This window comes from Cannabis sativa, chromosome 7 (genome assembly GCF_029168945.1).
Source record: "Cannabis sativa cultivar Pink pepper isolate KNU-18-1 chromosome 7, ASM2916894v1, whole genome shotgun sequence".
Classification (NCBI taxonomy): domain Eukaryota; kingdom Viridiplantae; phylum Streptophyta; class Magnoliopsida; order Rosales; family Cannabaceae; genus Cannabis; species Cannabis sativa.
Window position 1 is genome coordinate 3426245 of NC_083607.1, and position 113809 is coordinate 3540053.

General features: G+C 33.0%; 15 protein-coding genes across 25 annotated transcripts; 11 read left to right on the forward strand and 4 right to left on the reverse strand.

Annotated features, from left to right (window-relative positions):
• Positions 1-1778: 1778 nt before the first annotated feature.
• LOC133029268 (protein SCAR2-like) lies at positions 1779-10078 on the forward strand. 3 transcript variants are annotated; one of them, XM_061101744.1, is made up of 10 exons: positions 1779-2180; positions 2953-3116; positions 4000-4123; positions 4232-4361; positions 5249-5316; positions 5419-6581; positions 6678-8962; positions 9056-9142; positions 9279-9392; positions 9513-10078. In XM_061101744.1, the coding sequence occupies exons 1-10, from the start codon at positions 2026-2028 to the stop codon at positions 9561-9563; spliced, it is 4341 nt and encodes a 1446-aa protein (XP_060957727.1). In that variant the 5' UTR covers positions 1779-2025; the 3' UTR covers positions 9564-10078. The 3 variants fall into 3 exon arrangements, with proteins under 3 accessions (XP_060957727.1, XP_060957725.1, XP_060957726.1); XM_061101742.1 differs by having other exon boundaries at positions 5419-8962; XM_061101743.1 differs by having other exon boundaries at positions 1786-2180; positions 5252-5316; positions 5419-8962.
• A 1111-nt stretch (positions 10079-11189) lies between these two features.
• LOC133029203 (uncharacterized) lies at positions 11190-12045 on the forward strand. Its single transcript, XM_061101692.1, has 2 exons — positions 11190-11478; positions 11630-12045. The coding sequence occupies exons 1-2, from the start codon at positions 11190-11192 to the stop codon at positions 12043-12045; spliced, it is 705 nt and encodes a 234-aa protein (XP_060957675.1).
• A 13177-nt stretch (positions 12046-25222) lies between these two features.
• LOC115696911 (putative pentatricopeptide repeat-containing protein At3g08820) lies at positions 25223-27401 on the forward strand. Its single transcript, XM_030623811.2, has one exon. It carries the CDS (start codon positions 25291-25293, stop codon positions 27370-27372), a length of 2082 nt encoding a protein of 693 aa, XP_030479671.1. The 5' UTR covers positions 25223-25290; the 3' UTR covers positions 27373-27401.
• Positions 27402-35608: 8207 nt separating this feature from the next.
• LOC115698189 (uncharacterized) lies at positions 35609-37880 on the forward strand. 4 transcript variants are annotated; one of them, XR_009683423.1, is made up of 5 exons: positions 35609-36080; positions 36238-36304; positions 36407-36490; positions 37030-37379; positions 37579-37880. XR_009683423.1 is itself a non-coding variant. In XM_030625377.2 (4 exons), exons 1-3 carry the CDS (start codon positions 35787-35789, stop codon positions 36454-36456), a joined length of 411 nt encoding a protein of 136 aa, XP_030481237.1. In that variant the 5' UTR covers positions 35617-35786; the 3' UTR covers positions 36457-36490; positions 37579-37880. The 4 variants fall into 4 exon arrangements, 2 of the variants coding, with proteins under 2 accessions (XP_030481237.1, XP_060957728.1); XR_004008060.2 differs by having other exon boundaries at positions 35648-36080; positions 37251-37379; XM_030625377.2 differs by lacking the exon at positions 37030-37379 and having other exon boundaries at positions 35617-36080.
• Positions 37881-39290: 1410 nt separating this feature from the next.
• LOC115697119 (solute carrier family 40 member 1) lies at positions 39291-46250 on the forward strand. The gene is made up of 8 exons (XM_030624024.2): positions 39291-39872; positions 40416-40566; positions 40687-40886; positions 41967-42362; positions 42809-42980; positions 43535-43693; positions 45550-45660; positions 46063-46250. Exons 1-8 carry the CDS (start codon positions 39748-39750, stop codon positions 46231-46233), a joined length of 1485 nt encoding a protein of 494 aa, XP_030479884.1. The 5' UTR covers positions 39291-39747; the 3' UTR covers positions 46234-46250.
• A 7821-nt stretch (positions 46251-54071) lies between these two features.
• Positions 54072-57858, forward strand: LOC115697881 (F-box/LRR-repeat protein 3). 2 transcript variants are annotated; one of them, XM_030625047.2, is made up of 8 exons: positions 54072-54952; positions 55062-55187; positions 55608-55715; positions 55811-56204; positions 56283-56412; positions 56577-56871; positions 57016-57267; positions 57416-57858. In XM_030625047.2, the coding sequence occupies exons 1-8, from the start codon at positions 54251-54253 to the stop codon at positions 57467-57469; spliced, it is 2061 nt and encodes a 686-aa protein (XP_030480907.1). In that variant the 5' UTR covers positions 54072-54250; the 3' UTR covers positions 57470-57858. The 2 variants fall into 2 exon arrangements, with proteins under 2 accessions (XP_030480907.1, XP_030480908.1); XM_030625048.2 differs by lacking the exon at positions 57416-57858 and having other exon boundaries at positions 54091-54952; positions 56957-57159.
• Positions 57859-58815: 957 nt separating this feature from the next.
• LOC115698302 (uncharacterized) lies at positions 58816-64185 on the forward strand. Its single transcript, XM_030625522.2, has 5 exons — positions 58816-58971; positions 59311-59718; positions 60383-60462; positions 60544-60602; positions 63522-64185. The coding sequence occupies exons 2-5, from the start codon at positions 59413-59415 to the stop codon at positions 63824-63826; spliced, it is 750 nt and encodes a 249-aa protein (XP_030481382.1). The 5' UTR covers positions 58816-58971; positions 59311-59412; the 3' UTR covers positions 63827-64185.
• A 7684-nt stretch (positions 64186-71869) lies between these two features.
• Positions 71870-72621, forward strand: LOC115697805 (uncharacterized). The gene has a single exon (XM_030624938.2). It carries the CDS (start codon positions 72170-72172, stop codon positions 72512-72514), a length of 345 nt encoding a protein of 114 aa, XP_030480798.1. The 5' UTR covers positions 71870-72169; the 3' UTR covers positions 72515-72621.
• Positions 72622-73694: 1073 nt separating this feature from the next.
• LOC115697955 (cytochrome c) lies at positions 73695-75464 on the reverse strand. 2 transcript variants are annotated; one of them, XM_030625136.2, is made up of 4 exons: positions 75380-75464; positions 74727-75008; positions 74147-74280; positions 73695-74041 (listed from the first exon to the last, which is right to left on the reverse strand). In XM_030625136.2, exons 2-4 carry the CDS (start codon positions 74836-74838, stop codon positions 73949-73951), a joined length of 339 nt encoding a protein of 112 aa, XP_030480996.1. In that variant the 5' UTR covers positions 74839-75008; positions 75380-75464; the 3' UTR covers positions 73695-73948. The 2 variants fall into 2 exon arrangements, with proteins under 2 accessions (XP_030480996.1, XP_060957729.1); XM_061101746.1 differs by having other exon boundaries at positions 75292-75460.
• A 7915-nt stretch (positions 75465-83379) lies between these two features.
• Positions 83380-85062, forward strand: LOC115698034 (cytochrome c). Of its 2 annotated transcripts, none has more exons than XM_030625219.2 (4): positions 83380-83519; positions 83884-83996; positions 84475-84608; positions 84714-85062. In XM_030625219.2, the coding sequence occupies exons 2-4, from the start codon at positions 83885-83887 to the stop codon at positions 84804-84806; spliced, it is 339 nt and encodes a 112-aa protein (XP_030481079.1). In that variant the 5' UTR covers positions 83380-83519; position 83884; the 3' UTR covers positions 84807-85062. The 2 variants fall into 2 exon arrangements, with proteins under 2 accessions (XP_030481079.1, XP_060957730.1); XM_061101747.1 differs by having other exon boundaries at positions 83407-83516; positions 83882-83996.
• A 1429-nt stretch (positions 85063-86491) lies between these two features.
• Positions 86492-88348, reverse strand: LOC115698321 (uncharacterized). Its single transcript, XM_030625539.2, has one exon. The coding sequence runs from the start codon at positions 87819-87821 to the stop codon at positions 86709-86711; it is 1113 nt and encodes a 370-aa protein (XP_030481399.1). The 5' UTR covers positions 87822-88348; the 3' UTR covers positions 86492-86708.
• A 1682-nt stretch (positions 88349-90030) lies between these two features.
• On the forward strand, positions 90031-92534 carry LOC115696839 (uncharacterized). Its single transcript, XM_030623723.2, has 5 exons — positions 90031-91421; positions 91517-91705; positions 91880-91978; positions 92106-92159; positions 92251-92534. Exons 1-5 carry the CDS (start codon positions 90189-90191, stop codon positions 92263-92265), a joined length of 1590 nt encoding a protein of 529 aa, XP_030479583.1. The 5' UTR covers positions 90031-90188; the 3' UTR covers positions 92266-92534.
• A 1391-nt stretch (positions 92535-93925) lies between these two features.
• On the forward strand, positions 93926-99279 carry LOC115696235 (F-box/FBD/LRR-repeat protein At5g53840). 3 transcript variants are annotated; one of them, XM_030623140.2, is made up of 5 exons: positions 93926-95270; positions 95345-95533; positions 95675-95791; positions 95895-95963; positions 96885-99279. In XM_030623140.2, the coding sequence occupies exons 1-5, from the start codon at positions 94089-94091 to the stop codon at positions 96888-96890; spliced, it is 1563 nt and encodes a 520-aa protein (XP_030479000.1). In that variant the 5' UTR covers positions 93926-94088; the 3' UTR covers positions 96891-99279. The 3 variants fall into 3 exon arrangements, with proteins under 3 accessions (XP_030479000.1, XP_030478999.1, XP_030478998.1); XM_030623139.2 differs by lacking the exon at positions 96885-99279 and adding an exon at positions 96053-96245; XM_030623138.2 differs by lacking the exon at positions 96885-99279 and having other exon boundaries at positions 95895-96245.
• Positions 99280-103720: 4441 nt separating this feature from the next.
• On the reverse strand, positions 103721-105789 carry LOC115697009 (flotillin-like protein 4). Its single transcript, XM_030623910.2, has 2 exons — positions 104550-105789; positions 103721-104366 (listed from the first exon to the last, which is right to left on the reverse strand). Exons 1-2 carry the CDS (start codon positions 105477-105479, stop codon positions 103836-103838), a joined length of 1461 nt encoding a protein of 486 aa, XP_030479770.1. The 5' UTR covers positions 105480-105789; the 3' UTR covers positions 103721-103835.
• A 3129-nt stretch (positions 105790-108918) lies between these two features.
• LOC115697010 (flotillin-like protein 4) lies at positions 108919-111677 on the reverse strand. The gene is made up of 2 exons (XM_030623911.2): positions 110692-111677; positions 108919-109576 (listed from the first exon to the last, which is right to left on the reverse strand). Exons 1-2 carry the CDS (start codon positions 111619-111621, stop codon positions 109067-109069), a joined length of 1440 nt encoding a protein of 479 aa, XP_030479771.1. The 5' UTR covers positions 111622-111677; the 3' UTR covers positions 108919-109066.
• Between the last annotated feature and the right edge of the window lie 2132 nt (positions 111678-113809).

Below are 113809 nucleotides of genomic sequence, written 5' to 3' on the forward strand. Positions count from 1 at the left end.
ATCTATAGCAAATGAGTTATAGGGGATTCAAACTTACGGTCTTTCTCACTTTTGTTAGAAATTTAGATAAATGATATGAAACATATATAATATAATTATGTATGAAATGCGAATAATTAATCGAAAAATATATACATTATGATTCATGAATAAAAGATCAAAATATTTCAAGTTATTAATTCTTTGAGTTTTAATTTTACACAAAGTTTTGATCTGTAAATAAATAAGAAAAAAACTGATTAGTGTGAGTAATAGCTCTTTCTAATCTCTTTATATATAATTTGACAACTATAAAATACTATTATTTTGGTTGAATATATAATGTACTCCCAAAGAAAATAAATTGAATTTTTACGTGTAATATTAATTTATTTGTCTTTGGCTCACGTGAACTCCTCTCTCCTCCTAGTCATAGTTATATAGGTTAACTTCTTTTAAACTAACCATTCTAAATTAATTATTATTATTATTTTGCCTAATTCTTAAAATATCGACTCACAGGAGCGTAATTTCAAAGCCAAACCCTCCACTAAAAAAGTCGTGTATTGCAAAACACGTCTTTTTCAAGTGGAGACCACTAAATCACACGGTGGTCGCGTAAGCAGCGGATCCTAACCCATAAAACGAGAAAAATGTTAAATCTTCAAGTATATATAGAACACATGATCCAATACGACGAGTCGCACCATAAGCGGCACCAACTGCGGTGAGCAAACAAAATTATTCCAAAATTCTTATTTACTAATTAAAAATTATATTTCTTTCAAAAATAATTAAAAATTGAATCAAACTAAATAAATTAATAAAAAAATTTACACTGCACTCCTTTTAATGCACTTTTATTTATTTTGACATATTAAAAAAAATAGTTTAATTTTGGTGTATGTTATAAATTTTTGTTGCTTAAATAATTATTTAAAATATTCTATAAAATTTGAATAACTTAAAAAAATTTAACGCACTTCTCAAAAATAAGATTCAAACAATACATCATGCCTGATTTTTTTTATTTTTATTTTATACATGTGTAGAATAGGCAGTTTGAATACTGCATTCTATAATGTAAGTTATTCTGAATTTCTCATTTTTTTTCTTCAAAATATGTTAAATAAATATAAAGGAGTGTTACTGTCAACCTTCTATTAGAATCTCTTAGTCAACTTCTGTGCTCGAAAATACATGTTAGAATGTTTTTTTTTTTTAAAAAAAATTATAGCAGTATTTATTATGCTTACAATATCATTCCTACAAATTTTTGAAAAATTTCAAATAGTTTAGAGTGCTAAAAATACGTTTAAAGTTTTCTAAACACAGTAGTAAACTGGAAACTATTCAGAATTTTTCAAAAATTTACAAAGATGATACTGTAACTATAACGAATATCACTATAAAAAAAAATTAAAAAATGAACTCCTCATAACTATAATATACACGAACATAAAAAAGAATGGACTAACGATTTCTTGATGCCAAAATAGGTAAGAGTATGCATTGTGGAAGCACCTCAAAGTAAGTTTAATTAAGATTTTTGTCACCCGAACTTTAACATGTATTAACTCATGCCTCCTAAACTTTTAAGACTGTTAAAAATTCTCTAAATCGGACAGAAAAATTTTAACAACCAAAAAAATTTAGAGACATAATTTAGTACATGTTAAATAAAAATCTTAATAAGCATAAATTAACAATTAATTATTAAATTAATAATTTTTTTTTTGTTACAGTCACACAAACACACACTCTCTCTTCACGTCTATTATATCTGTGACCACCACCGTAATATTCATTTATTTCCTCCCTTTTTGTTTTGCCCAATTTCCAAAGGCACTTTCTCTCTCTCCTCTTTCTTCTCTTCTTCTTCTTCTTCTTCACAATTTTCATTTTCATGGCGGAAATGTGAAATCGAACAGCTTGAGCTTCGCTAAGCTGACTGTACTCTACTGTGTTTTCCTCTTTTCTTCTTCTTTTTCTCTCACTACAGCTGAGGGAGCTAGGGTTTGGTATTGTGTTGGTTTCACTTTCAATATGCCTTTGACGAGGTACCGTGTGAGGAGCGAGTATGGATTGGCGGATCCTGAACTGTATAAAGCTGCCGATAAAGATGATCCAGAAGCTCTGCTTGAAGGTGTTGCCATGGCTGGCCTCGTCGGCGTCTTGCGCCAGCTCGGAGACCTAGCGGAGTGAGCTTCCTGTTCTTGTTTTTTGTTATTTAGATTGTTGATTTTTTTTTTTTTAATCGGAATGCTGAGCTTCTAGGATTTTTGTTTTGAACTGGTGGACTGAGAATTCAATTGTGGTGGTTGAAACTAGCGGTGAATTAGGAAATCGTGGTTTAGATTTAGAGTTTATTGTCAATCGCGTGAGCTTTTTACTTCGTTTCTGTTTTAGGTTTGGTATCACTCGTAGCGGTGACTGAAATGCTGCATTAAATTTGTGGTTTTGTTTCGGATTGGTATATGATTTGTTGAACTTTGTCGATTTATAAGGCTGAATTGGTTTTCGTGTTAGTATGTTTTGGCGCATTATTCTGTTTCCCTCCCAATATTATCATTTGAGTACCAACTTCAAATGGAATATGATTCTGATGTCTCGAAACGTAGAGATAAAATTTATGGTTCGTATCACGTCCCTGAAGTAAATTGACTTTCAGCTTCAGATGATTCATTTTGAGCTTCCGCATTAGCAGTAAGGAGCCACATGGATTGGTGGCTTAGAGGGGCAACAGCCTCTTCATTTTTTCCCCTTTCATAAGTGTTTAAAAAAAATTAAAAAAATGCTGAATGAGATCAGTTATGCCTAATTATTTATCATATTCATATGCTCTGTATGACATCGGTTTGAATCTTATGCTCGCTTGTAATGCATTTTTCTCCTCTTTATATAAAGATAAAATCTATTGAGATTTCAATATCAGAAGTATAATTTCATATTTATCGCACATGGATTGTATAGGTTTGCTGCTGAAATATTCCATGATTTGCATGAAGAAGTAATGGCGACCTCTGCAAGAGGTCATGGTCTAATGGTTCGTGTTCAACAATTGGAAGCAGAATTTCCTCCAGTTGAGAAGGCACTTTTGTCCCAAACTAGTCATTCGTCGTTTTTCTGCAATTCAGGTGAGATTAAGTGGTTCACTTCATGTTTTATGGTTAGATTAGTGATGTACTTACACTATGCTATATTTATTTTTTTATTTTCTTTTCCGACCATCTCACATCAATTGTTCTGGAAGTTAATGTTGCTCATACCTCATATTGCTATTCCTCATCTGAACCTCTTATATTTTAGAACTGCCATCTACATAGTAGAACCTCTATCCAAGAATACACTTGGGACCAAGTAAATTATATTCTAATTGGGAGGTTATAACTAAATAGAGTTACACTAGAAAAAAACAAAATTAAAAAACTAAAGAATATCAATGTAACAATAATAACAATAAATAATCATTAATACTATATCATAATAAAAATATTTTAGAATAAATATAATATTCATACATGTATTATAATTCAAAATAAAATTATTAATTTTATATAAATAAATTTACAAAATACATGTATATATTTTATTAAGATGTAATTATTCTTATATAGAGGTATACTTTCTTAATACGGGACTTAGAAAATGTATAACTAATTACAATTTAGAGGTTATTCTTATTTATAACTGGCCCAAATCGGGACTTGATTTTTTTATAACAAATTAGAGGTTATTCTTGAATAGAGTATTCTTAAATAGAGGTTCTACTGTATATGCCATGTACACATTTAGGAAAAAATGCTACAATGTATCTTGGATAAATGTATTCTTTTTATAAGCTCTCAGAAGCTACAGAATTCGACGTTGTGTTTTTTATATGGTTAGTGAGTCAGAGTATTGTTTTTTGCTTTATATTTATATATTGAATTTAAATTCCTTACTTACAGTAGGTTTATGGAGGGACATACCATTAGTTGGTTTCTGATTGGTAGTAATTACATGATTATTTAACTGTAGGTGTTGATTGGCATCCTAATTTGCGGTCTGAACAAAATCTTGTTGCCCGTGGAGATTTACCTCGCTTTGTAATGGACTCTTATGAAGAGTCTCGGGGTCCACCACGGTTATTTCTTCTGGACAAGTACGTTTCTTCAGTGTGTTCACTTTATTCTTTTTATGCAAATGGAGGAACTGCATAGATTTGATTTTACTTCTTGGAAGATTTACAATATCTTTTTATTTCTATTAGGTTTGATGTTGCTGGAGCAGGAGCATGTTTGAAGCGTTATACTGATCCATCATGCTTCAAAGTGGATGCAGCAGCATCTGAGATGACAACAGGAGAGGCTTATCGAGAAAAGAAAAGCCGTAAAGTGAAGGTACTATAATATAATGAAAGATACTGGAACTAATAAGTACAAAGTCCTGTGTTCATTGTTTATTGCAATGTATAAGAACAAAGTCCTATGTCAATGGTTGCAAAAACAAAGACTTGTTTTAAATAAACATAATACATGTCACATTCCATATAACCATATCCCTGAATATCAATTGCTGTAGCCTGTAGGTAATATGAATTTTTTAGTTTCTCTAGCATGTGGAAATGAACTGTTATGGCTTGGTATCAACTTGAGAACAGAAAATTCTGCTTTTATATGGACAACTTGCAACCATACAATGGCACATATAATATATGTTGTCTTCGAGTGTTTGACAGTGGAACCTTCTATGAGGAATTGTATTCAATATTAAATCGTCCATCAAATTGAATGAGCTTCATGGATCTATTCTTGAATTAAGTTATTTGTATTTTAATTTAAATTAACATTTTATTTGCATCTCTATCCTGAAACCTGATTCGGTTTTTGTTATTTTTAATTCCTGACTTCTACTACAATCCTACAAGCCTTGCCTTTTACTTTGTCAAAGACTCAAAGGTTCTGTGAGAAGCCTCAGAAGCTTGAAAGCTTAAGTCGGAATGTAAATAACAGGAAATTATGATAGAAGTAAATAAACACATGCTTACTTACACAGCATAAATGCTAGAGATCACGTCTATTTAAATAAGTGTGCAGTGTTCTATTTATCGCACACTCATATGGTCAAGCATAGATTCTTAGTTATACACAATGTACTCTTACATAGTTTTTCATGCATACCAATACTGTGGTTGCTTCCTCATGGCCAGAGTATTTGGAAATCAGCTTCCCTTGTACTGTACATATTTCTTTAGTAAGATGTTGATTTTTTTTGCTTTTGCTTTTAGCAGAGGAAAGGAATGCGCTGGAGGAATGGGGAAACAACCCCGGAAGTTGCACCTTCATCACATGCAAAGTGAGGGATCTTATTTCGTATTGGTTCATTAAATCAATTGCATTGTATTGTAGTGTTTATGCACTTGTAAAGATTTGTAACTCATTATTTTGAATAGTGCAGACTGCATCAGTTGTTCCTGGAGGAGCGTATTGAGAACGGTCATAGTGACCCTGCACGTCTGGTTAAATTGAAGAGGAAACAGATAAATGGATCTGCAGTTGATTCTAAAACAGGGAAAAGTTACATGGAGAAGTTTGTAGAGATTCCACCTGAGCGTGAACTGGCTTGTGAAACTTCTTTTACTCCAGCACTCTTAACATCAGACTATACTAGTGAACCAGGGATTAGAATACTTGAAATTAGTACAGTAAGTCCTGCAGAAAGGTCACCTAGGAATAGAAATGACTGTTCATTGCCTAATGTCCATGAGGTTGCATTAAGACAACCAATAAACGGTTATGACAAGGAGGTGATTGGTAGAGAAATTATCAAGGTGCCTGATACAACTTTTAATGATGAGACTGCTAAAAGATCTTCCTCTCTTCGTGTAATGCAATATGAGAAGGCAAGTGTCCGAGACAGCAAAAGTAAGGGGGGTGTCAATGGATATGACTCTGATGATATGACTAGTGAGATAGACAATTACGTGGATGCCCTTGCTAGCATGGAGTCAGAATTGGAAACCGACAATGATTATAGGCATAATACTAATACTCGCTTTTTGAGTGCTGCAACACATACGGCTAATTCTGATGCAAATGAAGAACAACTTGAGTGTGTAGCTCAGCTCTCAGATACTCAGTCAGTTGGAAACTTTTCTACATCAGATGATGGGAATAATTCTTTCAAGAAAAACAGATCGAGTTTCTCTTACTCTGACACTCCAAGCAGTGTTGTTGAGAATACACCCTCAGATTTTGATGGAGATGCTAAAGTGTCTCCTTCTGAAATTTGTGGTACTGAAATTGTAGATAAATCAACCAATGAGAGCTCTGTAATTGCAGAGCCTACAGGATCCAAGGATGATGAGTTTGTGTCCCATGATATATGCATCAAGAAAGAAAGCATTCCGGATCACGAAAATGCATCTTATCCTAGTCCACTGCAGTCAGACCCTGGAGCTAGTTCATTGAGTACAGACTTGTCGGATGGAGCTCAAATAGTTGAAACGTCCCCTGAATGTATCAACCGCAATTCTAAAGTACCAGACACTGTTGAAAATGGGACAATTATGGTTGAGTCATCATCAGTTGATACCCAAGTTTCCTCCCAAGAAAATAATGGTATGACAAAGACTTCTGAAAGATATACCGTCAATGAATTGGAAGATGATTCAAATGTCATTTCTGATGATGCGTTGCATTTGTCAAACATTTCAGAGCTAGATTCTGGAAAGGAAAGCGGAGAGACTTCAGTAAATGATGTATTTGAAGCACCGAATGAAGTTGAAGATTCAAATAAGTGTTTGGTTAGTGGTGAAGTTGAGTCTCCAAGTAATTCAATTACAGAAAAGCAGCTCTACTTAGAAACTGATTCTGCTACATCTGTATTGCCTAACAATTTTACTTTGTCTAGTGATCATTCTGATGTGTTAGAAGCTGAAAATGTGGTTTTGAAAAAAGGTGATGTTGTTACAGCAAATGGAACCAACTTGGAGGATTCACCTCCCAATATGGATACTGGAAAGAGCCATATCGAAGAGATACCTTCCACTGTGAATTCTCCTCAGACCCTTGGCTCAAAGGAGTTGCAGTTCTCAACTTCAAGTGACAATTTATCTTCTTGTGAGCACGTTTCTGCTGAGTCAGAAGTTCCATATTCCAAGGAAATGCCAGATGCTGACGAGATTTCTGGAACAGAGGCCTCTGGAGATGCAGTTGGAACCGATGTTGTTTCTCGGGATCATCCATCTGGATATCTAAGTGATGATTTTGTAAACTCGAGTACTGTGGCACATGAAACAGTTGAAGTAGAAAAGGAAGCAGTTGATTCTGCTGACTCTGCCAACATTGTTGATAACAATTGCGATGGTATTTGTTTACCTCCTTGTACAGAATGTTCTTCAGCAACAAGTCCAACTGATCTGCAACAAGAAGATAGGGTATTTGAAGTGGGAGTTTCTCCAGAGTATGCCACAGAATCAGAAGAAGCACGGGAAGAATTACATCCTATGGATGCTGCTTCTGATATCCCTGTAGCGTCACAATCTTATAATCTAAATGATCCGGAATCAGATTTGAGTCCTTGTGATAGTCATCATCAAGATAATGGAGAGGATATTGTATCTTTACCTACCTGCCCCCTTCCAGAGGCAAAAATTTCTTCAGAAAAGTCAGCAAAGTTGCAAGCTGACCAGGCTGGTATGGACGATTTGCTACGGTATGAAGCAGGTATTCATCCAGAGACTCTTTATGAAAAGTTCCTGAAGTTGCAAGCTGATCAAGATAGTGAAGAATGTGTGGAAACAGAGGAAGCCGATCCTCATCCAGAAATTCCTTCAGAAAATTCGCAAATATGCAGCGATGGGGAATGGTTGCAAGTAGACAGAGAAAGTATAAAGACTTCAAGTCTTTCTTCAGAACAGATCAAATCTCCAAAACACGTAAATAAAGAAACTTCGGTTGATGCTTCTGTAGAGTCAAGTCTAGAAGACCCTCCAAGGCAATCTTCAACCGCAGAATTCTCGTCAAAATCAACAAGCCCTGAAGTTGATGTCATAAAGCAAGCATCAAGTTCATCTGAGTTTGCTCCAAGTGTCGTCTTGCTCCCAGAAGCAACTCAAGTTGATCTGGAGGAGATGCCACCATTGCCTCCCCTACCTCCTATGCAGTGGAGGATGGGGAAACTTGGCCAGGGCTTATTTCCATCAATGCATCCGTTTGGAGGCAATGACAACGCTCAAGTTAGTTTTCCAGCATTTCAGAGTGGGATGCTGCCGCCTCAACATCCGTTTGGTGGTAATGATAATGCTCAAGTTAATTTTCCAGCATTTCAGAGTGGGATGCTGCCGCCTCAACATACGTTTGGTGGTAATGATAATGCTCAAGTTAATTTTCCAGTATTTCAGAGTGGGATGCAGCCACCTCAACATCCATTTTTGCCTCTCAACATTGAAGAGAATGAGAAATCTCTGCATGTTGCTAAACCTTTGTCGGTACAGCCTCCTACATATTCAATGCAGTTACCGACTATCGTAAATGATGCCAATGGTCAATACAATCCTTTTGCTTTAGGGGGAACACAATCCCTCAACCCATTCATAAGGCTACCAGAAGTTTCTAGCGAGAGAGATGAGCACAGTGATCTGTCACCGACACAACCCGCTGAAAGTACAAGCAGACAAAATCATGTTGACTCAACAGATGCGAGCCAGCCTATGGACCAAGTAGGTCCTCCTGAAACAGGTGTTGATACCATGGAAAATAAGCAATCATTGAAGAATTCAGAAGAGGAACAAGGAAATTCATTGCCACCTCCAACCATGGTAGATGAACAGTCTCGGCTTAGTTTACTGATGTCAGAGGAAGAAAAAGCCTGGTTGTCGACTAGTTCTGCTATGATGCCAGACTCTGAGGTGGAAAGGCCAAATGGAAATCTAGTGAACAAGCTCCCTCGTCCTAGGAATCCCCTTATTGATGAAGTTAACGCACATGGCAAAAGCAAGGTAATAATAGTCAAAACAGTTCTGTCATGCACCTTCGTTTAAGGTTTGATTCCTGAGATATACTTGATTTCTAACATGTTGAATAATATTCAGTTGAGAAAGGTAGCCGAAAGAGTTCGGCCTCAAAATGGACCAAAGACAGATGAAAGAGATTCATTACTTGAACAGATACGAGCTAAGGTTAGTGCTCTCTGTCAAAATCAAAAGTTGGTCGATTTGGATTTCTTACAACATTTGATCACACTCTTTTTTTAACCTCAAAACTAATTTTAGTTGGGGAAAATGTTACATAATTTTGTACTTTTTGTTGCTTCAGTCCTTCAATTTGAAGCCGGCTACATCGACAACAAGGCCAAGCATGCCTGGTCCCACTCCTAAGACAAACTTGAGGGTTGCTGCAATATTAGAGAAAGCAAATGCGATTCGCCAGGTTCCCCTCTCTCTCTCTGGCTCGATAATCTACATATACATACATACTTTATTTTATGTGCTTGTGTGATATAAATCTGAGTCAGATTCTGATGTATAACTATCGTGGATTTCGGTTCAGGCATTGGCAGGAAGTGATGATGAAGATGATGATAATTGGAGTGATTCTTGAAAAGAAAAGAACTAATCTTACAACTAAGAAAGGTAACTGGGTTAGGGGACACCATTATTCTCTGTTCTTTAGTGCAATTAGGAATTCTATATATACTCTCTCTCTCTCTCTGGTCAACTCTTCTTTTCTTATTTTATGTTGATGTAATATACACCACAACCCACCTTGTCTCTCACTTCTCCTTTCTATAATATCTTGTCTCCCCAACAATTACCCTGTTATTTACCTACTCTGTTCTGTCCCCACCGAAATTTGTGTGGGTAAAAAAGAAAAGAAAAAAAATCAGAATCTTTTATACTACGAGAAGGCTCAGCGTGTAAGCGTCGGAGCAATTGAAATTATGGCGTTGATCTTCAACATTTGAAGATTATAGTCCAGTGTAAATTGTGTTGGAGTGTGTAAATTTTGACATGTAAAATGCACTTTTGAATGAAATTTTTGTAATGTTGTATGTAACATGTTTTCTCTGCATTTTATGTATGTATATGTAATGTATGCACTCATTTATTGGGTCCTTTTTCTTTTTTAATTCCTCAATTCTTTTGATACCATTCCCATGTATGAAAGAGGTAGTTATGTCATATGTGTTCTGTTTATGGCTGGTTTAATTCAAGTATTTGAGTCTCTCTTTTGGTTTTGTATACTCTGTTTTCTCTCTCACTCCACTAGCACTTTTTCAATTTTGCAGAAATGCCCTTCATTTTCTTAAGTTTTAGTTGGACTTCACTTTTGTTTGTATCAAGGAGGAGTTAACCAAACCTAATTATTGTTGGAACTTTGTATGAAATATGTAAAAATAGAAAAGTGAAGTGTGTGAGTAGGAGTCCCACATGGGATAGAAACACTACATTTTAAGTGTATATCTAGTGCAAGTTTGAGATATGGGTTTGGGCCCCAAGGGGTACCCAGTTTTGCGCGCATGGGTGAGGACTCACACACTGGACCACCACACGCGCGCGCCGCCGCCGTCCGTCCGACTGATCCGAGCCGGGCCGGGTTGGCGGGTGAGGTGTCACTTTATTTTTTGAAGAAAAAATTATTTAATTAAATAAAGATTTATTTTTATTTATTTATTTATTAATTAATTTTTAACACGTGATCAGAAGAGGTAAAACGCGATCAGTCAATGATCCGCCTTTTCCTCCCACGATCCAACTCCTCCCACGATAATATTACCGTTTTCTTACCGTTTTTTTTCCTTCGATCGACTTCTATTTAAGTCGTATCAGAACAACGTAAGAATACATCTTTTCTACATTAAAAAAAAAATTCTTTTCTTTCTTTACGATTTTTCTGAGAGCAAACAGTAGGGTGTTACAGAGCGATACAGTTCGGTGCAGAACGTATCGTACTTATACAGAGGCTGTTTTATCCTGGGGACGCCGTGGTTGCTAGACTGCCGTGCACACTTCGGGCAGAGCCGCGAAACGTCTTAAAGAGAGCGACATTGTCCGCGACTCAGCCAGATTATTCTATCGGTAATTCGTTCCAATTTCACTGTATTTAATTTCGGTATAACAATTTTAAGACGTTCAGTTCTGCTATGGCTGCTACCGATGAATTTTCTGGTTCTGCTTCTAACGATATTAACAAGCCTTTCCGTTTTGAGGGATTACATTTTAAGCGATGGAAACAGAAGATGTTGTTCTACCTAACGATGAAGAAAGTTGCTTTCGTTCTCATCGCTACGAAGCCGCCGTCTCTGAAGCTTCTACCGACAAGGACAAAGAGGCTGAACGCGAGAAGCAACAAAAGGATTTGGACTCCTGGGTCGAAAATGACTTCCTCTGTAAGAATTTTATTCTTAACGGTTTATCTGACGATCTGTATGACTATTATAATTCAGATAAATCAGCAAACGAAATATGGGATGCTCTGCAAAAGAAATACGATGCGAAGAAGCCGGAACTAAAAAGTATGCCGTCGGTCGCTACCTCAAGTATCAAATGGTGGACGACAAACTGTGGAAGCCCAATCTCACGAGCTTCGTAAAATTGCACATGAGATCATCTCGGAAGGTATGACTTTAGATGAACGGTTTCAAGTTCTTTGTATTAATTGATAAGTTACCCCTTCCCGGAAGGATTTCAAAAGTACTCTCGGGCATAAGACTAAGGAATTTTCCTTAGAAAGTTTGATCACCCACCTTCGTATAGAGGAGGAAGCAAGAAAACAAGACCGTAAAGATGAAGTGCTTGTTGTTTCAAACAACAACACTAAGAAATCCACACCAGCGGTTCTGAAGCCTAATGGCAAAAATTTTAAGAATCAGAACCGCAACTCGAATTCTAATTCTAACCGCAACAACCCTCCTCGTAACAATAATCAGAGTTGGAACCATAATAGGAACCAACATGGAAGGCAGCCACCTCCACATAAACAGAATGACCCTGTACAGTTTTTGTGTTACAACCGTAACAAGCGGGTCATATGGCACGAAAGTGTCGGAACAAGCCTAGCTTCGCTCCGTGTGCCAACTTGATCGAAGAAGCTTTTATAGCTATGATCTGCGAGATCAATATGATTGGTGGATCGGAAGGATGGTGGGTAGACAACCGGCGCCTCTCGCCATGTTTGCTATGATCGTGCTATGTTTAAGACATACTCGTTGCGATGACAAGAAAGTGTTGTTGGGAGATTCCCACACCACTATTTTTGCCGGAACTGAAACGTGGAGCTAAAGTTTACCTCGGGAAGAACCTTATTGCTGAAAGATGTAATGCACACTCCCGAGATGAGAAAGAATGCTGGTTTACGGTTTTTGCTTAATAAGGCCGGGTTTACTCAAACAATTGGGGCCGATTTGTACACCATCACTAAGAATGGTACTTTTGTGGGGAAGGGTTATGCTACGATGGAATGTTTAAATTAAATGTTGAATTTAATAAAGTATCTTCTTCGCTTACATGCCGGTGTGATTTTAATGTTTGGCATTCTAGACTTTGTCATGTTAATAAACGTATCATTAAGAATATGAGTAATATTGGCTTAATCCCGAAAATGTCAGAAAAGGATTTTGAAAAATGTATCTTTTGTAGTCAAGCAAAAATAACTAAGACACCACATAAATCAATTACTAAAGAAACTGAACCTTTAGATTTGATACACTCGATATATGTGAACTTGATGGAACGCTAACCGTAAATGGTAAACGTTATTTTATTACTTTCATAGATGACTCGTTCGACTTTACTTATGTGTACTTGATGAAAAATAAAAATGATGCACTTGACATGTTTAAATTATTCGTAGCCGAAATTGAGAATCAATATAATAAGAAAATAAAAATGCTTCGTAGTGAGAGAGGAACTGAATATGAATCAAACTCGTTTATTGAATTCTATAATTCACATGGTATGATACACGAAAGGGTCGCACCATATTCACACGAAATGAACGGTAAAGCCGAAAGAAAAAATAGAACATTCTACCGAATTAGTTGTGGCTATTTTGTTGAATTCTCGGTGCCGCATCTCACCTGGTGGGGTGAAATTTTATTAACTGTTTGTTATGTTCTGAATAGAGTTCCTAAAACTAAGAGTAAATTTTCACCTTATGAGATCTTGAAAAATAGGCAACCAAATGTGTCGTATTTTAGAACCTGGGGTTGTTTAGCTTATGTTAGGATTCCTGATCCTAAGAGAATAAAACTAGCTAGTAGAGCCTATGAATGTGTATTTATTGGATATGCGGTGAATAGCAAAGCATATAGATTCTATGATCTGAATGCACATGTTATAGTGGAATCTAATGATGCTGAATTTTATGAACATAGATTTCCTTTTAAATTAAGAAATAGTGGGGGTACATCTACTAGCAATGTTCCTACCATTAGGGATAATGAGCACACTGAGAGTAATGAAATAGAACCTAGAAGAAGCAAGAGAGCTAGAGTAGAAAAAACTTTTGGTTCAGATTTTTGTGCTTACACCTTAGAGGAGGATCCTGCCAACCTCCAAGAAGCTTTGTCTTCCATAGATGCTGACCTGTGGCAAGAGGCCGTTGATGATGAAATGGACTCACTTATTAAGAATAAAACCTGGCATTATACAAACTTACCACCTGGGTGCAAAACTATAGGTTGTAAGTGGATTCTGAAAAAGAAATTGAAACCTGATGGAACTGTTGACAAATACAAAGCTCGCTTAGTAGCAAAGGGTTTTAGACAAAGAGAGAATGTAGATTTCTTTGACACCTTTTCACCTGTCACTAGAATAACATCCATTAGAGTTTTAATTTCTTCCGTCGCTATACACAATTTAGTTGTGCACCAAATGGATGTTAGAACAGCGTTCCTTAATGGTGAATTAGAAGAAGAAATTTACATGGATCAACCTGAAGGGTTCGTGATCCCAGACCAGGAACATAAGGTTTGAAAGTTAGATAAATCCCTGTATGGTCTTAAGCAGGCACCTAAGCAATGGCATGAGAAGTTTGACAATTTAGTTATCTCAGATGGTTTCAAAGTGAATGAAAGTGACAAATGTATTTACTATAAATCTCATAATGACATTTGCACAATTATTTGCCTTTATGTGGATGATTTGCTTATTTTTGGTTCAAATATCCATCTTTGTTAATCTTTGTGAAATCATTATTGTGTGCTAACTTTGATATGAAGGACCTCGGAGAAGCTGATGTAATCCTTGGTATTAAGATTACTAGGTCTGAAAAGGGAATTTCTTTGGATCAATCTCATTACATTGAGAAGATTCTTAAGAAATATAATTACTTTGATCGTAAACCTCGCTTGCACACCATATGATCCAAGTGTAAAGCTATTCAATAACACTGGTGACGGTGTGAGACAATCTGATTATGCGAGCATCATTGGCAGTCTTCGATATGCCACTGATTGTACGAGACCCGACATTGCCTATGTCGTGGGATTATTATGCAGGTTCACCAGTAGGCCTAGTATAGAGCATTGGCATGCTATTGAGAGGGTAATGAGATACCTTAAGAGAACCATGAACCTTGGATTACACTATCAAAGATTTCCAGCTGTCCTTGAAGGATACAGTGATGCGGTTGGAACACTTTGTCGATGACTCCAAAGCTACAAGTGGCTATATTTTTAGCATAGGCGGTGGCGCTGTTTCTTGGAAGTCAAAGAAACAGACTATTTTAGCACAGTCCACCATGGAGTCTGAAATGATAGCACTAGCCTCTGCTAGTGAAGAAGCAGGTTGGCTTAGAAGCCTGCTAGCTGAGATCCCTTTATGGGAAAAACCGACACCAGCTGTGTTGATCCATTGCGATAGTACCGCGGCTATTGCAAAAGTCCAGAACCGTTATTATAACGGTAAGAAACGACAAATCCGTCGTAAGCACGGATCGTTAGAGAGTTCCTCTCAACAGGAGCTGTTAGAGTGGATCATGTACGCACTGATGACAATTTAGCAGATCCTTTGACGAAAGGACTAGCTAGAGAGAAAGTCTATAAAACTTCGAAAGGAATGGGACTATTGCCCTTAGAAGAATGAGTCACTCATAATGGTAACCCAACCTAATGACTGGAGATCCCAAGAATTAGGTTCAACGGGTAATAACAAATTATGAGTTGATATGTGTTGATCATGCTATAGTTATACGAGAAGCATGAAGTCCTGAAGCGATAAGAGGATGAGTTAATAGAAACTCTTAATGAGATCTATACTCTATGTGGAGTGGAGTACCGAGCTACAGGAGTACTCTTGATAGACTCACCTATGTGAATGTGGGAGTGGGGCCGCTTCCTATGAAATTTGGGGCAAAATTTCTAGAGCGTTCACTATACTGGGATAGACGTGCATGGCCATTAACGCACGGGCTTATTTGAATACACCCTTGAAAGATTGGTGCGTGGTACGACGTTAGAGATAGAGTTCAAGACTTCGAGTCACTCTAGTAAAATCTAAATCGTATTCACTATGCAAGATTCAAATCGAAAGATATCTTTCTTTGAAGCTTAACCTTTGTCTTATAGTTGTTGAGGTTGCTCGAGAAAATATTTTTAAAAATTTCAAGTGGGGGATTGTTGGAACTTTGTATGAAATATGTAAAAATAGAAAAGTGAAGTGTGTGAGTAGGAGTCCCACATGGGATAGAAACACTACATTTTAAGTGTATATCTAGTGCAAGTTTGAGATATGGGTTTGGGCCCCAAGGGGTACCCAGTTTTGCGCGCATGGGTGAGGACTCACACACTGGACCACCACACACGCGCGCGCGCGCCGCCGCCGCCGTCCGTCCGACCGATCCGAGCCGGGCCGGGTTGGCGGGTGAGGTGTCACTTTATTTTTTGAAGAAAAAATTATTTAATTAAATAAAGATTTTTATTTATTTATTTATTTATTAATTAATTTTTAACACGTGATCAGAAGAGGTAAAACGCGATCAGTCAATGATCCGCCTTTTCCTCCCACGATCCAACTCCTCCCACGATAATATTACCGTTTTCTTACCGTTTTTTTTCCTTCGATCGACTTCTATTTAAGTCGTATCAGAACAACGTAAGAATACATCTTTTCTACATTAAAAAAAAAATTCTTTTCTTTCTTTACGATTTTTCTGAGAGCAAACAGTAGGGTGTTACAGAGCGATACAGTTCGGTGCAGAACGTATCGTACTTATACAGAGGCTGTTTTATCCTGGGGACGCCGTGGTTGCTAGACTGCCGTGCACACTTCGGGCAGAGCCGCGAAACGTCTTAAAGAGAGCGACATTGTCCGCGACTCAGCCAGATTATTCTATCGGTAATTCGTTCCAATTTCACTGTATTTAATTTCGGTATAACAATTATAACTTAAAATAATTAGGTTTATAGTCACTTAAGTTTTAGTGAAGTCGAACACTTTTGTTTTAGTGTTCGAATTTTTCCCGTGGGCCGCTTTATAGTCACGGAGATATGCACCAGCAAAATGAACCACAGCAGCAGAAATTTTTGCAAGGTTGCCATGGAATTCAGCATTACGTTAGTGCCAAATACACCAGCATAGGATGATAAAATATTCAAACGCAGCAGCTGAAAGTGTGGCAGAGAGGAAAAGCAAGAAATCCTCACAGGTTTTATGATCAGCCAATGTGAAATCCATTGGCAATTGCACCATACTCCAAACTTCTCGTGCTTTGTTACAGCCAAATAACGCATGAGCTACCATTTCATCTTGTGATATGCAGAGAGAGCATCGGAGGCTGGAAGTAATATATATGCCTTCTGTGAAGTTCAGCTGCTACTGGTAATACGCCATGGAAGGTTTTCCATACAAAAATACGAACCTTAGATGGTAATTTCCATATAAACAATTATAATTCCATTATACCACACTTGGTCCCTAGATTATAAGTGAATCATATAAAAGCAAAGAGAAAAAAACAAAGATCAGTTTACGTGTTCATATGTATATATATATATTTGTTATCTACAAATCTCTCGATTTGATTATTTTTTATTCACCAATCTTACTTGACTCAATTACAAGTGATTTTTTTAGTTCACGACTTTATTTAATTTATTATTGTAGGATTTTTACTGAATTGCCCTACACCAACAAGATACTTTAATATCAGTATCAAGGTCAAAATCGACCTTTCCTAGTCTATTATTAAGTATAGACCAAAACGGCACCGTTTATTCAACACGACACCAAAACCTGTGTCGTTTGAATCTCAGAGTTTAAGTACTCTGAAGAAGGGTCTAGAAACCCTAACACTCAAACACTCAGCCTCACAAACCCACAAATCGAAACCCTAGCAGAGCAAGTTCTCTCTGAGAACTTGCTCGATTCCAAACCCTAGAAACCCAGAAAACCCAGATCTAAACACACACACACACACAGATTTTAGGTTTAGATGAATGAAAAAACCAATTAATAGGAAAGAAATCACCAGATTTGTTTCAGAGTTCACCCCAAAATTAGGGCTACGTCTCTGTCAAGCTCGTCTCAGAGATTAGCTTGATATCCACTATGATCAAAGGCAAAATACAGACTTTTGGAGCTTCCTGTCACAAGATCTTTGATCAGGTAAACTCAGTTTTAGTTTGTACAAGTTTGCATTTGTTTTTCTTGTGATTTTCTTCTCGATCTAACTCTGTTTGTTGTTGTTGTGCATGTACTCATCCCTTCTGCCTCCTCACCATGAGATCTGCATTCTCGAGGTTGGATCTTGGAGCTGAAGTCTTCAAAACTAGGGTTTTCTCTTACTTTCTCTCTCTGTAATTTCTGATCTGATTTTCTGTGTTAGATCTTTTGTTATTTGCTTTGATTCTGTTCTTTTATAGAGTAGTAGAGTCGCTTGATCAAGATCTTAGGAGTTAGTTACACTTTCAGTTGTAACTAACTGCTAAGATTTGATCCACTAGAGGCGAAGCCACCCTAGGACTATTTTGTTTACTTGTTTCTATTTTTGCTTTTGCTGATGTGGATATTTATTGTAAAGGGACTGGTTATAAGTGGAATTTACTCAACAATTTCCACCTGAATTCCTCTTATAACCAGTTCTGATGCTTGATTGTTTATCTCTGAGAGTCTTAGCTTGATAGGTCCTACTTTTAGTCTCCTGAGTTGATTCTTAACAAGTTCATACAATGTGTGAACTTGTTAAGAGTCACAATCTTTGTTCCCATGTCTGCTGGGTTATCCTCAGTAGGCACCTTCTCAATGTCTATTTCACCTTGTGTCACTTTATCCCTGATGAAGTGATACTTGATTTCTATGTGCTTTGTTCTGTCATGGAACATAGGATTTTTACATAGAAATATGCAGCTCTGGCTGTCTGAGTACACAGTAGCTACTCCTTTAAGTAGATTTAGCTCTTTCATTAGCCCTTTTAGCCATATAGCTTCCTTTATTGCTTCAGTTGTGGCCACATACTCAGCTTCTGTAGTTGATAGTGCCACAACAGGTTGAAGTTGAACTTTCCAACTTACACAGTTACCTCCAATTAGAAAGAAATAGGCAGATGTAGATCTCCTATTATCCCTGTCCCCTGCATAGTCTGAGTCACTGTAGCCTTCAATTATGGTGTTAGCTTTCTGACTATTGTAGGTCAATCCAACCTTAGTTGTCCCAAGTAGATACCTGAACACCCATTTCATGGCTAGCCAGTGAACTTTTCCTGGATTAGCCATGTATTTGCTAAGTACACTCATAGCAAATCCCAAGTCAGGCCTAGTACTTACCATTAAGTACATTACAGACCCTACAGCATTAGAATAGGGTACATCCTTCATAGATTCAATTTCCTTCTCTGTCTTAGGGCATTGTTCCTTAGAAAGTGTGTACTGACTAGTAATAGGTTGCTTAACAACCTTGGCATCCCTCATTGAGAATTTATCTATGATTTTCTCAATGTAATCTTCCTGTCTAAGTACTAGTTTTCCTTTGTCTCTGTCCCTTAGTATAGAAATCCCAAGGATTTTGGTAGCATTTCCAAGATCCTTCATTTCAAATTCTGTCTTAAGTAGAGCTTTAACCATATCAACCCTAGACCTTTCTTGACTTATAATAAGCATGTCATCTACATAAAGTAATAAGTAGATGACATCTTTTATAGAGTCTCCCTTGTAGTAAAGACATGTGTCATGATAGCTTCTGTTGAACCCATGCTTTATCATAAAAGCATCAAACTTTCTGTTCCATTGTCTGGGAGCTTGTTTGAGTCCATACAAGGACTTAACCAACCTGCAGACCATATTTTCCTTTCCCTTGATCTCAAAACCTTTAGGCTGTTCCATATAGATCTCTTCTTCTAGGTCTCCATGTAGAAAAGCTGTAATGACATCCATTTGATCAATTTCCATGTCAAATTGATTAGCTATAGATAGCATTATCCTTATGGTCTTGTACTTGGCTACTGGTGAGAATATCTCATTGTAGTCAACTCCTTCTTTCTGTGTAAAACCTTTGGCTACTAACCTAGCCTTAAATCTTATAGGTTCACCTTCAATTACCCCTTCTTTATGCTTGTAAACCCACTTGCAGGCTATTATTCTTTTCCCTTTAGGTCTTAGAACCATTATCCAGGTCTTGTTTTTCTTTAGAGAAACCATTTCTGAATCCATAGCTTTAAACCATTTCTTAGCATTAGGCCCTGTCATAGCTTCTTCATAGGTTTGAGGTTCTGTACTGAGAGATTTCATAGCAGTCATGAAGGCATAGGCTATGTCTTCATTCCAGATTTTGAAACTGTACTTAGGATTAGGTTTAGGTGTCCTCTTTTCTCTGTCTCTGGTCAATTGGTAGTCATCTAGAGCTTCAGTGGGTTGAACAACTTCAGTTTCATCTCCCTGTTGCTCTTCTCCTTCAGTTCCTTCTCTGTTGAAGCTTTCTGTTTGTTCCACCCGATCCTGATCAGGTTCACTTCCAGCTGGTTCCACCTGATTTATATCAGGTTCTTCTTGGTCATCTAGCCTCCATAAAGTAGGGTCAAACTGTATTGTACCTGCATGGTTAGTGTCTACTGTACCTGCAGGGTTAGTTTTAAGCAAACAAGGAAATTCATTTTCTTTAAAAATAACATCTCTGCTAATTATAGTTTTGAATCCACCTTTGTCTCTTAGCCAAATTCTGTAACCCTTAACTCCTTCAGGATAGCCTAGAAAAACCCCTTTAATAGCTCTAGGTTCAAGCTTACCAATACTTTGGTGCACAAACGCACTACAACCAAAAACTCTTAGGTTTGACAGATCTGGTGGTTTACCAGACCACCTTTCCTCAGGTGTTTTGAATTCAATAACACTTGAGGGACATCTGTTTATTAAATAAGCAGATGTCATGACTGCTTCTCCCCAGAAACCATGGGACAAACCAGATTGTATTAACATACATCTGGCTTTGTTCAGAATGGTTCTGTTCATTCTTTCTGCAACACCATTTTGTTGTGGTGTTAGCCTAACTGTTCTGTGCCTTTGAATACCTGTTTCTCTGCAAAACATGTCAAATTCATTGTTGCAAAATTCCAGACCATTGTCTGTCCTTAGGTTTTTAACCTTTCTGTTAGTAAGATTTTCAACAAGTGTTTTCCAATGTTTAAACCTTTGAAAAGCATCATTTTTATTTTTCAGTAAGAAAATCCACACTTTTCTAGAAAAATCATCAACTATAGATAGAAAATAGGTATTACCTCCATGTGTTGCTGTCTTTTCAGGGCCCCATAGATCTGAATGTATATAATCCAATATACCTTTAGATTTATGTGTCCCTGTTTTGAACTTCAACCTGTGATGTTTTCCAAGTATGCAATGCTCACAAAATTCCACTTTGCTGATTTTATCTTTGCCCAGTAATTGTTGTTCATTGACAATTTGCAAACCTTTTTCTGCTAAGTGTCCAAGTCTGTTGTGCCAAAGAATAGCTTTGGCATCTTCAGGACTTTGCAAAATATTGCTCTGTCCAACAGTGTTGTTGCTTCTAGCTATAGGTTCCCCTATCATGTAGTATAGGCCCTCTTTTTTAACTCCTTTGATGATTGTCATAGAGCCTTTGCAAATTTTCATTTGCCCATCTTTGATTTTACTTTCTATCTTTAAATCATCAAGCACACTTAGTGAAATAAGATTTCTAGATAATTCAGGCACAAATCTTACCCCAGTTAGTGATCTAGTGACCCCATCATGCATTTTAAATGCAACTGTTCCTGCCCCTTTAATTTCACAGCTTTGGTCATTCCCTAGAATCACTTTTCCCTTAGTTGAATCCCTGAAATCAGTCAAAATAGACCTATTATTAGTCATATGAAAAGTACAACCTGGATCAAGTATCCAATCATCTTTAAAAGATGATCCAGTAACATAGACTTCCCCATTTTCATAACAATCACTGAAATTAGCATTTTGGTGATCTGTTTTGCCCTTAGGGTTTCTGGATTCTGAATTGTAATCAGTTCTTTGTCCATTAAACTTGTTCTTTCTGTTCTTGTTCAAGAAATAGCAATCTTTCTTGAAATGTCCAGGTTTCCCACAGTTGTAACATCCTTTTGTGTCTTGTGATCCTTTAGAATTAGATCTGCCTTTGTTTTGTCCTCTGTTTGGACCCCTGCTATGGCTTTGACTCCTCCCTTTTCCATGCCAAGGCTTCTTCTGAGTAGATCTGCCTCTACTCAGATTTAGTTCACCATTAGAGCCACCATTCCTTTCTGACTTCATCTCTAGGTCCTTAAATTTTAAGGCAGAGATAACCTCATCAAGAGTGATTGAGGTCCTTCCATACTTAATTGCTGTTTTAACTTCTCTGTAAGTTTCTGGCAAAGAATTAAGTATGATGATGGCTTGGTTTTCATCACTAAGAGCCTCATTCTCCCCTGAGTTTGCAAGCTCAATGTGCATCCTCAAGAACTCATCAAGATTTTGATCTAAGGACTTGGATTGGTTCATTTTGAACCCAAAAATCCTTTCCTTAAGATAGATCTTGTTTGTCAAAGATTTCTGTTGAAATTGCTCTTCTAGCTTTTTCCAGATCTTTGATGGAGTCTCTTCTTTATCTACCAATCTTATTATTGCATCTGATAGATTGAAGATTAGAATTCCAGTAGCAGTTTCTAGGTATTCTTCTTGTTGTATTTTAGAAGTTCCTTCTGGCCATTCAATAGGTTCATCTAGCACCCTTAGTAGTTTCTGTTGAGCTAGAAGTGACCTAATTTTCCTTCTCCAGATCCTGTAATCCCCTGTACCATCAAATTTATCAATGTCAACTTTTATGTTACTCATTTTAATAAAATTGATAAGGAACAGATAGAGTTTTAGAATTTCTCAGTTTTGTATTTCTGGAATTTGAGTTTGAATCTGAATCTTGATCTTCTTGCTGTTTGAGTGTTGTTCTTTTGTCAATCTTTCTTTCAAGATTTTCTTGCCAATTCCTTCCTGATATTTTTCCCTTGAATCTTGTTGATCTCCCTTAGCCAAACCAAGCTCTGATACCACTGTAGGATTTTTACTGAATTGCCCTACACCAACAAGATACTTTAATATCAGTATCAAGGTCAAAATCGACCTTTCCTAGTCTATTATTAAGTATAGACCAAAACGGCACCGTTTATTCAACACGACACCAAAACCTGTGTCGTTTGAATCTCAGAGTTTAAGTACTCTGAAGAAGGGTCTAGAAACCCTAACACTCAATTACTCAGCCTCACAAATCCACAGATCGAAACCCTAGCAGAGCAAGTTAGAAACCCAGAAAACCCAGATCTAAACACACACACACAGAGATTTTAGGTTTAAATGAATGAAAAACCAATTAATAGGAAAGAAATCACCAGATTTGTTTCAGAGTTCACCCCAAAATTAGGGCTACGTCTCTGTCAAGCTCGTCTCAGAGATTAGCTTGATATCCACTATGATCAAAGGCAAAATACAGACTTTTGGAGCTTCCTGTCACAAGATCTTTGATCAGGTAAACTCAGTTTTAGTTTGTACAAGTTTGCATTTGTTTTTCTTGTGATTTTCTTCTCGATCTAACTCTGTTCGTTGTTGTTGTGCATGTACTCATCCCTTCTGCCTCCTCACCATGAGATCTGCATTCTCGAGGTTGGATCTTGGAGCTGAAGTCTTCAAAACTAGGGTTTTCTCTTACTTTCTCTCTCTGTAATTTCTGATCTGATTTTCTGTGTTAGATCTTTTGTTATTTGCTTTGATTCTGTTCTTTTATAGAGTAGTAGAGTCGCTTGATCAAGATCTTAGGAGTTAGTTACACTTTCAGTTGTAACTAACTGCTAAGATTTGATCCACTAGAGGCGAAGCCACCCTAGGACTATTTTGTTTACTTGTTTCTATTTTTGCTTTTGCTGATGTGGATATTTATTGTAAAGGGACTGGTTATAAGTGGAATTTACTCAACAATTATCTTTGAATTATTAGCGATTCTTTTGGTTTGTTACAATGTGAAAGTGTATGGTGGAGGAATTAAAAAGGGAAATTTGAAAAACTATACTTTAAAAACTCTAATATTTTATACCTAAACCAATACATTTCAAAATAAAAAAAAAATATGACACTTTTATGAAAAACCCAAAAATAACCTCACATAACTAACACCCCAACTCTCTCTCTTCCTCTATCTCTCTAGCTTTTCTCTCAACCTAACACCCCACACCATTCAAACCCCAACACACCACCGCGCTGTCACCCCCTCACCACCGCCTACGACCCGACCCAACCCCCCTCTCCACCTCGTAGCTAGGACCCTCTCCCGTCACCCCTCACCATCGTGTATCGGACCAAAACCCAAAAAAAAATCCCAGCCGAATGAGCATTGGACCCATCGGTGGTCCCATCGGGTCCATCGAACCCAGAGCCAAAAATTAAAAAAAAAAAAAAAAAGCATCCAGCCAAGACCATCGGACCCATCGGGGGTCCCATCGGACCCAGAGCCAAAAATTAAAAAAAAAAATCCAGCCAAGACCATCGGACCCATCGGGGGTCCCATCGGGCCCATCGGACCCCGAGCCAAAAATTAAAAAAAAATAAAAAAAATAAAAAAAATCCAGCCAAGACCATCGGACTGGACCCATCGGACCATCGGACCAGATCCATCGGGACCATCGGACCGGACCCATCGAGACCATCGGACTGTCTTCTTCCCCAAAAAATTTGCAGATTCGAATCCACCCATTCCACCCAAAATTTCTTAGATCTAACAAATAATAGGTTTCACAAACAATCCAAAACAAAATCACAAACACAATAAATCTAACCTTTTTAACAAAACAAAAAAAAATGAAGAACATGGTTTCGGTTCGGCGTGGGTGGGCTCATCATCGATTGGCTGGGTCACCATGGGTGTGCTCGTCGTCGATGGGCTGGGTCGAAGTTGCCTGCGCCGTGCGCCGTCACCATGAGCACAACTTCGGGTTTTTGTGGGTTGAGGAGGCTCACCGAGAGAGAGGAAGAGAGAGGCTGAGATTAGGATTTGAAATGTGAGGGGGGTATTTTTGGGGTTTTGAAAAAAAAGGCATAGTTTTTTTAGGGTTTAGGTTTTTGGTTTAATAATAATTTTTTTTAATTTTTTAAGTATATAAAATCAAAATTCCCATTAAAAATAAGTGAATAAAGAATCAATTAACAATAAAAAAAAATAACTCATACAATTTATATATAGTATCCAATTTTCACATAAGATTTTCTAATTCATAAATTAGGTAAGATTAGTTCATGCAATGACGGATAAATATAAGCCATTGCCAGCTGTATTTTTCATCAGCCTAAGGACAATTCATTTATATTATAATATAATAATATAGGAAAATTCTATAATAATAATGCACTCCCTTAAAAGGAATACATCGATATATCTCTATCTATTTTAGTATCCGAAATAATTTTTTAGTCAAATTTTTTCTCATGGTCATGTAAATTATACTTATTTAAGACATCCTGCAAAATTTTAAGAAATTCGAAAAAGTTTAATACCGTCAAAAACTGCATTCAAGTAGTGTGTTGCACACGTGACTATTTTATTTTATACGCGTGTAAAATAGACTGTTTGAACATTGTTTTCTATATTGTAAATTATTCCGAATTTTTTAAAATTTTGTAAGATATCTTAAATAGTTATAACGTATATGAATATAAAAAAAATTAGACTAAATTTTTTTTCGGGATGCCGAAACAAATAGAGGGTGCATCAATACATAAAAATCATCCAATAATATCTGAAGTACTTTTCAAAATAAAAACTATATGACCGTTGGATAATTGAACTAACTAACTAAACTAAACATTTGGAACATTTTTGGCGGGAATAAGGGTATGAGCAGTCTCTCAATCGGAGGCTCTTCTTCATTATCCATTTCTGTAAAGATCAAGACTCGTCTCCTTCAACGATTCACCTCCTTCAATCAACTCAAACATGTCCACGCCTTTCTCCTCCGTCTCGGCCTTGACCAACACACTTATCTCCTCAACCACTTACTCCACCGTAGCTTTGGTTTCGAAAAAAACACTACTCGTTACCCTCGACTCCTCTTCCACCAAATCAAACAACCCAATGTTTATCTTTGGAATACCATGATCCAAGGCTTGGTATCCGTCGATTGCTTCCAAGACGCCCTCGAATTCTACCGTTCCATGCGGCGAGAGGGGTTTTTGCCGGATAGTTTTACCTACCCTTTAGTTTTGAAGGCCTATTGTGGCCTCTGTGATGTTCAATTGGGATTGAGAGTTGTTCATAGCCTTGTTTTGAAATCTGGGTTTGAGAAGGATGTGTTTGTTAGTAATAGTTTGCTTGGGTTTTATTCGAAATTTGGGTATTTGGAGAGTGCCCTTAAGGTGTTTGATGAAATGTCTGAGAGAAATGTTGTTTCTTGGACTATTATGATTAGTGGGTATGTTAGTGTTGGTAGATTTAGTGAGGCTGTGACTATGTTTATGAGATCGGTTGAGATGGGTTTGAGACCTGATGGGTTTAATCTTGTTCGGGTTTTGTCTGCTTGTACTCGGTTGGGTGATTTGAGGAGCGTGGAGTGGATTGATCGGTACATTATGGAGAATGGTTTGGGAAGGAATCTCTTTGTGGCTACTTCTTTGGTTGATATGTATGCGAAGTGTGGAAATATGGATAAAGCGCTTCGAATATTTGATGGGATGTTGGAGAAGGATGTTGTTTCTTGGAGTACGATGATTCAGGGATATGTTTTGAATGGAATGCCTAGGGAAGGAGTAGAGTTCTTCTTACAAATGCTGAAAGAAAATATAAAACCGGATTGTTATGCGTTGGTTGGTATGTTTTCGGGTTGTGCTAGGTTAGGTGCACTAGAATTAGGGGAGTGGGCGAGCAACTTGATTGATAGGAATGAGATTTTGTCGGTCCCTGTTCTTGGAACAGCTCTAATCGATATGCACGCCAAATGTGGGAACATGGTTAAAGCTTGGGAAATCTTCAAAGGGATGAAACATAAAGACCTTGTGGTCTGGAATGCAGCAATTTCTGGGCTAGCTATGAATGGACATGTTGAAGCCGCCTTTGGATTGTTCGGTCAAATGGAGAAATCAGCTATTCAACCTGATGAAACCACTTTCATGGGCTTGCTTTCTGGGTGTGCTCATGCTGGCCTTGTTGATGATGGTCATAGATATTTCAAAAACATGAGTAGTCTATTTTCCTTAACACCTTCGATCGAGCATTATGGATGTATGGTGGATCTTCTTTCCCGAGCAGGACATCTAGGCGAAGCTCATAAGTTGATAAAAAACATGCCAATGAAAGCTAATGCCATAGTTTGGGGAGCCTTGTTGGGGGGTTGTAGACTACATCGCGATACTGAATTAGCAGAACGTGTACTCGAGCAACTCATCGAGTTAGAACCACAAAGCTCGGGGAACTACGTTCTCTTATCAAATATTTACTCTGCTAACAGGAAGTGGAATGAGGCAGCTAATATCAGAACAAGAATGAATGAGCAAGGAATCCAGAAAACTCGAGGCTGCAGCTGGGTAGAGTTAGATGGCGTCGTCCATGAATTTCTTGTAGGAGACAAGTCTCACCCATTGTCCGAGAAAATGTATGCGAAACTTGATGAGCTAGGACAGAAACTGAAAGCAGCATTTGGTTATGTTCCAACAACAGAGTTTATGTTGTTTGACATAGAAGAAGAGGAGAAGGAACATTTCCTTAGAAGTCATAGTGAGAAACTGGCTATTGCATTTGTTCTTATCAGTAACTCTTCGAAAGATTCGATTATTCGAGTTGTGAAGAACCTTCGTGTTTGTGGTGATTGTCATGAGTTCATCAAGCTAGTTTCCAAGATTACAGGGAGAGAGATCATTGTTAGAGACAATAACAGATTTCATCGTTTCATTGATGGTTTTTGTTCATGTAAAGATTATTGGTAAAACAAAAATAAAATACATGCTTTGTTTTTTTTTTCTTGGCTAATCATTTTTTACTCTAAACAAAAATAAATAGATTGGTACATAGTAAACTAGATTAAATTCATGTAGTCAAATGTATGGACTAATTAATATTACTAGGCTACTTTTGTGTATATAGTATTGTACCTAAAAATATGTATATATATATATATATAAATTTGATAAAATTAAATTCACTCCCTCTGGTCCAAACTTTAATCACATAATATATATAAAGCCAGTTTCATATTTATAAAAACTCTGTGAAATGTGAAAAGCGCTATCCTTAACCTCTTATCCTAATTGTTGTATTAAACATAAATAATTAATGATTTGCGATTCCGTATACTAAACCAACAAACACGCAACACAATTAAGAAACAATATATCGAGAGATCACAAGAATTAAGTAATGAATTAAGGAAAACAGAAAGATAACCCCAGGTTTAACAAGTTCGAGCCTTGTGCAATGTTCTACGTTTTGGTTGGAACAACAACTGTCATATCTTTATTGATATCAGTGTTATAAAGGTTACAAGAATCCTCACAATCTCTCAGAGATTACGAGAAATGTTTCTCTCTCTAGTTTAGACTCTCTCTCAATTTTATACTATTACGATTTTCACTCAAGCAATTATGGTCTAATTCACTGACACGATTACAAAGATTTGATAGCTATTTATAAATTTGTATTGTTGCTTAAATTAGTTCTGAAACTATTATGATACATTTGCAGTGCCTTAAATGTTCTAGCACATCACCAACAACAATAATCTACGTTAGCTTTGATGATACGCTTCCAGTACAAACAATCTAGAAGCTTTAATATGGACAAGCTATCTAGATACGTACATGTGCTCCTTTTGTTGAAATATTCTACAAATCAATTAGTGATTTCTACAAATCAATTAGTGATTTCTACAAATCAATTAGTGATTTCTAAATCAATTAGTGATTTCTAAATCAATTGTAGTCAATTAGTATATTCTATTTTTAGTACAAAAGTCCTATAAATTGTATCCCTTTTTCATTGAATAAAATAAGAAAAAAAATCATTTCATCACATGGTACCAGAGCAGGAAGAAAATCCTGTTAGAAAAAAAAAGAGAAAAGAAATACAGTTACAAACCCAGTTTTTTTTCAGCCAATCCATTGTCCAAACCCACCAAAATTATATATACATAGATATATAATATATATATAATCTCTAGTTCTCTACCAACGTTGCATCCCACAGTGTTCTGCCAGAGCATCAAACTAAAGGAAATAAAAGGAGAGTTTGTTCAGTATCTATATATAAATATATTGATCTTTATTTAAACATTTGGCTTTGTTTGATTATATGAGTTTGGACTTAGTTTTTTTTTTTTTTCATACTTGGTGCTTTGTTTGAAGTGTGCGTGCTCCTCTTATAATACCTTACTCTAATATATATATATCTTTATATATTAAAAGTGTCTATCTAACGGCAATTCTTGGTTTAACAGAATATACTTAAAAATAAAAGAATATTCTGTTAAATTTAACGATTAGGTTTGATCTCCCGTTAACAAATAAACCCAATAATTAAACCCAAAAAATTAAAGAATCTTTTAAATATTAATAATCTCTTTTTAAATTAAAAAAATCATCTTAGCCACATATCTCTCTAACAAACCTATCTTGAGAGAATATTAATATTTTTTTTTTATTTATTTTTTAAAAAAGAAAAATCTTTATATATTAAAGTTAACCTCACGTTATCTAATGTTTTCTCTGGATAATCATAGGAAGCAGAAATACCACTTCTATCTTTGTGTGATTGCAGATATACCACTTTTGTCATTGACCCACTTTTTAGCTTTATAAATGGAGATGCTCATATAATATTAACACTTTACAGAATATTTATAGATATAAACTTACATTACAATGCTATGTTAAAAAAAGAAGTAAATAGAATAATCTACTACTCCAATAATAAATTTATTTACAATTTTATAATTACACTAATATTATTTTTAATACATTATTAAATAATATTTCAAATATAAATATTTAATTTTTTCAAACAAAAAATTTGTAATCTTTAAAAATAAAATACATTTAAAATCTTAAAAAGACCAAAATCTTAAATAAAACTAGCAATACGTGGCTCGACACGTACATTCACCTAGTATATATATACTCACGTATATCTTTATATACATATATATATTTTTAAATAAAAAAAAAAGACAATCCAACAAAGTGATACTAAATCAGCCCCATGTCTATTCTTATTCCCGAAAGTCCATTTAATATTGGCATTCTTCTTACCGAGACAAATTATGATGTATGGTCTCAACTTATGGAGATGCACATTGCCGAAAGAGAGAAACTCACATACATTATGGGCAAAGTGGAACCTCCCGCTACATCAGACAAAGGCTATGAAAAATGGCAAGCTGAAAATCAGAAAGTGAAACGTTGGCTTTTAATGTCTATGTCTCCTGATATCATGAAGCGATATCTTCGTTTACCAACTGCTCGTGAAATTTGGAGTAGTCTTTCTAAAACTTTCTATGATAGCAATGATGAGATGCAGGTCTATAGTTTGAATTTGAAAGCTTTCTCAGCCAAGCAAGGTACCAAAACATTATCTGTTTATTATGGGGAGCTAACAGAAATATTTCAAGAACTAGATCATCGAGATACAGTGGCCATGAAGGATCCTGATGATGTTACGGCATACCAGAAGTCCATTGAGCGAATTCGAGTTCACATATTTCTCGCAGGGCTTGATAAAAGTTTTGACCATCTTCGACGTGAGATTCTGCGACAAACACCTCGACCAAGTTTAGAAGAGTGTTATGCCATGGTCCGCCGCGAAGACTTACGGTTAATAACTTTCAATGAAGAGAATACCAAAACTGACGCTTCCGCTATGCTCTCTTATCGGCAGCCCACCAACTCAAAGAAGACCACTGTTGATAAAGCCTCATTGAAATGTACTCACTGCAATCAAACAGGCCATACAAAAAATCGTTGCTTTGAGTTAATTGGATATCCGGATTGGTGGGATCCCACTCGACATCGAAATGCTAAGAGACCATCTACAACAGCAATTGCCAAAACAAAAGAAGATGTTGGTCCATCTACGTCATCATCACTAACCACCACCACCACAGAAGAAGGTAAAAAAGTTTTTACACCTGTTTTGAATAATGCATGGATAATTGATTCTGGTGCTACTGATCATATGACATTTGATGTGAACCAAGTCTCTAAATTAAAATCCTCCTCTAGAAATTGTGTCTCTACTGCAAATGGTAATACCACCCTTGTTTGTGGGGAAGGGTCATGTCATCTTACTAACACTTTACATCTTGATTCTGTGTTGGTAGTTCCTTCTTTGAACTATAATCTTATATCTGTTTCACAAATTACTAATACCTTGTCTTGTGTGGTTATTTTTGGTCCTAACTCTTGTGTGTTTAAGGATATTCAGACTCAACAAACGATTGGTTATGGTATTAAGAAAGGGATGTTGTATTACTTGGATTTGAAATCAACAAGTTGTGTCAAGCTGCAACAGGCTTTCACCGTCAATAGTACCAAGAAATCAACTGAAATTTGGCTTTGGCATCGACGTTTAGGACATGCCTCCTTTGGATACTTAAAACGTTTGTTTCCTACCTTGTTTACTGATTTGGATATTTCTACTTTCAAATGTGATGTTTGTGAACTTGCTAAAAGCCATCGTGCTTCATTTCCTTTGATTTTGAATAAAAGTCCAAATCCATTTATGATTGTACATTCTGATGTTTGGGGCCCTTCCAAAGTTCCTACACTTGGAGGCTCTTATTGGTTTGTTACATTTATTGATGATTGTACTCGAATGACCTGGTTATGCCTCATGAAATCCAAATCAGAAGCAACTGTATTGTTTAAAAAATTCTACAATACTGTCAAAACACAATATAATTCCCAGATACAAGTACTTCGCAGTGATAACGGGGGAGAGTATAACAGTAATGAGCTTCAACAATTCTTAGACTCTCACGGGTCTATTCATCAAACCAGTTGTCGAGATACACCACAACAAAATGGTATTGCTGAAAGAAAAAATAGACACTTATTGGAGGTTGTCCGGGCTTCTCTCATTGAAGCACACATGCCCACTCATTACTGGGGTGAAGCTCTCATGTCAGCTGCCTACCTCATCAATCGAGTTCCTTCAAGATCACTCAACTTTAAGACACCATTTCAAGCTCTCACTGACGCAGTTGTAGCACCTAGTGTTCCCAATCTACCACCCCATGTCTTTGGTTGTGTTGCATATGTTCACCTTCCCAAAGATCAACGAAGTAAGTTAATGCCTCGAGCCTTGAAATGTGTGTTTGTTGGATATGCATTGCATCAAAAAGGGTATAGATGTTATCATCCCCCTACTCGACGCATGTTTATCACTATGGATGTTGTTTTCCATGAAGATGTAATGTATTACTCTGAGGTTGAATTTCAGGGGGAGTATCTTGAAGAAATTCAAACTTTTGAATACAACCTTGTGACAGATGCAGAAGAGGTAAAGCTTGATATGGAAAAAAAATCTGATGAAAGTGTGGAATTAGATACAAGTGGTGACACCTTGCATGAAAACATAGAACTAAATGAATTAGATTCTAGTGATGAATGCTTGGATATGAGGGGTAATTCAGATCAACAAACAACTTCAGATGTAGAGTTGCAGGATCTCTCGGTTAATATACCAAACCAATCGTTAGTTGAGGATATTCCTGAGTCATCTAAAAGACAATTACCACACCGTCTCACAAGAGGTATTCCAAAACCAACATATGAACCTGAATTGTCTAGTAAAGTAAGATATCCCATGAACCATTATGTGTCTACACATCAATTGTCAAAATCAAATCAGTCATTTGTATATCAATTATCTACTGTATCTATTCCTAACAGTGTGCAGAAGCTTTAGCTGATCCAAGATGGAACGCTGCAATTAATGAAGAGATGGCATCCTTACAGAAGAATCAAACATGGGAGATTGTGGATCGTCCTACAGGAAAGAAAATTGTTGGATGTCGATGGATATTTTCGGTGAAATACAAAGCTGATGGTACAATTGAACGTTTTAAAGCAAGATTGGTGGCAAAAGGGTATACTCAAACTTATGGAATTGACTACACAGAGACATTTGCACCTGTTGCAAAAATGAACACCGTTCGGGTCTTATTATCCTTAGCTGCTAATTTGGGGTGGCCTCTACAACAGTTTGATGTAAAAAATGCATTTTTACATGGAGAACTCACTGAAGAAGTCTACATGGATCTTCCCCCAGGATGCATGGTGTCAGATAAGCAAAGCCTAAAAGTGTGCAGATTGAAGAAATCGTTGTATGGTTTGAAGCAATCTCCCAGGGCTTGGTTTGGAAGATTCACAAAGTCTATGGTTGCATTTGGTTATCACCAATGCAATTCAGACCATACTTTGTTCTTGAAGAAGCAAGACGGCAAATTAACTGCACTTATTATCTATGTCGATGACATGGTAGTAACAGGAAATGATCCAGTTGAAAGAAAGGCTCTTCAAAATTACTTGTCCAGAGAATTTGAAATGAAAGATTTAGGCCCATTGAAATACTTCTTGGGAATAGAAGTATCTCGATCTAAAAGAGGTATTTTCTTGTCCCAAAGAAAATATGCTTTAGATCTCTTGAAGGAGACAGGGATGTCTGCATGTCAACCAATAAATACGCCAATTGAAGAAGGATTAAAATTACGAATGGAAGATGATCAAGTTCCTGTTGATAAAGAGAGATACCAAAGACTTGTTGGCAGACTAATGTACTTAGCCCATACAAGACCAGATCTTGCTTATGCTTTGAGCATTGTCAGCCAATTTATGCACAACCCAGGTAAGCAGCATATGGATGCAGTCACACGAATTTTGAGATACTTGAAGTTAACCCCTGGGAAAGGAATTTTGTTCTCTAGAAAGACAGAAGAACAAACCGTCGATGTGTACACAGATGCTGACTGGGCTGGCGATAAAAATGACATGCGTTCTACTTCGGGGTATTTTACCTTTGTGGGTGGGAATCTTGTGTCTTGGAGGAGCAAGAAACAAAGTGTGGTTGCTCGATCGAGTGGTGAAGCTGAACTACGAGGACTAGCCCTTGGTGTTTGTGAAGGATTGTGGTTGAAATTACTCCTTCAGAATTTAGGCTATGCTACAATTACACCTATTCGGTTATACTGTGATAACAAGTCCGCTCGTGATATGGCCTATAATCCGGTTCATCATGATCGAACAAAACATGTTGAGATTGATCGATTTTTTATCAAAGAAAAATTAGAGGAGAAAAGTCTAGAGCTACCAGAAATTCGATCAGAAGATCAACTAGCAGATATTCTCACCAAAGCAGTCTCAGTTCGCATATTTTCGAAATTTGTGAACAAGTTGGGCATGATAGACATATATGCACCAACTTGAGGGGGAGTGTTGAAATATTCTACAAATCAATTAGTGATTTCTACAAATCAATTAGTGATTTCTACAAATCAATTAGTGATTTCTAAATCAATTAGTGATTTCTAAATCAATTGTAGTCAATTAGTATATTCTATTTTTAGTACAAAAGTCCTATAAATTGTATCCCTTTTTCATTGAATAAAATAAGAAAAAAAATCATTTCATCACACCTTTCAGATAAACATCTGTGACTGACAATGCTATTCGGGAGTACATTTTCGGATTGACAACAAGCTATCTGGAAAACGTTACAATTACGAAAGACAACCTTCACGGAAGACCCATCCGAATTGGCCACAGTTTTACTGGCAAAGTTTTCGGTTGACTACCAAGCTTTCTGTAACTTCTTTCTGGAGTAAAACAACTTCCAGATGACAAAACTTGTAACCATAATTAACAAAACTATGTTCTATGCATTATTTTGTCCCTAATTCTTCTAATTCGTTAAAAATAATCCTGAACTATTTACAGTTTTGTGAAGTAGTCCTCCTATCAAATTTTATCAAACATGACAAACAAAAAAAAGGATGTAGTTGTTTAGACAATTATCATAATTGTGTATAATTTAAAATTTATAATTTTTTTTTAAAAAATTATTAAACTAAAATTCAATTAATAATTAAAAAAATTACCTAAAACTAAATTAACAAAGAATAGTTTTTTTCAAATTAATTACATATGTGGAGTTGTACGATACTTAAGTGACAATTGTCTAAAGAGCCACATTATCATTTTATTTGTTACGTGTGACAAAACTTGTCAGAATAACTAATTTTAGGGGTGTGCATAAATCGATCCAATCCAATGAGAATCGACCGATCCAATTACAACCGACCGCCAAACATTGGATATCTAATTGTGATCGGATCGGATTGGATGTTATTTTTAAATATCCAATTGGACCGGATCGGATGGTGGATGGGGTGTCTAAAAATCCAATACATCCAACATCCAATCGAACTAATTAGTATTTTCATTTAGTTTGGATGAGTAATTAGAGTTTATATTGTTATCCATCAAATATATATGTATATATGAAAATTAACATTAAAGTTTTACTTTTTTTTTTCTTGGATTGGATGGATCAAGTCCAATCCAATACATACTGGATCTAAAATATTTGATGGATCCGATCCGATCCAAAAAATACTAGGTCTAAAATATTAGATTAACCCAAATTAAACAAATAAATATATATAAAATAGAACCGATCCAATCCAACATCCAATTGGATCGATTGGATGACGAAATTAATTGGATCGGATCGGATGGTAAAATCTAATATCCAATATATGATTGGATCGGATTTGGATAGGCCTAAAAACATTGGATGTGATCCAATGAACACCCCTAACTAATTTATAAAGCTGTGAATAGTTTGGGACTATTTTTAACATGCACTGATACATCCTTATTTATTTTAATCTCTAAGAAAATATTTAGTCAAAATTTCTTTTAGGATCTTATACATTGTAGTTATTTAAGATATGCGGTAAAATTTAGAAAAATTTAGAAAAATTTAACATATCAAAAGTATCATTACACCAATTTTAAAGAAGTGCATTGTAAACATACCCTAAAACAATTTGACTTGCTTTGGGTTCTATTTTAAAAGATGTTTTCCCAAGTTCCGTTGAAATAGTAAAAATTAGAAGAAGAAAAAAAAAAAACCATAAAAATTCAAAAGTCTTTCTTTTCTTTTTCTTTTTCCAATTATTTTCTCAGTATCCAAACAAACACACATACAAACAACAGTACTTTGCTTCCATTCCACAACCAAAAAGGTAACTCATTTAACCTTTCCTCGAACTTTCTTTCTCTCTTTCTCAACTTGATTATATTTACTTTCTCTCTCAAATTCTCTACTTTGTTTTTTTCCCCTTTGTATGGGAAAATCGATTCCTTGGACGACCACCTCCAGAATATACCAATTCTCTAAAACGACGTCGCAGATCCCTGGAATCGCCGACCAAAGTTTGAAGAAGAAGATGGAGAAGGAGAAGGAGACGGTAAGTAGCTCCAACGACAGTCGTTTGCCGCTTTCTGAGGTCGTTTCAGATTGTGTGAAACGGTGGTTTAAGGACACACTCAAGGAGGCCAAAACTGGAGATATTAACATGCAAGTTTTGGTGGGTCAGATGTATTTTAGTGGCTATGGCGTTCCCAGAGATGCTCAGAGGGTCTCTTCTTCTTCTTTTTCTTCTTCCATTTTTCTTTTATGGCTTTTATTTTCTCTTTTACTCTGATCATTGTTTTTGATTTGGGATTTTAGGGTTTAACAAAAAAGCTATCATTTTTATCATTGAACTAACTAATTTCACATCATTTTTTTTTCAGGGAAGGATTTGGATTACAAGGGCATCAAGAACTAGATCCTTTTGGAAAGTTAGTGATAAGCATCCAGGTTGGTTTGTCTTGTCATTATCACACTTTTCTTAATCTTTTATTTGCTTTTCATTATTATGTAATGTGGTTTTGTTGTTTTGGTGAACTTTTTTTCTTATAGGTTATAATGCAAGTGATTCAGATTCAGATGAACTCAAGGGTGATTCTTAGTCTTAGATAGACTAGAATCAAATCCTGTCAATTGGTAAGATGGGTTCTTTATAGTAATAGTAATAATAATTGCTCTTTATTTATTTGTTGCCACAGTATTCTTATAAAATGGATGCTTATTTTACTTGGTGTGAGAAATTTGATTAGCTTATTAAGTCATGAAGTTCATCTTCCTTTGTTTCATTTGTGTTTTTATCTTCTTTTCAGATTGATCTAGATTAATTACATCTACTTGGATGTTATATTATTTGTTAGTTTAGATTTCGATTTTCACTAGCCATGTTTTTCATGAGATACTGAAGGAGAGTTTTTGAGTACCAAAGTGAAGTGTAATACTCACTCCACTCTTAGTCTTCTCTCCTTTAAACAAAATATCATAAAATCATTTGTATTATAATTTTCTTATTTCGAATGCTTGAGGAATCCAGCGAGAGCGCAACTAGGAAGATGTTAGATTTGTAAAATTACATTGTAGAGTTGTTTTTTTTCTTTCTTTCTTTCATATTTTGTAGTTGGTTTCTCATTTTACAACACATGTTTAGGGAAGCTAATTTAAGTTACCCCGATAAACAGGGCTTTTTCATGGTATAGCGGTTGCATGTTTTCGTGGAACTTTTACAAGAAGAAATGCAGTGTCATGTTTTCATGGACCTTTTTTGCTTGTAAAGCAATTTCCATGCTTATATATGTATGCATTATATTGCTTGTATTGTTGTAACATAAATGTTGTTCGAAAAGTAATCAAAACATCAAGTAAAAATACTGAATGGAAAAACATATTCCTGAGCCTCTAGATGGTGCTGATGAATCATTACCATTCTTATAAGCGTGTTTAACGAAAGCACTCAAGAGACTAAGGTCGAGTTGTGAGGCTATTATGATTTGCTCGGTCTCATGAGCTTATGGTGTTCCACCCCTCATAGGTACCGACAATTTCCAAGTGTTCCTTACATCTCAGAGATTGTAGGTTTCAGCAAGAGAACTAGTTTAAAGAAAGAAAAAAAAAGTTCTACCGAAGCATTTATCTTTTTCGATTTACAGTGTAAAAAAATATGTTTAACTAAATCCTTCTTTTCGATTTAGTTGAGTTATCTAATGAGTTTTGTTTTCTTAATAATGCAGGAGATTTGCTTGCTTGGCTAGGTTGGTTCACATGGTCGATTATGTTTGTGTTTGTTACAAAGTTTTTGATTTTTTTTTGGCCCCATTTAGATTAGATGGCTTGTTTGGTGATTTTAGACTAAAACAAAATTTCACCTCAAAATTTATTCTCATTGATGTGATATCTTTTCTAACCACTCCACTTGAGTATAGTCATGTTAGAAAATGTGTTATATTATTATGTGTAAATTTTGAAAGTAAATTTTGTGTCCTAATCATTTATAATGACAATTGACAATATATATAACTGTTCATTGGCTTTACTTGGGCTTTGATATTTTTAACTTTGTGTTATATCAAATCTCATTGTTTAATCATACATAAAAATCACTCGAGTACTCTTCTTCTTCATCTTCTTTTTCTTTTTGGTAAAATATAATTGCCACTTTTTTTTAGTTTTTATTTACAAACTCTAAGGTTGCGTTTTTTTTTTTAATTATAAAAGTGATAAAAAAAAAGGTTGTATAAAATTGCCTTCATTTTTTTTAGTCTTAAAATGAGAATAAATTTTTTTAAGTCACATTTAAAATTTATTTATAGTTTTTCTTCTCTTAATTATAGTTAATTTGCATTTCTTTTATTCGACCTCAATTCCACAATTGGACTCGACCACAACCTTGGACCTCGCCTCGAGCTAGACCCTAGCCCCTCCACCCAAAACCGAACCCTCGACTCCAAAATCGCATCTTGAATTTAGATTGGTCTGAACTTTGCTCTTGGATCCCAGACCCCAACTCTTGCTCCCAAACCCGAGCCTCGGGCTCCAACTCAAACCTCAGACCTCAACCCTGTTGCCAACCCCAAACCTTAGCTCAAACTGTGATGTCGAATCTTGACCTATTTTATCTCGTCTTAGTTTCTCATTCTTCACTTAAATAAATAAAATAAAATAAATTTATGTAGAAAAAAAAATATAAATAGTTGAAGAAACACGTTTTTGCTTCCAAAAGTAAAAGTTCTACTTATATTTTTAAAAAATAAGAGTATTACTAAACACATCTTAAATTTTAGCGCTGACTAAAAATTGGTATGTTATATAATATTACATGTTTCACATTATTTTCTTATTTGTTTTTTGTTTCTATATTTTCACAATAAATTTTTTGCTAACAAAAGAAATTATTCTATTTTTATAAAATATTATTAGTGAGATATTTAGTGAAGTGAGTTAGTGATGTCAATGGTGCAAATACTGCATGATTTTTGATAAATGGTACATCAGCTTGAAAACTTAAATGACATTTATTAATTGTTATTATTTTATGAAGAGAATTACATCATGGATTGGATTAGTTGTGAATTATTTAAAAATTATTATTGCTAATTTTTCTTGCACAACACTTCATTGTATGTCTATTTTCACTTTAGGTGGAAGCTAATCAAAGGTTTATTATTACCAATTAAATACTCTCTTTTTTCCCCTAATTTTTTATTTATTTTTTTTATATATATAAAAAAAGGTCAAAACCCTATCTATGTTTTCTCAACAAAAAATTGCAAGTATAAATTTGAAAAATATCTGAATTTTATCTAATGATTTTTAAGCAAATTGTATTCTAAGCTTCCCCCTTTTTTTAACTAAGTAATAACCAGTTGGTGTATTATAAACTTTTGTATACAATATTAAATTAATCTGAACATTTGTTAGCTTAAGTCAATTCAATCTTTTTTGGTGAAGGCTGCATCAATAAAAAAAATAAAAATTAGACTAATAATCTCTGTTTTAAAAATTAAACCGATAGTATTTGAATTATTTTTTAGGCAATAAAAGCATCGAAATATTACATTTGTAACTTGAGTACTCAAATTATTTTTAGTGACAAATAATCTAAATAAAAAAATGAGTTAATTGAAGAAAAATAAGAAAGTTATCTAAAGTTGTAAGAATCCAAAAGAAAGCCAACAAGATATATTCTTGACAAATATATACATGATAATTTGTGCAGAGGTTTTTAGACAAAGTAAGGACACTTTTCTTATCTAATCACCACTATACTAAAATCTAACAACATACTTCTCATTTTTATCAACTACTACCTTTTTTTTTATCATTATTTCTCTCATTAGAATTAGATAAGAAAGATCCTCCTCAAGCTTATTAGTTCATAACACTAGAGCTAAAAATAAGCTATGATGAATGAACCTCTTATTCAACATGATCAACAAGCTTCAACTTCTTCTATTAATGGTTCTTTCCCTTCTTATCTTATCACATACCTATATGTTGCCCACTTTTTGGCCAGATGGGGCGCTAGGTTTGTTATCTGTTTCTTCATAGTATTCAGTTTTGCACTGTAAATTTAATTTGATGTACTTTGACTTCTAAAGATTACTAACCGTTGTAGGGGTAAACAGAATACATTAATCTTACCCTATGTTCACATTTGATTGAATTAATCTTAATGATTTTGATATGTTTGTTTCATTAGGATGTGGTTTGTCATCTGTTTTTTCATAGTATCCAATTTCATACTGTAAACTTAACTTGATGTACTTTAACTTCTAATGATTAATAACCGTTGTAGGAGTAAACAGAACACATTAATCTCATCTTATGTTCACATTTGGTTGAATTAATCGTAATAATTTTGATATGTTTGTTTCATTAAGATGTGGCTTGTCGTTTGTTTCTTCATAGTATCTAATTTCGTACTGTAAACTTAGTTTGATGTAATTTGACTTCTAATGATTAATAACCTTTTAAGAGAGTAAACATAATGCATTAATTTCATCCTATTTATTAATGTTAACATTTGGTTGAATTAATCCTAATGATTTTGATATGTTTGTTTCATTAGGATGTGGGAATTCTCAGTTGGGTTGTACATGATTAAGATTTGGCCAAATTCTTTACTATTTGCTGCTATTTATGGTGTATTGGAATCTGCCTCAACTGCACTATTTGGCCCCATTGTTGGAAATTGGGTTAATAGTTTGACCTATGTAAAGGTATTTATATATCCATTGACTTTTTTTGAAAGTAGTAGTTGTTGCCTATTCTCCAAATCTAAAACAGTACAATTAACTATACAAAGAAAAAATCAAAAATTGTTGATTTGTAATTGGTAGGTTCTTCAACTTTGGTTGGTGTCACAAAATCTGTGTTTCATAGTTGCTGGAGGCACTATGGTAGTGTTATTGGTTAACTCATCAGCCTTGAAGCTCACACACTTTAGTGTTTTCATTCTACTTGTAATTTTGACAAATATCTCTGGAGCTGTTGCTGTTCTTTCCACTCTTGCTGGTACAATCCTAATCGAAAGAGAATGGTAATCCAAACAAGATCAAATTCTGTTTTTTTTATCATTAATGTTTTTAGGAACCAACTATTACCACGTAATAGTCAACCTCCTATTATAATCTCTTAGTCAACCTTCGTGTCTGAAAATTCATACTGGAATATTTTTTTCAATTTTTTATGGCAGTGTTTGTTATGGTTACAATATCATCCCTATAAATTTTTGAAAATTTTGAATAGTTTACCGTGCCGAAAATACGTTTGAAGTTTTTTGAACATGCGTGTGGTAAATTGGAATATTAAGAGTTCTTTTTTCGGTACTGTAAACTATTCAGAATTTTTTAAAAATTTAGAGGGATGATACTGTAATTATGACGAATACTGCTGTGAAAAAAAAAATTCCAACATATGATTTTGGACATGGAGATTGATTAAGGGCTCGTTTGGAACGCGGTATTAGGTCGTATTGTATTGTATTGTATTATATTGAATTGTATTTTATGCAATATTTTTATGTAAAACTATATGTGGTATTAAATTTTATTGACACCTAAATATATAATATTTTAGTATAAATTAAAGTTTAACATAGTATTATATAAAAATATTGCATAAAATACAATTCAATATAATACAATACAATACAATACGACTTAATACGACGTTCCAAACATGCCCTTAGGTTATAATAAGAAATTGTAATTAGCACTTCTCATTTATTATTATGCAGAACCGCCCTTGAATTTGGCCTGCGCCTAAAGTCCATCCGATCTAAGGGCTCCAAAAATATAAAATCTCTTTCAAAAATACACATATTTTTAGTAATTTTTTAAAATATTTCATACTTTCTAATAATAGTATGACATTGTATTGTCCGTTTATGAATTTATTTTTGAACACCTTTTCATAAAGTATTGTCCATCCTTATTATTTATAATTTTTTCTATTTTTAGTCACTTTGGTTGCACATTCAACATTTATGCTTATGATTATTATTATCCAACAAATGTGATGTTGTAGCTGAAATGATCAAAGATTCATAAGCAATTCTCTATGTATGTTCTTGTATTAATTTTTTTTTTTTTTTTGGGTGTTTTAATCAACAAATCAGGGTGGTAGTAATATCAGAAGACAAATCATCATCACCACAACAAGATGATCTGACAAAGATGAACTCGGTGATTCGGCGAATCGATCTGAGTTGCAAGCTATTTGCACCTGTAATTACTGGCTTCATAATAAGTTTTGTGTCACTAAAAGCTTCAGCAATGAGTTTGGCTATTTGGAATACAATATCAGTTTGGTTAGAATATTGGCTTTTCATATCTGTCTACAAAGGCATTCCAGCTTTACAAGAAAGTAACCATAAAAGAGCCTTAAATCAAAACAGAATTAATACCAAATTGGTTTCAAGTGGTTCTTATTTGAAAGCATGGAGAGTTTATTTGAAACAGGACACTGTTCTACCTGGAATAGCTCTGGCTTTGTTGTTCTTCACTGTCTTAAGGTGAAATTAAATCATTATAATTCTATTTTCTTTCTTTTCGTTTATTAATATATATGTAGAGCACTGATATTGGGCACTGGTGCCCAACACCTTCTATAGGTGACGTCCTATGATTAGTTAGCGGTATTTTCTAAAACTATATTCTTAAGTTATATAAGACCCCGATATTTAATTACACGAGAAATGCTAAAAGGCACTAATGGTGCCTATCACCCTCCTATGTGTCAATATCACTATTAGTCTAACTAAGTATCGGGTCTCATATAATTTAATGTAATAACTTTTAGGGAGCATCGTTAGCCAATCGTTAAGCGACATGTCTAGAGGTGCTAGGCACTACTGGTGTCTAAAGTAATGCTCTTAATTACACCAATAATATTATGGCACCGATGAGGATACTAGAAAAGTGTTGCCTTTTATCAATTCTCATGTGTGTGTTTGTGTAGTTTTGGAACATTAATGACAGCAGCCTTAGAGTGGGAAGGAATTGCAGCATTTGAGATTGGAATAGGGCGTGGAGTAAGTGCTGTGATTGGAATTGGTGCAACAATTGTGTACCCATTCTTGCAATCTCATATTTCAACACTTAGAACAGCTCTTTGGTCTATTTGGTCTCAGGTACTAAATTATCATAAAGTTACTTACTATAGGTTAAAACGTTTTATTTTTACATCTAATCCATATGAAAAAGTATTGTTTAATATCTCCCATCAAGATAGTTATTATATTTTGCTCACTAATTGCTAGTTTATTTTTGGTCCGATCTCAAAGTGTCTTTTTGCACTATTATACTATAATAAGAATGTTTGGTTCTATTTTAAAATCAATTAGTAATGAACAGGCCCAGCCTTAAGCTAAGGCGGGCTAAGCTCGTATCTAGGGCTCACTCAAACTCAAGACCCAAAATTTTTATATAATATATTTTTTTTATTGAAAAAAATGGTCTTTTTGAAATATTTTGTAGAAAGAGATTTAATAATACTCACATTTTACTTTAGATATAACAAAACACTCAAAAAATTTCTTGAACCATTTTACTCAGGATAAGTCCTAGTAATGAATAAAGTAGCTCATGTTCTTGTATGTTTAATCCATGTGAACAATGTTGTTTAATATTCTACTAAATAGTAAATACTAACCCATGATATGTGTTATTGTGGTTTTGGATGTAGTGGATATGCCTACTAGTTTGTGTTGGTTCAATATTATGGACTAAATATGGAAACAACGATAGTAATAACATATCATCATGGTATATGCTAATGGGAGGAGTAGCTCTTTCACGACTTGGATTATGGTCTTTTGACTTATCAGTCATCCAATTAATGCAGGTTATAATCTCTTTATTATCTCAATACTTATTGCTATCTAATTCTCTGCAGAAATTTAACTATAGTTAAACAATTTTACAAACTGTTAACTAATTAAAAAATTGAAGTAATTTGACTCAAAAAAAAAAGAAAAAAATTGAAGTAATTATATATAATATTAATTTTTTTAAAAAAATTTACGTTTAAAGTTTTTATATATATATATATATATATTTACAATGTTTTATAAAAAATACAAAAGAACTACATTAATAAGAAAATAATATAAAAAATAATATACAGATAATAAAATAACAAGAATATAACATAAAAATATACAAAAAGACTGTTTTTTATATAAATCAAATTTAAAAAATCGTAAAAATATTAAAATTCTGTATATACTGTATTTTTGTAATTTTCTTTATGCTTTTTGTATTTTTTTGAAATTATTCCAAAAAAAAGGCAGTATGCAATATAATTTTTTTTTTTTACAATTTACTGATGTACTTTGTTGATATAGTATTGATATTATTACAGCTTAGACAATTTGTTGACAATGAATATTTTATTGTATGCAAAACAAATAACTATTTTATGTTCAAGCATTGAGGAGACTAGTTTATAAATTTCAACACTTTCTCCCAAAGAACAGAACAAATGTTTAGCTTTCCCAAAACAATTTAGTTGTGGTTTTATTTGTTTATATTTTATAATTGCACTTTAAGTCACACCTATTTGCCATGAAATGTCAACTTCAACACCAAAGTAAGACTTATTATATTTCAGCCATAGCATATAATCATTAAATCTTGAATAACACCACTTATATATAAACTTAACAAATTGCATGTGTTGGGCCTCTTTATTCTAATTTGTAGAGCCGTCACCTCAATTTAACTTTATATCGTCCGTTTTAAAATTAAATCCTCGTGGTTTTGTTTTAGACATTTTTCCAAAATGCCTCATATCAACGGAGTAGATGGAACCGTTATATTAAAAGAAACTCTTTTTTTTTTTTGATGAAATATTAAAAGAAACTCTTATGTGCTCTTTCGAGGTGGGACTTGAGTTAATACTCCAATAACATGCATACACATTATTTGAAAAAAAATCTATACTGTTTGCTCCTAATATACTATTTCGTTACACTCTTATCTGTTTCAGCATTTAGAAAAACTTTTTAGTTTTATTTTTTTTTTTATTTCATAATTACATATGTTATAGTAATTTAAGATCACTTGTGAATTTTAAAAAAAATCATACGAATAGTTTACAATACTGAAATTAAAATTCAAATAGTTGCTTAAAAAAATAGTTATAGGTGCAACAATTTTTGAACATTATTTTTACCATTATAAACTATTCAATTTTTCTCAAAAAAATTACATGTCCTAAATAGTAACTAATATATAAGAACATGCTTGCTTTGGTATAATCAAAATTAGAATGGAATATAAATTACAATTACAATGTTTAGTTGAGCCTTTTAACATTTATAATCCATTTACATTGTAATGAGTATTACACTACTTCATAAATTCTCATGAGTATGACTCATAAATGAGGATTACCATTACCAATATATTACAAAAAGACTTTAATACCCTTCTCTCTCTTACCTCTTTACCAAATGTAATTGACAAAAAATAAAATAAGGACGGTCAATATGTTAATTATTCAATTACATTTCATTACTATTTCTATTATTATTATTATTACAATTATATTCCAATAAATCGCTACTTAAATATTGAATAGATAGAAAGTATACCGAAATATTTCTTTACCAGGGTATAACTCTAAACTTACCCTAAATTATTTTTACTTTTATAAATAAAATAAGAATAATGAATGAATTTGTTTAAGAGGTACAGGATGGTGTAGCTGAAAGGGATCGTTGTGTGGTGGGAGGAGTTCAGAATTCTCTTCAATCAATTATGGATTTAATGGGTTATGTAATGGGAATACTCATCTCCAATCCACAGGTAATTCTACACCCAATTACAATATCTTATTATAATTTTTTAATTAATTTTTACTTCTGAAATTATACACCATATATTATTTTTTAAATTTTTTAACGACATTTGTTATATTAGTATTGTAAACAATTTAAAATTTTTCAAAAATTTACAAAAATGTTGTAACTATAACGAACACCTCTATGAAAACAAAATACTCCAACATGTGTTTTTAAAAACAAAAAATAACTAAAAAATTGTAATAAAAGATTGAAAGTAACACTCCCGGTATAAATTAACCCCCCTTATTTATATAACAAATTAATCAACATAATTATTATTACTAGCTATAATTGAACCATTATGATCACTTAATTTAATATATTTATTTTATATAATTTGATTTTATAATTATTTTTTTGACAGGATTTCTGGAAATTGACATTGATATCCTTTGTTGTGGCAACATTAGCTGCATTACTTTACACTTTTCACCTTTACAAAATCAGAAATCACCTCTTTCACTTCAACAAGCTTTTTTTCTTTGTGAAATGGTTCACATATTCATCTCAAATAAATAATGCACAACTTCAATGATATTTGTAACACTTAATTAATTTTTTTGGTTCCACACCCCCAATTAGTTTAGCTTGACTTTAATTCGGGACCGGTCTTAAAATATATGAGAATGAAATTAAATTTTGAGTTAATTATTATCAAAATAATAATTTAAATACTTTAGTATAGTAGTAAAATATGTTATTGTTTGGTATGTTAAATTAGACTGATTATTAATTAGAATTAAATTGGATTGAATTATATTAGTACTATATTATGTTTGGTGTAGGACAGGACTAAATAAATTATAATTTTTTTAATAAATCATTTATTTTTCAATTTTTTTCATAATTAAAGAATAATGCTAAATAAATATTTAATAAAATTAAAACTTTAAAAGTAAATAAAATATAATAACTCTAAAAGTTAAATAATATTTTACAAAATTATAATATATAATTTAATATTTTAAAATTTAAAATTCATATTATAAAAAAAATAACAAATAAAAAATTATTTCAATAAATTTTTTAAATTAATATAATTTATTATTTTTAAAATTTTAATTATTAGAAAGATTTGACATTTTATGATTTGATCACTTAACAAAAATATTGTTATGATTTGATCTTTAGAAAACTTTTATTTAAGGCTAATTAGGATTTTTACCCCCTAAACTTTAATATGTATCAAATAATGATCTCTGAATTTTTTTGGCCGTTAAAAATTTTCCCTGAACTATTGAGATTGTTAAATTTAAAGGCTTTTGTTTAATTTCATTCAATTTTACTATTTGAGTGATTATTTATGTACTAAATCATGCTTCACAGACTTTGATATCTACCAAATCACGTCCCTCAAACTTTGACATATACTAAATTATGCCCTTGAACTTTTATCCATGTTAGACTTTTTTTTACTAAAATTGGATAAAAGTCTTTAAATTCAACAATCTCAATAGTTCAAAGGGTATTTTTAACGACCTTAAAAGTTCAGAAGACATGATTTAGTATATGTCAAAATTCGGAGATAACAATCCTAATTAACCTTTTTCAAATAGCACTTATAAAAGAAAGGTTCGTTGCATTGGATTCTTATATAAAGAAAAGGAAATAGAAATGAGTCTTAGCTTTCTTATTTTTGTCAAACAACAAGAGAAAATAACATTGGAAGCTTCTCCTTCATCCTAGCTCTTTGTACCTATTTTGTCCCCACAAAGAAAAAAAAAGGTCACAAATGTCACACAACCACTCATTTGAAAAGAAAATAAAACAACAAAAAGTAAGAGGATGTGCTACATAAAAATGAGTAAGAAATTAAAATTAAAAATAAGATATTAGAACATAATCTTATGAATTATGATGATATGCATTCTTAAACTACACTTAATAATAATATGTCAAACAATGAAAAGAAAAGAAAAATCATACTACATGTACATAAAGAATAATGATCTTTACATACAAAATATGCACTAAAAAACTACCTACATGTAATAATATTATTTTTAAAAAAGTTAATAATTATGTCTTGATCAGATGTAGTTAATTGAAAAATACTGTCACATTACTAGAAAAATAGAGAATCACTACAAAAAAAAATATTAAGTGTGACAAAATTATGTGTTTGTCAAATAGTAAAGAGATTACACTTTTTTAATATATTCATCAAAAGTGAGTTATAAATTCTTGAGAAATGATGATCATAAAATTGTTCACTTCTCCTTTTCACATTCTCAATCTTAAATTAGTAAAATAAGTTACTAATTGTTTATGAATGTGAATGAATGGTAGCTATAAGCAGTGACGGACCCAGAATTTTTGATCTGTGGGGGCTTAATTGTTATAAAAATATTTATTATTTACTTTACATTAAAATTATAACTATTTTGTGGGGGCTTTTTACTATTTTGTTGTATAATTATTTAACTAAATAGAAGATATTTAATTTTTTTTCACACTAACTTTTTTTTTAGTGGGGCTATAGCGCCCACAATCTTATTAGTGTGTCCGTCCCTGTCTATAAGTATAATTGTTGGAGACTTGATATTCCATCATTTATAAAGTGTATAAACAATTCAAAATCAAGTAGCAATAATTTAGAATACTTAGAAAAATAATTGACTAAAGCTGAAAAAATTGGTAACTAGTGACTATAGTAACCAACTACTATTTCTTAAACATATTAATTGTATGCATTTTTAAACATTTGGGAGCTTAGCTCAAAATATCTCCAAATCACTCAATTAATACCATGAACACCCATTTTATGATTGGTAACAACCAAAAGTTTTATGGTAGTCATTTATGTTCATATAGGAGTGAAAAAACTATAAACATTGACCATTTGTACACTTATGAGACATAATTAAAATCACTTGTTGTGGTTAATTAGAATCCTGTGAAAATATGATCCTTTGTAGAAGCTAAGTTCAGCATAGCATATGGAGCTTGAAAATTCCTTAGAAGCATTTTTAGAGTTTCCTTAAGTCTTCATGTGATGGAGAAAATGACTTTTAGGACAAAAGTCATTGAGTCTTGATCTAGTGTATTGTGTGTTTTTTTTCTTCTTCTCTAATTATTTTACAATCTTGATGTATTTTTGTGTATTTGATTTATTCTTTTTATATTCTCTTTTAATGAGAAAATCTCCAACTAATCTACTAAAATAGCACCCACAAACCAAAAAAAAAAAAAAAAGGAACAAACCCCCTTCTTAAATATAGGATCCATATAAAAATATGAGGCCCTAGCAATATAGAAATATTCTCTAACTCAACCAAAAAATATTTACAATCATTAATAACAATACTAAAACTAAATCTTAAACCAATCGAACTACGAATAGCTTGCACATCCACAAGACAATTCGACTCCAACTCAACATTGTGCAATTGATGTTGCTTAATCTAGCTCGTGTGGGCTTATAAGTTTCAATTTGAACAGGGGTTTATTGAAAAATACCTCTTTTATTTATCAATTAACTAAATCTACCTTTACTTTTATATTTAATTGAAACATACCTCTTTTTATATGTATTGTACCTAAAATACCCTGACATAAGAGAGTCACATAGAGAGTATATTGAGATGATAAGAGTAAAATCGGTAAAGTATTTAAAAAAAGAGGTAAAAATGATAGACTTTAAAAAAGAAGGTAAAAATAAAAAATGACAATATAAAAAGAGTATAGAGTCTAATTTCCTCATTTGAACATACTTAGGAGTGTGGGTTCCGACACTAAATAGTTGATTAATATTTTAATGAGTCTCTAAGAGGCCCGTGAGGTCTCATCCTCAAGTAGGGGTTTAGGGTGTAAAGTTAAATATTGTAAAATTTTATGTCTAATTTGTATGTTAATAAAAAATTCCCTTTAAATGCTATTGTTCAAATAAAGCATCATTCTCTACTTTATATTATAAAAATCTTCAAAGATATATTTGATAATTATAGAAAGAAGCCTCCACAAGCTAAAAAGGAATCAAATAAAAGATCGATCAATCCTAGGCTAGCTACACCTGCTCAAGTAGAATCCAAATATAAAGAGTGTCAATCACACCAATTTGAAATCTGAATCTTTTTTTCCAAAATTTACATTTTATTTTATTTTTACATTGATGTTTTCACATTTTTTTTAGTTTTTTAATTATTTAATGTTATATATTGTGTAAAATTATTTAGAAAGCATATAATATTAATGTTAACAAAAACTTAAAATTTTCATTAAAAGTTAAAAGAAAATAATAAAATTCAGAGGAATCAAAATGTTGTAATCTATTTTTAAAAATATATATTTTTTTGTCTAATATATATATTTTTTATATTTTTTCTCACATACTCGGGATTCGGGTTCGGGTCCGAGGTTCAAGTTTGGGTTCAGGTCTGGGTCTGGTTTAGAGGTTGGGATCTGGGTTCGGGTTCGAGGTTCGAGTCCGAGTCTAAGTCGGGGGTCTAGGTTAGAGGTTGGGGTCTAATCGGGTCCGAAATTTGGGGTTGGGTCTGCACTCCGAGTCCAGGATTTGAGTTTGCAGTCTGAGTTCAAGGTCTAGAGTCCGAGTTTAGGTCCAGGGTCTAGGGTTTGGATTTAGGTTTGGGTCCATGTTCGAGTTTGGGTTCACAGTTCGGGTCTGGCGCTGGTTTGGAGTTTGGGGTCCGAGTTTGACTTTCGGAGTTCGTGCTAGGGTAAGAGGGGGGTTGGTTCATGTTGAGGTGTGGAATATTGAAGTTTATTTTTAAGTAAAAAAAAAAACCGATCTAGGAATAGTTTTTAGAAAATATTAGTAAGTGTATTGTATTTTGAAAACTATAAAAAATTGTTTTCTGTTTTTATTTTTAAGAACATAATTTTGAAATCAAAAAATTATAACCATTGCCAAACATTACTTAAATTAAACACATATTTATATAAAAAAAATATATTAACAAGATGTCTTAAATAAATGAGTTAATTACGATAAAGCTCCAAAATTTTTAATCTCGCTAGAAATTAACTTTCAAAATCTATTTTTTGGCAATAAAATCTCAAAATTCGTGTTCTGTTAGTATTTAGCCAATTCTATCCATCTTTGACAGCTAACTATCAACTTGGCTGTCTATGTGTATATAGTGTATTGTTCATATGGACATAGTGTACATATGATACAATATTATTGACTCACTTAAATAAATATTTAAAAATAAATTAATTTAAAATTAAAAAAATTATAAATTAAAAAAATGGTAATTTACAGCCAAACTCCCTTAACTTTGAAGTTTGGCACGATCAAACACTAGATTGAATTTTGGGTAATGAACTCTACAATCTACAGAATCATTTTGCTTTGTACTCCTTTCGTCGTGCAAAAGTGGATTGTCATTCTGTATACAAGTGTACACATGGAAATGTATACCTAATATTAATAATTTAAATATTAAAAAAATAATTTAATATGTATGTGGATAATATTACACATGGACATGGACAGAGATAGCTAAATGCTAATAGAACACAAGTTTTGGAAATTTTACCGCAGGTTATGTACGGCGAAACCCTCTTATGTTTTGATTTTTTACATTTAGTCCCTTTATTTTTTTTGGTAGCAAAACTCCCTTATTATTTTTTTTTCTTTGCAAATTTGGGGTGCTAGCTGAATATCATTGTTAAATATCAACTAGATTATTATTGTATTAGCTTTGAAGTTCTACTTTCAGTATACACAGGTGTACATAATTATCATTTAGTTGATATTTAATGGTGATATTTCTTTGATGTCTCAAATTTGTAAAGAAAAATAAAATTAAAGGGGTTTTGCCACAAAAAAAATTGAATGAGTTAAGTGTATAAAGATTAAAATATAGAACAAATTCGTAATTAATTACTCTTTTACTGCTAAAAAATAAGTTTTAAGACTTAATTGCTAGCGAGTTGAAAATTTCAAAAGTTTTACCAGAATTAACTCTAATGTATTATGTCATGTAAAAAAGATTAATTTAAAGTTTAATAATTAATTAGAGTGATATCTAATATTATTAAAATAGTAAATAGCGGTATAAATATCTAAAGTTTTAAATTTGTAAGTGACATAAATTTAATGTTTATTTTAGCGACACAAGTACCTAATGTTTATAATTTGTAATTTTTTTCTATTTTCGCTAGTACAGACTTTGTATTATCTTAAACAAAGTACATATAAAGTTCAGATTTTAGATTATTGGGTTTAGACAAAAACATTTAGTATCAGTTACTTCTAAATATATTTTTAACAAATTTAAAACAAAATTTATAATGACGAAATTAAAAAAAAATTAAAATTTTACAATATTTATGTCACTAAAATTAAAATTTTGTATGCTTATTCTTAGGGGTGGGCATCATCCAATCCAATCCAATTGAACCGAACCGATCCAATCCAATCCAATTACAAAAAGTTGGATATCCAATTACAATTGGATTGGATTGGATGTTAAAAGTTAGATTCTAATTGGATTGGATCGGTTATTGGATGTCAATCTCAAAATCCAATTAAAAACCGATCCAATCCAATTACATTTATATATATTAAAAAATTATTTATATATAATAAAAAATATAGAAAAGTATAATATATATTTATTATGTTTTATTAGATTTTTTTTTATATTGAATTTGTAACACTTGATTGTTTTGTGTATTTATTTTTATGATGTTCTGATCTATTTTATTACTTAAAAATGTTGTTGTTTTAATTATTTAAACTTGTAGCTACATTACACTTCTAAAAATAGTATATTTATGAAGTATTAAACTTAAATAAAAGGTAATACTTAGTTTTTACGTATTTTTCTTCATATTTTTAAGTTAATATTGAACTTTAGCTGTGTAATTGGATATCCAATTAAAAAACCGATCCAATCTAATTAGTAATTGGATGGGATTGGATTGGATTTTGAGGTCTAATTGGATTGGATTGGATGAAGATTTTCTAAATCCAATTACTAATTGGATTGGATCAGATGAGGAAGAAAATGTTTGATTAGATCGGATGCTCACCCCTACTTATTTTGTTATGTTTTTCTTTTTAAAATGATAATAATAATAAAAAATTGATAGGTGGGAAAATAATATAATAAATGCAGGAGAAATGTGGTGTAGGAGTGAGGACCATAATAATATCTTATCTTTGTTTCTCTAACCGTTCTTATCTGAGTAAGGCTGTACTACACAATTACAACAACAACAACAAGGCCACCTATACATTAGTAATAAGTACGGCCCATATCACATCTTCACCCAACAATGTTATTTTAATATGATGAAATATGAATTGTCAAATTGTTCGTACACTTTATATACTTGAATTTGTCCTTCCCCACATACTTTCTCCACCAAATAACCTCATTTTCCTCTCTTTATTTTCTCTTCCCATTTTACCCCTCTTTCTCTCTCTCTCCTTTTCTTTGTACTTATCATCGTCCTTCACCGTACCAAACTCATTTCTTTCCAATTCACATAAATACCCCCCATTCATTTCTTTCTTCTAGATCAAATATTGAAATAAAGAGCAAAGTTAATTATGTGCTATTATAATTTTTTAGGGTTGTTCTTATAATATGTAATTTGTGGTTCTAAATTTTAATTAATTTTGATCAAATTATTTGAGATCTAACCCAAATACATTTAGTGTGGATGATTTGTTTGATTCGGACCGTTTATAATTCTTTGATTTAATTACGGTTTTAAAAATTTCAATAATGGTTCAAACTAAATTAATTTATATAATTATTTTATATATACTTAATATATAGTGATTTTATAATATACCTCTTAAAATAGATGTATTGATGTACTCTCTTTTTGTTTCGGCATCCAGAAATTTATTTTAGTCTAATTTCTTCATATTCATGTACGTTATAGCTATTTAAAATATCTTACAAATTTTTTTACACGCGTATAAAATAAAATAGTCACGCGTGCAACACACTACTAGAACGCAATTTTTCGGCGTGTTAAACTTTTCCGAATTTTTTAAAATTTTACAGGATTTCTTAAATAAATATAATTTACATGACCATAAAAAAAAAATTAACTAAAAAATTATTTAAAATACTAAAACAGATAAAGATGTATCGATGGATCCCTTTTAAATGAATACATTATAAAATTTCCCCTTAATATATATATTTTTCTAAAAGTCGAAATAAATAAAAAATACATCAACACACTCCTTTGAGGAGAGTTCATTGAAAAATCACCTAAATATTATGATACGAAATTTTTTTGTAATAGCTAGTATTGTTTTTTTTTTTTTTAACCAATAATAGCTATAGAATCAACCAAATTGTAATTTTACACATAAAAAACAAATGAAGAGAAATTTCAAAGGACAAAAAGGTAATTTGAGGTCACCTTCTTCCTCACACTCCTTTTCTAGCTATCAAACCACCAAAAAAGCAGACTCAATATTTTCTCAACGGTTTCTTCGTATCAATTTATTTATTTATTTTAATAAAGAATTTAATTCTTCATCTTCTTCTCATTATTCACCTATATATATACATACAATACAGACAATTTAGGGCATAAAACTGTTCCAGTCAGCCATGGAAGAATCCATGGAGCTCCGAGCTATGAAGAAGAAGAAGAAGAAGAACACGACAACAACAACAACAACCGAAGAAAGCTTGACCAACTTCTTTGATTTTCTCTCCGAAGAACTTGTTGTCTTAATCCTTGACTTCCTTAATCAAAACCCATTTGACCGTAAATCATTCTCTCTCGTCTGTAAGTATTTCTACTCCGTCGAAGCCAAACACCGCAAGACCCTTAAACCCCTGCGATCTAATTCCAAACATCTCGGCTCTGTTCTCACCCGGTACCCGAACTTGACCCGAATTGATCTCACGCTCTGTTCTAGAGTCGCTGATAATTCGTTAGCCGAAATCTCCAATGCATGCAAGGCGAATCTCAGGTCCATCGATCTTTCGAGGTCGAGGTTTTTCTCGGGAGCTGGGTTGTTGAATTTGGCTTTGAGTTGTGAGAATTTGGTTGAGATTGATCTTTCTAATGCGACGGAGCTGATGGATTCTGGTGCAGCGGCGGTTGCTCAGGCTAAGAATTTGGAGAGATTGTGGTTGGCGAGGTGTAAGATGATTACGGATTTGGGGGTTGGGTGTATTGCTGTTGGTTGTAGGAAGCTTAAGCTGATTAGCTTGAAATGGTGTGTTGGGGTTGGGGATTTTGGGGTGGGATTGATTGCTGTTAAATGCAAAGAAATTCGTAGTTTGGATCTCTCCTTCTTGCCGGTAAAAGTTTTATTTTTATTGGTGAAATGATTATGTTTCAATGTGGCTTTTAGAATTGTAATGATATTTGGAAGAAAATGGTGAGTTGATTAATGATTTTTTTTTACAGATCACTGATGAATGCTTACCATCTATCTTGAGATTACAATATCTTGAGGATTTGGTTTTAGAAGGATGTTTTGGTATTGATGACAGCAGTCTTGAGGTTCTCAAATGTTGCTGCAAGTCATTAAAGGTATGCTTGGGTTGATGATTAGCTAGTTTTTATGATAAAACTTTGTTTTGTAAGATGTTAATTGGAATAGCTGATTCATAATATTTAACAATATTTTATTGGGTTGGGTCATAGCCTTGGAAAGTAGTTTGACTTTTTTGCTAGTTATATTCGTCAATTTCTGGAATACACAATTGACAATTCAATCCACCTTGCAAGTTGGGATGATTTATACTTTGATTGTTTGTGTTTGGATTTTGATAAACAGAGATAGAATTGAGCTTTGTGGCTTCCATCTTTAGATTAAGATGTTGTGATTATCATTTGATAACTTTTTCTGAGAGGATGTTGAGTGGACCGTCCTGTTTCTGATGCCTAGTTCGGCCTTACTTAATGTTCTTCTTTAGCTTTAATCCCTTTTACTTCTGCTGCCTGTAACAGAAACTCGATTTGTCAAGTTGCCAGAACATTACTCATGTTGGGTTATCTTCGCTTACAAATATAGCTGGCGAAAATCTTGAGGAACTCACCTTATCATATGTCTCTCCTGTGAGTCTTGGTACTTTATATCTGCACTTTTTAATAGTTGAATGTTTCTTTGAAGCCTAATCACTCTTTGTAATTTGCCTCTGGTTATGGTTTAGGTGACTTCTGTTCTTGCCGATAGCTTGAGAGGGCTTCCCATGTTGCAAACAGTTAAATTGGATGGTTGTCTAGTTACTAGTGCTGGACTGAAAGCCATTGGAGATTGGTGTGTATCTTTGAGGGAGTTGAGCTTAAGTAAATGTTCTGGTGTGACTGATGATGGTCTTTCCTCTCTTGTTATCAAACACAGAGATTTGCGGAAGCTGGATATTACCTGTTGCCGCAGAATCACTTATGTGTCTATTGCCCACATTACAAATTCATGCTCTGCTCTCACTTCTCTCAAGATGGAGTCATGTGCTCTTGTTTCTAGAGAAGCATTTGTTTTGATTGGACAGCGATGTCGTTTCTTAGAGGAGCTTGACCTAACAGATAACGAAATTGATGATGAAGGTTTGTCCTAACTCTAATTTTGTGTCGAGAAAGACTAGTATGTTGAGCAAATAACTCAAACTTTGTTTCTATGTGCAGGTTTGAAATCTATCTCTAGATGCTCTAAACTCTCAAGCTTAAAACTTGGAATTTGTTTGGACATAACTGATAAGGGAGTTGCACATGTTGGTTTTTCTTGCTCTAAACTCAAAGAGCTCGATCTATACAGGTGTTAATCATTTTTTTTTCTCTTCTCTTTGATGTAGTTTCTTTGTATAGGTTACGTTTTTATAGTTTCTCAAATTTCATATGATAATATAGAAAAACAATTTTTGGATTTTCATTAGGATTAATCATATGAAACATTGTTAACCGAAAATTTATCTTGTTTAGGTGCACAGATATTACGGATTCTGGCATTTCAGCTATTGCCAGTGGTTGCCCTGACCTTGAGATGATTAATATAGCCTATTGTAAAGACATCAGTGATGATTCGTTAGTATCTTTGTCGAAATGCTCAAGGTTAAACACATTTGAAAGTCGAGGCTGCCCACTTATTACATCTTCTGGCTTAGCAGCTATTGCTACCCAATGTAAGCAGCTTGTCAAGCTAGACATAAAGAAATGTTTCAAGATTGATGATGCCGGGATGGTTTCTCTGGCTTACAATTCCCAGAATCTAAGACAGGTATGCATTTTCTTTCATTGATGATTCCGCTTACATAATTTTCCCAGAATCTAAGACATGTTTGCTCTCTTTTATTGCTTTTCAGAATATGCACAATGGATATCATTGACTCAGTATGTATGCCTCTCGTGATCTTTTTGGCAGATTAATTTGTCATATACCGCAGTGACAGATGCAGGACTTGTAACTCTTGCCAGGATTAGTTGCCTACAGAGTTTGACCATTTTGCATTTGGACGGTTTGAGTCCTGGTGGAATCGCCCTTGCCTTGTTGGCATGTGAAGGCCTAACAAAAGTAAAGCTTCAAACATCCTTTAAATCATTGCTACCGCACCCTCTTCTCAAACATTTAGAAGGACGGGGATGTGCGATTCAGTGGAGGGATAAAGTTTTGCAGGTAGGATTGGTTTTCTCTATGGTGTCGTGAGGGCCACAATATCATACCATTATAGTCAAATTGTTTGTAAAAATTAAACACATTGTTCATATTTACTTGACTATTTTAACCAGTCATGACTAATGAGATTACTATCTGTGATTTACAGGCTGAGCTAGATCCACTGTGTTGGAAGCTAAAGTTAGAAGACATCATGTACTAAGGGCACCTCACCTATCTGCATGTTTTTGAAGAGTTTTACCTCGCCATGGTTGCGTGGTTCCATGGTTCGATGATAATAGGTAGACAATAAATGTAACTCAAAGAAGTAGCAGCCTCATCATGGTTCGACAAGGGCAACAACTGTGTTGTGTTGTGTTGTGTTGCAGTGAGAGCTGTGGGGACATTTTTTCTATTCCATTTTTCAAGTCTTTAAATGGTGTATACTCCCCAAACCAATGAGTAACTTTTATTATGAAATGAATTCTAGTTTAGTTTATATCATGGGAATGAGTTGTCAAGTTTGTAAATATAGTACTAAATACTAATAGTAATAGACATTGTATGTACAATCGTAAATGCATATATATAATAAATTTTGTGTTGAGTTAATTAAATACTTATAACGTTAATGATTTGTTTAAAGTTTAAATTGGTAACTGAGAAGCTGTTGAAACTTTGATGAATATTTTAACAAAATATAGAGTGTTTTAGTGGGTGTGGAGTGTGAAGTATCCAGTTTTGTGTGAATGGGTGAGGATCCACCACCAGGGTCGGCCCAAATATTTTGGGGACCTTGTACAAAATTTTAAAATTGGGCTCTTTACAAAAAAAAAAAAAAAACCGTATACATTAAAATTAAAATTCTATTACTAGTTTTTTATTATTATTTTTTTTAAAGATTCGTTCATAAATAGGTCTTTTCTTTAAAAAAAATAGGCCTTAAAAAAATGGGAGTATTGTGCAATGACCCAAGCTGCCCAATGCTTGGGCCGGCCCTACTCACCACACACGCTCGTGTTGTTCATTCGATTCGGATTGGTGTGACACTTTATTATTTTATAGAAAAATTATTTAATAAAATAATTATTTTTTATTTTAATTGAAAAATGTGTTTAATTAAAACTGATTACTTAGTTTAGTTGTATCAGTTAATTTAATGGGACACTCTCAACCAATTACACCCCACGATTTAAAAAATGTTCTTCTTTCCGTTATCTTATTTCAATCTATTCATCTATATAATGTGATTGAACTAATGGGAAGAATATATTTTTTTCATATCGAAAAAAATACAGTTTTCACAAAAAAAATTCCGTCTGCGATATCATAAAATTTTGAGTGTATTCTACGGTGCTCTATAGTGCAGTGAGGTTCCGATACAGTAAGACTGAGTTGTTTTATCTTGGGGATGATCGACAAATTCCAACTGCTTGCACATTCTTAGACAGTTCTGCAAACATTTTTATGGCCTAGTCCGCAACTCAATCCAAAAATTTCATTGGGTAATATCTTTACTCATTAATTTTTATTACTCAACAAATAATATCATATCATAGCATTACATTACTTTAGTCATTACGTTTTCAGTCCTTTTATCCCACATCGACTAAGGAGTTAAAGCAGTAGAGCCTAGCGAGCTATAAAGCCGAAACTTGGCATTTGGCCACACTTTTGCTAAGATCATTAAAGTTTTACAAAGTCAATTAAAGCCAGGCTGAACAAGTATGTTCTTTTATCATATATTAATCTCATTCTACATTTCACAGCTCTGTTTTCTTGGATAATTTTCTAAAATTTACTTTCAATAGTTATTGTTCTCCATGTTATTATTGTTTTGGTTGAGAATGTATAATTATATATCAGTTTGGAAAATTAATAAATAACAATGTAGAGGATTTGAACATTTAGTATTAACTGAAAATTTAAGAAGAGTTTGAAAAGAAATTTTCACAATTTTAAATTTGATGAATAGAGAAAAGAAATGTGTTAATAGCAACACAAACCCACCTGTTTGATAAAAGTCTTCAAAGAATGAATCTCTCACAGTACTAATTTTCACAGGTGAGTTTAATTGATCTTCTTGGCTCATCCATTGGAGCTCCAACTAAGAAAAGCCTCAAAGTTTTCAGCTTTGATTCTTCTCATATACTTTTGAGTATTAGAATGTTAAGAGTATCTAGAATAGTAGCGTTATCAGCATCAAGTCTCCTCAAACATGCATCATCTGCTTCGGCTATTGTAAAGTGTTCGCCTTTCTTCACTGCTTCGTCTGTTCGACCCAACCTTCAAAACCCACTTGAGAAAGCGATTCCAGGCGATTTCGCCAAATGGGGTTCTCTTGGATTCTTCAGAACTTCGAAATTCGCTTCTGGGTTTTCTCCCTTAGAGCGTAAGCCGTTGGATTCGATAATGGATACTTCGAGGGCCAAGGATCGGTCAGCGGAGGAAATCGCTTCAATTTGGGATGATGTAATGCCTCACTCCTTTTTTGTGTATTTCATTTTCACTTATTCCTTTATTCATTATTATTATTATGTTTTCATGGATTTTCCTAACTAACAAGCCATTAGTTTTGTTTTTTATTGTTATTTTTTTGGTTTGTTCATATCAATTCATATCATGGGTTAAGCAATTTATGGAGTATTCTGTGCTTGTTCAGGCAATATTCTGATACAAATTATCATTGGTTATCCTTTAATCTTGTTTCACTGACTTAACAACATTCATTATGCTTGAGTTTTGGCTAAATTTTGGCCATGGTTCTCCTGAAATGGGGTAGTGAATAGGTAATAAATAATGTTCTTGTTTGGGGACTTGTGAGTCTCGACTGTTCATGAAAATAGTCTGTCTGTTGTTTATGGCATTTAAGTAAATATTACCAATTAGTATCATTATGAAGAATATAAATTTCCCATTTACTAAGTGAACTTTGACCATACTTTCCTGTTTTCCAGTCAAATCTAAATGTAGTTTGGTGGAAGGTAATATTTACAAGAGAATCCATTTATTTGTATAGACCATCAAGCATGCATATTTGAGATTAATCATATGCTTATGGATATTTGTTGACTCAGTTGCCCATTGATTGAATTCTTTTACTTAACCTGTTATTAACTGTTTCATTTGAATTCAGTATCATTTGGGACGAGGACATATTGGTGCATCTATGAAAGCAAAACTGTATCACTTGCTGGAGCAAAGAGCAGCAAACTGGTAACTATATATATTATCTGTGAATTGCGATGTTGTGCTGTTAATGTGACTTATATTCCGTTGCCATTGTTAATCTTGCAGCCGCTATTTTGTCATCCCCGTGTGGCGAGGATCTGGCTATACGACCATGTTTGTTCAAGGTTGGTGTTTACTTAATATAGTCGTTATAATTTCTTGGGGTTTGTATTTTTCTGTTGGTAAAATATAATCAATACCAATACTTCGAACCTTAATTGCTAAAATTGACAAGTAACCAATATATGCCCTGTCCCTACTTATTCCTTGTGATTAAGTGGTTGTTTCCAACCCTATGATGTATATATGTTACTTGTTTTAAATTTTTCAAGACATTAGTCAGTGAAGCCCAGTGTAAATTGCCTTCTAGTGTGAGGAGGAGGCCATGAAATGCTTTGGGCTGCAGTGTACTATGTACTTGTATATAATTTGTTTTTTTTTTTGGTTACAGTTATTTATCTTCAAATAAGCATCTGAAACACACTTCTAGACTATTTTTGTTAGGAAATGGTATTATCTTTTTTTTTATTATTATTATTAATTTACAATAAAAGGAAAAACCACATTTTTTGTTGTTTTTAGGATATGCCTAAGGCAATTAGGAATGGAAGGTGCATAACCATTGGCTGAATTCCATCACTCATTTTATCTATGAAAAGCATATATAAATCTCTTAATTGTCATTTGTAATATATCCAAAAACAAAAAAGAGAAAAGCTTAGTTAAAAGCTTAAAGTGAGAAAAGCTTTTTGAGAGAATTTTCTTAAGAAAAATTATTGGGTGTAATTGGGGTGTGGGTTGAGTTATAAGCGCTGTGAATATTTTGTATTTTTTTTTATCTTTGTAGTCAAAAATTTGCCGTTGAGTTTAGAGACATAGAAACCTGACAAACTTTTTTTATCAAATTTGTGCATGTGTGTAATTTGTGGTATTATTTTTCATTCTCACTAATATGATTCATAGGGAAAGTTGTGTAATTTTCCTAATAACTAGTATCAAATCATTTGGTAAATTTTGTAAATATTCAGAGCAGAATCGCCAAAATAATGGTTGTAGGTAGTGAAACTCAAGATGTTCGATGGTGTAGATTAAAAATTCTAAAAGATGCAAATCGAAAATTACTTATATCGAAAAAGCTTTATTAACTTCTCTAAAAAAACGTCACAAGGTATGAAAGACGAAAACTGGAATCTTCTTCACATACAAGTCCTTAGAGTTATTTGATTGACGTTATTGCTCAATATTACTTTTAACATTGTAAAAGAAAAGACTATGATAGGTTTTATGGCAGCTCTCTCCAATATATGAGAAGCTATTATCCTCTAACAAAGTTCATTTGATGAGACAGTTATTCAATTTGCCGATGGCAGAAAGCGCATCATTAATTCAACATCTTAATATAATTAACCAAATTGAATTCGGCAGTATGAGTACTGATACTTTTGTCTTCCCTGCCAGATAGTTGAATTGCTTGTCACGTCTGTGAGTAGCTCATTGAGAAGCAATAAGTTAAAATTTGATGATCTTCATGATCTGTTCTTAGTGAAGAGATCCAATGAAGAGAGTCAGGTGAATCATCAACCTCTTTAGTTTTACATACAAAGTCAAGAGGAAGAAATTCGACCAGAGGGAATGGCTGCAAAAGGTCAAATTATTCAGAGATAGAAGGTCAAAATTAAGAAATTCCAGTAATTTTTTGAACTCGAAGACCGTAAGAGTGTTGGAATTGTTGGAAGACTAGGCACTACAACAATCTAGTGTAGTTTGACCATCGAGTGTAATTTAAGGTCAAACTTGCACTATTTTATGGTCTTTGAGTTCAGTGAATTATTAAGATTCCTTGATTTGACCTCCTATTTCTGGATCTACTTTGATAGTTTGACCTTCTGCGTCCATTCCCTTTGGTTGAATTTTTCTTTTTTGACTCTGTATGTAAAACTAAAGAGAGGTTGTTTATTCACCTTACTCTGTTAAATCTCTTCACTCAGAATTAGATTACGAACATCATCAAATTTTAACTTATTGCTTCTCAATAGAGCTACTCACGTGACAGTAGCATTTCAACTATTTAGTAGAGAAAACAAAAGTATCAATGTTTGTAATTCATCATCAAATTCATTCCCAACCGAAGTCAACTGGGTTCATTGTATTGAGATGTTGAGTTACAGATGCGTTTTTTAAATAACTGCACACCTCATCAAATGAACTTTGTTAGAGGCTGATGGCTTCTCATATATATTGGAGAGAGCTGCCACAAGACCTGTTATGAACATTGAGCGATTTCGCCAATCGAATAACTCTAAGAACTTGACTGTGAAGAAGATTACAATTATTCTCTTTCATACCTTCTGACTTTTTTTTAGAGAAGTTGATAAAGCTTTTTTTGATATAGGTAATCTAAGATTTGCATTACCAGAATTTAAAATCTGCACCATCGAACTTCTCGACTTTCACCTATCCTTCATCTGCAGCCATTGTTCCCTCTCAAATCTGACTTCTTTAGATCGATTCAGTTTTTACATAGTTCATTAAATGCTCTAATACTAATTGTTAGGAAAATTAAGCAATTTTCCTAATGAATTAGATTAGTGATAATAGAGAAAACAACAACATGCACAAATTTGATAAAAGAGTTCGGTAGGTGGTTATGTTTCTAAATCTAATGCAAATCTTTTACTAGAAAGATAAAAATATACAAAGTGTTTACAACACTTATAACTCACAACCCACCTCAATAATTTTTCTTACAAAGCTTCTTTCTTTAAGTTTTTCCATTTTGTTTTTTTGGGATATGTTACAAAATGACAAGAGGTTTATATAGGCTTTAGACAAGTGGTGGAATTCACCCAATGATTATGCACTTTTCATTGCCAATTGCTTAACTTAGGCATTCTAAAAATAACAAAGGATGTGGTTCATTCTTTTTTTTTTAACAGCAAAAAAGGGAAGGATAATGTCATTTAACAAATTTTATTGTGAACTATCTTTCATCATGAACTCAATCAAGACTTGTATAATATTTACTCTTAAAATATATTTTGCAGTACAGATGCCACATATAATTTTCACTGGTCTTGAAGATTACAAGGCAAGAGGAACCCAAGCAGCTCCCTACTTCACCATTACTTACTACAAAGAGTTTGCAGAAACCAAGGACCTGGTTCTTATTCGAGGAGACGTGGTATTCACCAGCAAGCTCAGTGATTCTGAAGCCGAATGGCTTCTGGAGACAACACAATCTTTTTATTTGAATGACACGAGATACAAACTGGTCGAAAGATTCAACAAGGATACCCGTGAATTCGAGTTCAAGGATGTTCTGCGAGCACTGGAAATGCCGGATATATAATGGTTTCCATGCGAACTGGATTGTTGGAAATCAAAGACAGGTTTAATATTAGCACAGGAGTACAAACAATACCAACATTACTAGATTTGCAGTAGAGGTAGAGTTCTGTTTAGAATTTTGACTGTTGCCTTTTATAAATTATGTCTTCTCTCAAGATTTAATCTTTTCAGCTGCCATTTTAACTGTTTTGCTTGGTTACACTGATTACAGCCAGCTGAGGTTTTCTACCACAGTAATTGTAGTCCCTTTATTGATTATATGCTCTTTTTTAAGTGTATATTGTTCATTTGATCTATTATTTTTTGTTAATTAAATGAGGTAATAATACCACTTTGGTGGAACACTTTTTGGCTATACAATGACCATTTGGTTTCATGTCACATTTTACAATGCCTATATATGTTTCTTGTTGTATCATTATTTAACAAATGGAGGATTGCTATTAGGTACTGTAGTGGTTAGCACCACAATGAAGATTTCAGTTACAAAAATGATCAGCGGTTTTCTATTATCGTTATTAAAGTAAAATAATAAAAATGATATTGAATTGCATTAATATTGATATATAAGTAATTGTCTAACAAATGTCTCTAAAGGTAGAGAAAGGGTGGTTAGATGAAAAGGAAAATGGTGTGTTAATAATAGTGTATTAGTGTAGAAAAAGGAAGAAGAAAAAGAACATGGTGTTGAAATTTGAATAGGCCGAGAGTTGAAACGGAAAGAAGTGAGTAAAGATAGCTCTAGGTATAGTAGGACAACTCTGCAACTGCAAACATGGCAGTGTTGGATTAAAAATCCTATGTGGACACATATGTATAATGTATATGCTATTATAAAGTGTGATACAAAATTAAGTGACCAATTATGTTATGGGTATCAAAAGGGTATTAAATTGTCATGGAAATAATGTGTAGATACCATAAGTTAATTTATAATTTGTTGAGGGGCCAAATTACAAATACCCAAGAGTTGTTCTAAAATGTATAAATAGGTAGTGGTCCCCAAGAAACACTAGGGTTTCTGTATTCTCCCCTTCCCCATTAGAGAAAATATTCTAGAAAATAGTGTATTCTTGGAAGATCAAAACCTTCTCTGCAATCTCCAACAATGGCTTCAGGTTAGTGCTTCCGCTCATATTTTATCATCTTCTTCTTCTTTAATTTAGCAAAGGCTTTATAGATTTATGATTTAGGGTTTTCTATATTAAAGCACTTTTAGGAATATGTTTGGATCCGTGATTTATATATTTCTTGAGTGTTTTATAAACCCTAACAAGTGGTATAAGAGCAGGTTTGTTGAATTAATTGAAGATCTAATGATTTGACTTATGAAATTTGGAAATTTTAAAAATTAGGATTTTGATTTTTCTTTAAAAAATATTCTGCCGCAGTACAATATTTTTGGCTTCAGTTTGTTTGAATGTATTGATATATACTTCTTGGTCTTATATGCGCATATATATTATATTGATGGGTGATTGTATTGGCTTGAATATTTAATGTTATTTTACTTCTTTTTTGATAATTGTTGAATCTCGTAATTGCCGGTTTCATATAATATATATAACGTCATGCATATATATATATATATTTATATATATGCGTATGAATTAACTTTTGGGCTTCAGTTTTAAATATGCATAATCAATATATGGCTTCAGATCATCGCAGGCTCGCAGTCAGTTTTTGTTATATATATATAATCCTATCTTAATGTTTCAAATTCTAGTATGTATATTTTGGTATATATATATATAATAATTCCACATAAGCCCATCGCAAACCATATGTATATATATAAAGATATATATATATATTTTTTCCCAACAGTTAAATTCTAGTAATGGCTTCAGTATTATGTGTAATATATATATATATTATAGTATAGTTTGGTAAATATATATATTATATTATAAACAATTTAATTCAAATTTTGGTGTTGGTTTATAACTAATATTTTGAGTAAATTAATTGAAACAATATGTCGCCAAAGTGACCTCTTTTGTGTAGATTAATTTATTTAAATATTAGGTTGGTTGTGTGTTTGTAATTGATGCTTATATTGACTAGCCCAAAGGTAAGTGAATATTTTGCTAGATTTCAAACATACCTGTGGCGATAAATGTGTGACAATTATAAGGTATTTTGTGTGAGCAATACGTTAGTCCAAAGATTAATCTATTGTTTGACACAGTTTTATTGTCAATATTTGATTGCTACACCAAGAGTACCGCTTACAGTTAATATTACTGTCCAAAGACTTGATATTAATGTGTGTTTGGTATCTTGAGATGGGATTAACCAAATTTTGAATTTATTGTTTAATTATGCATATTAATGTGAGCTTGTTTTATTTGTTCTATATTCAGCTAGTTCATCTTCTGCTGCTTCAATATCTGCTAACATTAATTCTATTCCTATGCTTAATGGGACCAATTTCAAGGATTGGAAAAGGAACTTACTTATAGTTTTGGGATGTATGGATTTAGATCATGCACTAAGGAATGAACAACCTGCACCTCTCACTAAGGAAAGTTCCCATGATGATAAAAGGGAATTTGAGAGGTGGGATCGTTCAAATCGCATGAGTCTAATGATTATGAAACACAGCATTCCAGAAGCCTTTTGGGGCACCGAATCCGAAGGGGTTACTATGGCTAAGAATTTCCTTGAACAAATTGAGGAACGTTTTGCTAAAAACGATAAGGTTGAAATGACAACACTTCTTGGTTCTTTAATGAACATGAAGTATAAGGGTCAAGGAAATGTAAGGGAGTACATTATGGAAATGCATCATATTGTCTCAAGATTAAGGACACTTAAGATTGAGCTTTCAGATGATGTACTTGTACTCATGGTTTTGTTAACGCTTCCTCCACAGTTTAACCAATTTAAAATTAGTTACAACTGTCAAAAGGAGAAATGGACTCTCAACGAGCTTATTTCTCATTGTGTGCAAGAGGAAGAAAGGTTGAAAAAGGACAAAACCGAAAGTGCTCATTTGGCCACTACTCCTAAGGATAAGGGCAAGAAAAGGAAATTTGAGAATGAAGCTGCTAAGGGTCCAGTTCAAAAGAAACAACAACAGGATTCTAAGGGTTGTTTCTTTTGTGACCAACCTGGAGATGTGAAGAAAGATTGTGCCAAATATCACGCATGGCGTGTAAAGAAAGGTATTAATCTTGCTTTGGTCTGTTCTGAGGTTAATTTAGTTTCAGTGCCTAGAAACACTTGGTGGATAGATTCTGGTACTACTACTCACATAAGTGTTTTTATGCAGGGTTGCCTGAGCTACCGAAAGCCAAGTGATGGTGAAAGATACATCTTTGTGGGCGATGGACAATCGGTAGAAGTGGAAGCAATTGGGCATTTCAGATTGTTATTAGGAACTGGTTTTTATTTGGATTTGAAAGACACTTTTGTTGTGCCGTCTTTTAGACGGAATTTAGTTTTCGTTTCTTTGTTGGACAAATTTGGATATTCTTGTTCATTTGGAAACAATCAGTTTACTTTGTCTTTAAATTCAAATATTATTGGAACTGGTTATTTGAATACTTAAGACAATCTTTATTTGCTAGAAACAATTGCATCCTATAATGAAACCTTGCATGTGGAATCACGAGGTACTAAACGCAAATTAAATAAAGAAAATTCAGCGTCATTATGGCATAAACGCTTAGGTCACATCTCAAGAGGTAGAATTCAACGTCTTGTGTCTGATGACATTTTAGAGTCTCTTGACTTCACAGATTTCAATGTCTGTGTAGATTGTATCAAGGGAAAACAGACCAAAAAAAAAAAAAACTAAGAGATTAGGTGCCAATAAAGATTAGGTCCCTCTGGGGAGAAGCATTAAAGACAGCAGCTTACATTTTGAATAGAGGACCAAGTAAAGCAGTTGCAAAAACACCTTATGAGCTTTGGACAGGTCAAAAGCCTAGTCTAAAGCATTTCCACATTTGGGGATGTCCAGCTGAGGCAAGGCCCTATAGGCCACATGAAAATAAATTGGACTCCAAAACAGTTAGCAGCTACTTTATTGGTTATTCTGAGCGATCTAGGGGCTATAAGTTTTATGATCCCACTGTCAGAAATATATTTGAGACGGGAACTGCAACATTTTTTGAGGATGTTGAATTTGGGGGAGAAATAAGGTTAGAGACATTGTTTTTGAGGAGGAATTGAATTCAAACTCAGTTCTTACTATCATTTTAGACAATGTTCAGGCTTCCACACCTGTCATTGATCAAGAAATGAATCCGGAACCTCAACAAGACAATGTTGAACAACTCCCAAATCAAAATGAGGTTATTGTTCCAGAAGAACAAATTCAACACCCTCAAGAACAAGAGCCATTAAGGAGGTCCACAAGAGAGAGAAGAAATGCTATTTCAGATGACTATTTTGTATTTCTTCAAGAACATGAGGATGAAATTGGAATGATGGAAGATGATCCAATCAACTTGCATCAGGCCATGAAAAGTTCTAACTCTCAAAAGTGGATTGATGCCATGGATGAAGAGAATAAGTCTATGCAAGACAATAAAGTTTGGGAAGTTGTCCCATTACCAGAAGGTGTAAAACCAATTGGTTGTAAGTGGATACTTAAAACCAAGAAGGATGAATATGGTAATGTGGTGAGATTTAAGGCACGTCTTGTAGCAAAAGGCTATACTCAGAAACAAGGCATTGATTATACAGAGACTTTCTCTCCGGTTTCATCGAAAGACTCTTTTAGGATAATATTGGCACTTGTTGCTCATTTTGACCTTGAGTTACATCAGATGGATGTTAAAACAACGTTTCTCAATGGCGACATTGATGAGACAATTTATATGGAGCAACCAGAAAACTTTGTGGTTGGTGACCCAAAGAATATGGTTTGCAAATTAAACAAATCCATCTATGGACTCAAGCAAGCTTCTCGTCAGTGGTATCACAAGTTTCATCAAGTAATTATCTCATTTGGTTTTGAGATGAATATTATTGATGATTGTGTATATCACAAGTTCAGTGGGAGTAAATACATATTTCTGGTTCTATATGTCGATGACATATTGCTTGCTACTAATGATATAGGCTTATTGCACGAAACCAAGAGATTTTTATCTAAGCAATTTGAGATGAAAGATCTTGGTGACGCCTCTTTTGTATTAGGAATTCAAATACGTCGAGATCGTTCTCGGGGTATTCTTGGATTATCACAAAAGAGCTATATCGATAAAGTACTCAAAAGATTTGGCATGCAAGATTGTAGACCAGGTGATACCCCTGTTGCTAAAGGAGACAAATTTAGTCTTAGACAATGCCCTAAAAGCAGCCTTGAAATTCAGGAAATGAAAAAGATTCCCTATGCATCAGTTATAGGGAGTCTAATGTATCTTCAGGTATGTACGCGTCCAGATATTGCGTACATTGTTGGGATGTTAGGCAGATATTTAAGCAACCCTGGTATGGACCATTGGATAGCGAGAAGAGGGTTATGAGGTATCTTCAGAGAACAAAAGATTACATGCTCACATACAGGAAATCAGATCATTTGGAGGTCGTAGGGTATTCTGATTCTGATTTCGCTGGATGCCAAGATAGCAGAAGGTCTACATCAGGCTACATTTTTCTGTTAGCTGGAGGAGCTATATCTTGATAAAGTGTCAAACAGACACTTATAGCTTCTTCCACTATGGCAGCAGAATTTGTAGCGTGTTATGAGGCATCAAATCAGGGAATATGGCTGAGAAACTTTGTCACTGGGCTGCGTATTTTGGAGAATGTAGAAAGACCACTTAAGATATTTTGTGACAATAAATCAGTAGTGTTGTATTCCAATAACAATAGGAGCTCATCCAAGTCAAAGCATATTGACATAAAGTTCCTAGTTGTGAAAGAAAGAGTGCAGAGTGGACAGATTTCCATAGAGCATATTGGGACAAACTCCATGATAGCGGATCCGCTCACAAAAGGATTACCACCCAAGGTCTTTCATGAGCACACTGCTCATATGGGTGTAGTATTGCTTGAGGATATCATGATTTAGTGGGAGTTTGTATTTTCTTTGCTTTATGTTTGTTTTAAGACATTTATGTATTTGGTTATTTTCTGATCAGAAATAAAGTTTTCAGTTTATTCACTCTGTTTTGTTATGTTTAAGTTTGACCTCACTTCGGTTTAAGGAGGACCAGTTGGAAATAGGCATGTTCGGTTCACATTGCATGTAATTTCCATGCTACACATCCATGATTGATCTATGTCATTTGGCTATATTTGTATATGTGACCATTGATGGGTTTAGTCATGATTGATATGACGAAAATCGCTTTGATCCTAAATGGGTATAGTTGATGGACGAGATTGTTGAAATACCTTTACATAATAGCAAATTTTGAGCTCATAAGGTTATACATTTATCAGGTAACATATGTTGCCCAAGTGGGAGATTGTTGGATTAAAAATCCTATGTGGGCACATATGTATAATGTATATGCTATTATAAAGTGTGATACAAAATTAAGTGACCAATTATGTTATGGGTATCAAAAGGGTATTAAATTGTCATGGAAATAATGTGTAGATACCATAAGTTAATTTATAATTTGTTGAGGGGCCAAATTATAAATACCCAAGAGTTATTCTAAAATGACTCTATAAATAGGTAGTGGTCCCCAAGAAACACTAGGGTTTCTGTATTCTCTCCTTCCCCATCAGAGAAAATATTCTAGAAAATAGTGTATTCTTAGAAGATTAAAACCTTCTCTGCAATCTCCAACAATGGCTTCAGGTTAGTGCTTCCGCTCATATTTTATCATCTTCTTCTTCTTTAATTTAGCAAAGGCTTTATAGATTTATGATTTAGGGTTTTCTATATTAAAGCACTTTTAGGAATATGTTTGGATCTGTGATTTATATATTTCTTGAGTGTTTTATAAACCCTAACAGGCAGAGTTTGAGAGATAACTTTTAAGGTCGTTAAAAATACCTCATAAACTATTAAGATTGTTGAATATAAGGATTTTTATCTAATTTTTAGTAAAAAAATTCTAACATAGATGAAAGTTCAGGAAGCATGATTTACTACATGTCAAAGTTCGAGGGGCATAATTTAGTAGATATGAGGAGCATGGTTTAGTACATAAACAATCACTGAAATATTAAAATTGAATGGAATTAGACAAAAGTCCTTAAATCTAACAATCTCAATAGTTCAGGGAGAATTTTTAAAAGCTAAAAAAGTTAAGGGGACAAAAATCTTAATTAGCAATATTATTATTATTATTCTTATTATATAAAGAAACTAATGAAGAAAATAACACAATGCAAAAAAAAATATAATCTAAAAATCATATTAAGTTTAAAAATCAGTTTTATTAATATTAAAAGAAATTATATATTTTATTAAAAGAGGAAAAAAAAACTAATTTTATTAATAGCATAATAAAAAAAAATACACAATGTTTAATAACTAAACTTTAAAAATGATACTAACTTTATAATTCAATTTCAAATACATAAATTTTATATAAATACCTAATAACTAAATTTCTAACTTCATTCTCTGTTTTGATTAATTTTTTATTTGCTTGCTCAAAAATAAAAAGCTGATTTAAGCATACAATAGGGAACAAAAATAACAAAGAGAATCAGCAACTATAACCAAGAGAGAAGAAAAAAAAAATAAAGAATATTAAAAAGACAAAAAGGTAAGAAAAACCATAAAAGAATAACAAAAAAAAAAACATAGGAGAGAGAGAGAGAGAGAGAGAGAGAGAGAGAGAGAGAGAGAGAGAGAGAGAGAGAGAGAGAGAGAGAGAGAGAGAGAGAGAGAGAGAGAGAGAGAGAGAGAGAAATTATATATAAAAAAGGGTTATTTGCACTCCCCCGTCTAACTGACCCCGTTTTCTGCTTATGTGGCTGGGTAGCCCAAGTGCCCAGTCAACAAAATCCATATTAAAATTAAAAAAAAAATATAAAAAAACTCTAATTTATAAATATATAAAAAAAAAGTTAAAATTAGAAAAAATAAATTTTTTCTTTTTTTTTTCCTTTTTTTTTTTTTTTTCCTTTTTCTTCTTTCTTCTTTCTTTTTCGTTGTTCCCTTAATCTCAAGCCTCAGACCACATCTACCATCATCGTTCTCCCTTGCCCAAACCACCACCAGCTCTCTATATTAGTTTTCCTCGCCCAATTCACGCTGATTCTCCCTTGTCCAGATCTCTTCGCCGATTCTCTTCTCAACCCACTCACTCACTCACTGTGTTCTATTTTAGATCTGAATTTTTTGGGCATCCAAACAAACAAAATAGTCTTTGATCTCTTCATTACACTCAAAATCACTCAAAATCAGAAAACAATGGAGTCTCTCATCTCTCAATTCACCCTTCTCTCAGATCATGCTCTTAACGACAAGAACTTCGACCCATCCACCATCGAAGACCTAATGAAGCTCTTCGAGGTCGAAGCTTACAGATCCTGGGCCGCCTTGGAGCTCGAAAGCCACCACAAAACGGAGGAAGCCGAGATCGCCTTGGAAGAAGCAGATGAACAGCTCGAATCGGCCATGGAAGCCGCCATGAACGAGTTCAGAATATTCGAGCAAGAAATGGAGAGAATGGCGGAGGAGGAGCTTAACAGCTTGGAAGCCAAAGCCGAAGGAGCCAGAAAGATGGGTACGTTGATGGAGAAGGCTGGGGTTTGATGGGGCTAATTTTAGGGGCTAGGGTTTCAAAGATGAAGAAGTTAGAGAGTGAAGAAGAAGAAGGCGTGAAGAGAGAAGAAAGAAAAGAAAAGAAAAAAAAAAAGAAAAATAAATATAAAAATAAATTTTTTGATTTTTAAATAAAAATATTTTTTTGATTTTTTAATTTAAAAATAATTAATTTTTATATTTTAATTTTAAATATTTATTACGTGGACTAATTAAATTGTGCCACGTGTACATTGTGTACACGTAGACATTCCAACCTGTCACTTAACACCCAAAAATGGACAAAAATGGCTAACTGCTAACAGAAGCTGGGTTTAGGAGGTTTTACCACCAAAATTTTAGATCAAGGGTTTAGTTGCAAAAACCTGCCTACTTTAAGGGGTTTTGCCGCAAATAGAGGTGTGTTAATATTATAATATAGACTAATAATCAAATAATATCCCAAGCAAACACAAAACCCACTAAAAATATTACAATAGAATGAAAAGATAGCGAAATAAAAATTCTAAAATGCAAATGCAAAATAAACTAAAAAAAAAAAATAAAACCAATTAGACTAATAACAAAATCATGAAATATGAGTTTAAATATTAAATTTACAAAAATATGATGTATCAAATACTATAAAAAAACATTAAATGTGAAAAAAAATCATAAGAAAATGAAAAATTTATAAATGTCATATTTTTGTAATTTAAATTATTGTACATATTGAATTGGATCCAAAATATAAAATTTACACTATAAGAAAAATAAAATAGTACGGATTGAGTCAATCCAATAGACACAATTCAAGCTCCAAATCATCATCACGAATCAAGATCAACCCATTAATATTTTTCCACATTTTTTTATTTTTCACATCTTCATGAAGTTACCATAAAAATCAATAAAAATATGAATTATTTCTTTAGTAAACAATTCTCGTAATAAATAAACACTCAAAGTTACCATCATCTAGGGAGGTGAGATGACACATATGTTGCTGCCATGAACTCCCTTTTGTTTGTTTTGTTTGCTTTTTCCTCTGGGTTTCTTTCAATGAAGATTTCAGTTAAAAAAAAACACAAAATTTTCAGCCAGGTAATTGCATTATTGCTATTCAGAATCTTGTGTAGATAAACAGGATACCAATAGCATTGACATGAAGATAAAATCATCAATCGACCAATAAGTAAAATGTTGTTCCACAATATTCATAAAATTGTAAGCAAAATGAATGTTTAATGTGCCGATTACAGCAACTTCTTCCTCTTCCTAGAGAATCCATAGGAAAAGCAAAAGAAAAATCCACGAGAAAGAAGCATTGCAGCCCTTAAAAGTCTCGAATTTTATTAGTAAATCAAAGAAAAAAAAATTGGTTCCGAACCGCTATGTGTGAATAATTGTTGAACTACAAAATGGAATAGGCAATGGATGAAAATATCAAGCAGTAGATTCCTTCAAATATGCAATAAGGTCAGCACGATCCTGTGGTTTCTTCAGTCCAGGGAACACCATCTTAGTTCCAGGAATGTACTGGAGAACAAGGGTAGTCCAGGGATCAATATTGATAATCATTTGAGAATACAATAAACAAACAAAGTATGAGGTTGGTTGGAAGAAGAAAGAACAAGTCATTACCTTCTTGGGATTTAGCAAGTAATCATACAAAGTCTTTTCCTCCCAAGTCACAGCCATGTTCTTGTTAGCAGCTGAGTAAGAATATCCAGCAGTTGTTCCAGACTGCCTTCCAAACAACCCATTCAAATTGGGTCCTGACATAATCATCACATTATTTAGGAACATAAGTGAATCAGGACCATACTCCAAACAACAGATTAACTACTTAGAAACAGACCACATGAGTCCCTAGTCCAAAAAGCCTGTCCCAACTTGTGTCAACCCATTATTTAGGATCAACAACTACTTTGTAAAAAAACAAAGCTTCTCATCTTAATTAATTGGAAAATTTGACAAATTTCACAGTATCCACTCAATATTTTACATTCTGCTATAAAGGGCATTTCGTAAATATAAAAACTAACAATGACAGCCCCATAAAAAAGCCTTCCTTTTGATACTCATATACAAAATCCATTAATACATCAAACAAGAAATATCTGAGCTGAATCAAAGCATCCCGATCTCAAATTTTCTTTATAGAAAACAAATCCAAATAAAGAACATGAAATTCGTAAATTATAATCAGATCCAAAGGTACCTTGCTTGTGACCGGCCCCTTTATCAACAGTGTGGCATTGAGCGCACTTGGTCCTGAAAATTTTCTCCCCCGTCTTCGAATTTCCGGGAGGAGCTTCGTCGAAAGACGCCATTTTTTTTTTCTCTGTGCAAGAAAGTTGGGAGCTTTGTGTAGGGTTTGCAAACTATAGGAAGAAAATACTCAGCACGGGCATGTATTCTGCCACGTCATCCTAACAAGTTTGGCTTTTATAGGTGGTAGGCTCTCCTTGACTAACTCCTTAGTCGATGTGGGATTAAAGGTCTGAAAAACGTATATAAAGTAATGAATTGAATATGATAAGATAGCTTCACATTTCAAAGAAATATTAAAACAAATCATTAACCTTATAAGTATTTAATTAACTCAATGTCTATTACTATTATTAGTACTATATTTACAAACTTGAGAACTCATTCCTTGTAAGTATTTAATAAAAGTTACTCATTGGTTTGGGGAGTACACCAATTAAAGAATTGAAAAATGGAATGAAAAAAATCAACATGTATAGATAGAGCTCATTGAGTTTAGAGCAAGAAAAACCAACATGTGCAATTCCCTTATCAGTTATGTCCAAACAAATTCCAAGTTTTAAGGTTGAGAGTTTAGAGCATCTAGGGAGATAGATTTCATACCTGCACATATATATAAACAAAGTATGAGTCACAAAATTATTGAGCAAAATCATTCTGTATCAAAATCTAGGATTTATCTTTATTAAATTTACAAATCAAGTTGGCTCGTGGCTCCTGACTCCTTTAGTTTTGTTCACTCCTTTAGTTTTGTTCTCAGTTAGTTAACTGAATTAACTAATTGTTTTTCCCCTTTTCTTGGGATGTTTAGTTGTGTCAGAGAGTTAGTTAATTCAGTTAACTTCTCTCCCTTAGCTGGTTTTGATCACAGCCTTTGTATATATATATATAAGTTCCATTGCTCTGTAACAATTAATTCAACTTCAATAATAATCAAAGCTCTTTCAATTTCGCATTATGGTATCAGAGCAGGGAAAGATATACTTTCCCTGATCGATCCTGCTTACTCCGGTCTCCTTCTCCGGCTTCCTTCTCCTGTGCAGACGTCGCGTTTCTTTGTTCCCTCCGACGTTCTAATCACTGCGTTCATCCCTCTGTTTTCTGTGTTTCATTCATGTCGAATGAAACTCCTTCCGTAATTCAAATGGAAAGTGAAGATCCCAATTCAAAGTCTGTTGATAGTCCTTCTGCTTCTACAGGACATGGAAATCAAGATCTTCAATTCATCAATCACAAAAACCCACTGGAAGATCCATCAAACCCGTATTACCTGCACCATGGCGACAACCCAGGTAACGTTCTTGTCTCTCAACTTCTCACTGGACAAGATAACTATGCTTCTTGGAGTAGAGCTATGCAACTTTCTATATCTGTCAAAAATAAAATTGGGTTCTTGGATGGAAGTATTCCTAAACCAATGACCTCAGATTATACTTTGTATAATGCTTGGGTGAGGAACAATAATATTGTCATTTCTTGGATATTAAACTCGGTTTCAAAAGAAATTTCTTCCAGTATTCTATATGATGAATCTGCTGCCAACATATGGAATGATCTAAAGACTCGGTTTCAACAAAGAAATGGTCCTCACATCTATAATCTTAGAAAGAATCTAATGAATTTGAGACAGGAAGCACAAACAATCAATATATACTTCACCAAGTTGAAGACCATTTGGGAAGAATTAGCCAACTATAGGCCAAATTGCACCTGCAATGGGTGCTCCTGTGGTGGAGTAAAGAAAATGCAAGAATACAATCACATGGAGTATATAATGTCCTTCCTCATGGGACTCTCGGACAACTTCTCTCAAGTTCGTGGGAGCATCCTTTAAATGGATCCTCTTCCTGATGTAAATCGGGTTTTTCACCTTGTCACTCAGGAAGAAAATCAGAGATCAACCATCACTGTAGGAAACGATCCCACAACCAGTCATGCCTTTGCTTTTCAAGGAGATAAAGGGAACAAGAATGATAATCCAAACCAGAAAAATCAAAATCCCAAGAAGGGAAGACCCTTCTGCACACATTGTAACATCCATGGACATACCATTGAAAGATGTTACAAAATCCATGGCTATCCTCCTGGTTTCAAGACAAACAAACAAAAGGAAGGCATGGCAAATCAATTCCACACCAGTGAAGAAAACAAAGAAAAATCAGAGGAAGCTCACACTCTTTTGCCTCAACTAAATGCCAATCAATACCAACAACTACTTAATCTTCTTGCCAATCAACAAACCACTGTGAGTACATGCGATCCTAGCAGTTCAACAGGTAATTCAGGTATAATTCTTACCTATGCCTCATCTAAATTCTTTGACACATCATGGATAATCGATTCTGGAGCAACCAGACATATATGTAATAATCCTAAAATGTTTCAAAGTATTTCTTGCGTGCCCTCAACTAGGTTGATCTTACCAAATAATGAAGCTATAATGGTGAATCAAGGTGGTACTGTTGCTATCTCAAATCAGCTGGTTCTTGAAAACGTTTTATATGTCCCTGGTTTTAAATTTAATATTGTATCTGTTAGTTGTATAACTGGGACTAATGAACTTAAAGTTAAGTTCTATACTGACAGTTTTTGCATCCAGGAAAAACAATCCAAGAATGTGATTGGCAAAGGTAAAGCTTGGAATGGTCTATATGTTCTTGAAGATGGTCAGATTAATACCTGCAACAATATTATTACAGCTGATATGTGGCATTGTCGTTTGGGCCATCCCTCACATAAACGACTGGCCTTACTTTGTAATAAGATTCACTGTAGTATTGACAATATTCATAAACAAACTACTTGTTATGTTTGTCCTTTGGCAAAACAAAAGAAAATACCCTTCTCTAAACATACTGGTTTTGCGGAATCTAAGTTTGATTTAATACATTGTGATACTTGGGGACCCTATCACATTCCCTCACATACCAATCACAAATACTTTCTCACTCTTGTTGATGATAAGACAAGATTTACTTGGATTTTTTTGATGAAACAAAAATCAGATGCTGTGAAAATCATACCTGAATTTTTAGCTTATGTTCAAACCCAATTTAAATGTGTGTTTAAATGTTTCAAGTCTGATAATGCACCTGAATTAATCTTTAAGGATCTCTTTTCAAAATTTGGTATCTTACATGAATTCACATGTGTTGAAACCCCCGAACAAAATGCTATAGCAGAAAGAAAGCATCAACACCTTCTAAATGTTGCTCGGGCTTTATATTTTCAAGCCAAAATGCCCATACACTTCTGGACAGAATGTATACTCACCGCTGCATATTTAATAAATCGAACTCCTACACCAAATCTTGACAACAAGAGCCCCTATGAAGTCCTTTTTGACAAACTGCCTAAGTATGATCAATTGAGGAACTTCGGATGCCTTGTTTTTGCAAGCACTCTTAATGCTCACAGAAACAAATTCTCACCAAGGGCTAGAACTTGTGTTTTCATTGGATATCCACAAGGTGTAAAAGGGTACAAGTTATATGATATTAATACTAAAGAAATTTTTATTTCTAGAAACGTTATTTTTCATGAAAAAATATATCCCTTTCATCGTTTAAATGTCTCACAAACTTACATTGATCCATTCTCCACCATGGTTCTTCCTTCTCCTAACATATCTAATACTGATGTTGATGATTTCCCTGTAATTACAAATGATAATTCCTACACTAATGACTCTTTTGAAGAGCAAGACAACGGACACATTATGGAAACACCAGCAGCATCACCTGCTGAACATGCTTCTGCTGAACAAGAAGCCGAATCTCAGACTCCTCTAGTGCACCCAAGAGAAACCCCTCCTGTTCCCAGGCGCACCAACAGAGTCACCAAAAGACCAACATACTTGCGTGATTATGAATGCCATTCTCTATTACAGGACAAAAATTCTACTCCCCATATTCTTGATAAATTTTTGTCATATGAAAAATTATCTGACACTCATAAAGCCTTTGTTTCTGTCATAACAGCTCTTTTTGAACCTGCTAATTACAGCCAAGCTTCTCAACATCGCATATGGAATCACGCTATGCAGCAAGAATTATTTGCCTTACTCAAAAACAAGACATGGACCTATGTTCGTTTGCCTTCCAACAAGAAAGCCATAGGATGTCGTTGGGTGTATAAAATCAAGCTTAATAGTGACGGTTCTATTGAAAGACACAAAGCCCGTCTTGTCGCTCAAGGATATACTCAACAAGAAGGCTTAGACTTTTTTGACACTTTTTCACCTGTTGCAAAAATGGTCACCTTTAAACTTCTCTTAGCTATTTCTACCATCAAGAAATGGCATACTTTGCAACTTGATGTCAATAACGCGTTTCTAAACGGCGATCTTCATGAAGAAGTATATATGCAACTTCCCCAAGGACTGGTTCTTCCCCCAGAATTTGCCACGAATTCCAATATAGTGTGTAAACTAAATAAATCAATCTATGGCCTAAAGCAATCTTCCCGACAATGGTACAACAAATTGTCTGATGCTCTAATTCAAGAAGGTTTTATTCAATCCCAAGCTGACTATACTTTATTCACAAAGGGTTCCCAAGACGATTTCATTGCCATCTTGGTTTATGTGGATGATATCATCCTTACGGGTCCAAATTTGTCTCTTCTCCATCAATTACAAACTACCTTAAATGACAAATTCTCCCTCAAAGCTCTTGGCACACTCAAATATTTTCTTGGCTTTGAGATAGCCCGTGGACAAGAAGGCTTGGTTCTATCTCAAAGAAAGTACACCTTACAACTCTTGGAAGACAATGGTTTCATCGGTTCTAAACCAGCCAAAGCTCCTATGGATCCAAGAATTAAATTGGATGATCAACAAGGCGAACCCCTTGAACAACCCTCAACATATCGACAACTTGTAGGCAAATTACTATATCTCACTCTCTCGAGACCTGACATCACATTCGCTGTTAATCTACTCAGTCAATTCATGTCTTCTCCTCGAACACCTCATCTCCAAGCAGCACACCATCTTTTACGATACTTAAAAGGAACTCCTGGCCAAGGTTTAATGTACTCTGCTGCTTCTTCCCTACATCTTCGCGGTTATTCTGATTCCAACTGGGCCTCATGTCCGATTACTAGACGTTCCACCACAGGATCTTGCATCTTCCTCGGTGATTGTTTAATTTCCTGGCGCACTAAGAAACAACCAACCGTGTCTCGGAGTTCTGCTGAAGCAGAATATCGCGCCCTTGCTGCCACCGGCAGTGAACTTACATGGTTGCAATACCTGCTTCAAGACCTTCAAATTCCCCAACATCAACCGGCTTTTATATACTGTGACAATAAATCAGCTATCCACATTGCAAACAATCCCACTTTCCATGAGAGAACAAAACACATTGAGTTGGACTGCCATTTTATTCGTGACAAAATCAACAAAGCAAAATTGCGTCTCAGCCCTGTCAACACAAACCAGCAACTTGCAGATGCGTTTACCAAGCCCCTTGCCTCTACTATACTCAATTCTCACATAGGCAAGATGGCTGTATACGATGTATACCGTCCATCTTGAGGGGGGGGGGGGGTATTAAATTTACAAATCAAGTTGGCTCGTGGCTCCTGACTCCTTTAGTTTTGTTCACTCCTTTAGTTTTGTTCTCAGTTAGTTAACTGAATTAACTAACTGTTTTTCCCCTTTTCTTGGGATGTTTAGTTGTGTCAGAGAGTTAGTTAATTCAGTTAACTTCTCTCCCTTAGCTGGTTTTGATCACAGCCTTTGTATATATATATATATATATAGGTTCCATTGCTCTGTAACAATTAATTCAACTTCAATAATAATCAAAGCTCTTTCAATTCCGCATTAATCTTTGTTTGTTTAGTGTGGATTCCTTTGGGATAGGCCTCAACCTTTTAAGTGTTTTCCACCCAAGGGTTAGCTTTCTCAGCCACTCATTTTCAGGGCCTTTCCAACCATTAGTGCTAAACTAAAACAATCACAAGTTTAAAAAGTAACATCTCAAAAAAAAAAAAAAAAATGAACCAATTATAAATTATGCATTTTGTATTTGGTAGTAAGTTTGCATGTATTGTCAATGACTCTTTTAAGTATTACTCCAAAGAATTTTCTTAAAAGATTCTATTGTACTATTAAGAGGTCTTTTGTCTAATTCATGTTAATTTTGTCAATGTACTAATATGTTACCAAACTATGAGAGAAATTTATCAAACTAACCATTTGAAATATTAAAATTTATAAAATAACTTCACTTAATTTACTCTATGAGATTATGATGGTCGCACTTTGTAAATTCATGGTCATTTTGCAACTATAATAGTCGTTTATAGTCGCACAATGTAACTCACGGTTGATTTTGCAATCATTAATGATTATTTTGCAAATAAAAGTTTTTATAAAGTTATTTTATTAATAATTTTTTTTTATATAAAAATGTATTAAATTGTGCTTTCTAAACTTTGAAATACTAAAATACTAAAATTTGCTAAATAGTTTCACTTAATTAACCATCATGATGATCACACAGTATAAATTTATGCTTGTTTTGCAATTATAATAATTATTTATGGTGGCACAACACAATTTAACAATTATAAAAAATTATTTTGCTAATAAATTCTTTTATAAAAACTATTTTTACAAACCACTCCTCAACTTTTATTGTTTTTTTTTTATTTATTTAAGCGTTTATATATTACAACCATATTTTAAGTGGGACTCGAATCCAGGACCTCCAATACATACCCACTTATAGCCACTTGAGCTAGCTCAAGTGGTTAACTTTTATTGTCAAAATTATAAAACTAGACAACTTAATTTGTGTATTTATTTTATATGTAATAAAGTTCAAAACTAAAGGTCATTTTGTATATAATATTCAGAAAAATATAAATTATTTATAAATTTATAATAGGGAAAAAAACAAAAAAATACAAAAAAGGAAAAAAAATTACAAAAATACTTTGGGCCGGCCCATTAAACATTTATACAGTCCACATACAAATATTTACAAAAATACCACATGCACTAAGCCTTCAGCTGTACAGAGCGAACCATGAAGATGAAAATACGCGCTCGTTTCAAAACTGCAAAACAACCAAAATGAAACCAAAACGAGAAAAATACAACTATTAATTCAATTGATCTGATTCAAATAAAACTGATGAAAAAGCACAATGACCACAACTATATTAAATTGAATTAAGTGTTGTGGTTTTTCAAGTTGATTTACAGTTGCATCATTATTTTATATTAGTTTAATTCAATTGTTTGCAAGAATTTATTTTGGAAATAAGAAAAGGAGAAAACACTTTGAGAAATAGTTAGTTTCTGAAATAAATTTAAACGTTTCTTAATATTTTCATTTTAGTTTTATTATAGTTTATTAACAGCAATAAATATAAATTGTAAATAAACAAGTATACAAACTATAATAAAACTATAAAAAAACTAAAAACAAACTGACAAGCAGAAACAACTCTACGAATATAAACTACAAACATCTAAATCGAATTGTTACCTAAAAAAGAACAGCAAACAACTATACTTAATAATATTCCCAAAACACATCATACATAAACATATTAAACTATTAAAAAACTAGAAAAAAAAAAAACTAAAACCCACTGATTAGAGACACTAAAACAAAAACAAATGTTTCAAAATATCTAAAAAAAACTAGAAACACAAACAGAACATAAAACACAACAAAAATGAAACGAAAGTAATAAGAAACAAACTAAAATGCCAAACCCAAGAACAAAATAAAATTGATTAAACAAAATTAAAGTCCTAAAAATCCAAAGAAAACCAAACGAAATTTTAAAATGAAAAACCTAAAATATCACAAACCAGAAAAAACCAAAACGATGAAATGGAAATACAAGAAAATGTTTAAAATGGGGGGAAACGAAAATGAAACCGAAAACAAACCTCAGTTCGAACAAAGAAGACCAACATTATTGTTTTTCCCATAAACATCTTCAGCCATTTTTTCTTGCACACGGACCTTTGTTTTCTTCTTAGGAGGAGCTCTCCCACGCTTCGTTAATGGAGGAGCAAAATCAGAGTCTTCCTCCTCAATAAAAGGACGTTTTCCCTTAGCTTTATTAGCTAGTGATTTCAAACCCATTTTGAATTTTTTTTTTTGAACAGGGGAAGGAGATGAAGAAGAACGGGTCACATCCATTTTATATAAAGATTGGGAAACAAAAAGAAAGAGAGAAAAAGGTTATGGGATGGTTTAGTGGGAGTTGAAAAAATTTGGAAGAACAAAAATGAGAGGGAAAATGGTTGAGTAATCGTGGGGAGTTAAAGGTTCAACAATGGAGGTTATTTGTTATTTCAAAAAAAAAAAAAAAACTGAAATGAAATAAAAAAATCAAAGGAAAACAAAAGAAAAAGAGAGAGGGAAGTGATTGAGGGATGCATGATGGTTGATAGGTGAGTTGACGTGACTGGTGCATAGATGTGATGTGTATGTGGTATATGTGTAATAAAATATAAAGAAAAGGTAAAAAAGTTGCTTTAACCGTGTGTAGGTTTATATGTAATAAAGTGTATAATTTGTATTTTTGGTGTAAAAATTTCTTTATAATATTATATATAATTTTTAACTTTTTATATATTATATATTATTACATATAGCAATCTAGTTACCATTTAATATTCTAAAAAAAACCCTAATAGCCATCTCTCTCTCCATCGCGTACGATCCATTCGCAGACGATCGACGACAGCAAACGGCAACAACTCACGGTAAATCTTTTACTTATTTGTTCTTCTAAATTGATTTCCGATCTGGGTTTCTATTCTTCTTTTTTGGGATTCTGTTTTTGAATTGTTGATCAAAATCAAATATAACTTTTAATTTTTCTGAATTTGTATCATTTTCAATCTGAATCACAATTTTTTGTGCATAGAGGTCAATATGTATATATAGTTTCAAAGTTTTAAGTATTATTCATGAAATATTACATATAAAATAGCAAGAACCTTCCTCTACGGTCGGAATAGCGAACACGTGCTTTCGATTATGGTTTTCATAGATTTTCAGAATTGGAGATATTTTGTTAGTTTTGCAAATGCTTGTAGAGTTGTTATTGATTTACAATCTTGTTAGTATGGCATCCTTCGACGAAGCTCCTCCCGGAAATTCGAAGACAGGGGAGAAAATTTTCAGGACCAAGTGCGCTCAATGCCACACTGTTGATAAAGGGGCCGGTCACAAGCAAGGTACCTTTGGATCTAACATTAAGAAAATTGATTCAGAAAATTTACGAATTTCATGCTCTTTGTTTGGATTTGTTTTCTATTAAGAAAATTTGAGATCGGGATGCTTTGATTCAGCTCAGATATTTCTTGTTTGATGTATTAATGGATTTTGTATATGAGTATCAAAAGGAAGGCTTTTTTATGGGGCTGTCATTGTTAGTTTTTATATTTACGAAATGCCCTTTATAGCAGAATGTAAAATATTGAGTGGATACTGTGAAATTTGTCAAATTTTCCAATTAATTTAAGATGATAAGGTTTGTTTTTTTTTATTTTTTTACAAAGTAGTTGTTGATGATCCTAAATAATGGATTGACACAAGTTGGGACAGGCCTTTTGGACTTGGGACTTATGTGGTCTGTTTCTAAGTAGTTAATCTGTTGTTTGGAGTATGGTCCTGATTCACTTATGTGCCTAAATAATGTGATGATTATGTCAGGACCCAATTTGAATGGGTTGTTTGGAAGGCAGTCTGGAACAACTGCTGGATATTCTTACTCAGCTGCTAACAAGAACATGGCTGTGACTTGGGAGGAAAAGACTTTGTATGATTACTTGCTAAATCCCAAGAAGGTAATGACTTGTTCTTTCTTCTTCCAACTATTCTCATACTTTGTTTGTTTATTGTATTCTCAAATGATTATCAATATTGATCCCTGGACTACCCTTGTTCTCCAGTACATTCCTGGAACTAAGATGGTCTTCCCTGGACTGAAGAAACCACAGGATCGTGCCGACCTTATTGCATATTTGAAGGAATCTACTGCTTGATATTTTCATCCATTGCCTATTCCATTTTGTAGTTCAACAAATTATTCACACATAGCGCTTCACAAGCAATTTTTTTTTCCTTTGATTTACTAATAAAACTCGAGACTTTTAAGGGCTGTAATGCTTCTTTCTCGTGGATTTTTCTTTTCTTTTTCCTATGGATTCTCTAGGAAGAGGAAGAAGTTGCTGTAATCGGCACATTAAACATTCATTTTGCTTACAATTTTATGAATATTGTGGTACACCATTTTACTTATGGGTGGATTGATCTTTTCATCTTGATGTCAATGCTGTTACAGGTTAGTATCCTGTTTATTTTTATCTACACAAGATTCTGAATAGCAACAATGCAATTACCTGGCTGAAAATTGTGTTTTTTTTTTCTTTTGATAACTGAAATCTTTCATTGAAAGAAACCCAGAGGAAGGAATAAACAAAACAAACAAGGGTAGTTCATGGTAGCAGCAAAGGGTGTCACCTCCCTAGATAGACGATGGTAACTTCGAGTTCTCTAAAGAAATAACTCATATTTTATAGACGGAAAAATAGTGTAGCTTGTCTATTAAAATATTAATAAAATAATACAAAAAATGTGGAAAATATTTATTGGTTGATTTTGAAGTATTGATGATGATTTATGGTTAAAATGACTCAAGAAGATAATTGTCAATTTTTGGAGTTTGAATTGTGTCTATTGGATCGTCTTCTCAATGCGCACTATTTTTTTCATAGTGCGGTTTGATATTTTGAATTTAATTCAATCCGTATAATATAATTCAATCCGTATAATATAATGAATACAAATAAATAAGACACAATAACACAAAATATAAGATATACTAACCGGTTATATTTATCATCTAGTTAAAAATTTGAGATTAAAAAACACACAAAAATTAGTTAAATCAAAAATTGGTTCCTTAAATTAAATAAATGAAAAATCGGTTCATGAAATAACTAAATTAATAATAGAGTTCTCGAATTAATTAAATAAAAAACTAGTTTCTAAAATAATAATTCAATAATCGTTTTCTTAAATAACTAAACCAAAAATCAATTGAGAAACAACACAAATAAAATATAACACGATCTTTGCAACCTACTAGCAAACACATGGTTTGAGTCAATCTTTAAATATGTTAGCATGAAAAAAAAAAACAATATTAAGAAAATATTAAATATTGGTTAAAATTAATAATAATAAAAAAAGTTATATACAAATAAGAAGGAATCAGTTCAAAAAATACCGAGATATAAATTAAAATAGAACCGTTTTCAACAAAATGAGTAAAAACAAACACACAATAATTCTAATTAAAAATAAGAGAGAATCAGTTCTAAAAATACTGAGACATAAATTAACAAAATGAGTAAAATCGTACAACACACAATAACTCAAAAATCAATTATAATGAAAAAAATATATATTATAAATCATACCATATCATAAAAACTAATACATTTCTTAAAAAATCCTTTCAAAATAAGACTTTTGTCTTTAGTTCAATTTTCAAATATGTTGGCTAGAAAATATAAAACATAAAAACTCACTTTTTTAATGTGTTGAATCTTTGGCCAATCTTCTTACTCCAACCAACATATCTTCAATCTCTAAAACATCATTGTAATATTATATAGCAGTCACATTATATGAAATGTCTTCTTAAATTAAAACTAATCATATTACATAAAACCAAAACTCACATTCTAAGTTCTAACATAATTTTCAAAGAAGTGAAAAACAAGAAAGGAGAAACATATCAATTATGACAAATGCTAAAAAATACTATTAGTATTTACTACATTGTTTCGTATCAATACTTTTAAAATATATTACTAATTAATTATAAAACACCACCTATAAATAACATAAAACCCTCTATACCCCATAACAATACTCTATCAATTAGTCTTCTTATCAACATTGGTGATGAGTTGACCCATTTGAAATCTCCAAAACATGAAATAAGCCAAACCCAACCCAAGTAACACAAATATCCAAACACTATCTTCTCTATTCTCCTTCTCTGACATCACTTCCTCTATTCCGAAACTACCCCTACCCCAATTTCCCATAAAAGCCTCCAACACATGTCCATATACCACATATACCCTCCCATCATTCCCAACAGTCAAAGAAGTGGGAAACCTATCTTCATCAAGGGTAGTTTCGTCATATACCACTCCTTCACCCCAACTGTCTTGGCTTTTCAACATCCAAACCTTTTTAGGCGAGTTCACCAAAACGACACCGTCTTTTCGAATAGTCATTCCATCAGCCAAAGGCATATCTTCATTTAAAATTACCAAATTACCCTTACCGCTATCCTCATTGACTTTGAACATTTTCCCAGTATTGCTCTGAACCACCAAAAGGTAACCTTTGCTTGAGTAAACGATGCCGTTTAAGCCGCAGAAACTGAACGGAGATTCTCGATCGACGGGATAAGCACTGAAGATCGGCGATTTTGAGAAAATTGAAGCTTCTCCTTGGTCGTTAACTTTCCATATATAGTTACCGATTGAGTTTGTGACGTAAGCGTTGCCTTTGAAATCAACCGCGACGGCGTTCGCAGTCGGGCGTTTTAGATCACCTTCGTCGTTGGGAAGAAGAGAGAGGAAAACTCGGCGGCGCGTGCGAAGGTCGTAGGCGGCTAGAGCGTCGAATTGAGGAAGCGGTTCGACGGCGTGGATGGCCGCTAGAAGGCGATTGTTGACGGTGTCGATGGTGAGGCCAAGTATGGTGACGTTTTCCGGTAAATCGGGATCGTGAATTAGGGTTTCGACGACGCCAGCGTCGGAGACGGAAACTAGGGTTCGGTCACGTGCGGAGCCGAGGATGAAGTGTTGGGCGGATGGGTCCCACGTGATTCCTTCTGGGTAGAGATTTGGGGATCGGAAATTGATTATGTGGGGCTTTCGGGCTTGGATTTGGGTTGGGCCTTGGCCCAATAACATTAGGAGGAAAATGAGAGCGGAGAATGACATTGATCGAGTCATGATGGTATTAATCATTGGTTTGATTGAGTTGCTTTGGTTCGACTTTGGATTATATAGACTTGTTTTCTTGTCAAGGAATTCACTATAAAGTTTTCTTGTCAAACATTTATTAGAAAATTTTATTAAAATAAGGTTTAGTTCTCTTTCTCCTAATTGTAATAGGATTAGGAAGACAATGTAACTTTCAAATTTAAAAAGATATTATCTTTATTAAAAATTTAATTGGTAATAAAAGGATAACAAATAAATAATAAATCAGATGAGTAACCAAAAAAACCAATTCCACAAACCCCTTTGGTAGGTCCACAAGAAATTCAATTTCTATCCCTTCTAAAAATGTTCATGATAATTTAATTAGTATTGTGTTCAACAATATATTTTAAACCTTGCACTTTTTAATGGAATATTTCTGCTTTCTTTTAAAAGAAAAAAAAAATTCAATGTTTATCCCTACTAAAAAATGTAATCTTCCATTTTTTGTTGGGAGAGAGAGCATATATTTTTATGCTTCACAATATGTGTGATAACCAATAAAATAAACATATTATTTCAATGAATAAATAATTTTTTTTCTCTCCTTCGTTAACATAATAAGCAATGTGGAAAACCACTTAAAGCATCAAAATTTAAAACTTGAAGAGCATCAAATCAACTAAACTCTTTATAGAAACTTGAAAGCATAAGAGATGTTAGCTTATGGTTAGAGAAATAGGAGTGAGTAGTGAGTGAGCGAGGCCTTTGCGTGTGTAAGAGAGTAAACTCACCAATCATCATACATCTTCGGTTTTCTGCTAAAGCTACCAAATGAAAGCTTAGGAAAACAAGTAATGTAAGCAACTAACAGGTTTTATCCCACATCGACTAAGGAGTTAGAAAAGCAGATCTACCAGCTGTAAAAGACAAGCTTGTCGAATACTGAAACATATTTTTCTGTCTTCTCTAAAATTAAGTAAAGTATTTGTTCTTTTATATGTGCAGCATTTGTTTTTGAAGGAACAGCACGATCATATAATAATGTTATGAGTTTCTATAATGAACAGTGTAAAATACCTTATAAACAAACTATTTTACAGTAGTTGTCACTGTAAATATGGTACTAATATAAATATTTTTAATTTAATTTTTTAAAATAACATATATATATTTATTTTAATTTTTTAAAAGCAATTAATAAAAATAAATATAAAAATAAAATTAAATATATTATTTTTAATGAACAATTTTATTAATAACAATAAATTAAAATGGGATTAAAATTAGGAAAACAAATCAAATAATCAATCTTATTATTCCCAAATTGTTTGAAAAAAAAAAAAACTAAAAATAAAATTAAATGAAAAAGATTGCAGCATCATAGTTAATTTTATAAGAAATGTATATTTAGTTTCATCTACTGCTATAGCAATAGAGACTGTTCATTCAATCTTGTAGCTTAAGCATTATGCACGACCAAGTTGAACCAATGCCTTAAGAAAAATAGAGAAAAACAGACAATCTCTTGTACGTTGAACCAATGCCTTAAGAAAAATAGAGAAAAACAGACAATCTCTTGTACCTATAAATTTTAATAACGAGAAACTCTAATTATTTTAATGGATTAATATTATTTCGAACTCAGTATTTTACAAAAATTACTAATTGAACCATCTGTTTTGTTAAATGATAAAAAAAATTTTGTATTTTTTAAAATAGTACAAATATGACACTGAGTTAAATTTTTGACAATCTTTTTTATATATAATATAACCAATTTAAAGATAATTTTAATCGTGAACTAATGTAGAAAACGTAATCAGTTTTTTCATAACACTTCTATACCAAGTCATTAATAAGTTATATTTTGAGAAAAAAAATACTTCAAAATACTATTTAGTATTATTTTAAAAATTTCAAGTCTAATATATCATTTTATAAAATAAAGTGTCTAATTAATAACTTCTACCGAAATTAAATTAAGAAACACAATGAAATAATCATATTTTGGGGGAGAATTGTTATATTCAGGACTAGTAACACTTTCTATATGTGATCAGGGACGAACCTACTTATGTTAATGTGGAGTCTATAGCCCTACTAATAAAAGTATTGCTTTTTTAAAAAAATTAAATTATTTTTTTTTTAATTTAATAATTATAGACTACAATAATAAAAAAAATCCCACAAAATTAAATAAATATAGTAAGAATGATTATAATATATGTATAAATATAGTAAAAGTGATTGGTTACTAATATTTTTTAAAAATTATTAATATGAAATTCTATCATTAATTAGAGTCATTTAGCAATTCTCTATTTTGGGTATCTTTATTATATCAATATGGTTGCAAATTGGAATTGCATGATATAATCCCAATTCATTAAGCAACGTATCATCATCATCATGATTCATCACCGTTCTCCTCCTCGCCGTTGGCGCCGCCGCCGCCGTCGTCGTCGTACGATCACGGATCATCCCCTTCCGGAACCACTCATTCAAACCATATTGAAACTTCTTCCTCCCAAAGACGCAATTCGAGCTTCTCTAACCTCGAAGCTATGGCGATCGGCTTGGATTGCATCTCCACTCTTCGAATTTGACGAACAAACCCTACCTTTCAAACAAGCAGATTTCTACGACTATGTGGAACGCACATTGGCACTCTGGCTCAACCACTGCGACGATCATACACTTAAGATGGAAAAGCTTTCTCTCTGTTCTGACCTCGGTAAAGATGGTATATTCTTTCCTCGCCTTATTGAATTTGTTTCCATAGCCACAAACCGTAACGTAAAAATCATACAACTTCAAAATCGCTCTAAAGTATATTCTGGTATGATCTCGTCTAATGATTCTTTATGGTCGTTGTTTTCTGCCTGCAAATCGCTCGATGTTTTGTCAATGAATTGTTTTGAATTATCATTAGGGAATTCATTACCAGTAATCTCTTCTGTAAAGAAGCTTCATTTGAGTTGTGTAGGTATAGATGAAAGTAGCTTAAAGAATCTGTTATCTAGTCTTCCTTTGTTAGAAGAATTAGAAGTTGTGTTTTGCTTTCGTTTCACTGAGTTACTTATTTCGTGCCCTAAACTCAAAATATTGGTGGCAAATATGTTTGGTAATACAGCCAAATATATCTCCATTGATGCTATGAATCTCCAATCTTTCACTTACATTAGGAGTTTGAATTCCCGTGGAAGTGTTAGATTTTTGAAAAATTGTAAATTTTTGAAGAGTATGATCATTGAGAATACCACATTTCATACCGCTGATGAATTTGAGGAATGTCTTTCTCAAATTCCCTTTCTTGAGTATTTGAATCTTGAGTGTTGTCACATGGTTGAGGAGAAGGAGGGTGTTCAGATTTCTCATTCCAATCTCAAAAGTTTGGTGGTGAGAAGATGTTTTAGTCTTCACAAAGCTGAATTCAACACACCCAACCTTCGATTCTTCGAATATTCTGGCGCCGTTATTACCTTGTTTAAAATTAGATATTGTTCTGGGAAACTCAATGCAAAAATTGAGTTGTACACAGGTTATCTTGATGGAACAGAGTGGTTTTGGTTTGTTAAGCTGAGAAACTTTGTTGAAATCTTTTGTGACTGTGAAGTATTGTCTATGGCTCTTCATATAGAGGTAAACTAATATAATATTGATAGTGTTATATAGACTTTGTTTTATTTCTACAATTCAATTCAATCTAAGTTTATACATCTTTTTTTATGGTTCAGGGATTTCCTGAAGAACTGAGAAATAATGATATGCTTCCTGACCCCTTTTTTGAGCTGAGGCATTTGAATATCTCGAGTTCACGGTACCTAATTTCACAATATGCCAATTTCTTTGATCCCTTGGTTAAGATTTTCCCTTGTGTGGAAACCCTTAAAATGAAGACACGTGATTGTGCTATCTCCATTGAGGTACTTACTAATGATCTGTTGTGGAAAACATTGATCATTTTGATAGAATTTGAATCATCATCATTTTTCTATAAGAACAATTATTTATATGTGTATCATTGTGTATATATCATTTATTAAGTTCACTTCTTTTGGTTTGCATTTCATTTTATGATCTTCATTTATTAATTGCAGTTTGATGAAGATAGAGATTTTACTTACAACTGGAAATCCCTTACATCGGCTTCAAATAATGATGGCCATATCAAAGAATCCGTGGAAGCAATTGTGAATGTGAGCCAAATTCAATCATTTACATGTAGCTTAATAATTTGATATGGTCTTGGTCTCCTCCAAATTAAATGTTTGCCATCTGAATATGCTATTGCTAACCATGCTAACTAAGCTAATTATGTTTCAGTCCCTTAGCTATTCAGAGGAGCAAAACTCTGCAAATGAATACTCTGAGATGGATGTAAGAGGTTTATGAACTGTGATTTTGATTTATAATATTTCCTTTTGCTCAGTCAAATTAATATGGATGTTTTTATATGCTTAAAATGCAGGTAGAAATGGAGTGAACATTTCGAATCTGCACTTTGGGCTTGAGTTATCTGGTTAAATAAAATAAAAAAGTTTTAGAAAGAATAGTAAAATCAAGTATCTTCAATTTTGAATTATTTTATACTAATATTTTTATCCAAATTAGTTAAATGCTAAACTTTTTCTTTTTCTTCAAATGTTCAAAAATAATCTTTTTAAGTATTATTTTTTTGTCACAACTATTTTAGTAGGTATTTGAATTATAATAACTAATAAATAGAACTATTTTAATATAGTTGTAATTTAAAGTAACATGGCGAAGAGGTATAAAATAATCAAGAGTATATAACTATATATGTAGTGGTAAGGGTGTTAAAATGAGTCAGACGTGATAATACGATTCAAAATCCGCAAGAAATTAACAGGTTGGTTTTGGATTATTTTTTGAGTTAACATGTCTAACTTGTTTAATAAAGGGATCGTGTTTGTGTTGATACATCTACTAATTTGTTATTGACTTATTTAAAATTAATTAGGATTTCAACATATTATAAACGTATTAAATATGTTATAAACATTTTAATCAAGTCACAACAAATTGATGGGTTGGTTTGTAGTAACAATATTTATTTATAAACGAGTTTTACTGGTCGTATTGTGTCAAGCTATTTATAAACGGGCATATTTGAGTTTTAGTTCTTAATTCGGTTATTAAATAAATTTTATTCGGATCAAACATATACTTGTAATACATGAATCTCGACACGACATGACACAAACACGACCAGTAAACACGAATTGTCACCTCTATGTAGTAGTAAATATTCCCGAAACACTTCACTCTACTTAGCACTATAAAAGACTTAGTCTCAAGAGAGATGACTCATCCCATGAAGTAAGGGAAGCAACTTATCTGAACTAGGTAAGAAGGCGACATGGAGAAAGGGAACACTGAGGATTGTTGTTCACTAGGATCAAATGTGGGATAATTTAAATAAAAATACAAAAATACGGTATGTATGGAGTTTTCAACAGTTTTACCGTTTTTAAATTTTATTTACATAAATACGGTTTTTTGGTGTACTTTTATGTTGTATTCTTATTATTTTGTTGTACATTTTTTATTATTTGTATATTATTTTTTATGTTATTTATTGTTGTTTTAATGTTATTTTCTGTTATTTTTATGTTATTTTTTTATTGTTTGTTTGTGTTTTTATAAAAATATGCCAAGGGCCGACCCTAACTCCCTATAATAGAGAATAGATAGAGATTTTTAATTTTTTGGTAATTTTTTTTAATAATTTTTAATCAAAAGCATCATTATTTTATTAAATTAATTTATATTTATCAAATTTAAATTATGAAATATTATTAAAATAATCAAATACTAATTAAAATAAAAAAAAATGAGGAAAATAAAAAAATGATTCATTTGTTATTAAAGCATCATTTTTTTGCAACATATTTTTGAAAAATATTTTTACTTTTTTAATTTTAAAAGCAGAAAAATATTTTGAGGCTGACCGTGTTTTTAGTGGTGTTGAGTTACCTACTGTAATTGCTTCCTTTGTTTTGGAAGATTTGTTTTAATGAAATTTCATTATTATTCAAAAAAAAAAAAAAAAGCAGAAAAATAATTAAAATAATGTTAGCAAAAGGCACTTAAATTATTATTTCTTTTTTACTGAATTATTTATTTATTTATTATTAGTTTGCATGATAATAATCCGATAATTCCAACAAAATTCATTCTCTAACGAAAAAACAAGGAAGAACGCCTAAGTTCTCTTCTTCAATGGAATTTGGAAACCCAAGAATTTCTCCAGACGCAACCAACGTATGATATGATCGTTCCATTATGAATCAATCTTCGCCGAGCTCGTACCTTCCGGAGCCAGTCATTCAAAGCATACTGAAACTTCTTTCTCCAAAATACGCAATTCGAGCTTCTCTGACCTCCAAGCTATGGCGATCGGCTTGGATTACATCTCCGGTCTTTGAATTTGAAGAGAAATCGTTACCTTTTAAACAAGCAGATTTCTACGACTATGCACGACGCTGTTTGGCAGTTTGGTCCGACCACTGCGATGACAGAGTCAATATGGAAAAGCTTTCCGTCTACTCCGACGTAGGCACCGACGGTACATTCTTTCCTCGATTTGTTGAATTGGTATCCATTGCAACGAATCGTAATGTTAAAATTATAGAACTCCATAACTGCTCTGAAGATTATCATAGTCATACGATCTTGTCTACTGATTCTTTATGGTCGTTAATTTCTGATTGTAAATCGCTCGACGTTTTGTCTTTGAAATCGTTTCAATTATCGCTTGCGATTACATTACCAGTATTCTCTTCTGTGAAGAAGCTTGAGTTGAGTGTTGTTGGCATAGATAACAGTAGCCTTAGGTATCTGTTATCTTGTCTCCCATTGTTAGAAGAATTTGTAGTTGGGTTTTGCTTTGATTTCACAGAGCTACGTGTTTCATCTCCCAAACTCAAATCAATGGAACTGTCTATTTGTGATGATGATATACCCCAAAATGTCTTTATTGATTCTGTAAATCTTCAATCGTTCACTTACACCAAGGCCTTTAATGCTCAAGGACTTCTTAGATTTTCGAATTGTAAATTGTTAAAAACTTTGCAGATTGAGCGTACCAAAATCAGTACAGGGAATGCATTTGATGAGTACCTTTCTCAAATTCCCTTTCTTGAGAATTTAAAACTAAAGAGTTGTCAGATTAATGAGGGTGTTACTGTTCAAATCTCTCATTCCAATCTCAAGAGTTTGGTGGTGAGTGGATGCTTTCGGTTGTGTAAGGTTGAATGCAACACCCCCAACCTTCGATACTTCAAATATTCTGGTGGCATTCTTAAACTCTTTAAATTTAAATACTGTTCCGGGTTACTCAATGCGAAGCTCGAGTTGTATACAGGTTCTTTTGATGGCACCGAATGGTTTTGGTTCATTAGGCTGAGAAACTTTCTAGAAATTTTCCGTGACTGTGAAGTATTGTCTATGGCTGTTCACTTAGAGGTAATATATTGATTGTGATAGCTTGCTTTTGTCTTATTGTTACAATCCAGTATAATCTTTTTTCTGTGTTTTAGGGATTTCCAGAAGAACTGAGAAATTATGATATGCTTCCTGATCCGTTTTATGAGTTGAAGCATTTGAAAATCACGAATAGCATGTTCCCAATTTCACAACAGGCCAATTTCTTCAATGCCTTTGTAGAGCTTTTCCCTTGTGTAGAAACCTTTTCTTTGAAGGCATTTGATTGTGAGCTCACCATTAAGGTACCAATGATCTCTTGTTCATGTTAAAAAGTTAATGAACAAGTTGCTTGTTAAGAATTTCATTTCTCTCTAAGCCAACTTCTTTTGGTTTGCATCTAATTTTGACATTGTGATTCACTTATGCTTTATCTTTAACTGCAGTATGACGAAGATAGAGATTTTAATTTGAGCTGGATACCCTTTATTCGCGCCTCAACAAGCGATGAATATGATAAGAATTTTGAAGAAATGAAGGAGTGCATTGATACAATTGTGAATGTGAGCCAAATCCAATTATGTAGTGTCCTTCAATTTATAAAAATTCAGCTTCTGTTTATATATTTGTCATATGAATCTGCTAACCATGTTAATTATGTTTCAGTTGCTTAGCTGGACAGAGGAAAATTATTCAGAGGAGGAAAACTGTGCAGATGAATACTCTGAGATGGATGTAAGTAGTTTTGGAGTCTGATTTTGATTTAAATTCGTTTTTATCAGACAAATTAATCTGGATTTTGTTTTCTTTTGCTTAAAATGTAGGTAGAAATATAGTGAACAGTTCAACTCAGTGAATCAAAGTCCCACGAGAATTTGTCCTTTAAAAGAAAATTGTGGTTATTAGTAAAGCAAATGATGACAGCTTACTGTGTTCTAAAACCAAAAACATAAATGTTGTCACTTGAATATGGAAATCAATTGTGTCAATATAGTTCTTAAGTTTGATTTTGTCAAATCTGTTCATTTTCCTCCTTTTTGGACTATAGTGTATAATTTTAGGCAACTAATAATTTATTTGCTAATTAGGATTTTTATCTCCCGAACTTTGACATGTACCGAATCACAAGGTCGTTAAAAATTCTCCTTAAACCATTGAGATTGTTGGATTTAAGGACTTTTGTCCAATTTTAATAAGGAAAATCTAACATGGATAAAGGTTTAGAAGGTATGATTTGGTACATGTCAAAGTTTGAGGGACATGATTTTGTAGGTATCAAAGTTCTGAGAGCATGATATAGGACTGAATTAGTAAAATTAAATGCAATTATATCCAACAATTTTAATAGTTCAAAAAAATTTTAACGTTTAGAAAAATTCATGGGCATGATTTGATATATGTCAATTATGGGACAAAAATTTTAATTAGCTTAATTTATTTGTCATTTCTTCAAAATAATGTGCTAGAAGTTAGTTATAGGGTATTATTCAATTAATAAAGCTTATATTATGGAATTGGTCAATTTCAGTGTACTAATTCACCTTTAATTATCTTACATGTGGAAATACATGTTGAGATAAGTTTTTTTTTTGTTACAAATAATATTAATTAGGCATATTTTTTTTTTCTAATCTTAAAATTGTTTCATATCAATAGATTTGATGTAAGTTGCCACGACTGGTCTAAAAGTATGTAAGAGCCTAAGGTAAAATTAGCATTTGGGATCTTATACAAAGAGTTTCATGATAATTCTATTATTGTAGTGGTAAATATTTTTATGGGATATGATTTTGTCCCGTTATTGTATTTTCACTGTAATCCGTGATGTACGACAGCCGTCAGATGAGGGAGTTATTTGATCTGACGGCTGAGATTGATCTAGGGGTAATTAGGGTTAAAAAGTATAAACGTACCTTTACGCTCATTTAATGTACCCTGAGACCCATCTAATGTACTACGGAATACATTCCGTGAAAGTACATCACGGAACAAAATCATATCCCAATATTTTTAAATCTATCGTGTAAAATTTCAATCATAGATATATTAAATTTTAATATATCCTTTAACTATTAATTTAAAATGATATTCTGTTTACACTTTATACTATTTTAATTATATTCTCTTATTATTTGAAATTATATGTATGTACTAATAATTTTTCTTTCTTACAATTTTGGAGTTGGACCTAAATGTACATCTTGCTTCAGGGTTGATCCTAAAGATTTTTATTTTAAGCAAAGTGACGAAATTCATTAAAATGGCGAAAAAGTCACACAAACCGGAATAATGAGTTGAGCCAAAACAAGCCAGAATAACAAACAAATTAAACACAACTTGGAAGGCTAGGCCACTAAATTTTAACGCTCTCTGAAGAAAATGTAAGTTTGGGAAGTTAGTGAGCTATAGAGTTGGCCATTCGGTTACAATGCACAAAAGAAAAATCAACAAACTTCTTACAAAAGGCACCGATATCTTCTAGAACAACACCAAAGGCAGAGTAACCCAACCTTTTGCAAAGAATAAGGCCATGTCTCACAGCCAAAACTTTAACAAACCCAAAGGAATAGCATAAGATCCCAACAATCTAAAATGAGATTAGTCAAAGTGAGATGATATGTATCACAAAAGTCTAAAGAGTTGTTTATCCCATGAATACATATGATAAACAAACTCCTTCATGGACCAATTTGTTCCTTCTATACCAACAAGGAGCAAGAGGGATTCATAGAAGTCCACACCAAGGTAAAACTTAGAAGGAAGTTGGATGGGAAAAAGCCTCTTGATTGCCTTCAATTTTTGACAATCCCAAAAAACATGAAAAATGATAATTATTTGTGAAGAGAAGAATAATAAATAAAGAAAAGATATGAGAGAAATTAGAGTTTTATTCAATTACAAAGTTAAAATGTGAAAGAATACAACTAATAAGAAAGTCTTATATAAACAATTAACATACTAAAATAACTCTAAATAACTATTTAACAAAAAATTGTTTCATTCTTAATTTCACAAATTGGACAAGTCTTGCCATTGTGAATTCCGTGGCTTGCAAGATTGACCACCGGCACGGCGGGATCTTATTCGAAGAAGCTTTCCATAAGAAAATTTGAACCTCGGGAGGCATGTTTTAAGGACCATAAAGCTTGCCACCATTTTGATAGACTTGAAGAGGAGATAGATTGTCTCAAGTCTTTATGGCGAATAGCCACACTTCTCATCGTAAACATACCTCTATTTTCGATGCACCAAATAAGATGATCCTCTCTCCTAAATAGGGAGGAAAGACCTCCAAATGTAAATTCTCCCTAACTTATTCCAAATTGCCCATGTATGGACTTCATAAAAAAATAAGAAATTTAATTTTTTTTAGATCGGGTCCGATGTAGACCCAAAGCCCAAGCATGGAATGGAGATTGAAGATAAAGGGCCGATGTAGGCTCGATACTTCCTCGTACTTTTTGAAATTTGATAGATTGTTTGTAGGTCCGATACAGGACGATGGTGGACCGATTGTGTGTGTGATTGTGATTACAATTGATAGAATGCTTGTAGGTCCGATAGAGGACGATGGGAGGCCTTATAGTGGGTCTGATAGTTATACAATTTTATTTTTTTAAAAAAAAAAATAGAATTCTTGTAGGTTCGATAGAGGATGACTGGGGGCCCGATAGTAGGTCCAATTGTTATTAATTTTTATTTTTTATTTTTAATAGAATGCATGTAGGTCCGATAGAGGGCGATTGGGGCCTGATAGTGGGTCCAATGGTTATTGCAATTTTTTATTTTTACTATCATTTTGTGTGTATCTGATACTGGTTCGATAGCTATCTGATGTTGATCTAATGATTTGCTACAGATTGTCTAACATCTATTTTCTTGTTTCTTTTTTGTTTTCAGCCACGCCTTATACTTCTAGTGTAAGAGCATTACACAGGCCGTATCATTTGGCGTGGCGGTAGTTTTTACTATCTGAGAATTAAATCAAAATTTAAGGAATTCCAATTATAAAAAAAAAAAAAAAGGGTGAAAGAATCCCTTTCAAATAATTCTTCGAGAGAGTGAGTCATTAAACTTTTTAGGTGCATTGACCTATAAGTTGTTGATGCACAAAATTAAATCTAAGAATAAAGTGGACCTATCATGAAGCTCTGCTAAAAACTCAATCTTTACCCTCAAGTTCCTAAATACTATTATACGTGATGAATGCAAAAATAGTTGAACCTCTCTTTCACAGATATAAAAAATAGTATTAAGAAGAAAAAATCATTAGCCAGAACAAATAATTCATGAACATGAGTAATTTTGGAACCCAATTGGACCCTTACCTGACGTATATTCGACACAATCATGTCCTTCAAACATACCACAAAATTGAATAACCATCGGACACACTATCGGTCCTATATCGGAACTACATCAGGTCCTCCACACTGATCTCAAAATTGAACTACCATGAAACATATATCGGACCTAATCGGGTCCTTTAAATAGACATTAAAAATGAACAACCATTGCACACCATCAGGCACACAATTGGACCCCATCAAGAAATCATTTTTGACCTTGGATCTGAGCAAACTATCAAACTACTATTGTGCCACTATTGGACCCCATCAGACTAGGGCCAACCTTGAGTAATAATGGGTCAAAGAAATTTTTTAAGTGTGTATTTTATCTTAAGTAAAATGTGAGTATTATTGGCCTTCTTTTTACAAATTTTTTCAAAAATACCATTTTTTTCAATATAAAAAAATATACTATATAAAATTTTTGGACCCTGGGTTAGAGTGAGCTCTAAGTACGGGCCTAGCTTGCCTTAGCCAAGTGCTGGGCCTACATCAGAATAGGCAAAAAAAGCCTAGAAACTAAAAAATATGCAGAATTCTCGAACAATAACCAATTCCACACAAAAATTAGCAAAACACAACAACAACCCATAGCTCAAACATCCAAACAACACTCTAAACTAAATATAAGAACGAACAACAAAAATAAGCAAAAAACTTTACTTACTCGTTGATTGTTCCCGAACTTCGTTGCATGCTTCCTCAAGAAAAACGTCTCATCACTAAGGTGCTTTACTTGTAGGAGCTGGGAGAGGTAAAATGTATAATTTATGCAAAATTTTAGTGTGATTTCACTACTACAAATTGCACTTTTGGTGTCGGGTTTTAAACTGACACTTATACTTTTAGTGTTAGTTCATAAAACCGACACCTATTCTACAGTCACAAAAAGTCAAATGTTTAGTGTCGGTTTTAAACCGACACTATTAACTTTTAGTGTCATTTTACAACCGACACTTAAAGTATACATATATATTTTTTCTTTTAGTGTCAGTTTAAAACTAACACTATTGAGTTTTAGTATCATTTTATAACCGATACTTAAAGATTCTTTAGTGTCATTTATAAAACGACACCAAAAAGACTATTTTATGATTTTTTTTTTTTTCCTTTTACGTTGCTTTATAACCGATACAGTTTTTTTTAGTGTCAATTTTAAAACAACACAATATTATTAGCAGTGAGAATTGTAATTATATGTCAATTTCCTCAACAACAATATAAGATTTCAAAATTAACATAAAATATCAATAAAAATTAAATAGCTAGAACATCACATCTTACTTATACTAAATTCAATAAATAGTATACCAAAGTACTATATTTATCCTAGAACTAATTAGGATAAGAAAAGTACATCCTACTCAATGAATTTCACCCAATCATCCTAAACTATTTCGTCGAGTGTGTACAGTTTATTAAAATATGTAATCCACGAGGGGGTTCGTCATTGGTGCTCCATTTGCTGGTGCAAGGGGGTCCGACAGTGAGGGTAGGGTTTCGACGGTCGTTGTTGGTGTTGGGGGTTCGACGACAGGGGTTGGGGCTGGTGGCGAGAGAGATGAGATGAGAGTGACGCTAAGAAGAGACGAGTAGAGCTAAAGGGATTTTGGTTTGGGGAAGAAGAGAAATGAAATAAGGTAAAGGGTTTGGGTTTGGGGTGATTTTTCTTTTTAAGTTTTGATTCTCTTTGGCCTTGGTTTATAACCAAGACTTAAGAGGTTATTTAACCTTTTAAGTCTTGGTTATAAACTGAGACCATATAGGTGTTTTAGTTTTTTTCTTAACTCTTTTAAATCTCAGTTTAGGCTTTAGTGTCGGTTTATTGACTGACACCATTGAATTTTTTTAGTGTCAGTTTTAAACTGACACTTAAAACAAAGGGTACTCTATAGTGTCAGTTTTTTAAAAGGGTAAATAGCGGCATAAGTACCCAAAGTTTTAAGTTTGTAAGCGGCATAAACCCAATGTTTATTTTTAGCGGCATAAGTACCCAATGTTTGTAAAGCTGTAATTTTTCTTCAGTTTTGAAAGTACAGACTCCGTTTTAAATTTATTAAAGGAACATTTGAAAGTAACTGATACTACATGTTTCTGTCTAGACCCAATGATCAAGAATCTAGACCTTATATGTGGCCTATTTAAGAAAATAACAGGGTTTGTACGGACGAAATTAGAGAAAATTTACAGTTTTACAAACATTGGGTACTTATGCCACTAAAAATAAACATTGGGATTATGCCACTTACAAATTTAAAACTTTGGGTACTTATGCCGCTATTTACCCTTTTTAAAATAAGTGAAACTTGAACTGACATCAAAAATGTCTTTTGTAGTAGTGTTTGGCTAGGGAGAAAGTGAGAAGATGATGTAAGAGAGAAGAGAGTGAAGAGAGAAAGAAAATGAAAAGAGGATGAACTTGGAGCGTACGGAGAGATATATTTTGAGGGGAGAACAAAATGTCTACCTATTCTTCTAATTTTTATTTTTGGCTTAATGCATCCATAATTAGTCAAATTTTTCTTATATAATAACAGTAGTAAACGAGCAAAGCCAAAAGTCATCTCAATCTTGCATGGTGAGAGAGAGCATTGTGTTGGCAAACCATGTTGTAAAAACATGAGAAATAATCATTTTGGCACTAACCTTTGAGATTAAGCAAAAAAAAAAAAAAAAATACTAACCTTTGAGTGGGTCCCACTCAATTAATCTTAGTAGAAGACTTTGTCCAAGACAAATTTGCATAGCATGTTTAGATGTAAAATATGGTCTTTTAATATATCACTTAACTAGAAATAATAGGATATTTAAAAAAATACATTCACATTTAAAAAAAAAAAGTCTCTCTTTCTAACTCTCTCACTGATCTACTTGTAGTCTTCACCCCAAAACCCTAAGATCCATAAGCTCAACTATCCTAAAATCCCCGAAATCCCTACTCATCACTAGATTTCTGAACTCGCTCGTGTTTTGCGTTTTTTTTCTTTTAGTTTTTGACGATATCACGAAACATTATTAAATGTTGCTATATCACGATACATCACTGCATGTCTCTAATTCATAACATCACTAAATGTCGCGAAATCACACTAAAGTTTTCATGATGATTAGTGATATTCTTTGCATTTTTAGTCTCATATCATAAATACATTGCTAAATATACAAATTATCGCTAATCATTGGTAAAATTCATTTCTAACCTCAAATATGGCTTATTATTGATCAATATCGTAAGATATTGCAAAAAATTGAAAAATCAATCCGTAAAAAGGTTAGGAAATCTGCTATATACATATCAATTAACTAATTTTTTCAATCACAATATAATTAGAGTCAATTATACTAAAAATAAACTAATTTAAATAAACTTTCTATAAAGAGAATTTTTTCTCTTTTATGCAAAGTTTCTTGAAAGAAATAGAGAGCCATGAAATCGTGATATACACAATAAAATGAATATTTTATTCTCATAAAATATTTATAATAAATTAAAAATATTTTATCAACTAATATTGTCAAAAAGTAGCTAAAAATTGTGTTATATTGTGATATGAGAGAATGAAGATAATATAAATTTTAAGAAAAAAAACAAGTATTGAAGGAGATAATAAATATAGATACTATCTTATTAATAACTACAGTGATTCTCATTCATTATATATATGTACTTCTTGAAGAAAATATTTTATTAGTCTAATGTAAACATATTCAATTAATTCGTAAGATTTATTAATATAATATTATACATATATAAACATATATATTTTTTTAAGATTTAAATATATAATTTAATTTTATTTATTTTTTATTATTAATTGAATATGTAATTTATATAGTAACAACATTTTTTAATTTCAAATATGTTAATAGATTTTACAAACATAAAAAAGTGCCATATTAAAAGCTTAATTGAAATGATAAGCAAAAGTTAAACCCCATATATATGAAAATAATCTTTAAAAAATTATATTTTTGTAAATAGCTCTTTAGAGCATGTTCATGGATCTACCAATCAGGCTAAATTTAACACTGATTAAGCAATACTTAATTATGTTAGTCCAGGTAAAATATTTTAACACTCATCTCCTTGCTGCTAAAAATTGCAGCCAACCCAACTACTACAATCTTTCAACACTCACTCAATTTATAAATTCATGATATAAATTCTAAAATGTCTTGGTAGACCAACAAAAAAAAAAAACTGTTTGAACAAAAGATAAATATATAAAATCCATAATAATAATTATAAAAAGGCCATTTAAGTGTGAGAATTGGGTGAGTGATCAATAGGAGAATCAGTGGACAAGGTTCCCATCCAAGAAGGTGGCAACATTCCAGTCTGTTCTTGAACTGTCTTAAATAACGGCGGTAACATTTGATAAACTCCAGCAACCTCTTTCATAGCCTTATTATTATGATCTCCTTCATTACCGTTACCGTTAGTCCAGACACTAATCTTGGGTTGAAGACCACGAACAGCATCAGCATTGATCTTGGCAATGTCTTGAAACATACCATTGTTAATCATGAGATAGTCTCTCAAAGCATGGTAGTTACCTCCAAGAGATTGTAGAAGAGTGGTTACATATGTGGCTTGAGCTGAACCCAAAGCAATGAGTCCCTCTGCCTCTTTCTTCTTTGCATACAATTCTCCTTCCGCCGCTTGTTGCCGTGCGTATAGCTCGGCTTCGGCTATCGCCTTTTTCGCCTCTGCCTCTTTCTGCTTTTCGTAAAAAATTGCTTCTGCTTCTTTTTGCTTCTTGTACAGCTCCCAATTTGCTTCTTGTACCTTATTAATAAAATAAAGATATTAAATATTATTATTGGTGCAATTTATTATCGAGTTATACGCTATATTGGCCTAATAGCAATAACAATAATCCTAACTCATATTTGATTAATATATGCTGTTCAAATTCATTGACACAAAAGTTAAGTTGCAACAAAAATATAAGAAAACAAGTTTACTAACCTTAGTCTCATATTCAACACTAGCTTTGCTAAGGAACTCAGCCTTGAGCTTCTCAGTCATTGTCAAAGCATTCATTTTCTCCACCATTTGTTGTAGCTCAGCCTCCCTTAGTGCCACCGCCTTGGCCGCCTCGACCTCCGCCAATTGTGCATCCTTAGTCAAACCCGCCTTTTTCATAGCCAGCTCAGCATTAGCCTCAGCCACCTCAGCCTCTCTCGCATTCTCAAACACCTTCACTTCACTCCTAACCCTAATCTCCTCCTTCATACCCTCACCGTGCCTTTGCGTCGACAAAATCTTCGTCTCGGCATCAATTTTCGCGGCATTCTGAACCGTCTGACCTTCTCTGAGTTTAGAACCAATCTCACCTTTCATCTTAGCCTCAGACACATCAATCTTAGCCTGGTTCGCCGCTTCCATCTGAGTCTTTTGCCCTAAATAAGAGAAATACTCGTGTCCGGGCACATCAACGAGTTGTTTCACATTAGCATTGTAAATCACAAGCCCGAATTGATTAAGTTCGAGTTGAACTTTATCGAAAACCTCTCTTTTAAACTCTTTAGTACCTCTAAAGATCTGTTCCATAGTCATCGAGGCAGCGAGAACACGAGTCTCGCCCTCGATGACTCCCTGGACAAGCTCTCTCACGTGGTGAGAGAGCTTGTCGTGAGTTGTCATGAGCTTGGCATAGAGTTCGAGACTCTTGATGTCATCGGCACGTGGACCGATGGTGAAGATGGCCGGGAGGACAAAGGGGAGCTTTTCGGCACTCATGGCTTGGACTTCGAAGGTGTAATTGACCGGAGAGAGGTCAAAGGCTGTGCAAGATTGACCTGGGAGAATCCATGCTTTTTTCACTAGCTTTACGTCGTCGATTCCGGCGCCGGTGATTACCAGGTACTCCGATGCCTTTGCAACTTTATAATACATTTTGTTATTATATTATATTTCCCAATATTGATCAATAATTCCAATGAGTATTTATAAGTAGGATTTGAGAAGTTAATGACAATGGTTTTGCAATTTAATCCTTAATTAAATAAATTCAATTACTTTTCTTTTCTCCTTAATCATTCACTTTGAATTGGTCTCTATCCTATTTATTATTATTTATTTATCATTTTTTATACGATAAATGTGGTATTTAATTTATTATTATTAAATTTGAAATTAAGGATTGTTTTTGTAAGCATTTAATTTAGTTTCTTTTTTGGTTTTATGTTCTCTTTGTGTTTGGTAAGGTGGTAATTATACAGTTTAGTAATACATTATATTTTAAAATGCAAGGTGTGTTTGGATATGAGGTAGTAATTACATATGAAATCTTAATATCTTGTTTGGCAAAATAGTTAGTAATTACATGGGAAAATAATATTTTTTAGTAGCTAATGTTTAATATGGAAGTTTTTAGTAATTACACAGTGTAATTACATCCAATTCTCATGAGGGGCCATGAGAATTGGACAGTGTAATTGGAACCCCTCAATTACTTCTAATTACACAGTTACAGTGTAATTACATGGTCAGACAAACATATCAAATTGTATAATTACCTCTAATTACACACAAATCTAATTACATTGTGGCTTTCCCAACGCACCCTAAGTATTTTTTTTTTTGTTTGAAAGTTAAATTTTTGTTTAGGAAAAAGATGGAATCTAATAATCTGTTTTTTTTTTTTTTTTTTTGAAAATTAAAATAAATCTTTTTTTTTTTTAATTTAATCTGAATTTTTTATTTCTTCAAAAAAGGAAAAAAAAAATCAATCTTTTTGTTACGATTTTTTTTTAATTTAATCTGAATTTTTTATTTCTTCAAAAAAGGAAAAAAAATCAATCTTTTGTTACGATTTTGTTTAAAAGTGGAATATATTTTTTTTTTTAAGAAAAGGATTAGGTAAAGCCACAATGTAATTGGATTTGTGTGTAATTGGAGGTAATTACACAATTTGGCATGTTTGTCTGACCATGTAATTACACTGTAACTGTGTAATTTGAAGTAATTGAGGGGTTCCAATTACACTCTCCAATTCTCATGGCCCCCCAGAGAATTGAATGTAATTACACTGTGTAATTACTAAAAACTTTCCATATTAAACATTAGTTACTAAAAAAATATTATGTTCCTTGTAATTATTACTAACTATTTTGCCAAACAAGATATTAGGAATTTATATGTAATTACCACCTCATATCCAAACACACCTTGCATTTTAAAATATAGTGTAATTACTACACTGTGTAATTACTACCCTAGTAATTACTCTACTGAGTAATTATACAGTTACTTTCAAACGCACAAAAAAAAAATAATAGTGTTTAAGAAAAAGAGTGGGTGTTATATTATGAGATTTATTGGTATCATATATTATTGAAAGCTTAACATATATACTTAATTAAAAAAAGAAAATTTGTTAAAATATACTTAAAAATTCAGACTATTCTTTTAATATATCACCTTTACATAAATACTCTAAATCCAAACACCCTAAAACCCCAAAATTACCCTTACAATTCAAAAGCTCTCTTCTCTCACTCTCTCTCTGTCTAACTTCCCCCTTCTCTCTCTGTTATTCCCATCCAGCCCCAAACCTTTCAAGCCCCGATTGTTCACGAGCTCCGACCGACCAAGGCGACCCACGACCAAGAAGACCCATGACGACTCGCGACGACCCACGACGACCCACTAGAAGCACCCAAGACAACCCACGACCACAACATTTTTTTTTTTCTGGTTTCTGACCCATCTAGCGCTTGTTTTCTGTATTTTTTTTCTTCTGATTTTTGACGATGTCGTGAAACATAGCTAGATGTCGCGAAACATCGCAACATCTCTAAATGTCTTCAATTCACAACAATGCTTGTTTTCTATATTTTTTTTTTCTGATTTTTTGACGATGTCGCGTAACATCGCGAAATCATGAAAACATCTGTAAATGTCTCCAATTCACAACATCACGAAACACATCATGAACATCATCGCGAAATATTGCTAAACATCGCTAAATATCGCTAAATATCGCAAATCATCACCAAATTTCGTCCCTGACCTCAGATTTGTTCTATCATTGCAATACATCGTTAAATATCGTAAAATATCGCAAAAAACTGGTAAACCAGAAGAAAAAAACGAAAAAAAACAAAGAGAAGTTTTTATAAAATGTAAGGCGGCCGAACAACACTAGCTCCGGTGATGGGTCGTCTGACTGGTAGAGTGTGTGTGTGTGGTGTGAGTATCCTAGAGAGAGATGGATGTTTGGTTTTTATTTGTTTAGGGGTAAAATTGAATTAGAAAAATAGTAGAAGTATATTTTACATATGCAAAATATGCTAGCATATTTTTAGTAGATAAATTAATTTTAAGCATATAATATCAAATTTCCCTCAAAAAAAAATAATAATAAATATATTAGTAAAAAAGTAATATACTCAAATCATCAATTTATTATTATATATGAATGAAATTATTAATAAATTAAAATATACATATACTCAAATTATTTTTAGGTCTTTTAATTTTTTTACTCTGTATTGTTGTGTTTATTAGATATAAATTGTAAGTACTTTTATATTAATTTATGCATTAATCACTCACTTTTATTCTTTTAGTACTTTGCTACATATTTTTTATTTTTATAATATATTTATTTTATATAAAATATAATTATGTAACAAAATTTTTGAATTAGCACGACACCCACAAATTTCATGTAGCACCAAAACCAAAAGAGAAATGCTAAGAGAAACTTTAAGTGCCAAACACTATAAAAATCATATAAAGCTATTAGTGTATTTTAATATCTGATTCCACAAATTTTGTATTAAATAATATGTGAAACTTCTAGCTAATTATTGGGTATCAATATAGTGTTAAGAGACTTTAAACCAATTATTGGGTATCAATATAGTGTTAGAGACTTTAAAGTGTAAAATAACAATACTCATTATATTACTTTCAAACCAAACCAATGGTTATTTTGATTCTCATGACAACAAACTAAAGAGACTCAAAGGGAAGGGAATGGTCAGGGAAGAAGATCTGGGCTTTAAATGCAAAAGTATTTTTGTCGCCCTTAATACTTTGATTGTGTCAGGTGGCAGGATATTAGGAGTAACTTTTGTCGCATAGTATAGGTGGAAAAATTCCCGCTCTTGGCCAATGGATAATTTTCAATTTATTAAAGGTGATTTTTATTGCTCCTAATAGTAACTGGTTGCGTCTAATACTTTTAGGAGCCACATTTCTCACTCCTAATACTATACATACCGATTAAAAGAAAAGTTCAAGCTTCTTTAGGGGCGATACTCTTTTGTCGCCCTTAAATGTGCTGCCCCTAATATCTTAAATTATTGTAGTGATGCTCAAAACATTTATTATATAATATAATAATCCCTTTACATCATTTTTAAAAGCATATCAAACACTATGCCATGAAATTACAAAACAACAAACAAAAAACTCTTGAACAAAACAAATATATAATAAAATCCAAAAAAGAGATAATAAAGTTATCAAGATTAGTCTTTAAGAGAATCATTGGACAAGGTTCCCATCCAAGATGGTGGTAACATTCCAGTCTGTTCTTGAACTGTCTTAAATAACGGTGGTAACATTTGATAAACTCCAGCAACCTCTTTCATAGCCTTATTGTTATTATCTCCTTCATTACCGTTACCGTTAGTCCATACACTAATCTTGGGTTGAAGACCACGAACAGCATCAGCATTGATCTTGGCAATGTGTTGAAACATACCATTGTTAATCATGAGATAGTCTCTCAAAGCATGGTAGTTACCTCCAAGAGATTGTAGAAGAGTGGTTACATATGTGGCTTGAGCTGAACCCAAAGCAATGAGTCCCTCTGCCTCCTTCTTCTTTGCATACAATTCTCCCTCCGCCGCTTGTTGCCGTGCGTATAGCTCGGCTTCGGCTATCGCCTTTTTTGCCTCTGCCTCTTTCTGTTTTTCGTAAAAAATTGCTTCTGCTTCTTTTTGCTTCTTGTACAGCTCCCAATTTGCTTCTTGCACCTTTATAATAACAAAAACCAAGAATATTAATATTGATTTTTTTTTTTAAGAAAAACAATTATATTGAGAATCAAAATTTTGAGTTTTTTTTTCTTTATTAAGATCCAATTAATGATCATTTATAAAAATGTTAAGGGTAAATTGCAGCATAAATTCAATAATTTTTTTTTAGTGAAATAACTGATACTACATATTTTCGTCTAGACCAAATAATTTAGAATTTGGATCCTATATGTGCCATGTTTAAGATAATAGCAATCTGTACTGATGAAACTGGAAGAAAATTACAATTTTGTATAAACATTGATATAATTATAAAAAAAAATATATATATATAAAGATTGATATTTATGCTGCTAAAAAATCATTAGGTTTATACCATTTACAAACACAAAACTATAAATACTTATGCCACTATTTACCCAATAAGTAGAAAGAAAATTAAAGCTCAGAAATCAAAATTACCAATGCTACCTAATACTTTGATGAGGTGTCTTATATTGTTCGTACAATTCAATTTGGGTCTTGTTTATTTTACTTTTAATAATTATTATAAAAAATTCCTAAACATAGTACTTAATAATAATACTCTCTAAAGTGAAAATACATGGCACATGTAACACATTGCTAACTTCATTAGGCCAACTCTAATGGAGGTTGTCTTTATAATTGACAAAAAAGTGGTAGACCATAATGTATAACGTGGCAAGAGAGATAAGTAAAGAAAAGATATAAATATTGGCACCAAACCAATGCTCTTTTTATTTTTAATTACAAAAATAACAAAAAAAAATTGTAATTGGTTAAAAAATTATAAGTGTGTTAAATGGAGCCAATTGGGCAACTAACTCCATCGGAGATACCCTTATCAAAAGAAACTGAAAACTTAGTTATATATAGACTTGTATTTGGAATGAGATATAATAAGTTGCTAATATCATTCAACACAAAATAACCCAACGCCAAAGATTAGGAAGACAAGGAGAATGAATTTTTATTCAGCTTTAAGGTAATATTATTGGTAAAAAATATAGAAAATTAAGTTCCAATCATATGTGGCAAAAATTATATTAAAAGAAAAAGAAAAAAAATGTAAGAAATCATATTATACCAACCTTAATGTCATATTCAACACTAGCTTTGGTGAGGAACTCAGCCTTGAGTTTCTCAGTCATTGTCAAAGCATTCATTCTCTCAACTTCTTTTTGAAGCTCAGCTTCCCTAATTGCCACCGTCTTGGCCGCCTCAACCTCCGCCACTTGTGCATCCCTAGTTAACGCGGCCTTCTTCATAGCCAGCTCAGCGTTAGCCTCAGCCACCTCAGCCTCTCTCGCATTCTCAAACACCTTCACTTCACTCCTAACCTTAATCTCTTCCTTCATACCTTCTCCTTGCCTTTGCGTCGACAAAATCTTTGTCTCCGCGTCGATTTTGGCCGCATTTTGAACCGTTTGACCTTGTCTGAGTTTAGATCCAATCTCTCCTTTCATCTTAGCCTCAGACACATCAATCTTAGCCTGATTCGCCGCTTCCATCTGAGTCTTTTGCCCTAAATAAGAGAAATACTCGTGTCCCGGCACATCAACGAGTTGTTTCACATTAGCGTTGTAAATTAAAAGCCCAAATTGATTAAGTTCGAGTTGAACTTTATCAAACACTTCTCTTTTAAACTCTTTAGTACCTCTAAAGATCTGTTCCATAGTCATCGAGGCAGCAAGAACACGTGTCTCGCCCTCGATGACTCCCTGGACAAGCTCTTTAACGTGGTTAGAGAGCCTGTCGTGGGTCGACATGAGCTTGGCATAAAGTTCAAGACTCTTCATGTCGTCCATGCGAGGACCGATGGTGAAGATGGCGGGGAGGATGAAAGGGAGCTTCTCGGCGCTCATGGCTTGGACTTCGAAGGTGTAATTGACCGGAGACAAATCGAAGACTGTACATGATTGACCTGGTAAAATCCATGCCTTTTTCAAGAGTTTTACATCGTTGATTCCAGCTCCGGTGATTGCCAGATACTCCGATGCCTTTGCAACTTTATAATACATTGCTATATATTGTATTTACAATGATAATGAATTTAATTAAGAGACAAGTTTTGTATCAGAATATATATATATTTATAGACTCTTACAAATTCAATAAGTAGACTTGTTTATGTAGATGAACAAGTTGATTAATTATTATTAATACTTTCAAAGAATAAAAACAGATAAGTAATGATATTGTGTTTTTAGATATATTACTTTAATTATTATATTAATCTTAATAATCTTGCAATCATAGTTGACCAACGAATAGTTCAACATTTGTTTTTCTCAACTACTGCATTATTATTCAAGTAATTATATTTTGGTGTTTTTAAACGTAAATTTTTGAAACTTTTTGAATAATTTACAATAATGTTAAAAATAATAAATTGAAATATAAAATTTTTATTGTGGATACTGTAAGTTATTGTTAATTTTTTTAGTATTGAATAGTATTAATTTTTGTTATTTGACTTTCATAACATCTACAGCTATATATATACATCACAATATTTTAAGTTGTATATATATTAAAAATGTAAAAAATACTTTCTTAGTTGCCAAGTTTGAGAAAGAAATAAAAAATAAAGACCAATAATAAATAATAATCTATTATAGGTATATACTTTATTTTACAAAATGATATTAATAAGTAATTAAAGACCATTTTCAGGTATTTTAACATAAATAAAAGAAATATGGAGATTATACCGAAACATTGTTTGTACGAACGTTCTTGCCATGTTTGTTTGACTGTATGTTATATAATTTATATAATGTAATGTTTAGATTAAATCAAGTGGCAAATAATTAAGTATGATAAAATAGTAACTTACAATAGGAATTTCCATAATTTGAAAGATGATAGATAAAGACAAACTTTGTAATTCCTTTTTATATTATAACTCTTAAAAAAATTAATAAAAAATGTATAAGAAATGTCACTTTTGCCAGCGCACATGGCAAAAGTTTGGTATTGCGCTAGTAAAATAAAATTCACTTCTAATGTGTTGGCAAAAGGGATTGACAAATCAACATTGGTATTAGAACTTTTGTCAGCACAAAATGAAAAGCGCTGACGAAAATGACTTTTTTCAGCGCGTAAATGCGCTGGTAAAAGTTAGATTTTAGCCACTGTAAATGTGCGCTGGTAAGACTTTGACATTTTTGCTAGCGCCGTTTGCAAACAGTAGCAAACTGTACTGATAAAAGTGACATTTCTTGTAGTGTGTTACTAATTATGTTTGGATGAGAATGAATGATAGTTATTAAAAATATAGTTGTTAGAGACTTGATTAACTCATTTATAAAACGTATAATTTACTCAAAATTAAATGGGAGTGCTTTGGAACAATTCTGAGAAGAATTAATCAAACTTGAAAAAAATAGTAATTAGTAACTAGTTAATTTTTTTTTTAGCATATCATTGCATGCGTTTCTTGAACATTGGGAGTTTTTCTAAAGGTTCAAAACTTCTCAAAATCACCCAATTAATATCTTAAATGTCCACTTTATGATTGGTAACAACCAATGATTTTATTGTAGTCATTCATATTTATATGAGAGTGAAAATTTTATAATGGTGACCATTTGTTTACTTGTAAAACATGAAGTTGAAACCACTAGTTGCGTGGTTAGAACCTTGTGAGGATATGCTCATTCTTAGACACTAGACTGAGTATATGAGTCTTGAAAATCCTTAAGAGTATTTTTAGAATTTCCCTAAAATGTCCATGTAAGGAAAGAAATAACTTTTAGGACGAAGGTCCTTAAACCTTGATCAAGCTTATTGTGTGTTCTTGAGTGTTCTTCTTCTTTTTGTTCTTCCCATATATATAATCTTGATGTAATACTTTATTTGTATTTATATAATTGATTGTAATCCTTCATTTTTCCTCTTGTAATGAGAAAATCTATAACAATATTCTAAAAGCCATTTGTGATGGCATAGTCTTCATTCAAAAAGACAACATGTCATGGAGGGTCATACAAACAAAGGAAGTTGTCTATGAGGGAAAACATCAATCAAAATCATGAAAACAAAAATTTGTGGTAAGATATTTAAGCAATTTATGGGTAAGTATGGTGAACTTATTTTGTGTTGTATTATTTTGATTAACAGTGATGTATTAGTATGTTCTTATGATGAGATATGATAATTTAGACAGAGATTTTAACATAATAATATATATAATATATGTATTAT

What these genes read in the sequence shown, in the direction of transcription:
- LOC133029268 (XM_061101742.1), top strand. Translation starts at nt 2,026, where the DNA reads ATGCCTTTGACGAGGTACCGTGTGAGGAGCGAGTATGGATTGGCGGAT. An exon ending in AGAAAAGCCGTAAAGTGAAG is followed by an intron (nt 4,362 to 5,248) that starts GTACTATAATAT and finishes TTTTGCTTTTAG; the next exon opens with CAGAGGAAAGGAATGCGCTG. An exon ending in GCACCTTCATCACATGCAAA is followed by an intron (nt 5,317 to 5,418) that starts GTGAGGGATCTT and finishes TGAATAGTGCAG; the next exon opens with ACTGCATCAGTTGTTCCTGG.
- LOC133029203 (XM_061101692.1), top strand. Translation starts at nt 11,190, where the DNA reads ATGGAAACAGAAGATGTTGTTCTACCTAACGATGAAGAAAGTTGCTTT. An exon ending in GAAGAAGCCGGAACTAAAAA is followed by an intron (nt 11,479 to 11,629) that starts GTATGCCGTCGG and finishes TTAATTGATAAG; the next exon opens with TTACCCCTTCCCGGAAGGAT.
- LOC115696911 (XM_030623811.2), top strand. Translation starts at nt 25,291, where the DNA reads ATGAGCAGTCTCTCAATCGGAGGCTCTTCTTCATTATCCATTTCTGTA.
- LOC115698189 (XM_030625377.2), top strand. Translation starts at nt 35,787, where the DNA reads ATGGGAAAATCGATTCCTTGGACGACCACCTCCAGAATATACCAATTC. An exon ending in TTCCCAGAGATGCTCAGAGG is followed by an intron (nt 36,081 to 36,237) that starts GTCTCTTCTTCT and finishes TTTTTTTTTCAG; the next exon opens with GGAAGGATTTGGATTACAAG. An exon ending in AGTTAGTGATAAGCATCCAG is followed by an intron (nt 36,305 to 36,406) that starts GTTGGTTTGTCT and finishes TTTTTCTTATAG; the next exon opens with GTTATAATGCAAGTGATTCA.
- LOC115697119 (XM_030624024.2), top strand. Translation starts at nt 39,748, where the DNA reads ATGATGAATGAACCTCTTATTCAACATGATCAACAAGCTTCAACTTCT. An exon ending in CAGTCATCCAATTAATGCAG is followed by an intron (nt 43,694 to 45,549) that starts GTTATAATCTCT and finishes TAAGAGGTACAG; the next exon opens with GATGGTGTAGCTGAAAGGGA. An exon ending in TACTCATCTCCAATCCACAG is followed by an intron (nt 45,661 to 46,062) that starts GTAATTCTACAC and finishes TTTTTTTGACAG; the next exon opens with GATTTCTGGAAATTGACATT.
- LOC115697881 (XM_030625047.2), top strand. Translation starts at nt 54,251, where the DNA reads ATGGAAGAATCCATGGAGCTCCGAGCTATGAAGAAGAAGAAGAAGAAG. An exon ending in CCTTATCATATGTCTCTCCT is followed by an intron (nt 55,716 to 55,810) that starts GTGAGTCTTGGT and finishes GTTATGGTTTAG; the next exon opens with GTGACTTCTGTTCTTGCCGA. An exon ending in ATTCCCAGAATCTAAGACAG is followed by an intron (nt 56,872 to 57,015) that starts GTATGCATTTTC and finishes TCTTTTTGGCAG; the next exon opens with ATTAATTTGTCATATACCGC.
- LOC115698302 (XM_030625522.2), top strand. Translation starts at nt 59,413, where the DNA reads ATGTTAAGAGTATCTAGAATAGTAGCGTTATCAGCATCAAGTCTCCTC. An exon ending in GAGCAAAGAGCAGCAAACTG is followed by an intron (nt 60,463 to 60,543) that starts GTAACTATATAT and finishes TTAATCTTGCAG; the next exon opens with CCGCTATTTTGTCATCCCCG. An exon ending in TACGACCATGTTTGTTCAAG is followed by an intron (nt 60,603 to 63,521) that starts GTTGGTGTTTAC and finishes TATATTTTGCAG; the next exon opens with TACAGATGCCACATATAATT.
- LOC115697805 (XM_030624938.2), top strand. Translation starts at nt 72,170, where the DNA reads ATGGAGTCTCTCATCTCTCAATTCACCCTTCTCTCAGATCATGCTCTT.
- LOC115697955 (XM_030625136.2), bottom strand. Translation starts at nt 74,838, where the DNA reads ATGGCGTCTTTCGACGAAGCTCCTCCCGGAAATTCGAAGACGGGGGAG. An exon ending in AGGGGCCGGTCACAAGCAAG is followed by an intron (nt 74,281 to 74,726) that starts GTACCTTTGGAT and finishes TGATTATGTCAG; the next exon opens with GACCCAATTTGAATGGGTTG. An exon ending in ACTTGCTAAATCCCAAGAAG is followed by an intron (nt 74,042 to 74,146) that starts GTAATGACTTGT and finishes CTTGTTCTCCAG; the next exon opens with TACATTCCTGGAACTAAGAT.
- LOC115698034 (XM_030625219.2), top strand. Translation starts at nt 83,885, where the DNA reads ATGGCATCCTTCGACGAAGCTCCTCCCGGAAATTCGAAGACAGGGGAG. An exon ending in AGGGGCCGGTCACAAGCAAG is followed by an intron (nt 83,997 to 84,474) that starts GTACCTTTGGAT and finishes TGATTATGTCAG; the next exon opens with GACCCAATTTGAATGGGTTG. An exon ending in ACTTGCTAAATCCCAAGAAG is followed by an intron (nt 84,609 to 84,713) that starts GTAATGACTTGT and finishes CTTGTTCTCCAG; the next exon opens with TACATTCCTGGAACTAAGAT.
- LOC115698321 (XM_030625539.2), bottom strand. Translation starts at nt 87,821, where the DNA reads ATGATTAATACCATCATGACTCGATCAATGTCATTCTCCGCTCTCATT.
- LOC115696839 (XM_030623723.2), top strand. Translation starts at nt 90,189, where the DNA reads ATGATTCATCACCGTTCTCCTCCTCGCCGTTGGCGCCGCCGCCGCCGT. An exon ending in ATTGTGCTATCTCCATTGAG is followed by an intron (nt 91,706 to 91,879) that starts GTACTTACTAAT and finishes TATTAATTGCAG; the next exon opens with TTTGATGAAGATAGAGATTT. An exon ending in CCGTGGAAGCAATTGTGAAT is followed by an intron (nt 91,979 to 92,105) that starts GTGAGCCAAATT and finishes ATTATGTTTCAG; the next exon opens with TCCCTTAGCTATTCAGAGGA.
- LOC115696235 (XM_030623138.2), top strand. Translation starts at nt 94,089, where the DNA reads ATGAATCAATCTTCGCCGAGCTCGTACCTTCCGGAGCCAGTCATTCAA. An exon ending in CTATGGCTGTTCACTTAGAG is followed by an intron (nt 95,271 to 95,344) that starts GTAATATATTGA and finishes TCTGTGTTTTAG; the next exon opens with GGATTTCCAGAAGAACTGAG. An exon ending in ATTGTGAGCTCACCATTAAG is followed by an intron (nt 95,534 to 95,674) that starts GTACCAATGATC and finishes CTTTAACTGCAG; the next exon opens with TATGACGAAGATAGAGATTT.
- LOC115697009 (XM_030623910.2), bottom strand. Translation starts at nt 105,479, where the DNA reads ATGTATTATAAAGTTGCAAAGGCATCGGAGTACCTGGTAATCACCGGC. An exon ending in GTGTTGAATATGAGACTAAG is followed by an intron (nt 104,367 to 104,549) that starts GTTAGTAAACTT and finishes TTTATTAATAAG; the next exon opens with GTACAAGAAGCAAATTGGGA.
- LOC115697010 (XM_030623911.2), bottom strand. Translation starts at nt 111,621, where the DNA reads ATGTATTATAAAGTTGCAAAGGCATCGGAGTATCTGGCAATCACCGGA. An exon ending in GTGTTGAATATGACATTAAG is followed by an intron (nt 109,577 to 110,691) that starts GTTGGTATAATA and finishes GTTATTATAAAG; the next exon opens with GTGCAAGAAGCAAATTGGGA.